A 110,588-nucleotide genomic window follows, 5' to 3' on the forward strand; every position below is an offset into this window, starting at 1 on the left:
TACAGTATTAGTAAAAATGTGACCAATACATGCGGACAATCTTGTTCCTGTAGTGTTTGTAAACACCCTGGTCGGATTTTTTAAATAACCTGAACCGGATTACAGGCACTGGTTACAGTGAGAAGCTTCCTGTTGAGCAGACAGCTTGATGAAAACCAATTAATATTCAGGTCCCCAAGAAAGTAGACCCCTCTGTTTACATCACATACACTATCAAACATTTCACACATTATTTAGATACAGACTGTTAGCACTTGGTGGCCTATAGCAACACAACAAAAGAAAAGGCTTTAGATGTGCCAAGGGAACCTGCAACCACAACACTGCCATCACAACAATAACACTTGACTAAAGCTCTTCTCTAAGCATTACAGGGATATGGCTCTGAATATATACAGCAACACCTCCCCCATAAGAATTCATGTCTCTTCTATAGATGCTACTGCTGTATCAAATTAATTATCTAAGTGAGTCTCAGAAATGGCTAATATATGAATGTTATCTGATGTTAGCAAGTTATTCATTTCATGAACCTTATTCCTAAGGCTACATATATACATATGGGCTATTGTCAGCCCTTTCCTGGATAGCTTATCAGATATAGACATAATATATAAAAGAGCAAACAAAGCAAGATAAAAAAATATATACATTCAGCAGTCCATCAATCAATTGGTGTGTGTGTGTGTGTGTGTGTGTGTGTGTGTGTGCGCTGCAGGGTTGAAGCTATGAACCCATAGGCTTAGCTCTCTCATCCCTTTGAGGCTTTTGGGAGGGAGGGTGTAAAATGAGCCTGTCATAGCGGCCGTAAGCAATGTCCCCACGCGCTGTGGCAGATTGCATAGCTGGGATAAGTTATTTTCTCTTCTGGCACACAGCCTCCGGATAGTCCTTGTTGAGGAAGACATACAGTGTATTCGGAAAGTATACAGACTCTTTGACTTTTTCCACAATATTTTACTTTTATAGATTTATTCGAAAATGTATTAAATAAAACATTTTCCCTCATCAATTTACACACCACACACCATAATGAAATTTTTGCAAATTTATTAAAAATAAAAAACTGAAATATCACATTTACATAAGTATTCAGACCCAGAGAGGTTTGATTGGGTTCAAGTCCAGGCTCTGGCTGGGCCACTCAAGGACATTCATAAACGACTCCTGTGTTTTCTTGGCTGTGTGCTTAGGGTCATTGTCCTGTTGGAAGGTGAACCTTTGCCCCAGTCTGAGGTCCTGAGCGCTTTGGATCTTTCTGTACTTTGCTCTGTTCATCTTTCCCTCAACCCTGACTAGTTTCCCAGTACCTGCCACTGAAAAACATCGTCACAGCATGATGCTGCCACCACCATGCTTCACCGTAGGGATGGTGCAAGGTTTCCTCCAGACGTGACGCTTGGCATTCAGGCCAAAGAGTTCAATATTGGTTTCATCAGACCAGAGAATCATGTTTTCATGGTCTCAGAGTCCTTTAGGTGCCTTTGGCAAATTCCAAGCGGGCTGTCATGTGCCTGTAACTTAGGAGTGGCTTCCATCTGGCCACTCTACCATAAAGGCCCGGTTGGTGGAGTGCTGCAGAGATGCTTGTCCTTCTGGAAGGTTTGCACATGTCCACCGAGGCACTCTGGAGCTCTGTCAGAAGTGACCATGGGGTTCTTGGTCCCCTCCCTGACCAAGGTCCTTCTCCCCCGATTGCTCAGATTTTAGCTGGGCGGCCAGTCCTTGTTGAGGAAGACATACAGTGTTTTCGGAAAGTATACAGACTCTTTGACTTTTTCCACAATTTTTTACTTTATAGATTTATTCTAAAATTGATTAAATACATTTGGTCCCCTCCCTGATCAAGGTCCTTCTCCCCCGATTGCTCAGATTTTAGCTGGGCGGCCAGCTCTAGGAAGAGTCTTGGTGGTTCCAAACTTCTTCCATTTAATAATGATGGAGGCCACTGTGTTCTTGGAGACAGAAATGTACCCTTCCCCAGATCTGTGCCTTGACACCATCCTGTCTCGGAGCTAACCACTACACAGAGCCTACATCATCAACATAGCTACTAGGACTAAAACGTTAGTAAAGCCGCTACAATCATGAAATACAGTGTACAGCAAGCAGTTTAGCAGTTAAAATGGCGGGCACCGGTGGAAAAAAAATCATATAATTGAAAGCTTACCATGACTTGGATGAGTTCCAGTGTTGGATAGCCATATCCAGCAAGCTAACATAAATAGCATTCCTTTCTGTTTGAGCCGGGTATTTGAGTCGGCTAAATTAGCTAGGTGCATTAGCTAGCTAAAAAAATAGACAGGTCTCTCACTCTGCTGCTTCTCCTGATTTTGTAAGAAATTATTTTGTTCAAAACTATGGTCAACTACTCACCACATTTTATGCACTGCAGTGCTAGCTAGCTGTAGCTTATGATCCTTTGATTGGGTGGACAACATGTCAGTTCATGGTGCAAGAGCTCTGATAAGTTGGAGGACGTCCTCCAGAAGTTGTCAAAATTACTGTGTAAGTCTATGGAAGGGGCTGAGAACCATGATCCTCCTAAGTTTTGTATTGAAGTCAATGTATCCAGAGGAGGACGGAAGCTATCTGTCCTCCGGCTACACCATGGTGCTATCCTACAGAGTGCTGTTGAGGCTACTGTAGATTTTCATTGCAAAACAGTGTGTTTTAAACAATTATTTGGCGACGTGAATATACAGTACATATATGATATCATACTAATGATAATATACATATATATATATATATATATATATATATATATATATATATATAGATAGATAGATAGATAGATAGATAGATAGATAGATAGGAAGAGATATAACAGCGATCTGTGTTTCATTATATATATAAATAAAACAGCGTATACGAGTAGCTTGCTGCCACAGAGATCCTCCCTCTCTTGCGTTTTTTTTCGGCACTCAAACTGGCTCAGACTGGCATCGCCAAACTGTCTGAGAAATGTGCACATTTCAGAAGGGGAATCAGCAGTTTACCATGGCTTTGGTATTAGACTGGTAACATACTGATACCTTAATCTGCCAATTTGGGCAGAGGCTAACACAAACACACTTTGCCAAACTGCTAAAATGTTATTTGATCTCTGTGTGTGTGTGTGTGTGTGTGTGTTGTTCTCAGAATAGGCTGTAAGCTGCTGAAAATAAACTTTGAGAGGCTGCAGAAGTCAGCCCATTGGTATTTTGGTATTTACAATTTACTTTTGAGATTTCAAGCTAATCATACATTTTTTTTGGGGGGGGGCTCACCGTTTCCAAAATCAAGGTCCTACCCTTTGGACATGCCCGATAGCTCAATATGTGACATCATCCTGCTACATGGGCCTTTCGGCCAATCAAATGGAAGTAAATGGCTCCAAAAGTGAACGTTCTAATAGCCCTGCTAGCCCTCCTCCAACCTTTCCGCCGCACACTCCGTGCTTGTGGAAGTTGTCATGGAGATAGAACCGTCCCCGGCGTCTGCTCGCTGGGGTGTTGCCATGGAGATCCCGGCTAGAGGTCCGCTCACGGCAGTGCTGGAGGAAGAGAGCAGCTCGCGGCTGGGGTCCGAGAAGCGAATTCAGGACCTTGGAGAGAAGCGGTGCAGAGGACCCCCTTTCAGCCAAGGGAACTACTACATGCTCATAGTGATCGGAGAGATAGCGACAGACCACCAGCTGCAACGCGCCAGAGACCACTTAGAGCGGGGTGAGTAGGCAACTTCAACGAGTCTCACTGTTACACACGACTTCTGTAAAACCCGCATGCATAACCTCCAATATATACCAATAAAAAATGATGACATAGAACGGATTGAAATGTATATGATGCAATTGAAAGATATGAAGAATGTGCGACCGGTTTCCTAATGAGAAAAAAATGACGCATCAGGCATATTGAATCAGCAGTTTTGCACGAACGAATAGCCTACTACGCCACTTTTTAGTGGAACGAAAATGTTGTGGAGCCTTGCCTACACGTTTCACATTCATTTGATAATTACAAGGGATTCTGTAATTCTTTGATGAAAAAATCTATACATTTATTCGTTTTTCAATTAGGGTCACAAACAGGCAAGTCTCATGGATTCCCAGAAAACGTATGGTTGTTTTATAAAACCTCCAACATAGTATGTAGCCTTTTTCTACCCCATGTATTTCCATGATCCTAACCAACATGGTCTCAGAGCATTTCGTGTTATTCTGTACATAAATACCGAGACACTCCATTTAATATGACATGTTACATTTCGTATGGTATGTATTATTTTGTGGATGTCCATCATCCATTTCGTATGATATGTTACTATTTGCAATTCGTACAATATGTTACGAATTTGCAGAACGTATGATATATTACGTATTCCTAGTTGGCTAACGTTAGCTAGGGGTTATGGTTAGGGTTAGAATTAAAGGTGAGGGTTAGGGGGAAGGGTTAGCTAAAAGGGTTAGGGTTAGGGGAAAGATGAGCTAACATGCTAAGTAGTTGCAAAGTTTCTAATTATCTAAAATGCTGAAGTTGTCCCTGATGAGATTCAAACCTGCAACCTTTGGGTTGCTAGATGTTCGCGTTATACGCCCACCCTCCTTTTGTTTTTGCCTTAAGTAAACTTCTGTCTTATGTAACCATACCAACGTAACATATCATACTAATTTGAGAATCCCGGGTATACATTTACTATGTTACGTCTAGTCTATGAGACCAGACTGTAATAACTCACATGTAGCCTGCCATGAGAGGGCCTGCTACAGGAAGAAAACAGTTGCACACATTCTCAGCAATGGTGTGATACAAAAACAACAACAATATGGAAGCCTAAATTGACCACGAAGGGGAAAAATCCGTAGACTTAACTGCTTGTGCTTGTTACAAATGCACTGTGCCAAACTCCTGGGACATTGCCCTCATTAATAATGAGTCATCCGTTGCACTAAAGCATTCAACATGATGTTCAGTTAAATACAGTAATGCTGTTGTCTTGTTGAAAACCATAGCTGTCATGTTCTTTCTGTATCAAGGTAGCCCAGGGCAATGCCAATTGTTGCACGTACAGTATGGAAAAATCTTCAATATGAGCTAAAAAGGCATGCTGGATGATAGATAGTTGGGTACAAATGGATGATAGATAGTTGGGTACAAATGGAGGGTGTTGTCCAGTGTTTTCTGACACATGGCCTATGTCCTACATGGCACCATATCCCCTTTATAGTGCACTACTTTTGAGCAGGGTCCAATAGGATGCCATTTGGAACACATTCATGGTGTGAAATATGCTAGGTGTTTACATGGTGTGAATGAAATGTGCTAGGTGTTTGTTTACCTGGTGTGAAATATGCTAGGTGTTTACATGGTGTGAAATATGCTAGGTGTTTACATGGTGTGAATGAAATGTGCTAGGTGTTTGTTTACATGGTGTGAAATATGCTAGGGGTTTACATGGTGTGAAATATGCTAGGTGTTTACATGGTGTGAATGAAATGTGCTAGGTGTTTGTTTACATGGTGTGAAATATGCTAGGTGTTTACATGGTGTGAAATATGCTAGGTGTTTACATGGTGTGAATGAAATGTGCTAGGTGTTTGTTTACATGGTGTGAAATATGCTAGGTGTTTACAAGGTGTGAAATATGCTAGGTGTTTACATGGTGTGAATGAAATGTACTAGGTGTTTGTTTACATGGTATGAAATATGCTAGGTGTTTGTTTACATGGTATGAAATATGCTAGGTGTTTACATGGTGTGAAATATGCTAGGTGTTTACATGATGTGAATGAAATATGCTAGGTGTTTGTTTACATGGTATGAAATGTACTAGGTGTTTACATGGTGTGAAATATGCTAGGTGTTTACATGATGTGAAATATGCTAGGTGTTTACATGGTGTGAAATATGCTAGGTGTTTACATGATGTGAATGAAATGTGCTAGGTGTTTACATGATGTGAATGAAATGTGCTAGGTGTTTGTTTACATGGTGTGAAATATGCTAGGTGTTTACATGTTGTGAAATATGCTAGGTGTTTACATGGTGTGAAATATGCTAGGTGTTTACAAGGTGTGAAATATGCTAGGTGTTTACATGGTGTGAATGAAATGTACTAGGTGTTTACATGGTGTGAAATATGCTAGGTGTTTACATGGTGTGAAATATGCTAGGTGTTTACATGGTGTGAAATATGCTAGGTGTTTACAAGGTGTGAAATATGCTAGGTGTTTACATGGTGTGAATGAAATGTACTAGGTGTTTGTTTACATGGTGTGAAATATGCTAGGCGTTTGTGTACATGGTGTGAAATGTGCTAGGTGTTTGTTTACATGGTGTGAAATATGCTAGGTGTTTACATGGTGTGAAATATGCTAGGTGTTTACATGGTGTGAATGAAATGTGCTAGGTGTTTGTTTACATGGTGTGAAATATGCTAGGTGTTTACATGGTGTGAAATATGCTAGGTGTTTACATGGTGTGAATTAAATGTGCTAGGTGTTTGTTTACATGGTGTGAAATATGCTAGGTGTTTACATGGTGTGAAATATGCTAGGTGTTTACATGGTGTGAATGAAATGTGCTAGGTGTTTGTTTACATGGTGTGAAATATGCTAGGTGTTTACATGGTGTGAAATATGCTAGGTGTTTACATGGTGTGAAATATGCTAGGTGTTTACATGGTGTGAAATATGCTAGGTGTTTACATGGTGTGAAATATGCTAGGTGTTTACATGGTGTGAAATATGCTAGGGGTTTACATGGTGTGAAATATGCTAGGTGTTTGTTTACATGGTGTGAAATATGCTAGGGGTTTACATGGTGTGAAATATGCTAGGGGTTTACATGGTGTGAAATATGCTAGGTGTTTACATTGTCTCTGGAGTGATGAATAACGCTTCACCATCCGGCAGTCCAATGCCAGGAGTACACTACCTGTCCCAATGCATAGTTCCAACTGTAAATTTTGGTGGAGGAGGAATAATGGTCTGGGGCTGTTTTTCATGGTTCAGTCCCCAGGTCCCCTTAGTCCCAGTGAAGGGAAATCTTAACTCTACAGCATATAATGACATTCTAGAGTCGATTCTGTGCTTCCAACTTTGTGGCAACAGTTTGGGGAAGGTCCTTTCCTGTTTCAGCATGACAATACCCCTGTGCACAAAGCGAGGTCCATAATACATAAATTGTTTGTCGAGATCGGTATGGAAGAACTTGACTGGGTTGCACAGAGCCCTGACCTCAACCCCATCGAACACCTTTGGGATGAATTGGAACGGCGATTACGAGCCGGGCCTTATCGCTCAACATCAGCACCCGACTTCACTAATGCTCTTGAGGGTGAATGGAAGCAAGTCCCTCGCGTCAATGTTTGGTCATGTAGTGTAACTTAAAAAAAAGGTAGGAGTGTGGATCAGAAAACCAGTCAGTATCTGGTGTGACCACCATTTGCCTCATGCAGCGCGACACATCTCCTTCACATAGAGCTTATCAGGCTGTTGATTGTGGTCTGTTGAATGTTATCTCACTCCTTCATTGACTGCTCGAAGTTGCTTGATATTGGCGGGAACTGGAACACACGTCAATCCAGAGCATCCTAAACGTGCTCAATGGATAAATATTGAGCTGGTGAATATGCAGGCCATGGAAGAACTGGGACATTTTCAGCTTCCAGGAATTGTGTACAGGGCCTTGCAACATGGGGCTGTGCATGATCATGCTGAAACATGAGGTGATGGGGGCGGATTAATGGCACGACATGATATCATTCTGGCAGGTAGGCTACTTTGCAGCTAGTTAACGTTTAATAGAGAAGGATTTTGGGAAAGTATTTCCGTCTACCAGAAAACAGTTAGGTCTATCATTACCATCGCTATATTTTTCCTGTTCCTTAATTGTTTGAAACCTGGATGTTTTACTTCATATTATGAGGTATGAAGCATGTCTTACATTGCTTCAAAGTAGCCTATATCCAAAATCCTACCATGGAAACGTGGAGGCAATTTTTTTTTTATACAGACTTCCTCATTATGCGTTCTCCTGTTCTATCTATCTATCTTACTTTCATTGTCTAACATCATTATCCCAGTCATATTAGCAACCCATGATAGTTGTTGCATCTTTAGACCCCCCCCCCCCCCCCCCCTTTCTAACAGATATTTCCACCTCTGTCCATGAAACTGCATTTTAGAACTGTGTTTTCCTGCACATTGCATTTTGGAACATTGTGTGTACATTTCTTTGCCTAAAATGTGAAGAAATAATTCCAATCTGTTAAGGCGAAACATTCCGATCTGTTAAGGCGAAACATTCCAATCTGTTAAGGCGAAACATTCCGATCTGTTAAGGCGAAACATTCCGATCTGTTAAGGCGAAACATTCCGATCTATTAAGGCGAAACATTCCGATCTGTTAAGGCGAAACATTCCGATCTGTTAAGGCGAAACATTCCGATCTGTTCCATCAACCCTATTAATTGACACGGCGTATACCCTCCACTACACCACTGAACATAGACTAGTTCAGGGAACAGCAAATGTCATGTTAATAAACAGGCACAAGGTGATATAGGGAATAACCTACTAATCAAACGTCTGAAACATGTTCTGTATGAGCTTATGAGGCATGTTCCACAAAAAACAAAGTGTCATGAGAAGATATATAGCCTGGCTCACACACTAGCTTAGCCAGAACTAGAGCCAGAGAGGCAGACGGGAGGCAGACAGCATCATGGAAAATTACCCCTTGTCAGTGTAATTGAGAATGTGGGCTCCCCCAGCTTTCTCCACTCCTCGGACACGATGCGAACATAGAATCCCCATTTTGTATTCTCTACCCTTCGTCCTCACAGGATTTCTCAACCACCTTCTGTATGGCACTGTGTGCCCTCCCTCCACACAGATTTACAGGGGTTCTGTGCAGAACTTGCCCTGCATTATTCATTTGGTAACACTTGGGGAACGTGGATGGATGCGGAACATGTTTGAGGTATTACTAAGCATGTACAGTGCATTTCGGAAATGATTCAGACCCCTTGACTTGTTAATGGATTAACAAATGTGTTTTCCTCATCACTCTGCACACAACAACCCATAATGACAAAGCAAAAACAGATTTTTTTGAATTTTTTGCAAATTGATACAAATTATAAAACGGAAATATCACATTTACATAAGTATTCAGACCCTTTACTCAGTACTTTGTTGAAGCACCTTTGGCAGCAATTACAGCCTTGAGTCTTTTTGGGTATGACGCTACAAGCTCGGCACACCTGTATTTGGGGAGTTTCTCACATTCTTCTCTGCAGATCCTCTTAAGCTCTGTCAGGTTGGATGGTGAACGTCGCTGTACAGTTATTTTCAGATCTCTCCAGAGATGTTGAAACGGGTTCAAGTCTGGGCTTTGTCTGGGTCACTCAAGGAAGGAAACTTAGGCCTCACTCCCCCCTAACTGAGATACCTACTGCAGCCCTCATCCTCCACATACAACACCCGTTCCCCAAAGCACAAACATCCCTGGGCCACTCCTCTTTTCAGTTCACTGCAGCTAGCAACTGAAACGAGCTGCAAAAAACACTCAAACTGGACCGTTTTGTCTCCATTTCTTCATTCAAAGACTCAATCATAAACACCATGTTTTGTGCCGCTAGCAAGTTGTGCTGTTGCCATGTTGTGTTGCTATCATGTTGTTGCCATGTTGTGTTGCTATCATGTTGTTGCCATGTGTTGCTATCATGTTGTTGCCATGTTGTGTTGCTATCATGTTGTTGCCATGTGTTGCTATCATGTTTTTGTCATGTTGTGTTGCTGCCATGCTATGTTGTCGTCTTAGGTCTCTCTTTATGTAGTGTTGTGGTGTCTCTCTTGTTGTGCTGTGTGTTTTGTCCTATATTTTTATTTTATTTAAACATTTTAATCCCAGCCCCCGTCCCCGCAGGAGGTCTTTTGCCTTCTGGTAGGCCGTCATTGTAAACAAGAATGTGTTCTTAACTGACTTGCCTAGTTAAATAAAGATTACATTTTTAAAAAAGACAACAAAAAAAATTGTCCCGAAGCCACTCCTGTGTTGTCTTGGCTGTATGCTTAGGGTCGTTGTCCTGTTGGAAGGTCCACCTTCGCCCCAGTCTGAGGTCCTGAGCGCTCTGGAGCAGGTTTTCATCAAGGATCTTTCTGTACTTTGCTCCGTTCATCTTTCCCTCGATCCTGACTAGTCTCCCAGTCCCTGCCGCTGAAAAACATCCCCACAGCACGATACTGCCACCACCACACTTCCCCGTAGGGATGGTGCCAGGTCTTGTTTCCTATGGTCTGAGAGTCCTTTAGGTGCCTTTTGGCTAACTCCAAGCGGCTGTCATGTGCCTGTCATGTGCCTTTTACTGAAGAGTGGCACTCTACCATAAAGGCCTGATTGGGGGAGTGCTGCAGAGATAGTTGTCCTTCTGGAAGGTTCTCCCATCTCCACAGAAGAACTCTGGAGCTCTGTCAGAGTGACCATCGTGTTCTTGATCAACTCCCTGACCAAGGCCCTTCTCCCCCGATTGCTCAGTTCTTCCGGGCGGCCAGCTCAAGGAAGAGTCTTCTTCCATTTAAGAATGATGGAGGCCACTGTGTTCTGGGGGAACTTCAATGCTGAAGAAATGTTTTGGTACCCTTCCCCAGATCTGAGCCTCGACACAATCCTGTCTCCAGGCTCTACTGACAATTCCTTTGACCTCATGGCTTGGCTTTTGCTCTGACATGCACTGTCAACTGTGGGACCTTATATAGACAGGTGTGTGCCTTTCCAAATCATGTCCAATCAATTTAATTTACCACAGGTGGACTTCGATCAAGTTATAGAAACATTTCAAGGATGATCAATGGAAACAGGATGCATCTGAGCTCAATTTTCGATTGTCATAGCAAAGGGTCTGAATACTTATGCTAATAAGGAATCCATTTTTATTTTTAATACATTAGCTAAAAATTTGAATAACCTGTTTTCGCTTTGTCATGATTGGGTATTGTGTGTAGATTGATGAGGAACGTGTTTTATTTAATCAATTTCAGAACAAGGCTGTGACGTAACAAAATGTGGAAAAGGGGAAGGGGTCTGAATACTTCCCAAATGCACTGTATTAATTAGTTGATCATTACTAACTTAGTAGTATAATTTTCTAGTTGGGTGAATTGGTGTCTGATAAGTTTGTATGACATAAATTAGAAGCAAATGAGTTACTGTAATGAGTTTATAGTCAACCACTTCTCCGGACCTCTTCAATGGTGCCTCCTGCTGGCCCTCCAACACCACTTCCAGCAGCATGTGGTCTCCCATCCAGAACCAACCCTGCTTAGCTTCAGAAGCAAGCCAGCAGTGGGATGCAGGGTGGTATGAGAGCTCTCCTGAACACAGTTTTCCTACGACTATTGAGTGATCTCTCTCTCTCTCTCTCTCTCTCTCTCTCTCTCTCTCTCTCTCTCTCTCTCTCTTTCTCTCTCTTTCTCTCTCTTTCTCTTTCTTTTGTCCAGGAAATTACATTTTAGACATGTCAAGTTGTCTGTCATAATGATCGATGCAGTTGTCACATCTTTGAGAAGGGTTTTGTCAGTCCAAACACAAAATACCATTTTGAGCAAGGAGCATTGAGGCCTTTACCAGAATCAGTGACTCAGCATTTCTGAGAATAGACCGTACTCGTCTGCAACGGGGAACATTTCTCCCTCCTCTCTCTTTCTCTCTCTCTCTCTCAGTGAAGAAAAACAGAAGCTGGAAAAAATACAAAATAACCAAAGTACAGTCATCCTCTTCTTATTGAGGCATGGGGAGATAGGAGGATAAGGGGGTGGAGGAAAGGAAATTATATTAATCTCCTATCCCAGACTCAGACAGAGTATCCACCAGTGAACAGGATCAGAGACAGGCTTCTCCTGCTGCTAAAGGCCCTGTTGAATAGGATCAGAGACAGGCTTTTCCTGCTGCTAAAGGCCCTGTTGAATAGGATCAGAGACCGGCTTCTCCTGCGGCTAAAGGCCCTGTTGAATAGGATCAGAGACAGGCTTCTCCTGCGGCTAAAGGCCCTGTTGAATAGGATCAGAGACCGGCTTCTCCTGCGGCTAAATGCCCTGTTGAATAGGATCAGAGACCGGCTTCTCCTGCGGCTAAAGGCCCTGTTGAATAGGATCAGAGACAGGCTTCTCCTGCGGCTAAAGGCCCTGTTGAATAGGATCAGAGACCGGCTTCTCCTGCTGCTAAAGGCCCTGTTGAATAGGATCAGAGACCGGCTTCTCCTGCGGCTAAAGGCCCTGTTGAATAGGATCAGAGACAGGCTTCTCCTGCGGCTAAAGGCCCTGTTGAATAGGATCAGAGACCGGCTTCTACTGCGGCTAAAGGCCCTGTTGAATAGGATCGGAGACAGGCTTCTCCTGCGGTAAAAGGCCCTGTTGAATAGGATCAGAGACAGGCTTCTCCTGCGGCTAAAGGCCCTGTTGAATAGGATCAGAGACAGGCTTCTCCTGCGGCTAAAGGCCCTGTTGAATAGGATCAGTGACAGGCTTCTCCTGCGGCTAAAGGCCCTGTTGAATAGGATCAGAGACAGGCTTCTCCTGCGGCTAAATGCCCTGTTGAATAGGATCAGAGACAGGCTTCTCCTGCGGCTAAAGGCCCTGTTGAATAGGATCAGAGACAGGCTTCTCCTGCGGCTAAAGGCCCTGTTGAATAGGATCAGAGACCGGCTTCTACTGCGGCTAAAGGCCCTGTTGAATAGGATCAGAGACAGGCTTCTCCTGCGGCTAAATGCCCTGTTGAATAGGATCAGAGACAGGCTTCTCCTGCGGCTAAATGCCCTGTTGAATAGGATCAGAGACAGGCTTCTCCTGCGGTTAAAGGCCCTGTTGAATAGGATCAGAGACCGGCTTCTCCTGCTGCTAAAGGCCCTGTTGAATAGGATCAGAGACAGGCTTCTCCTGCGGCTAAAGGCCCTGTTGAATAGGATCAGAGACAGGCTTCTCCTGTGGCTAAAGGCCCTGTTGAATAGGATCAGAGACAGGCTTCTCCTGCGGCTAAAGGCCCTGTTGAATAGGATCAGAGACCGGCTTCTACTGCGGCTAAAGGCCCTGTTGAATAGGATCAGAGACAGGCTTCTCCTGCGGTTAAAGGCCCTGTTGAATAGGATCAGAGACCGGCTTCTCCTGCTGCTAAAGGCCCTGTTGAATAGGATCAGAGACAGGCTTCTCCTGCGGCTAAAGGCCCTGTTGAATAGGATCAGAGACAGGCTTCTCCTGTGGCTAAAGGCCCTGTTGAATGACATCTGATGCGGGTTTCTCTCTGAACTCCTGAGAATCTTCACTCGAATCCAATCTGACAAAGGCTCTCTCTATTGTGGGTTTGGAAATGAGGAAGTTGACTGGAACATTAATGAGAATGGGTTTGCTTACTCTTTAAATCAGTGTGTCTGTTCTGGTAATAAGTTAATTTAAACCCTAGGTATAATGTGTTATGATGCAGTTATAATGCATTGTAAGACTTGTTATAAGCATGCATGACCCCCCCAGGAACATGGCTAAGAAATGTTCAGCTTGTACTAAACCTGTTGCTCCTCAATAATCAGTCTGTTTCAGTAATAGACATCAAGGTATGTATAACGCGTTACGATGCCGTTATATTGTAAGCCTTGTCATAAGCATATGACCCCCATTATAATGCCCTATTATTGTAATCTCATCATGATTCTGACAGTTATTGAGGTAAACTCCTTCCTTAACTAAATGACCAATGTTCTGGTCCGGTACATTTGTAAAAAAAAAAATATATATATTTTTTCTCCATATTATAGAAAACATAATAGCTGTCTGGACCAACTTTTATTAATTCTAATTACATACAGTGTCAACTGGGGTTAAATTACATCTTGGAGAAATGAAGTCTTCCATGAAACGGAGAAGAAAAAAATTCACACGGAAATATTTAAAATAATACAGATATAGAGATTTAAAAGACGCTGTTTTCCAATTTCCTTTCTCCGACTTCCTGTCCATGTGCCCTCACACAAGATCTGCAGATAATGAGAAATACTAAAATGGAAGTTTAGTATTTTACAAATTCATTTTAAATGGTTTCTCGCCCCTTAAGTACAGTATGTGCCACTGTTGAACGGTTGCCCTCATCACGTCCATTGAAGTTATTAGTGTCGGTTTAAAGAAAAGTAAACAATGCATTACAGTTTAACAGTAAGGTTTTTAAATAGCCAACTTATCCTTTAATGTAACATTACCCTCTTCTGTCTTGTTATACCAGGGATCCGCTCCTGGGACGTCAGCCTCAAGTCATGTGACCTGGACCATCAGCTGCAGCTGTTTGTGACGCGTCACTCCGCACAGTTCTCCGCAGAGGTTAGAGGTCAGTCAAACCTGGGTCCTGTGACGTCACACACACACACACACAGGACAACGTTGGACTATAATGGGCCTTTTTTCGAACTAGCCTGGTCCCAGATTCTGTTTGTTCTACCTTGCCAACTCCTATGGTTTTTTTTGTCACAACAAACAATGACAATGACATAGGAGTTTAGAACCAGACCCAGGCTCTTAACACCTAGTGACAAGAGTTAATGTCAGAGTAAATAAGATGATGTCTTCCTTATTACTTCAGGTACAGTAGTCTGGTGCAAGATGAGTTGAGTTACTCTGTAGAGTCCTTCCACCTTCACACACATATGAGATGTTTCTAGCACTACTCAAATGCTTTCACCCATCCAGACTTGTCAGGTGACTAAATCCAATGAGGATTGAGGGGAAGATGTATTTCTTTACTGATAAGTCACGATGATAATATTATTAACGTACTCATGTGTCTTTATCAGATAAAAATGAGCTTTTGAACACAATACTAGGATGGCCTGGGGGTTGAGACTGTAAGGTCAGTAAGGTTTATTTTTAAATAACTATTTAATGACATACATGGCGTGGTCCATAAACGTTTTGTAATATGATTCCACATTTTGTTTGTGTTACAGCCTGAATTTAAAATGGATTATTGTAATTCTTCAAGCGCTGTTAAATTGGTTGTTGATCGTTGCTTGACAACCATTTTCAGGTCTTGCCATAGATTTTCAAGCACATTTAAGTCAAAACTGTAACTCGGCCACTCAGGAACATTCGCTGTCTTCTTGGTAAGCAACTCCAGTGTAGATTTGGCCTTGTGTTTCAGGTTATTGTCCCGCTGAAAGGTGAATTCATCTCCCAGTGTCTGGTGGAAAGCAGACTGAACCAGGTTTTCCTCTAGGATTTTGCCTGTGCTTGGCTTCATTCCGTTTATTTTGTATCCTGAAAAACTCCCTAGTCCTTAACGATTACAAGCATACCCATAACATGATCCAGCCACCACTATGCTTGAAGATATGGAGAGTAGTACTCAGCAATGTGTTGTGTTGGATTCGCCCCAAATATCACACTTCATATTCAGGACAAAAAGTGAATTGCTTTGCAACATTTTTTTTTTTAACTTTAGTGCCTTATTGCAAACAGGATGCATGTTATATTCTGTACAGGCTTCCTTCTTTTCCCTCTGTCAATAAGGTTAAGGTATTGTGGAGTAACTACAGTGTTGTTGATCCATCCTCACTTTTCTCCTGGCACAACCCTTCAACTCTGTAAATGTTTTAAAGTCACCTGCTGGACTCACTCGACTGAGGGACCTTACAGGTAATTAATTGTATGTGTGGGGTACAGAGATGAGGTAGTCATTCAAAAATCATGTTCAACACTATTAAACACACAGAGTGAGTCAATGCAACTTATTATGTGACTTAAGAGAAGTTTTACTCCTGAACTTATTTAAGCTTGCCATAACAAAGGGGTTGAATACTTACTGACTCAAGGCATTTCAGCTTTTCATTTTTATTTTTATTTTTTTTATTGAAAAACATAATTCCACTTTGACATTATGGGGTATTGTGTGTAAGCCAGTGACCAAAAACCTAAATTTAATCAATTTGAAATGAAATGTAATTTTCTTATCTTTTGTGGCCTTTGCATTTTACATCAGTTTTCAATATGGACCTCTTGAGCCATCTGAGGAGAATCCACAATGTACAGTAACTCAGAATAGATGTTTTTTTTTAAGATTAAGGGGTCATCAAAGGATTTCTGATTCATTCTCCACAGCTACAGTAGGAATATACATATTATGATCTCAAGGCACAGTATTTCAATGCAGTCTGAATTCATTGCTCAAAGATCACATAAACCACACGTGTCCTAAACCACACACACACACACACACACACACACACACACACACACACACACACACACGGTAAATAGGAAACTATGATGGTGATTGATACTTCTACATCGCATCCAGGGGGCTTGACTGGTACTCTGTATTACGCACACACAAACACACACACACACACACACACACACACACACACACACACACCCCTCCTGCGATGGTGATTGAAAACTTCTACATAGCACCCAAGGGGCTTGACTGCTATCCCATAGCCTCTGTATTACGCACACACACACACGTACACGCACACACGCTGTAAATAAGAAACTATAGGATACATTGCAACAATGCACTGACAGTAAGTGCTGAGCTATATCGAAGCCAGCAGAAATGACGCAGCATTTTGTCAAGAGAAAGACACATCCAGAGAATGTCCCATCTTATAAAAATGATTATTTTTAGTGGTGTAACATTTATTTTGGACCGTCCCTTCCGGGTTTTTCCATGTGGCTCTAAAAGGTGTCGTCATAAATACACACTGACATTGTGCTACATAAAAGCCCTCTCCTCTATCAGAGACCTTGAGCACTGCTTGTATTGGCAGCTTTGATCTAAAGTCGATATTTTCTTAGCGATCCAGTCTCCGAGGACCATTGCGCTAAAAGGGGAGGGGGGGGGGGGGGGGGCGAACTCATTGATTTCGGCAGGGTTTTTGTCCTCATTAAGAAAAAAAGGGAACGATTTGTGTCGTGGGGGTGTGGTTTGATGTGGGTGTGTTTGATGTTTGTTATATCCTTCCTTGGCAGTTATGGTTGTTTGTTCCTCTTCACTCACCGCAGTTGAGTTCTCTCTGTAGTTGAGTTATCTCTGTAGTTATCTCTGTAGTTGAGTTCTCTGTAGTAGATTATCTCTCTAGTTGAGTTTTCTGTAGTTGAGTTATCTCTGTAGTTATCTCTGTAGTTGAGTTCTCTGTAGTAGATTATCTCTGTAGTTGAGTTCTCTGTATCTGATTTATTTTTGTAGTGGAGTTCTCTGTAGTAGATTATCTCTCTAGTTGAGTTCTCTGTAGTTATCTCTGTAGTTGAGGAGCCACTGTACTATCTATGACTGGCTAAAGGAATGACGGTTGAAATAATAATAATAATAATAATAATTCGGTGGGTTGTCATATTGTTATATATTGTTATATATTGTTATATTTCACACATCTACAAGTCTGTGTTAATACGCATGTGTGAATTGGAAATGTGTATTTTGCTTATCCCAGTTCTCCATGAAACACCCTCGGAGAGACTGGGGTCCCAGCCAGTGTCAGTCAAAGTGTCACCTTGCTGGCTAGGGGATTCAAACTAGCAACATTTATAAAGAACAAGTGTGGTTTTTTAACATAACGTTGGGGATGATGTATTGTAGCCATGTCTGGTTCTATAACATAACGTTGGGGATGATGTATTGTAGCCATGTCTGGTTCTTTAACATAACGTTGGGGATGATGTATTGTAGCCATGTCTGGTTCTATAACATAACGTTGGGGATGATGTATTGTAGCCATGTCTGGTTCTTTAACATAACGTTGGGGATGATGTATTGTAGCCATGTCTGGTTCTATAACATAACGTTGGGGATGATGTATTGTAGCCATGTCTGGTTCTATAACATAACGTTGGGGATGATGTATTGTAGCCATGTCTGGTTCTATAACATAACGTTGGGGATGATGTATTGTAGCCATGTCTGGTTCTTTATTAACATAACGTTGGGGATGATGTATTGTAGCCATGTCTGGTTCTTTAACATAACGTTGGGGATGATGTATTGTAGCCATGTCTGGTTCTATAACATAACGTTGGGGATGATGTATTGTAGCCATGTCTGGTTCTATAACATAACGTTGGGGATGATGTATTGTAGCCATGTCTGGTTCTTTAACATAACGTTGGGGATGATGTATTGTAGCCATGTCTGGTTCTTTAACATAACGTTGGGGATGATGTATTGTAGCCATGTCTGGTTCTTTAACATAACGTTGGGGATGATGTATTGTAGCCATGTCTGGTTCATTGTCTCATGGGTTGATTCTGCTGCTATGATTGGATGCAGCTGTGATTTGATTGATTTGGGTGCTGCTAGGCAACGTTCCCGTGTTTTGTGGGCATTACTTAAATCTTGATCCAACCCAATGATAACGGTGAAGTCTTCGAATCGTTAAATCTCACAAAATTCTGTTTTGGAAAATACTAACATTATGTCTAAATGTATCTTACTTTTAAATTTTTTTTGTCAGTTTTAGGACTACATATGTTTCTGACTACTATCTTTAAAAAAATAAATGTTATAACTAGGCAAGTCAGTTAAGAAAAAAATTCTTACCCCGGGCCAATTTTGCACCACACTATGGGACTCCCAATCACAGCCAGATGTGGTGCAGCCTGGATTTGAACCAGGTACTGCAGTGACACCTTTTGCACTGAGATGCAGTGTCTTAGACCACTGCGCCACTCGGGAGCCTATTGATGCCATATGGGCCATTTTCAACCAGAGAAGTTGTCTTTTTTTGGGGTTCAGCCGTCCTTTATGTAGCTCATAAAAATGTTGATATTTACTGTGATTGAATGTGAATAAACAAACATTTTTAAAAAATGGTTTCAGTCCAAGGGAACTATGATATGTTTACAAGCAATTTATCACTGATTTACTTCAATAGAAGCGACAAACTGGCCTTGATACACTAGTAATGATGAGTTAATGGACCATCTCTCACCTCTCTCTATTTTGTGTTTAACATTCAGCTAGGTTTTACACTTAACTTTTGACTTGTATTTTATTGATCCATTTGCAGAAACTGAATAAATGCTGAATAGTCTGAACATGCAACCAAGCCAGTGGCTTTGCAGTTTCTGGATGTCCAGAAAAAGTATTTTAAGTCAATATTTATGCTCTTAACTAAATGGGTTTATTCTTGGGTTGAAACACTGGCACAATAAAGAGTGGTCCCATACGGTGTTGTGTATAGCTTAGTGTGTTGTTTTAATCTTAGACCACCTCTGCATTACATCATGTCTGCATGCAGGTCCTCCAGGCAGATAGGGGTTGAGTGAGGCCACCAAACCCAGCCAGGGATGGCTAGGATGAGGGGTAGGTAGAGAGGAGGGCCAGGGATGGCTAGGATGGGGGGGTAGGTAGAGAGGAGGGCCAGGGATGGGGGGGTAGGTAGAGAGAAGGGCTGGGGGTGGGGGGGTAGGTAGAGAGAAGGGCTGGGGGTGGGTGGGTAGGTAGAGAGGAGGGCCAGGGATGGGGGGGTAGGTAGAGAGTAGGGCTGGGGATGGGGGGGTAGGTAGAGAGAAGCACTGGGGATGGGGGGGTAGGTAGAGAGAAGGGCTGGGGATGGGGGGGTAGGTAGAGAGAAGGGCTGGGGATGGGGGGGTAGGTAGAGAGAAGGGCTGGGGGTGGGGGGGTAGGTAGAGAGAAGGGCTGGGGGTGGGGGGGTAGGTAGAGAGAAGCGCTGGGGATGGGGGGGTAGGTAGAGAGTAGGGCTGGGGATGGGGGGGTAGGTAGAGAGAAGCGCTGGGGATGGGGGGTAGGTAGAGAGAAGGGCTGGGGATGGGGGGGTAGGTAGAGAGAAGGACTGGGGATGGGGGGGTAGGTAGAGAGAAGGGCTGGGGGTGGGGGGGTAGGTAGAGAGAAGGACTGGGGGTGGGGGGGTAGGTAGAGAGAAGGACTGGGGGTGGGGGGGTAGGTAGAGAGAAGGGCTGGGGGTGGGGGGGTAGGTAGAGAGAAGCGCTGGGGATGGGGGGGTAGGTAGAGAGTAGGGCTGGGGATGGGGGGGTAGGTAGAGAGAAGCGCTGGGGATGGGGGGGTAGGTAGAGAGAAGGGCTGGGGATGGGGGGGTAGGTAGAGAGTAGGGCTGGGGATGGGGGGGTAGGTAGAGAGAAGGGCTGGGGATGGGGGGGTAGGTAGAGAGAAGGACTGGGGCTATGGATTGCATTCGGCTACAGCGCATATCAATGGCATTGGATGGGGAGGGGAATTCAACACTACAGATATATTTAATGGGATCATGTTGCTCAGAGTCGATGAAAAACACCCAGGGACTGATTTCCCGGAAACAGATGAAGTATTGTCCTGGACTAAAAATCAATGTCCATGGCTATTCTCAGTCCATCCCATCTATCACCTTAACCCCACCCCTCAGCTACTCTCACTCCATCCCATCTATCACCTTAACCCCACCCCTCAGCTACTCTCAGTCCATCCCATCTATCACCTTAACCCCACCCCTCAGCTACTCTCACTCCATCCCATCTATCACCTTAACCCCACCCCTCAGCTATTCTCAGTCCATCCCATCTATCACCTTAACCCCACCCCTCAGCTACTCTCAGTCCATCCCACATATCACCTTAACCCCACCCCTCAGCTACTCTCAGTCCATCCCATCTATCACCTTAACCCCACCCCTCAGCTACTCTCAGTCCATCCCATCTATCACCTTAACCCCACCCCTCAGCTACTCTCACTCCATCCCATCTATCACCTTAACCCCACCCCTCAGCTACTCTCAGTCCATCCCACATATCACCTTAACCCCACCCCTCAGCTACTCTCACTCCATCCCATCTATCACCTTAACCCCACCCCTCAGCTACTCTCACTCCATCCCATCTATCACCTTAACCCCACCCCTCAGCTACTCTCAGTCCATCCCATCTATCACCTTAACCCCACCCCTCAGCTACTCTCAGTCCATCCCATCTATCACCTTAACCCCACCCCTCAGCTACTCTCAGTCCATCCCATCTATCACCTTAACCCCACCCCTCAGCTACTCTCAGTCCATCCATCCACTGCATCGCGAGTGCTTGAGGCGTCACTACACCCCTGGGTTCAATCACATGCTGTGTCACAACTGGCTGTGACCAGGAGACCAATGAGGTGGTGTACAACAGGTCAAGTGTCATCTGGGTTAGGGGAGGGTTTGGCAGGCTGGGATTTCCTTGTCCCATCATGACTCCTATGGCGGGCTGAGTGCCTGCAAGCTGACTCTTGGCTGGTGTTTCCTTTGACACATTAGTGCGGCTTGGCAGACTCGTGTTTTGGACACAGATGAAGCATTTTCCTGGACTGAAAATCAATGTCCACGTCCACAAAGTTCTAGTCGTAACTAGCTGAATGCTCTCGTGAAAAAGGGGGGAAAGTACAACAGAAAAAAAAAACATTCTGTTTGTGGCAAGAATTTTGTGTAATAATTTAAATTGGAAAACTTTTGTATCAAGCGTTGGTTTGTTTATCATTTCATAAACCATGTGCCATGGGATAGGCACATCGAAAATCTTGTCCCAACTATTTTGCCACCTGTATGGCACTGTGGTTCAACATTTTGGTCCTCAATTAAAACTGATATATATATTTTTTAATTTATTTATGTTTTTTTTTTTTTGGTCTTTAATAAAGGGGGGGTCTTTAATAAAGGGGGGGGTCTTTAATAAAGGGGGGTGTCTTTAATAAAGGGGGGGTCTTTAATAAAGGGGGGGTCTTTAATAAAGGGGGGGTCTTTAATAAAGGGGGGGGTCTTTAATAAAGGGGGGGTCTTTAATAAAGGGGGGTGTCTTTAATAAAGGGGGGGTCTTTAATAAAGGGGGGGTCTTTAATAAAGGGGGGGTCTTTAATAAAGGGGGGGTCTTTAATAAAGGGGGGGTCTTTAATAAAGGGGGGGGTCTTTAATAAAGGGGGGGTCTTTAATAAAGGGGGGTGTCTTTAATAAAGGGGGGGTCTTTAATAAAGGGGGGGTCTTTAATAAAGGGGGGGTCTTTAATAAAGGGGGGGTCTTTAATAAAGGGGGGGTCTTTAATAAAGCGCAAAAAAACAAGTTTCCTACCTTCTCTCTCTTCCACTTGCCTCCTCCATTTTTGTGTTAATGCTGCAAACAGTTATTTGTAATTTTGGATAAAGCAAACATTTCGATTTATGTTTGTTAACTGCACATGTGATATAACTCCACCTTCTCTATTCATAATATCATTAACAAAGAAAATTCATTTAATTAGTCACTTTTTATAAATATTTTTTTTATTTTTTTTATCAATTAGTATATTTGAATTAAACCACATAATTAAAAATAATATTTGTTCTGTCTTTTCTAGAGAATAAAACTGGAATTGCAACCAGCTTTTTCTGGCTTGTTTTAGAAAAGACGATATTTTGAAAAAGGTTCCATTTTCAATAAACTGAAAGTGAGAGGTTTTAATCTGGATTAAAGAATGATTTGACTGCTGCTAAAATGTGCAGTATCCTTTCTGGTGGGCTCAACCCCCCCCCCCAACACCCTACAGTGAAGCAAGGTATGAGGCATGGATTTACCGTCAGCATTTTACTCTTATCAAATCCCCTATGCCTCTAGGTTTAGGGCCCAAAATATCTGCCTTGTAGCATGGTTCACATGTAAAGGTCATTTCCGATTGAGCCGACATTTGCAGCGTTTACCTTGTATGTAGTCTCCACGACCGCTGGGACATTGCCTTTAATTGCCAATCGCACAATAAAGCGTATTTTCAGCACTACGGTTTTAATTAAGGCCTTAGTTACACCACACCGATACACACAGAGGTGTGTAGGCTGAGCCACACATGGCGATGGCTCTCAAACGTTTCCCGTCAACAGAATTGGCTCCATTTCCTCCCAAACTATCAAACAGCTATGGGAGCAGTGGGCTATGGGAAATGAGGGCGGATGCAGGCTTCAATGCCCAAAAGGCCTATGGGGTGGTTTAAAGTGAGAGGACATTTATTCTTTCAGTAAAAGGGAAAGAAAGAGAGAGGTGGAAACGAAAGCAGCTTTAATTGCCGTACATGTCCACAGGTGGAGAGGAGGAGAGATGAGATGTGTGTGTGTGTCAGATACAGTAAGCTCTGTAATAACAATCCCCACTAAGTAGATCACCCCGGCCGTCCTATAATCTAAGCTAGATGCCCTCAATCTCACACAAATGATCAAGGAACCTACCAGGTACAACCCTAAATCCGTGAACATGGGCACCCTCAGATATTATCCTGACCAACTTGCCCTCTAAATTCACCTCTGCTGTTTTCAACCAGGATCTCAGCGATCACTGCCTCTTTACCTGCGTCCGTTATGGGTCCGTGGTCAAACAACCACCCCTCATCACTGTCAAAACGCTCCCTAAAACACTTCTGCGAGCAGGCCTTTCTAATCGACCTGACCCGGGTATCCTGGAAGGATATTGACCTCATCCCGTCAGTAGAGGATGCCTGGTTATTCTTTAAAAGTGCTTTCCTCACCATCTTAAATAAGCATGCTCCTTTCAAAAAATTTTGAACTAAGAACAGATTGGTTCACTCCAGACTTGACTGCCTTTGACCAGCACAAAAACATCCTGTGGCGTGCTGCACAAACATCGAATAGTCCCTGCGATATGCAACTTTTCAGGGAAGTCAGGAACCAATATACATAGTCAGTTAGGAAAGCAAAGGCTAGCTTTTTCAAACAGAAATTTGCATCCTGCAGCACTAATTCCTAAAAGTTCTGGGACACTGTAAAGTCCATGGAGAATAAAAGCACCTCCTCCCTGCTGCCCACCACACTGAGATTAGGAAACACTGTCACCACCGATAAATCCACAATAATCAAGAATTTCAATAAACATTTCTCTACGGCTGGCCATGCTGCACCCCCCGCAGCAACTGGCCCAAGCCCCCCCCCCCCGCTTCTCCTTCACCCAAATCCAGACAGCTGATGTTCTGATAGAGCTGCAAAATCTGGATCCCTACAAATCAGCTGGGCTAGACAATCTGGACCCTCTGTTCCTAAAATTATTACAACCCCTATTACGAGTCTGTTCAACCTCTCTTTCATATCGTCTGAGATTCTTAAAGATTGGAAAGCGGCCGCGGTCATCCACATCTTCAAAGGGGAGACACTCTAGACCCAAACTGTTACAGACCTATATCCATCCTGCCCTGCCTTTCTAAAATCTTCGAAAGCCAAGTGAACTAACAGATCACCGACCATTTCGAATCCCACTGTACCTTCTCCGCTATGTAATCCGGTTTCCGAGCTGGTCATTGGTGCACCTCAGCCACGCTCAAGGTCCTAAACAATATCATAACCGCCATCGATAAAAGACATTACTGTGCAGCCATCTTCATCGACCTTGCTAAGGCTTTCGACTCTATTAATCACTTTATTCTTATCGGCAGACTCAACAGCCTTGGTTTCTCAAATGACTGCCTCGCCTGGTTCATTAACTACTTCTCAGACAGAGTTCAGTGTGTCAAATCTGAGAGCCTGTTGTCCGGAACTCTGGCAGTCTCTATGGGGGTGCCACAGGGTTCAATTCTCGGGCCGACTCTTTTCTCTGTATACATCAATGATGTCGCTCTTCCTGCTGGTGATTCTCTGCTCCACCTCTACACAGACGACACCATTCTGTATACTTCTGGCCCTTCTTTGGACACTGTGTTAACTAACCTCCAGATGAGATTCAATGCCATACAACTCTCCTTCCATGGCCTACAACTGCTCTTAAATGCAAGTAAAACTAAATGCATGCCCTTCAACCGATTGCTGCCCGCACCCGCCCGGCTGACTAGCATCACTACTCTGTACGGTTCTGACTTAGAATATGGGGACAACTATAAATACCTAGGTGTCTGGTTAGACTGTAAACTCTCCTTCCAGACTCATATTAAGCATCTCCAATCCAAAATCAAATCTAAAATCGGCGTCCTATTTCGCAACAAAGCCTTCTTCACTCATGCTGCCAAACATATCCTCGTAAAACTGACTATCCTACCGATCCTTGACTTCGACGATGTCATTTACAAAATAGCCTCCAACACTCTACTCAACAAATTGGATGCAGTCTATCACAGTGCCATCCATTTTGTCACCAAAGCCCCATATACTACTCACCACTGCGACCTGTATGCTCTCGTTGGCTGGTCCTCGCTACGTATTCGTCGCCAAACCCACTGGCTCCAGGTCATCTAGAAGTCTTTGCTAGGTAAAACTCTGCTTATCTCAGCTCACTGGTCACCATAACAACACCCAAACGGAGCACGTGCTCTAGCAGGTATATCTCACTGGTCATCCCCAAAGACAACACCTCTTTTGGCTGCCTTTCTTTCCAGTTCTCTGCTGCCAATGACTGGAACGAATTGCAAAAATCACTGAAGTTGGAGACTTATATCTCCCTCACTAACTTTAAGCATCAGCTGTCAGAGCAGCTTACCGATCGCTGCAGCTGTACACAGCCCATCTGTAAATAGCCCATCCAACCAACTACCTACCTCATCCCCATATTTGTTTTTCTGCTCTTTTGCACAGTAGTATTTCTACAGTAGTATTTCACATCCTCATCTTCCTTCATATCTATCACTCCAGTGTTAATTGTTAAATTGTAATTACTTTGCCACTATGGCCTATGTATTGCCTTACCTCCCTACTTCATTTCTACAAACTGTATACAGATTTTCTATTGTGTTATTGACTGTATGTTTTTTTAATCCTATGTACAACTCTGTGTTGTTGTTTTTGTCGCACTGCTTTGCTTTATCTTGGCCAGGTCACAGTTGTAAATGAGAACTTGTTCTCAACTGACCTACCTGGTTAAATAAAGGTGAAATATATATATATTTTTTAATTAGATGAGATGGTTCCATAATGTTAACACAGGGGTATCCAACAGCAGCCCATATATGAGACCCTAACCCTAACCCAAACAGTTCTGAATGTACATGCCATTTTCCACAGCAAACTGTTATTAACAAATCTCACAAGTATCAGACACCACACGCTCCCAGCTACTATCTAATCAACGCAACTTTGACATAATCCCACCACTGGTTCGCCACTATTGGCTTAAAAAGTCAAACATAACACAATATCTGCCAATTAATTTCCAGCAAAATTGCCCATCTGTCTGTGTGGTGCGCGCGTTTGTCTATCACTCTGTGTGAAGCCAGTTGATGTGATAATCGTCTTGTGGGTTGACAGCAGTGGTGGGAAAAGTACCCAATTATCATACTTGAGTAAAAGTAAAGATACCTGAATAGAAAATGACTCAAGTAAAAGTCACCAAGTAAAATACTACTTGAGTAAAAGTCTAGAAGTATTTGGTTTTAAATACACTTAAGTATCAAAAGTAAAAGTATAAATCATTTCACGTTCCTTATATTAAGCAAACCAGACAGCACGGTTTTCTTGTCATTTACGGACAGGGAACACCCCAACACCCCGAAATAATTTACAAACAAAGCATTCAAAATGTAACAAGTACTTTTGGTTGTCAGGGAAAATGTATGGAGTAAAAAGTACATACTTTTATTTAGTAATGTAGTGAAGTAAAAAGTAAAATTTTTACTTAAGTATTTTACACCACTGGTTGACAGAAATACTTTCCCCAAAACCTTCTCAATTAAATGTTAACTGCAAAGTAGGCTTTCCTGGCAGAAGTATATCATGAGTAATTATATAATTTGTATCTATAATTATTTATTTGCTAACTAGCCATGAAATGAGCATCAGCAGTACAGAACCATCGCTAGACCGGAACATTAGATGGCACATTCCTCTCTCGCCAGGTGCACAATTAAAGGGCCAGGTGCACAATTAAAGGGCCAGATGAGCAATTAAAGGGCCAGATGAACAATTAAAGGACCAGGTGCACAATTAAAGGGCCAGACGCACAATTAAAGGGCCAGGAGCACAATTAAAGGGCCAGATGAGCAATTAAAGGGCCAGATGAGCAATCAAAGGGGAATTAAGCCCAGAAATCAAAATGTGTTCATTTTCTTCCAGACCAAAAACAAAAAAAGTTGTAAATGTGATTTAAGCATTGACATCAACTCAGAACGTTCAATTTTGTTGTTTCTGTATAAAAATAATTAGGGGGAGAGTGTAAAACAAAAATATAAAAAATACACTTTTTTGGGGGCGAAAAAAAATCACAGATTTTATAGTTGTATATTAACCATTATTTTACCAGGTTATATTGACAGAAACATACTACTTTCTCTTGGACACTAAGGACCAGGGGATGAGTTGACAACATAGTGCACTACTTTCTCTTGGACACTAAGGACCAGGGGATGAGTTGACAACATAGTGCACTACTTTCTCTTGGACACTAAGGACCAGGGGATGAGTTGACAACATAGTGCACTACTTTCTCTTGGACACTAAGGACCAGGGGATGAGTTGACAACATAGTGCACTACTTTCTCTTGGACACTAAGGACCAGGGGATGAGTTGACAACATAGTGCACTACTTTCTCTTGGACACTAAGGACCAGGGGATGAGTTGACAACATAGTGCACTACTTTCTCTTGGACACTAAGGACCAGGGGATGAGTTGACAACATAGTGCACTACTTTCTCTTGGACACTAAGGACCAGGGGATGAGTTGACAACATAGTGCACTACTTTCTCTTGGACACTAAGGACCAGGGGATGAGTTGACAACATAGTGCACTACTTTCTCTTGGACACTAAGGACCAGGGGATGAGTTGACAACATAGTGCACTACTTTCTCTTGGACACTAAGGACCAGGGGATGAGTTGACAACATAGTGCACTACTTTCTCTTGGACACTAAGGACCAGGGGATGAGTTGACAACATAGTGCACTACTTTCTCTTGGACACTAAGGACCAGGGGATGAGTTGACAACATAGTGCACTACTTTCTCTTGGACACTAAGGACCAGGGGATGAGTTGACAACATAGTGCACTACTTTCTCTTGGACACTAAGGACCAGGGGATGAGTTGACAACATAGTGCACTACTTTCTCTTGGACACTAAGGACCAGGGGATGAGTTGACAACATAGTGCACTACTTTCTCTTGGACACTAGGACCTGGGAAGAGTTGCAGGGGAAAAGGGAAGAATGTTCCTATTTAGAAGCTTAACATAATAGAAAAGGTTGGAATCCATAGGGTAGGATATGCTAAGGTAGGATAGGATTCTAAGATAGGATAGGATTCTAAGATAGGATAGGATTCTAAGATAGGATAGGATACAATACCATACTTTGGTCCATTATTTATCTTAGGTTGACAGTAACAAGAAGACACAATCTCAGGAAACCCACTAAACCGGTACATACTGTACATTATATTACTTTTACAGTGTGACTCCAATTAATTGAAAATGAATAAATAAATAAAACACTGCCATTTTATTAATACCAAAAGGATATTTTGAACTTCAAAATAACCTCTGCAAAAACAACAATTGTGTTTGTGCCAACGAATGATGTCCTTTGAAGCAGGAAACGTGCCCCAACACGTATCTGGAAATCCAGACCTACACACAGAACATCATTATCATAATCACACAGTGTGTGACATGACAGAGGTCAGAGGTTAACCTGAGGGCAGCGGTGGGGTGATGATTAATAAGATACCTGGTCAATTGGTTCCAATTTGCTTGGTTGAATCCATGTTCCTCTTCTTCAGCCATCTTACCATGGTGACCAGGATGGCACCTCGTTGACCCTGACATTGACCCCTGGGGGTCCCAGCAGACACTATATGGGTGACAGGGACAACTAAAGAAAACACTCAAATACACAAATCACATGTCGACAGGGACATGGTTGACAGGCAGGGTCATGGTTGACAGGGTCATGGTTGACAGGGTCATGGTTGACAGGGTCATGGTTGACAGGGACATGGTTGACAGGGACATGGTTGTCAGGGTCATGGTTGACAGGGTCATGGTTGACAGGGACATGGTTGTCAGGGTCATGGTTGACAGGGTCATGGTTGACAGGGATACGGTTGTCATGGTTGACAGGGACATGGTTGTCAGGGTCATGGTTGACAGGGTCATGGTTGACAGGCAGGGTCATGGTTGACAGGCAGGGTCATGGTTGACAGGCAGGGTCATGGTTGTCAGGGACATGGTTGTCAGGGACATGGTTGACAGGGACATGGTTGACAGGGACATGGTTGACAGGGTTGACAGGGACATGGTTGACAGGGTCATGGTTGACAGGGACATGGTTGACAGGGACATGGTTGTCAGGGTCATGGTTGTCAGGGTCATGGTTGTCAGTGACATGGTTGTCAGGGACATGGTTGACAGGGACATGGTTGACAGGGACATGGTTGACAGGGTCATGGTTGACAGGGTCATGGTTGACAGGGTCATGGTTGACAGGGACATGGTTGACAGGGACATGGTTGACAGGGTCATGGTTAACAGGGTCATGGTTGACAGGGACATGGTTGACAGGGACATGGTTGACAGGGACATGGTTGTCAGGGTCATGGTTGTCAGGGACATGGTTGACAGGGTCATGGTTGACAGGAACATGGTTGACAGGGTCATGGTTGACAGGGTCATGGTTGACAGGGTCATGGTTAACAGGGTCATGGTTGACAGGGACATGGTTGACAGGGACATGGTTGACAGGGACATGGTTGTCAGGGTCATGGTTGACAGGGTCATGGTTGACAGGAACATGGTTGACAGGGTCATGGTTGTCAGGGTCATGGTTGACAGGGTCATGGTTGACAGGAACATGGTTGACAGGGTCATGGTTGACAGGGTCATGGTTGACAGGGACATGGTTGACAGGGTCATGGTTGACAGGGTCATGGTTGACAGGGACATGGTTGACAGGGACATGGTTGACAGGGACATGGTTGACAGGGACATGGTTGACAGGGACATGGTTGACAGGGACATGGTTGACAGGGTCATGGTTGACAGGGTCATGGTTGACAGGGTCATGGTTGACAGGAACATGGTTGACAGGGTCATGGTTGACAGGGTCATGGTTGACAGGGACATGGTTGACAGGGACATGGTTGACAGGGACATGGTTGACAGGGACATGGTTGACAGGGTCATGGTTGACAGGGACATGATAATAGGAACATTGGTACATTGCAGATCACTGTTACTATTACTTTGACTCTTTGAAATGGCATTTCCTAAATCTGTCAATTTCTGTGTCCTTGTCAATAAGTGACTCAGATGCAGAAAGGAAACCTCATCTTCTTGCAGGTCTTCGGGGGCCCATTGGATGGGAGGAGCCATTATCTTACATTATCTTACATTAGAGCGCAGTTAGTGTTCTGATTTGAAGCACCTCTCTTGGTTCTGTTTCCTGGGAAACACACTGTCCAATTCTAAACTCTTACAAACAGATTAGATTTTGTTTTGGTAACGTTACAATTATCTCCAAGGATGTACTGTAGGTTTAGAAAAATAACAGAGAGGAGAAATAACAATAGAGGAGTTGAAACAAAACTTTGATATCGCAGGCTGTCAGCGGCGCTCTCCGTGGCGCTCTCCGTGGCGCTCGCTAGATCCTCGCTAGATCCTCGCTAGATCCTCGCTAGATCCTCGCTAGATTTAGTGTCTCAATGGGGCAACTGTTGATCAATACTCCCTTTTCCCTTATTTGTTGCTTTCCAAACAACATTTTAAGTGACTTATAATATCCATAATAATGTACAGTATAATGTTCTTATAATGGAAATGCTCTATGCATTATGCTGTTATAATCTCAATTGCTGCCCTTAATTTAAAATAAAAGTGTATTCCAAATAGTGGAGTCAGGCAGGTCCTTTAGATTTTTATTCAGAGATATTGAAACGATTAGAACCTCTATCCGTCTATCAACTGATTATTTAACCTGTCCATAGGTGTACTTTTCCCCCCATCATAACACCCTGGGCTACCTATCCCCAACCCCATCATAACACCCTGGGCTACCTATCACCACCCCCATCATAACACCCTGGGCTACCTATCCCACCCCCATCATAACACCCTGGGCTACCTATCCCCAACCCCATCATAACACCCTGGGCTACCTATCACCACCCCCATCATAACACCCTGGGCTACCTATCCCCACCCCCATCATAACACCCTGGGCTACCTATCCCCACCCCCATCATAACACCCTGGGCTACCTATCCCCACCCCCATCATAACACCCTGGGCTACCTATCCCCACCCCCATCATAACACCCTGGGCTACCTATCCCCACCCCCATCATAACACCCTGGGCTACCTATCCCCACCCCATCATAACACCCTGGGCTACCTATCCTCACCCCATCATAACACCCTGGGCTACCTATCCCCAGCCCATCATAACACCCTGGGCTACCTATCCCCACCCCATCATAACACCCTGGGCTACCTATCCCCACCCCACCATAACACCCTGGGCTACCTATCCCCACCCCATCATAACACCCTGGGCTACCTATCCCCACCCCCATCATAACACCCTGGGCTACCTATCCCCACCCCCATCATAACACCCTGGGCTACCTATCACCACCCCCATCATAACACCCTGGGCTACCTATCCCCACCCCCATCATAACACCCTGGGCTACCTATCCCCACCCCCATCATAACACCCTGGGCTACCTATCCCCACCCCCATCATAACACCCTGGGCTACCTATCCCCACCCCATCATAACACCCTGGGCTACCTATCCCCACCCCCATCATAACACCCTGGGCTACATATCCCCACCCCATCATAACACCCTGGGCTACCTATCCCCACCCCATCATAACACCCTGGGCTACCTATCCCCACCCCCATCATAACACCCTGGGCTACCTATCCCCACCCCCATCATAACACCTTGGGCTACCTATCCCCACCCCCATCATAACACCCTGGGCTACCTATCCCCACCCCCATCATAACACCCTGGGCTACCTATCCCCACCCCATCATAACACTCTGGGCTACCTATCCCCACCCCATCATAACACTCTGGGCTACCTATCCCCACCCCATCATAACAAAGTGTCTGTCACAGGGTTCATTACTGTGTGATTGGTTAGACTTAAAGATTGACAGTAAATTAAGACTAGTGTGAAAGGTTAAGAGGTTGTAATCAGATTAAAGTAATTTACAGTCCGAGGTTCCTAGCTCTAGTAGCACTCAATCCGTATAAGGAGTCAAAATAGTATAAACAGTATTTTTAACAAATACAACACAAATGTCATCCCATACTCTTTTGCCCATTTTATTACATGGTCACATCATCCATATCTGTTTCTGACATTCCCCATCCTCATGAATCCTCTGTTGGACAGAGAGGACACTCTGCTAGATTGCAGAGAAGGAATCGATTGCCAACAGGCAGTCAAAGTTATGGTTAGGAGTTGAAGGAGATTGTTTCCCTATCACAAGGCACCACAGCAATATTGCAGACTGTTAATTTCCTCTCCTCTCTACAGCTCTTCAAGTGCTTTCTCATCTCCTCTTGTCTCCTTCCTTTCAAAGATGTGGCCTGTCCATAAATTAGGCCATAAATAACAGTTTATGATACAAGATACTAATAACATCATATTAAAAACAACTAATCAAGTCTTAATCATATGTATTGGTCAGCTGGTACTTTATTAGAAATAACACAATTTGGTCAGTACTAGATACTCATTCAATTATCTTACTGGGCATCTGTGCTTTCATCTTGTTTTATATGCCTTTCGTTTCAAGGTCATCTCAGGCCAGAGTGGTGGAAAACAACGTTTTAAAACTGTGTGATAGAGTAATCAAGATGTCCTGAGTCACTTCCTGGCTCTATCAGTGGCACTTCCTGGTTCTATTAGTGTCTTGTGACTCGACACAGCCCAGTTCTCTGACCTCATTCGGGGGCCCCGAGACTGGCTGTGCTTCATTACCTTGCTAGCCAATGGTGTTCTGACTGGGTCACCCTGCTCTCTCAGTCTTACCGTGCCCCAATGCATTGTCCTGAATAGAAGCCCAGGTTGAGCTGCGGATTACTTCCTTAGTGGAATGGTGGTCTTTTAATAACTGGGGTTAATCTTGTTACACGTGGTTGTGAACATCCCTTAGACTTACGTCTGGTACCCGCTTTGTCCTGCTCCTCTCAGTCCTCCGTACACACACAGACACACATATTTGAATGGACGGTGTAGAGCAGCCAGATTGCATTCCATGTCAGTAGTCTCTAAATAAACAGAGCATGGCCTTGGCTCTCTCTTTTTCCACCTCCGTGAACATTGGGTTGACTTGTGCTTTCTAGGAAGCGTTTCTGCTCTACTACGGTGGTATATAGCAAGGCAGGACGTGAGAGAGAGTTTACAGGGGTAAATGCAGAGAGACAAGGGAGTCAAAGGGTCATCCAAAGAGCTACATAGGGAGAATCCAGTGAACATTGTACAGTTGAAGTCGGAAGTTTACATACACCTCAGACAAAATACATTTAAACTCAGTTTTTCACAATTCCTGACATTTAATCCTAGTAACAATTCCCTGTTTTAGGTCAGTTAGGATCACCACTTTATTTTAAGAATGTGAAATGTCAGAATAATAGTAGAGAGAATGATTTATTTCAGCTTTTAATTCTTTCATCACATTTAAATTGTTTAACTTGGGTCAAACGTTTCGGGTAGCGTTCCACAAGCTTCCCACAATAAGTTGGGTGAATGTTGGCCCATTCCTCCTGACAGAGCTGGTGTAACTGAGTCAGGTTTGTAGGCCTCCTTGCTCACACATGTTTTTTCAGTTCTGCCCACATATTTTCTATGGGATTGAGGTCTTTGTGATGTCCACTTCAATACCTTGACTTTGTTGTCCTTAAGCCATTTTGCCACAACTTTGGAAGTATGCTTGGGGTCATTGTCCATTTGGAAGACCCATTTGCGACCAAGCTTTAACATCCTGAATGATGTCTTGAGATGTTGCTTCAATATATCCACATAATTTTCCCTCCTCATGATGTCATCTATTTTGTGAAGTGCAGCAGTCCCTCCTGCAGCAAAGCACCCTCACAACATGATGCAGCCACCCCCGTGCTTCACGGTTGGGATGGTGTTCTTCGGCTTGCAAACATCCCCCTTTTCCTATAACGATGGTCATAATGGCCAAACAGTTCTATTTTTGTTTCATCAGACCAGAGGTCATTTCTCCAAAAAGTACGATATTTGTCCCCATGTGCAGTTGCAAACCATAGTCTGGCTTTTTTTTATGGCGGTTTTGGAGCAGTGGTTTCTTCCTTGCTGAGAGGCCTTTCAAGTTATGTCGATATAGGACTTGTTTTACTGTGGATATAGATACTTTTGTACCTGTTTCCTCCAGCATCTTCACAAGGTCCTTTGCTGTTGTTCAGCGATTGATTTGAACTTTTCGCACCAAAGTACGTTAATCTCTAGGAGACAGAACACATCTCCTTCCTGAGCGGTATGACGGCTGCGTGGTCCCATGGTGTTTATACTTGCGTACTATTGTTTGTACAGATGAACGTGGTACCTTCAGGCATTTGGAAATTGCTCCTAAGGATGAATCAAACTTGTGGAGGTCTACAATTTTTTTTCTGAGGTTTTGGCTGATTTCTTTTGATTTTCCCATGATGTCAAGCAAAGAGGCACTGAGTTTGAAGGTAGGCCTTGAAATACATCCACAGGTACACCTCCAATTGACTCAAATGATGTCAATTAGCCTATCAGAAGCTTCTAAAGCCATGACATCATTTTCTGGAATTTTCCAAGCTGTTTAAAGGCACAGTCAACTTAGTGTATGTAAACTTCTGACCCACTGGAATTGTGATACAGTGAATTGTAAGTGAAATAATCTGTCTGTAAACAATTGTTGGAAAAATGTATTGTGTCATGCACAAAGTAGATGTCCTAACCGACTTGCCAAACTATAGTTTGTTAACATGAAATTTGTGGAGTGGTTGAAAAACAAGTTTTAATGACACCAACCTAAGTGTATGTAAACTGTATATAAGCTAACAATGGACTGACAAACTATGAGTATTAGACTTGTGCTAATAAATTATAGGTTGAGCTTCAAATGGCACCTGATTCCCTACAGGTTCTATCTAGAACATTAAAGGCTGTTTCAGCTGTCCCCATTGGAGAACCATTTGAGGAACCTTTTTTTTTGTTCTATGTAGAACCCTTTCCACTGAGGGTTCTACATGGAATCCAAAAGGGTTATACCTGGAATCAAAAAGGGTTCTACCTGGAATCTAAAAGGGTTCTACCTGGAACCAAGAAGGGTTCTGCTATGGGGACACCTGAGGAACCCTTTTGGAACCCTTTTTTCTAAGAGTGTACATAATGTACACAGTGTAGGGAATAGGTAGCCATTAGAGATACAGATAAGTACTCAATGGGCCCTAGCTACGGTAACTGCTGTACATCCCATCTGCTGCACCTGCAATGCTAATCCAATAGCAGTAAAATGCAGTGTCATCATGGTGGACTGACTGGCCCTTAATCCCACTGAGTTACACTCATCAGTCATCATGGTGGACTGTCCCTTAATCCCACTGAGTTACACTCATCAGTCATCATGATGGACTGAGTGGCCCTTAATCCCACTGTTACACTCATCAGTCATCATGGTGGACTGACTGGCCCTTAATCCCACTGAGTTACACTCACCAGTCATCATGATGGACTGGCCCTTAATCCCACTGAGTTACCCTCACCAGTCATCATGATGGACTGTCCCTTAATCCAACTGAGTTACACTCACCAGTCATCATGGTGGACTGACTGGCCCTTAATCCCACTGAGTTACACTCATCAGTCATCATGGTGGACTGACTGTCCCTTAATCCCACTGAGTTACACTCACCAGTCATCATGATGGACTGGCCCTTAATCCCACTGAGTTACCCTCACCAGTCATCATGATGGACTGTCCCTTAATCCAACTGAGTTACACTCACCAGTCATCATGGTGGACTGACTGGCCCTTAATCCCACTGAGTTACACTCATCAGTCATCATGGTGGACTGACTGTCCCTTAATCCCACTGAGTTACACTCATCAGTCATCATGGTGGACTGACTGTCCCTTAATCCCACTGAGTTACACTCACCAGTCATCATGATGGACTGGCCCTTAATCCCACTGAGTTACCCTCACCAGTCATCATGATGGACTGGCCCTTAATCCCACTGAGTTACACTCACCAGTCATCATGGTGGACTGACTGTCCCTTAATCCCACTGAGTTACCCTCACCAGTCATCATGATGGACTGGCCCTTAATCCCACTGAGTTACCCTCACCAGTCATCATGATGGACTGGCCCTTAATCCCACTGAGTTACCCTCACCAGTCATCATGATGGACTGGCCCTTAATCCCACTGAGTTACCCTAACCAGTCATCATGGTGGACTGAGTGGCCCTTAATCCAACTGAGTTACACTCATCAGTCATCATGGTGGACTGTCCCTTAATCCCACTGAGTTACACTCACCAGTCATCATGATGGACTGGCCCTTAATCCCACTGAGTTACCCTCACCAGTCATCATGATGGACTGGCCCTTAATCCCACTGAGTTACCCTCACCAGTCATCATGGTGGACTGAGTGGCCCTTAATCCCACTGTTACACTCATCAGTCATCATGGTGGACTGACTGGCCCTTAATCCCACTGAGTTACACTCACCAGTCATCATGATGGACTGTCCCTTAATCCTACTGAGTTACACTCATCAGTCATCATGATGGACTGTCCCTTAATCCAACTGAGTTACACTCACCAGTCATCATGGTGGACTGACTGTCCCTTAATCCTACTGAGTTACACTCACCAGTCATCATGGTGGACTGACTGTCCCTTAATCCTACTGAGCTACACTCATCAGTCATCATGGTGGACTGACTGTCCCTTAATCCAACTGAGTTACCCTCACCAGTCATCATGGTGGACTGATTGTCCCTTAATCCTACTGAGCTACACTCATCAGTCATCATGGTGGACTGACTGTCCCTTAATCCTACTGAGTTACACTCATCAGTCATCATGATGGACTGTCCCTTAATCCCACTGAGTTACCCTCACCAGTCATCATGATGGACTGTCCCTTAATCCCACTGAGTTACCCTCACCAGTCATAATGATGGACTGTCCCTTAATCCCACTGAGTTACCCTCACCAGTCATCATGATGGACTGTCCCTTAATCCCACTGAGTTACCCTCACCAGTCATCATGATGGACTGTCCCTTAATCCTACTGAGCTACACTCATCAGTCATCATGATGGACTGTCCCTTAATCCCACTGAGTTACCCTCACCAGTCATCATGATGGACTGTCCCTTAATCCCACTGAGTTACCCTCACCAGTCATCATGATGGACTGTCCCTTAATCCCACTGAGTTACCCTCACCAGTCATCATGATGGACTGTCCCTTAATCCTACTGAGCTACACTCATCAGTCATCATGATGGACTGTCCCTTAATCCCACTGAGTTACACTCACCAGTCATCATGATGGACTGTCCCTTAATCCTACTGAGCTACACTCACCAGTCATCATGATGGACTGTCCCTTAATCCCACTGAGTTACCCTCACCAGTCATCATGATGGACTGTCCCTTAATCCCACTGAGTTACCCTCACCAGTCATCATGATGGACTGTCCCTTAATCCCACTGAGTTACCCTCACCAGTCATCATGATGGACTGTCCCTTAATCCCACTGAGTTACCCTACCAGTCATCATGATGGACTGTCCCTTAATCCTACTGAGCTACACTCATCAGTCATCATGATGGACTGTCCCTTAATCCCACTGAGTTACCCTCACCAGTCATCATGATGGACTGTCCCTTAATCCCACTGAGTTACCCTCACCAGTCATCATGATGGACTGTCCCTTAATCCCACTGAGTTACCCTCACCAGTCATCATGATGGACTGTCCCTTAATCCTACTGAGTTACCCTCACCAGTCATCATGATGGACTGTCCCTTAATCCTACTGAGCTACACTCACCAGTCATCATGGTGGACTGTCCCTTAATCCCACTGAGTTACCCTCACCAGTCATCATGGTGGACTGACTGTCCCTTAATCCTACTGAGTTACACTCATCAGTCATCATGATGGACTGTCCCTTAATCCTACTGAGTTACACTCATCAGTCATCATGATGGACTGTCCCTTAATCCCACTGAGTTACCCTCACCAGTCATCATGATGGACTGTCCCTTAATCCCACTGAGTCCCTTAATCCTACTGAGTTACACTCATCAGTCATCATGATGGACTGTCCCTTAATCCCACTGAGTTACCCTCACCAGTCATCATGATGGACTGTCCCTTAATCCCACTGAGTTACCCTCACCAGTCATCATGATGGACTGTCCCTTAATCCCACTGAGTTACCCTCACCAGTCATCATAATGGACTGTCCTTTAATCCTACTGAGCTACACTCATCAGTCATCATGATGGACTGTCCCTTAATCCCACTGAGTTACCCTCACCAGTCATCATGATGGACTGTCCCTTAATCCCACTGAGTCCCTTAATCCTACTGAGTTACACTCATCAGTCATCATGATGGACTGTCCCTTAATCCCACTGAGTTACCCTCACCAGTCATCATGATGGACTGTCCCTTAATCCCACTGAGTTACCCTCACCAGTCATCATGATGGACTGTCCCTTAATCCCACTGAGTTACCCTCACCAGTCATCATAATGGACTGTCCTTTAATCCTACTGAGCTACACTCACCAGTCATCATGGTGGACTGTCCCTTAATCCCACTGAGTTACCCTCACCAGTCATCATGATGGACTGTCCCTTAATCCTACTGAGTTACCCTCACCAGTCATCATGATGGACTGTCCTTTAATCCCACTGAGTTACCCTCACCAGTCATCATGATGGACTGTCCCTTAATCCTACTGAGTTACCCTCACCAGTCATCATGATGGACTGTCCCTTAATCCTACTGAGTTACACTCACCAGTCATCATGGTGGACTGTCCCTTAATCCCACTGAGTTACCCTCACCAGTCATCATGATGGACTGTCCCTTAATCCTACTGAGTTACACTCACCAGTCATCATGGTGGACTGTCCCTTAATCCCACTGAGTTACACTCACCAGTCATCATGATGGACTGTCCCTTAATCCCACTGAGTTACCCTCACCAGTCATCATGGTGGACTGAGTGGCCCTTAATCCCACTGTTACACTCATCAGTCATCATGGTGGACTGACTGGCCCTTAATCCCACTGAGTTACACTCACCAGTCATCATGATGGACTGTCCCTTAATCCTACTGAGTTACACTCATCAGTCATCATGATGGACTGTCCCTTAATCCAACTGAGTTACACTCACCAGTCATCATGGTGGACTGACTGTCCCTTAATCCTACTGAGTTACACTCACCAGTCATCATGGTGGACTGACTGTCCCTTAATCCTACTGAGCTACACTCATCAGTCATCATGGTGGACTGACTGTCCCTTAATCCAACTGAGTTACCCTCACCAGTCATCATGGTGGACTGATTGTCCCTTAATCCTACTGAGCTACACTCATCAGTCATCATGGTGGACTGACTGTCCCTTAATCCTACTGAGTTACACTCATCAGTCATCATGATGGACTGTCCCTTAATCCCACTGAGTTACCCTCACCAGTCATCATGATGGACTGTCCCTTAATCCCACTGAGTTACCCTCACCAGTCATAATGATGGACTGTCCCTTAATCCCACTGAGTTACCCTCACCAGTCATCATGATGGACTGTCCCTTAATCCCACTGAGTTACCCTCACCAGTCATCATGATGGACTGTCCCTTAATCCCACTGAGTTACCCTCACCAGTCATCATAATGGACTGTCCTTTAATCCTACTGAGCTACACTCACCAGTCATCATGGTGGACTGTCCCTTAATCCCACTGAGTTACCCTCACCAGTCATCATGATGGACTGTCCCTTAATCCTACTGAGCTACACTCACCAGTCATCATGGTGGACTGTCCCTTAATCCTACTGAGTTACCCTCACCAGTCATCATGATGGACTGTCCCTTAATCCTACTGAGTTACCCTCACCAGTCATCATGATGGACTGTCCCTTAATCCCACTGAGTTACCCTCACCAGTCATCATGATGGACTGTCCCTTAATCCTACTGAGTTACACTCACCAGTCATCATGGTGGACTGTCCCTTAATCCCACTGAGTTACCCTCACCAGTCATCATGATGGACTGTCCCTTAATCCCACTGAGTTACCCTCACCAGTCATCATGGTGGACTGTCCCTTAATCCCACTGAGTTACACTCACCAGTCATCATGATGGACTGTCCCTTAATCCTACTGAGCTACACTCACCAGTCATCATGATGGACTGTCCCTTAATCCTACTGAGTTACACTCACCAGTCATCATGGTGGACTGTCCCTTAATCCCACTGAGTTACACTCACCAGTCATCATGATGGACTGTCCCTTAATCCTACTGAGTTACACTCACCAGTCATCATGGTGGACTGTCCCTTAATCCCACTGAGTTACACTCACCAGTCATCATGATGGACTGTCCCTTAATCCCACTGAGTTACCCTCACCAGTCATCATGGTGGACTGAGTGGCCCTTAATCCCACTGTTACACTCACCAGTCATCATGGTGGACTGACTGTCCCTTAATCCTACTGAGTTACACTCACCAGTCATCATGGTGGACTGACTGTCCCTTAATCCTACTGAGCTACACTCATCAGTCATCATGGTGGACTGACTGTCCCTTAATCCAACTGAGTTACCCTCACCAGTCATCATGGTGGACTGATTGTCCCTTAATCCTACTGAGCTACACTCATCAGTCATCATGGTGGACTGACTGTCCCTTAATCCTACTGAGTTACCCTCACCAGTCATCATGATGGACTGTCCCTTAATCCTACTGAGCTACACTCATCAGTCATCATGATGGACTGTCCCTTAATCCCACTGAGTTACCCTCACCAGTCATCATGATGGACTGTCCCTTAATCCCACTGAGTTACCCTCACCAGTCATCATGATGGACTGTCCCTTAATCCCACTGAGTTACCCTCACCAGTCATCATGATGGACTGTCCCTTAATCCTACTGAGCTACACTCATCAGTCATCATGATGGACTGTCCCTTAATCCCACTGAGTTACACTCACCAGTCATCATGATGGACTGTCCCTTAATCCTACTGAGCTACACTCACCAGTCATCATGATGGACTGTCCCTTAATCCCACTGAGTTACCCTCACCAGTCATCATGATGGACTGTCCCTTAATCCCACTGAGTTACCCTCACCAGTCATCATGATGGACTGTCCCTTAATCCCACTGAGTTACCCTCACCAGTCATCATGATGGACTGTCCCTTAATCCCACTGAGTTACCCTCACCAGTCATCATGATGGACTGTCCCTTAATCCTACTGAGCTACACTCATCAGTCATCATGATGGACTGTCCCTTAATCCCACTGAGTTACCCTCACCAGTCATCATGATGGACTGTCCCTTAATCCCACTGAGTTACCCTCACCAGTCATCATGATGGACTGTCCCTTAATCCCACTGAGTTACCCTCACCAGTCATCATGATGGACTGTCCCTTAATCCTACTGAGTTACCCTCACCAGTCATCATGATGGACTGTCCCTTAATCCTACTGAGCTACACTCACCAGTCATCATGGTGGACTGTCCCTTAATCCCACTGAGTTACCCTCACCAGTCATCATGGTGGACTGACTGTCCCTTAATCCTACTGAGTTACACTCATCAGTCATCATGATGGACTGTCCCTTAATCCTACTGAGTTACACTCATCAGTCATCATGATGGACTGTCCCTTAATCCCACTGAGTTACCCTCACCAGTCATCATGATGGACTGTCCCTTAATCCCACTGAGTCCCTTAATCCTACTGAGTTACACTCATCAGTCATCATGATGGACTGTCCCTTAATCCCACTGAGTTACCCTCACCAGTCATCATGATGGACTGTCCCTTAATCCCACTGAGTCCCTTAATCCTACTGAGTTACACTCATCAGTCATCATGATGGACTGTCCCTTAATCCCACTGAGTTACCCTCACCAGTCATCATGATGGACTGTCCCTTAATCCTACTGAGTTACCCTCACCAGTCATCATGATGGACTGTCCCTTAATCCCACTGAGTTACCCTCACCAGTCATCATGATGGACTGTCCCTTAATCCCACTGAGTTACCCTCACCAGTCATCATGATGGACTGTCCCTTAATCCTACTGAGTTACACTCACCAGTCATCATGGTGGACTGTCCCTTAATCCCACTGAGTTACACTCACCAGTCATCATGATGGACTGTCCCTTAATCCTACTGAGTTACACTCACCAGTCATCATGATGGACTGTCCCTTAATCCTACTGAGTTACCCTCACCAGTCATAATGATGGACTGTCCCTTAATCCTACTGAGTTACACTCATCAGTTATCATGATGGACTGTCCCTTAATCCTACTGAGTTACCCTCACCAGTCATAATGATGGACTGTCCCTTAATCCTACTGAGTTACACTCACCAGTCATCATGATGGACTGTCCCTTAATCCTACTGAGTTACCCTCACCAGTCATAATGATGGACTGTCCCTTAATCCTACTGAGCTACACTCACCAGTCATCATGATGGACTGTCCCTTAATCCTACTGAGCTACACTCACCAGTCATCATGATGGACTGTCCCTTAATCCTACTGAGTTACACTCACCAGTCATCATGATGGACTGTCCCTTAATCCTACTGAGTTACCCTCACCAGTCATAATGATGGACTGTCCCTTAATCCTACTGAGCTACACTCACCAGTCATCATGATGGACTGTCCCTTAATCCTACTGAGTTACACTCACCAGTCATCATGATGGACTGTCCCTTAATCCTACTGAGTTACCCTCACCAGTCATCATGATGGACTGTCCCTTAATCCTACTGAGTTACACTCACCAGTCATCATGATGGACTGTCCCTTAATCCTACTGAGTTACCCTCACCAGTCATCATGATGGACTGTCCCTTAATCCTACTGAGTTACACTCACCAGTCATCATGGTGGACTGTCCCTTAATCCCACTGAGTTACACTCACCAGTCATCATGATGGACTGTCCCTTAATCCTACTGAGCTACACTCACCAGTCATCATGATGGACTGTCCCTTAATCCTACTGAGTTACACTCACCAGTCATCATGATGGACTGTCCCTTAATCCTACTGAGTTACCCTCACCAGTCATAATGATGGACTGTCCCTTAATCCTACTGAGTTACACTCATCAGTTATCATGATGGACTGTCCCTTAATCCTACTGAGTTACCCTCACCAGTCATAATGATGGACTGTCCCTTAATCCTACTGAGTTACACTCACCAGTCATCATGATGGACTGTCCCTTAATCCTACTGAGCTACACTCATCAGTCATCATGATGGACTGTCCCTTAATCCTACTGAGCTACACTCACCAGTCATCATGATGGACTGTCCCTTAATCCTACTGAGTTACACTCACCAGTCATCATGATGGACTGTCCCTTAATCCTACTGAGTTACCCTCACCAGTCATCATGATGGACTGTCCCTTAATCCTACTGAGTTACACTCACCAGTCATCATGGTGGACTGTCCCTTAATCCTACTGAGTTACACTCACCAGTCATCATGGTGGACTGTCCCTTAATCCCACTGAGTTACACTCACCAGTCATCATGATGGACTGTCCCTTAATCCTACTGAGTTACACTCACCAGTCATCATGATGGACTGTCCCTTAATCCTACTGAGTTACACTCACCAGTCATCATGGTGGACTGTCCCTTAATCCTACTGAGTTACACTCACCAGTCATCATGGTGGACTGTCCCTTAATCCCACTGAGTTACACTCACCAGTCATCATGATGGACTGTCCCTTAATCCTACTGAGTTACACTCACCAGTCATCATGATGGACTGTCCCTTAATCCTACTGAGTTACACTCACCAGTCATCATGATGGACTGTCCCTTAATCCTACTGAGTTACCCTCACCAGTCATCATGATGGACTGTCCCTTAATCCTACTGAGTTACACTCACCAGTCATCATGATGGACTGTCCCTTAATCCTACTGAGTTACACTCACCAGTCATCATGGTGGACTGACTGGCCCTTAATCCCACTGAGTTACCCTCACCAGTCATCATGATGGACTGTCCCTTAATCCCACTGAGTTACCCTCACCAGTCATAATGATGGACTGTCCCTTAATCCTACTGAGCTACACTCACCAGTCATCATGATGGACTGTCCCTTAATCCTACTGAGTTACACTCACCAGTCATCATGATGGACTGTCCCTTAATCCTACTGAGTTACACTCACCAGTCATAATGATGGACTGTCCCTTAATCCCACTGAGTTACCCTCACCAGTCATCATGATGGACTGTCCCTTAATCCTACTGAGTTACACTCACCAGTCATCATGATGGACTGTCCCTTAATCCTACTGAGTTACACTCACCAGTCATCATGGTGGACTGTCCCTTAATCCTACTGAGCTACACTCACCAGTCATCATGATGGACTGTCCCTTAATCCTACTGAGTTACACTCACCAGTCATCATGATGGACTGTCCCTTAATCCTACTGAGTTACACTCACCAGTCATCATGGTGGACTGTCCCTTAATCCCACTGAGTTACACTCACCAGTCATCATGGTGGACTGTCCCTTAATCCCACTGAGTTACCCTCACCAGTCATCATGGTGGACTGACTGTCCCTTAATCCTACTGAGTTACACTCATCAGTCATCATGATGGACTGTCCCTTAATCCTACTGAGTTACACTCATCAGTCATCATGATGGACTGTCCCTTAATCCCACTGAGTTACCCTCACCAGTCATCATGATGGACTGTCCCTTAATCCCACTGAGTCCCTTAATCCTACTGAGTTACACTCATCAGTCATCATGATGGACTGTCCCTTAATCCCACTGAGTTACCCTCACCAGTCATCATGATGGACTGTCCCTTAATCCCACTGAGTCCCTTAATCCTACTGAGTTACACTCATCAGTCATCATGATGGACTGTCCCTTAATCCCACTGAGTTACCCTCACCAGTCATCATGATGGACTGTCCCTTAATCCTACTGAGTTACCCTCACCAGTCATCATGATGGACTGTCCCTTAATCCCACTGAGTTACCCTCACCAGTCATCATGATGGACTGTCCCTTAATCCCACTGAGTTACCCTCACCAGTCATCATGATGGACTGTCCCTTAATCCTACTGAGTTACACTCACCAGTCATCATGGTGGACTGTCCCTTAATCCCACTGAGTTACACTCACCAGTCATCATGATGGACTGTCCCTTAATCCTACTGAGTTACACTCACCAGTCATCATGATGGACTGTCCCTTAATCCTACTGAGTTACCCTCACCAGTCATAATGATGGACTGTCCCTTAATCCTACTGAGTTACACTCATCAGTTATCATGATGGACTGTCCCTTAATCCTACTGAGTTACCCTCACCAGTCATAATGATGGACTGTCCCTTAATCCTACTGAGTTACACTCACCAGTCATCATGATGGACTGTCCCTTAATCCTACTGAGTTACCCTCACCAGTCATAATGATGGACTGTCCCTTAATCCTACTGAGCTACACTCACCAGTCATCATGATGGACTGTCCCTTAATCCTACTGAGCTACACTCACCAGTCATCATGATGGACTGTCCCTTAATCCTACTGAGTTACACTCACCAGTCATCATGATGGACTGTCCCTTAATCCTACTGAGTTACCCTCACCAGTCATAATGATGGACTGTCCCTTAATCCTACTGAGCTACACTCACCAGTCATCATGATGGACTGTCCCTTAATCCTACTGAGTTACACTCACCAGTCATCATGATGGACTGTCCCTTAATCCTACTGAGTTACCCTCACCAGTCATCATGATGGACTGTCCCTTAATCCTACTGAGTTACACTCACCAGTCATCATGATGGACTGTCCCTTAATCCTACTGAGTTACCCTCACCAGTCATCATGATGGACTGTCCCTTAATCCTACTGAGTTACACTCACCAGTCATCATGGTGGACTGTCCCTTAATCCCACTGAGTTACACTCACCAGTCATCATGATGGACTGTCCCTTAATCCTACTGAGCTACACTCACCAGTCATCATGATGGACTGTCCCTTAATCCTACTGAGTTACACTCACCAGTCATCATGATGGACTGTCCCTTAATCCTACTGAGTTACCCTCACCAGTCATAATGATGGACTGTCCCTTAATCCTACTGAGTTACACTCATCAGTTATCATGATGGACTGTCCCTTAATCCTACTGAGTTACCCTCACCAGTCATAATGATGGACTGTCCCTTAATCCTACTGAGTTACACTCACCAGTCATCATGATGGACTGTCCCTTAATCCTACTGAGCTACACTCATCAGTCATCATGATGGACTGTCCCTTAATCCTACTGAGCTACACTCACCAGTCATCATGATGGACTGTCCCTTAATCCTACTGAGTTACACTCACCAGTCATCATGATGGACTGTCCCTTAATCCTACTGAGTTACCCTCACCAGTCATCATGATGGACTGTCCCTTAATCCTACTGAGTTACACTCACCAGTCATCATGGTGGACTGTCCCTTAATCCTACTGAGTTACACTCACCAGTCATCATGGTGGACTGTCCCTTAATCCCACTGAGTTACACTCACCAGTCATCATGATGGACTGTCCCTTAATCCTACTGAGTTACACTCACCAGTCATCATGATGGACTGTCCCTTAATCCTACTGAGTTACACTCACCAGTCATCATGGTGGACTGTCCCTTAATCCTACTGAGTTACACTCACCAGTCATCATGGTGGACTGTCCCTTAATCCCACTGAGTTACACTCACCAGTCATCATGATGGACTGTCCCTTAATCCTACTGAGTTACACTCACCAGTCATCATGATGGACTGTCCCTTAATCCTACTGAGTTACACTCACCAGTCATCATGATGGACTGTCCCTTAATCCTACTGAGTTACCCTCACCAGTCATCATGATGGACTGTCCCTTAATCCTACTGAGTTACACTCACCAGTCATCATGATGGACTGTCCCTTAATCCTACTGAGTTACACTCACCAGTCATCATGGTGGACTGACTGGCCCTTAATCCCACTGAGTTACCCTCACCAGTCATCATGATGGACTGTCCCTTAATCCCACTGAGTTACCCTCACCAGTCATAATGATGGACTGTCCCTTAATCCTACTGAGCTACACTCACCAGTCATCATGATGGACTGTCCCTTAATCCTACTGAGTTACACTCACCAGTCATCATGATGGACTGTCCCTTAATCCTACTGAGTTACACTCACCAGTCATAATGATGGACTGTCCCTTAATCCCACTGAGTTACCCTCACCAGTCATCATGATGGACTGTCCCTTAATCCTACTGAGTTACACTCACCAGTCATCATGATGGACTGTCCCTTAATCCTACTGAGTTACACTCACCAGTCATCATGGTGGACTGTCCCTTAATCCTACTGAGCTACACTCACCAGTCATCATGATGGACTGTCCCTTAATCCTACTGAGTTACACTCACCAGTCATCATGATGGACTGTCCCTTAATCCTACTGAGTTACACTCACCAGTCATCATGGTGGACTGACTGGCCCTTAATCCCACTGAGTTACCCTCACCAGTCATCATGATGGACTGTCCCTTAATCCCACTGAGTTACCCTCACCAGTCATAATGATGGACTGTCCCTTAATCCTACTGAGCTACACTCACCAGTCATCATGATGGACTGTCCCTTAATCCTACTGAGTTACACTCACCAGTCATAATGATGGACTGTCCCTTAATCCCACTGAGTTACCCTCACCAGTCATCATGATGGACTGTCCCTTAATCCTACTGAGTTACCCTCACCAGTCATCATGGTGGACTGACTGGCCCTTAATCCTACTGAGTTACCCTCACCAGTCATCATGATGGACTGTCCCTTAATCCCACTGAGTTACCCTCACCAGTCATCATGATGGACTGTCCCTTAATCCCACTGAGTTACACTCATCAGTTATAATTTTCCACCAGAGATGTTTCCATCAAATTGACTTGTTGCAGATTTATTTATTTTTTAATCTGTGCGTTATGACTTGTGCACAATAAAATACATTTTGCGGTTTATTTCCCACGTACCGAATTAAAAACTATAAATGAAATGGGTTTCCATCTCATTCTCACCTCTACTTACTTTTTTCACACAAAATAAATTGCGTTTATATATCTGGTATGTGATTATTATGGTCAGACTTGTTTTTATTTGTTAACGGCAGCCAAGCATCGAGAGCATGTCACCAGAATAAGACTGTCGATATTTATTGGAAAGGAGCATCAAGCTCATTACCTTGCACTTTCACCACCCCTGTGAAGTTCATCATAATTTATTTAATCTGTAGCCTAGTAAACTGCATGGTTTCCCGACGAGTCATAGTCGGAGGACAGCACAACATGTCATTGCATGACTCAAAGTTCACTTCGATATGATGGTTATTACAGTATCAATATTTGCACATAAAAGCATTTCACATAATTAATTTTACCTTGCAGGTAACCATGTTTGACAGAGGAAGAACAATGATTCCAAGCACCACCCTCCTTTTGAAGCTTCCAGTCTGTTACTCGAACTCAATCAGCATGACAGAGCGATCTCCAGCCTTGTCCTTGTCAACACTCACACTTGTGTTGACGAGAGAATCACTGACACAATGTCAGCTGGTCTTTTTGTGGCAGTGCTGAAATGCAGTGGAAATTTTTTTGGGCGATTCAGTTAATTTGCATGGCAAAGAGGGACTTTGCAATTCATCTGATCACTCTTCATAACATTCTGGAGTATATGCAAATTGCCATCATACAAACTTAGGCAGCAGACTTTGTGAAAATTAATATATGTTGAGGTGTTGCTTTGGTGACAAAGATATGTAAAATTTCAGATTGGAGACTCCGACAGCTCTTTGGCGCAGCTGGTTATGGATCCAAGTGCTTTTCTAATGTCTTGGGCCAGCAGGTTGAGAGGGAGTGAATATCTTGCTAATTGGCAATTGTGGAGCATGCTTTATCAGTTGTTTACATTTATTTAGTCGCTTTTAATCTTTCTCCTTGGTGTTAATTCAATACAACATGAACGTCTACTAGTTCCAACAGTGTAAAACCCAATATAACTTTTTATTTAACCTTTATTTAATTAGGCAAGTCAGTTAAGAACACATTCTTATTTACAATGACAATTTACACCGGTCAAACCCGGACGACGCTGGACCAATTGTGTGCCGGCCATATGGGACTCCCAATCACGGCCGGTTGGGAAACAGGTGACTTCATACAGGTGTAGAACCTCATGAATTACTATTGACTTCATACGGCTGTAGAACCTCATGAATTACTATTGACTTCATACGGCTGTAGAACCTCATGAATTACTATTGACTTCATACGGCTGTAGAACCTCATGAATTACTATTGTCTTCATACGGCTGTAGAACCTCATGAATTACTATTGACTTCATACGGCTGTAGAACCTCATGAATTACTATGAATGAAAAACAACAATCCTGAATACCAATAGAGAATCCAAAACCCAGGAATAAAAAGTGGCTTCAGTCATCTGGCGTAAGAGCGCAATCTCTCCTGTGTGTGTGTGTGTGTGTGTGTGTGTGTGTGTGTGTGTGTGTGTGTGTGTGTGTGTGTGTGTGTGTGTGTGTGTGTGTGTGTTGCGCACCCATGCGTCATGCATTATTGAAGTAGCTGTTGAATAATTCAAAGCACTACTGATATTGATCTCAGGGCCTGATATCACTGCAGTCTGGCTCAGAGAGAGAGAGATGGAAAGAGAGCGAGAAAGAAATGGAGAGATACATAGAGAAAGGTTTAGAGGGAGTAGATAGAAGGGGGAAGAATTAATGAGAGAGAGTGAGAGTGAGAGATAGAAAAAGCTTAGTTCAAACGGACGACAACCCTCTCATCATCCCATTGATCACACAGCAATGGTATCCTTGTGGGCCAAACAGAACCCAACCCTGGGTTTACAGGGGGGCCAAACAGAACCCAACCCAAGGTTTACTAGGGATAAAAATAACCCAACCCTAGGTTTACTGGGGCTAAACAGAACCCAACTCTGGGTTTAAAGGGGGCCAAACAGAACCCAACCCTGGGTTTACAGGGGGCCAAACAGAACCCAACCCTGGGTTTACAGGGGGCCAAACAGAACCCAACCCTGGGTTTACAGGGGGCCAAACAGAACCCAACCCTGGGTTTACAGGGGGCCAACCAGAACCCAAACCTGGGTTTACAGGGGCCCAAACAGAACCCAACCCTGGGTTTACAGGGGGCCAACCAGAACACAACCCTGGGTTTACAGGGGTGCACCTGGCCTGAACAGATAACAGGACACAGAGAATCCATGGAAGGAATTTTTACTTTGAACATTCACACTTTACATTACAAAGAGATAGCGCCGGCAGGAACGTCTGACAAGAAATTGAAATGAGACTGCAGACATTACTAGAATGACACATTTATCGTATCACTTTCCTTTTGAAACAGCTTTTCAGAAAAACAAACATAACAAACTGAATAATGGATCCAGTCAAATCAAAACAGTGTTTGTGGCCAAACATGAGTGTGTGTGTGTGTCTGTCTGTCTGTCTGTCTGTCTGTCTGTCTGTCTGTGTGTGTGTGTGTGTGTGTGTGTGTGTGTGTGTGTGTGTGTGTGTGTGTGTGTGTGTGTGTGTGTGTGTGTGTGTGTGTGTGTGTGTGTGTGTGTGTGTGTGTGTGTGTTACCAGACAAGGTCTTGAAAGAGCAGTGCTGAACAGTGAAGTGTAACATACCTAGTGAGATGTCGGTCTATTGCAGTGATACACTTGGTGTTGTTGAAGTTGCCCCAAGACACTGATCTCGGGTCAGTTTTACTAACCCACTAGTGGTTAAGGTGAGGAATGGGGGAAGGGAAGCTGATCCAAGATCTGTACCCTCAGAATTACACCAGTCCGACTCTCCAAACCGTCTGCAATCCTCAATCAGTCTTGCTGCACAAATTTGATTGAATGCCACATAATTTACATAGCAGTCGGGCATCAGATAGCGATATCATATTGATGCGGTTAATGACATGATAAACACTTGTCTAGGCGTTGAGAGATTTGGTGCACGACTGCAATGTCTGATGCTGTAGTTGATATATCAGCTATACTGGCAGACAGTGGGAGTGACAATGGAAATGAAAGGGGCGTGGTTTCACACGCACACCATACTTGAATGGGCTGTGATGATCAGAGCAGCTGTTGCCTTGTGTCCCAATAACGACCATAGTTTGGAGGAGGGAGAGAGAGAGAGAGAGAAAGATGTGGGGAGAGGAGGGAGAGAGGTGGGGAGAGGAGAGAGGTGGGGAGAGTAGGGAGAGAGGTGGGGAGAGTAGGGAGAGAGGTGGGGAGTGGAAGGAGAGAGGTGGGGAGAGGAGGGAGGTGGGGCGAGGAGGGAGAGGTGGGGAGAGTAGGGAGAGAGGTGGGGAGTGGAGGGAGAGAGGTGGGGAGAGGAGGGAGGTGGAGAGAGGTGGGGAGAGGAGGGAGAGGTGGGGAGAGGAGGGAGAGAGAGAAAAGAGCTGTTAAATTCTACAACCACCTAAAATGAAGCGATTCCCAAACCTTCCTTAACAAAGCCATCACCTACTGAGAAATTAACCTGGAGGAGAGTACCCTAAGCAAGCTAATCCTGGGGCTCTGTTCACAAACACAAACATACCCCACAGAGCCCCAGGACAGCAACACAATTAGACCCAACCAAATCATGAGCAATCAAAAAGATAATTACTTGACACATTGGAAAGAATTCACAACAAAACTGAGCAAACTAGAATGTTATTTGGCCCTAAACAGAGAGTACACAGTGGCAGAATACCTGACCACTGTGACTGACCCAAATTTAAGGAAAGCTTTAACTATGTACAGACACAGTGAGCATAGCCTTGCTTTTGAGAAAGGCCGCCGTAGGCAGACCTGGCTCTCAAGAGAAGACAGGCTATGTGCTCACTGCCCACAAAATGAGGTGGAAACTGAGCTGCACTTCCTAACCTCACACATTTCCCTCAGATTACACAGATCCACAAAGAATTTGTAAACAAACCCAATTTTGATAAACTCCCATATCTACTGGGTGAAATTCCAACAGTGTGCCATCACAGTAGCAAGATTTGAGACCTGTTGCCACAAGAAAAGGGCAACCAGTGAAGAACAAACACCATTGTAAATACAACCTATATTTATGTTTATTTATTTTCCCTTGTGTACTTTAACCATTTGTACATCGTTACAACGCTGAATATAGAAATAATATGACATTTGAAATGTCTTTATTCTTTTGGAACTTCTATGAGTGTAATGTTTACTGTTAATTTTTATTATTGATTTCACTTTTGTTTATTATCTATTTCACCTGCTTTGGCAACGTTAACATATGTTTCCCATGCCAATAAAGCTCCTTGAATTGAAAGGAGAGAGGTGGGAAGAGGAGGGAGAGAGAGAGGTGGGAAGAGGAGGGAGAGAGAGGTGGGGAGAGGAGGGAGAGAGGTGGGGAGAGAGAGAGGTGGGGAGAGGAGAGAGAGTGGTGGGGATAGTGGGACAGAGAGGTGGGGAGAGGAGGGAGAGAGAGAGAGTTGGGAGAGGAGAGAGAGAGGTGGGGAGAGGAGGGAGAGAGAGAAAGAGTTGAGGAGGGAAAGAAAGAGGTTGGGAGAGGAGAGAGAAAGAGATGGAGAGAGGGAGAGAGAGAGGTGGGAGAAGGAGGAAGAGAGAGAGGTGGGGAGAGGAGGGAGAGAGGTGGGGAGAGAGAGGTGGGGAGAGGAGAGAGGGGTGGGGATAGTGGGAGAGAGAGGTGGGGAGAGGAGGGAGAGAGAGAGGTGGGGAGAGGAGGGAGAGAGAGAAAGAGTTGAGGAGGGAGAGAAAGAGGTGGGGAGATAGAGAAGTGGGGAGAGGAGAGAGAAAGAGATGGAGAGAGTGAGAGAGAGAGGTGGGGGAGAGAGAAAGAGGTGAGGAGAGGAGGGAGAGAGAGAAAGAGGTGAGGAGAGGAGAGAGAGAGAGAAAGAGGTGGGGAGAGAGAGAAGTGGGGAGAGGAGAAAGGTGGGAAGAGGAGGGAGAGAGCGAGATATGGGTGGGAGAGAGAAGTGGGGAGAGGAGGGGGAGAGAGAAAGAGTTGAGGATGGAAAGAAAGAGGTTGGGAGAGGAGAGAGAAAGAAATGGAGAGAGGGAGAGAGAGAGGTGGGAAGAGGAGGGAGAGAGAGAGGTGGGGAGAGGAGGGAGAGGTGGGGAGAGGAGAGAGTGGTGGGGATAGTGGGAGAGAGAGGTGGGGAGAGGAGGGAGAGAGAGAGGTGGGGAGAGGAGGGAGAGAGAGAAAGAGTTGAGGAGGGAGAGAAAGAGGTGGGGAGAGAGAGAAGTGGGGAGAGGAGAGAGAAAGAGATGGAGAGAGTGAGAGAGAGAGGTGGGGGAGAGAGAAAGAGGTGAGGAGAGGAGAGAGAAAGAGGTGAGGAGAGGAGAGAGAGAGAGAAAGAGGTGGGGAGAGAGAGAAGTGGGGAGAGGAGAGAGGTGGGAAGAGGAGGGAGAGAGCGAGATATGGGTGGGAGAGAGAAGTGGGGAGAGGAGGGAGAAAGAGGTGGAGAGAGAGGTTGGGAGAGGAGGGAGAGAGAGGTGGGGAGAAGAGGGGGAGAGAGAGAAGTGGAGAGAATGAGAACACTAACCTCCTTATTTGCTATTTAAAGAATCTAAGCAGAGCCAGCATTACCAGAAAGGCAGAAAATAGCTGTGATGTTTGTAAAGGGAGAGAGAAAGAGGCTTGTGTGTGTGTGAATAGATGCAGTAGCAGCCCCATTGCACCAAACAGCTGCCAGATGTCGTCTCCTTTCTGAAATAAGACACACACACACGGGCAGGCACGCACGCGCGCGCACACACGCACATTGTTACCCAGTTTGGATTTGCTATGTCATTAGATTGTTGTTTTCATGCCTTGCTGGGCAAGATAGCCTATTTTCTGCATGCTTCTTCTCCATATGAACCTATTCACCCCAAAGGCGACGTTATCTGCGTCATCATACTTCTATTTGTATCAGATTGCTTCCAAATTATGAGCTGTTATGTCAAGAAACCTGTCTGGTAAATTTATATTAAAACATTTCCATTGTCAGATTCGCCAGAATGTTTTTTTCGTTTAGTCTTGAGTTCAGGCAGTGAGTTACCGCTGGTGCAATGTGAGTCGCATAGCGCCCCTCCCTGGCCCGAACCATAGGCGGCTGGCTGCCCGTTGCCGCATCCCGTCCCGCTTTGCCACAGGTCTGCATTCGTATCCAAATCTGCCAATCTTCTCTCCAGTCCCTCCCTCTCTTCCCTCCCCCTTCTCCTTATCCTCCTCCTCCTCCCCCCGCCCGCAGACCACCAACAATGCTCTCCAGTTTCTAGACACACGACTCTCCGGTAAAGTGGCTCTGCATCGTTTTATCATACCTCAGTGCTCTGCATCGGTAACGGTATGTATATGTCTATAGCAAGTTATCTTGGCTAAACGGTTTTACAACAAATATACGGAATGACTACCCTAGCCTATAGGTTTTGCCTGTTCTATGATTTCCTCATGTTTTCATTTAATTGATCACTGGTAGACTGTTTACCGAAGTGTACGTACGGATAGACTCGTAGGGTGGTGACTGTCTCCTCTCCCTTTATCTATCCTCAGATGACCGCATTTCATTTCAATGTATTTCATCAGAAACTTTATGAACACATTTTTAACGACACCTCCGAGTTAACCATCCGAATGCTATTTCCATTTACAGTTTGACTACACATTTACTTCATATGATTTCAATATAATATTTACCGTGACAGTCATTTGTTGAAAACTTGCCAAAGACGGTATTAAATCATTAAATAATCAGACTCATTTAAACCTACCTTGACATATGGGACAGCAGTACGCGGGCTACTTACTGTACGTTCAGGTGACGGATTTCAACCACTCCTTCCCTTTATCCAACGTAACTGGATTACCGGTCTGTAAGGTAAAGCGTGGACGCACGCATGTGGTATAATGCGTTTTAATATTGAACTGTATCAGGTTGACGAATGTAGCCTTTGTATTCATTAGAATTTAGTATTGAATAGATTGAGATATGAATGCGATTAAATACATTGGCGCAGTAGATTGCTGTTTTGTTTCCCCTGGGCGCCTTGAGCTATAGTTCGATTCCTTTCGCTTGATTGGATGATGTACGTTTATTGAACTGTGGAGATCGACCTTGTTGCGTGTATGACCTAGCTTGCCTCTCGGTTCAATCGAGGACAATTTAGAATCTCACAAGGACGCGCAAACGCCCCTATATCCCGCAAAAAATGGACTATAATGAAGTGTTAAGGCTCGTGCACGTTCCTCAGAATGTGCACGGGCAGAATGTCTGGATTTGCTAAAGATATCCGGGGGCATTAAACGTAAACTAGATGAATTAGTCATATTTGTTCATGTCACGTTCACTCTGTTGAATGTGGTTCTTTGTTCAACATTACCTTCCGCGTAATGCTTATGAATGAAACAAATATCATGCTGTAAAGAGATGGTGGCAGATAATTATATTCCTGCTTTTGAATCAATGCGATCAGCACCCTTTTCGTTTAAGACTCAAGAGCAATGTTGTAACCTATGGATACTAGCGCTGGGTGCATTGGGAATATCCCAGGCCTCTCCAGTGACTCAGCAATGGTCCCTATGACTCAGACGCAGCATGTATGATGTGTGTGTGTGTGTGTGTGCGTGTGTGTGTGTGTGACTTGAGGGGCCGATGAATGGAAATAATGATCGACAGCAGGGATGAGACGGGGGATTCAAATGATGTTACTCAAGCCTGAATTGAAACGATGCCGCATTAATGCTTGTACTGCATTATAATGAATGTTTATGTAAATGAACGATTTATCCATTAGTGTGACTGTAAAGTGTAACGTTTCTTTAAAAAAGAAAATATACATATTTTTTTTTGCATTCTGGGGTGATGTTTTGAATCCCAACGTACACACACTGAGCAATCGAACATATTGCAGCTCTCACTCACCCACCAGGGTCAAGTGAAAGTGCACTAGATTGACAGTGAGCTAAATGTGTCTGTGGGCTAGAGACAGGAGTCATTTGATAAACCTGTTTGGTTGTTCTCTACAAGCTAGCTATATCAGTCGTAATCTTTTGTTTCTCTGACCTTCGTAGAGCTAGGTGGGATACCTAGTCACTGAATGCCTTCAACTGAAATGTATCTTCCACATTTAACCCAACCCCTCTGAATCAGAGAGGGGGGGGGGGGGACTGCCATAAATCAACATCCACGTCTTCAGCACCCAGGGAACAGTGGGTTAAACTGCCTTACTCAGAACGACAGATTTTTACCTTGTCAGCTCGGGGATTTGATCCAGCAACCTTTATGGTTACTGGCCCAACGCTCTAACCACTAGGCTACCTGCCGCCCCAGGATAGGCTAAAGGCATCTGCATGCTTCCCATCCTATATATTATGACGCTGATTATGTTTTTGTTAGTTTTGGTCTTCGGCAAGGTTTTTTTTCTGCTCTTTGTGAACACAGCATTTTTCCTTGAGGCAAGCCGAAGTTCAGAGCCCGAAGTCTACGACCCTTCGGTCATTGGTCAACAATAGGGATTCTTCAATGAAACAAGCCTTAAGTCTGGGCGCTGTCCTGATAGTTAATGTTCAGACATTTGATAACTGCAGGCAACAGAGACTACGGAAGTGTGTTGCCCTTTTTAATTATGGAGTGTGGTGCCAACTGTAGATTATAGAGTGTGTTGCCCTTTTTAATTATGGAGTGAGGTGCCAACTGTAGATTATAGAGTGTGTTGCCCTTTTTAATTACGGTCCCATTCATTCAGTTGTGATCACCAGGTTTCTAGGAAACCGAGGGATTTAATAACCATATCCATAACAATCTGGACATTCCACATCAACAGACAAAAGCTTGATAAACAGTAGTGGTGGTCTGCCATGTCATTTAGGAGGCACAATCAGGTGATCCTACTTCATCCACTTTAAGTCCATTTCTATTTGAAGGACATTTGCGATTACCGTCGTCATTATATGTGTACATTTTGCTACAACAACTTTCGGGAAATGGTTTCAAATCAATGGAGTCTTAGCTACTCAACAGGGTGCTTACTTCCTAATCTGTCAGGATTTGGGATTGGGTTTGAAACAATGAGCCACTCTCACTCTGAAATTAGGAGTGTTGGTTCACGACCTGGCCGACAGTTGCATGTCTGGGGAAATCTGTTCGGGAACTTATGTAATCACTGGCCTGAGACCTAATTTAGATAACCTCATTTGTTGAAGTGAAGTGCAATCTATGAATAACTACAGGTAATCATACACACACAGACTCTCTCTCTCTCACACACACACACACACACACCCACCCACGCACACACACACACGCACGCACACACACACACACACACACACACACACACACACACACACACACACACACACACTGGCAGACAGGCACAAGGAGGAAGGACATTGCGATTACCGTTGTCATTAAACATGTATAATTTGCCACAACGACTCTGCATGGTTTGAAAGATGGGCCAATGTGCTTTACATGAGGCTGGGATTTAGTCTAGCTAGCCTGGCTTGGTTTAACCAGACTGAATGCCCTGCCACCATTGTTTCACTCAGCATTCAGTCTGGTTTACCCAGGCTAAGATTTACCCTCAAGCATGCCTCAGCATTGAGTTTCCTCATCAGAGTATGTGATTAAATTAATCAGCTATTAGACCACTGAAGAACTTCTCTAATATCCTGAAGTAGATTACAAGACTCTTCTAGTATTGAGGGACTAGTATGTAAATGCAGTAACAGTAGCTCTTAAATCAGCTTGAACCGTTTCACTTCCATCCCAGTCAGACTCTATGTGAATCGTTTCCCAGTCAGACTCTGTGTGAACCGTTTCACTTCCATCCCAGTCAGACTCTATGTGAACCATTTCACTTCCATCCCAGTCAGACTCTGTGTGAACCGTTTCACTTCAATCCCAGTCAGACTCTGTGTGAACCGTTTCACTTCCATCCCAGTCAGACTCTGTGTGAACCGTTTCACTTCCATCCCAGTCAGACTCTTTGTGAACCGTTTCACTTCCATCCCAGTCAGACTCTGTGTGAACCGTTTCACTTCCATCCCAGTCAGACTCTTTGTGAACCGTTTCACTTCCATCCCAGTCAGACTCTGTGTGAACCGTTTCACTTCCATCCCAGTCAGACTCTTTGTGAACCGTTTCACTTCCATCCCAGTCAGACTCTGTGTGAACCGTTTCACTTCCATCCCAGTCAGACTCTGTGTGAACCGTTTCACTTCCATCCCAGTCAGACTCTGTGTGGACCCTAAACAATTTGAGTCACTGGTTGCTTTTGAGCCCTAGAAGGATGGAAAATGACCAGGCTCTCCTTATAGTTCCAAACCAGATCACATGGTTCCACTTATCAGTGAAGTCTGTCTGACCAGCGCTCACCATTTACCAGGCAACGACTGGAAAACCTTCTGTACCACGACACCGGCTGGAACACTTCCTGTACCACGATAACGGCTGGAACACCTCCTGTACCAATACAACGGCTGGAACACCTCCTGTACCACGACAACGGCTGGAACACCTCCTGTACCAGGACACCGGCTGGAACACCTCCTGTACCAAAACAACGGCTGGAACACTTCCTGTACCACGATAACGGCTGGAACACTTCCTGTACCACGACAACGGCTGGAACACCTCCTGTACCACGACAACGGCTGGAACACCTCCTGTACCAGGACAACGGCTGGAACACCTCCTGTACCACGACAACAGCTGGAACACCTCCTGTACCACGACAACGGCTGGAACACCTCCTGTACCACGACAACGACTGGAACACCTCCTGTACCTCTACAACGACTGGAACACCTCCTGTACCTCTACAACGGCTGGAACACCTCCTGTACCACGACAACGGCTGAAACACCTCCTGCACCACGACAACGGCTGGAACACCCTCCTGTACCACGACAACGGCTGGATCACCTCCTGTACCACGACAACGGCTGGAAAACCTCCTGTACCACGACAAAGGCTGGAACACCTGCTGTACCACGACAACGGCTGGAACGCCTCCTGTACCACGGCAACGGCTGGAACGCCTCCTGTACCACGACAACGACTGGAACACCTCCTGTACCTCTACAACGACTGGAACACCTCCTGTACCTCTACAACGGCTGGAACACCTCCTGTACCACGACAACGGCTGGAACACCTCCTGCACCACGACAACGGCTGGAACACCGTCCTGTACCACGACAACGGCTGGATCACCTCCTGTACCACGACAACGGCTGGAAAACCTCCTGTACCACAACAACGGCTGGAACACCTGCTGTACCACGACAACGGCTGGAACGCCTCCTGTACCACGGCAACGGCTGGAACGCCTCCTGTACCACGACAATGGCTGGAACGCCTCCTGCCCCACGACAACGGCTGGAACGCCTCCTGTACCACGACAACGGCTGGAACGCCTCCTGTACCGCGACAACGGCTGGAACGCCTCCTGTACCACGACAACGGCTGGACACCTCCTGTACCACGACAACGGTTGGAACACCTCCTGTACCAATACAACGGCTGGAACACCTCCTGTACCACGACAACGGCTAGAACACCTCCTGCACCACGACAACGGCTGGAACACCTCCTGTACCTCTACAACGGCTGGAACACCTCCTGTACCTCTACAACGGCTGGAACACCTCCTGTACCTCTACAACGGCTGGAACACCTCCTGTACCACGACAACGGTTGGAACACCTCCTGTACCAATACAACGGCTGGAACACCTCCTGTACCAATACAACGGCTGGAACACCTCCTGTACCAATACAACGGCTGGAACACCTCCTGTACCTCTACAACGGCTGGAACACCTCCTGTACCACGACAACGGTTGGAACACCTCCTGTACCAATACAACGGCTGGAACACCTCCTGTACCACGACAACGGCTGGAACACCTCCTGTACCAATACAACGGCTGGAACACCTCCTGTACCCCGACAACGGCTGGAACACCTCCTGTACCAGGACAACGGCTGGAACACCTCCTGTACCACGACAACAGCTGGAACACCTCCTGTACCACGACAACGGCTGGAACACCTCCTGTACCACGACAACGACTGGAACACCTCCTGTACCTCTACAACGACTGGAACACCTCCTGTACCTCTACAACGGCTGGAACACCTCCTGTACCACGACAACGGCTGAAACACCTCCTGCACCACGACAACGGCTGGAACACCCTCCTGTACCACGACAACGGCTGGATCACCTCCTGTACCACGACAACGGCTGGAAAACCTCCTGTACCACGACAAAGGCTGGAACACCTGCTGTACCACGACAACGGCTGGAACGCCTCCTGTACCACGGCAACGGCTGGAACGCCTCCTGTACCACGACAACGACTGGAACACCTCCTGTACCTCTACAACGACTGGAACACCTCCTGTACCTCTACAACGGCTGGAACACCTCCTGTACCACGACAACGGCTGGAACACCTCCTGCACCACGACAACGGCTGGAACACCGTCCTGTACCACGACAACGGCTGGATCACCTCCTGTACCACGACAACGGCTGGAAAACCTCCTGTACCACAACAACGGCTGGAACACCTGCTGTACCACGACAACGGCTGGAACGCCTCCTGTACCACGGCAACGGCTGGAACGCCTCCTGTACCACGACAATGGCTGGAACGCCTCCTGCCCCACGACAACGGCTGGAACGCCTCCTGTACCACGACAACGGCTGGAACGCCTCCTGTACCGCGACAACGGCTGGAACGCCTCCTGTACCACGACAACGGCTGGACACCTCCTGTACCACGACAACGGTTGGAACACCTCCTGTACCAATACAACGGCTGGAACACCTCCTGTACCACGACAACGGCTAGAACACCTCCTGCACCACGACAACGGCTGGAACACCTCCTGTACCTCTACAACGGCTGGAACACCTCCTGTACCTCTACAACGGCTGGAACACCTCCTGTACCTCTACAACGGCTGGAACACCTCCTGTACCACGACAACGGTTGGAACACCTCCTGTACCAATACAACGGCTGGAACACCTCCTGTACCAATACAACGGCTGGAACACCTCCTGTACCAATACAACGGCTGGAACACCTCCTGTACCTCTACAACGGCTGGAACACCTCCTGTACCACGACAACGGTTGGAACACCTCCTGTACCAATACAACGGCTGGAACACCTCCTGTACCACGACAACGGCTGGAACACCTCCTGTACCAATACAACGGCTGGAACACCTCCTGTACCCCGACAACGGCTGGAACACCTCCTGTACCACAACAACGGCTGGAACACCTCCTGTACCACGACAACGGCTGGAACACCTCCTGTACCACGACAACGGCTGGAACACCTCCTGTACCACGACAACGGCTGGAACACCTCCAGTACCATGACAACGGCTGGAACACCTCCTGTACCACGACAACGGCTGGAACACCTCCTGTACCAATACAACGGCTGGAACACCTCCAGGACCTCTACTCCTTGTCTTTTCTGTCCTTCTTTCCTTCATGAGCACCGATAGGTAGAAGCACCGGATATATCTCCCTCTTATTGTGAACACCTCTGTCACATTCAGATCCTTGAGGAAACGAGACAAGGAAAGGAAGATACTAGAACTGCCAGGCTCTGAAATGACTCCAGTAGAAAGAACAGGCGTCCGTCTCAGAGAGTGCAGTAGTTTTGGGGCTCCCGAGTGGCGCAGCGCTCTAAGACACTGCATCCCAGTGCTAGAGGCTTCACCACAGACTCTGGTTCGATTCCAGGCTGTATCACAACCTTGGGAGTCCCATAGGGTGGTGCACAATTGGCCCAGCGTTGTCCGGGTTAGGGTTTGGCCGTTGTAGGCTGTCATTGTAAATCAGAATTTGTTCTTAACTGACTTGCCTAATTAAATAAAGGTTAAATAAAACAGTTAATTAACGTGAGCAGTCTCCTTGCCTGCTGTGTTGGGGTACAGAGAGTGCCAGCTTTCTAAGGCTACTGTGGTGCTGAGGGACTGTGTGGGCGTTCACTCTCTCTCTCTGCAGTGAGTAAACTCTCCCTTTAAAATGCAGTGGGTAGGTAGGACAGGACAAATATATCTATCTTTCACATAGACACACACCATCATTCCCTCTATATGGTCTGTTTCTTGGTAGAAGGATAGAAAGATAGTCTAGAGAAAAGGAGAGGGGGAGAGCAGTCACGTCACAGACAGGCATTATTGCTGAAAGCAAGCATATTGGGCTGAGGCGACCGTTCCCCTTAAGCGGTGCAGTATAGCAGTAAACATTAATCCTCTACTGTGGAGCTCTATTCCCACTGGTCGTCCTGCACCATCTTCCCCCCCTGATCCCAGATCTGCTGACTGCACCTGGTGCACCAGGCATCTAATTTGCCTGCCACCTAGGCTCTAAGGCGCTTGGACTCAAACCAGCCGTGCAAGCTAAGACGGTCCTTTTGGGAAGCTACATTTCACGTAGGCTACAGCTCTCCCTTTTTTTGTTTTTGACGTAGAGATCCATACTGAAATTCTCCCTGAGGAAACTAGATGATTAGGTTTGTTACCATGCTGGCTTGGCGGCGTTCTCATGATATGTGTTGCAGCTATTCTTGATTTTATTTGTGTATTGTGTTAGCTTTCAAAGGAATAAAGAAACACGCCTCAAGCTTTAACATAAATTCCAACGAGGGACAAAATCCAAATCCTAAATCCAGTGGGAGACAAAACATAATTGTGGGCTGAGAGTTTTGAGTACGTAACCATCATAACTGCCACGTCAATACCCGGAAATCCGTTGTCCAAAAATAATCCTGCCTACATATTTTACATATGTCTTCGCGCTCAACATTCACTTGCCGAGACATATCTACGGCGTTGCTGTTTTAAAATAAACTGGTTGCAACCAACCCGTAACCCCAAACTGCCTACTGGCAGTTCTGAAATCCACCCTAAACTGAGAGTAACTTCCCAGGCCCTCTTCCTCTCCATGTAGAGTGGCTGAAAGGCCTCCAGGCAAGCAAGCAGTGGTTTACTCCATAGCCACACCAATTTTACACCAAATTAGTTTTCTGAGTAACTTTTCTTTAGGGGAATTGCTATCTCTGTCAGATTTCCTGAACTCTGAAAGATTTGGAAGGACTCAGTGTCCCGAAATAAGATTTGTGAGATGGGAAAGAATGGAGAATGTTCTTTCTCTTTCTCTCTCTCTGGGTTTTCTCAACTCGAGCGATGGTATCACTTGTCATTGTGTTGAAGGTCACTATGACAGTTATTTTTCATAATACCTGTCTCCTGGTTGTCCATTTGACCCCGTGACCCTGTCTTGGGTTGTCATGAAGATGGATGACATGTCACTGTGCATCAACTCATTGGTGACCTGAAACCTGACACCTCTGGCCTTTTGCGATGCTCAGCACAACAAGAATATTTGACAAGTGACGACAAGCTTGTTATCCAGAGTACTCCAATATGTTATTGACTGTGTGGGCTGTAGATTAGCTGTGGTTACACAAGCACAACATTGTGGATGCAATTAGTATTCATTACCAACTTGTTATCGTTTGCATCCTGCGGCCTCATGCAATTGACTTCCCTAAATCTGAATGATTTAATAAGAGAAGTCAAAACAAGGATCTATGGATGACATTTTTTATATTTTTTATTACTGTTCTGTCTCCCCTCACAGCTTCTTACGTAATAGTCAATCAAGCTCCTTATAGTAGCCTACATAGAGATAGAATGGAATAAGGGGAAATGTAGACATGATTTTATATGGAATATAGTAAAATGGGAGGGAAAGAGATGGTTTGATCAGGAGAGTTGGAGGTGAGATATTTATTATATGAAATATTGTAAAATGGGAGGGAAAGAGATGGTTTGATCAGGAGAGTTGGAGGTGAGATATTTATTATATGAGATATAGTCAAATGCGAGGGGAAGAGATGGTTTGATCAGGAGAGTTGGAGGTGAGATATTTATTATATGAGATATAGTCAAATGCGAGGGAAAGAGATGGTTTGATCAGGAGAGTTGGAGGTGAGATATTTATTTTATGAGATATAGTAAAATGGGAGGGAAAGAGATGGTTTGATCAGGAGAGTTGGAGGTGAGATATTTATTTTATGAGATATGGTAAAATGCGAGGGAAAGAGATGGTTTGATCAGGAGAGTTGGAGGTGAGATATTTATTGGAAGTGTGTTTATGACCTTTGACCCACACAGGGTCTCTATATGCCCCCTGTGTCAAATCAAATCAAATGTTATTGGTCACAAACACATGGTTAGCAGATGTTAATGCGAGTGTAGCGAAATGCTTTTGCTTCTAGTTCCGACCATGCAGTAATATCTAACAAGTAATCTAACAATTTCACAACAACTATGTAAAGGAATGAATAAGAATATGTACATATAAATATATGGATGAGCGATGGCCGAACAGCATAGACAAGATGCAGTAGATGGTATAGAGTACAGTATATACATATGAGATGAGTATAGTAGTGTATGTAAACATGATATAAAGTGGCATTGTTTAAAGTGACTAGTGATACATTTATTACATCCAATTTGTAATTATTAAAGGGGCCAGAGATTTGAGTCAGTGTGTTGGCAGCAGCCACTCAATGTTAGTGGTGGCTGTTTAACAGTTTGATGGCCTTGAGATAGAAGCTGTTTTTCAGTCTCTCGGTCCCTGCTTTGATGCACCTGTACTGACCTCGCCTTCTGGACGATAGTGGGGTGAACAGGCAGTGGCTCGGGTGGTTGTTGTCCTTGATGGCAGTAGTGATGTCATGGTTGGCACAGTGTGGGTACAGTGTGGGCATCCCAGGTCTCTAGGAGACGATTGCCACAGCGCCAATCCCCTACTGTTGCCCTTGTCTGTCTGTCTGTCTGTCTGTCTGTCTGTCTGTCTGTCTGTCTGTCTGTCTCTCTTCACTCTACTGCCTGCCTAGGTGTCCTCTAACTATCTCTCCATCCTTATGCTCTTTCTCGGTTTCATAGTCTATCTGTGTCCTCTATCTCTCCTTGTCTCTCTGTCTTGATACTGATGAAGGTGAAATACACTTAGTTTGATCCTTTCCTCTTGTTGTATATTATTATAGCACATCCTTCCTCACTGGTCAGAGAAGATTGGCATGTGAGAGCAGTATGATGCCAGCCCAGCCTATATATCCAACTGTTAGCTTCCTGGGGTTTATTCTGTCTGATCCGAGCAGTAAGATATGGAGCCTTGCATGCCGACTAAACCGGGCTTGCGCCATCGCGAGCCTGTTGATATTGTCCATCCACACCAGACGTGATCAGGACACGGAGGTTGAAATATCAAAACGAACCTTGAACCAACTATATTAATTTGAGGACAGGTCGAAACACATGAAACATTCATGGACATTTAATTTGTCCTGGGATATAAACTTTGGGTTATTATTTTATCTGAAATAATGCACAAGGTAATTTTTTTCAGGATTTTTGTAGAATTCGTGTGTCCTCTACTCCGACAATGAATCCACAGATAAAAGGGGAAACCTAGTTAGTTTCTAGTAATCTCTCCTCCTTCAGGCTTCTTCTTCTTTGGACTTAATATGGCGGTTGGCAACCAACTTTAAGGGGCATTACCATCACTAACTGGTCTGGAGTGTGGACCTCAGTTCATCTTTCAATCATCTACGTGGGTGTAAGCTCGTGAAAACCAATGAGGAGATGGGAGAGGCGGGACTTGCAGTGTGTCACGCGTCAAAAATAGAACCAACTTCTATTTTAGCGCCTGGCTATGCAGACGCTCGTTGACCCGCGTGAGAAGTTTGGATGAAATGATTGAATAACATGTACAGTACCAGTCAGAAGTTTTGACACACATTCAAGGGCTTTTCTGTATTTTTTTTACTATTTTCTACATTGTAGAATAATAGTGAAGACATCAAAACTATGAAATAACACATATAGGGTGGCAGGTAGCCTAGTGGTTAGAGCGTTGGACTTGTAAACAAAAGGTTGCAAGATCGAATCCCTGATTTACAAGGTAAAAAAATGTCGTTCTGCCCCTAAACAAGGCAGTTAACTGACTTGCCTCGTTAAATAAAATATGGAATCATGTAGTAAAAGGTTAAACAAATCAAAATATATTTTCTGTTTAAGATTCTTCAAAGTAGCCACCCTTTGCCTTGATGACAGCTTTGCACACTCTTGGCATTCTCTCAACCAGTTTCACCTGGAATGAAAACAGTACAAATAAAGAAAAACCCTTGAAATGAGTAGGTGTGCCCAAAACTTTGACTGGTACTGAATGCGTACTTTGATTTTGTGTGCCTTCATGAACCCTCCTGGACTCAATGGCCACGCCCAGAATCCAGTTGAGGGTCTGAGATTGGGACAGATTGGGACAGCTTGGAACTCAAAAGCCCAGCAGTGATTAACGTAGAGAGGGTTTCACTGGCTTAGCGGCACAAACATCCAGCACTGCCAAATCACAGGACTAGGATTACGGCCAGGAACTAGGACATACACTTCCTGTTCGGCTTTAAAGTGCAAGTTGGTGAGCCAATCGACACACAAGAAATAGTTGGCTGGTGTTAGGATCGATCGGGCTTGTTTAGGAGAAACAGTGGGTTGGCTGTCTGCGCCTTACTCTCAGTCCCTGATAGACTCTGTCACAGGTGCCTTAGCAAGGTCATAGGAGAAAAGAGACCCGCATATTGTCTGAGGGTTTGGAAATAAATCTGTAACCAATGCAAAAATATATCTTATTTATTTTTAGGACAAGATGTCCCGAAAGTTAAAAGCCAAAGGTGCTAAAGTGAAGTTGAGGAGAGTGCAACATTACCTACATTACCTACAGTAACATATGTACTATAGAGATGTGTTGTGTGGAATTGACATGTTTCTCAATCATGTTGAGTAAATATATGGGTCAGCTTTATGCAATATATTTATATTGATTGTGGACCTCTATGTAGTTCAATGTGATTGCTTTTATTAAATATGTTTATTGTAATATACCCAGGGCTGTTTTTTATTGTAATATATCCAGGGTTGTTTTTTATTGTAATATATCAAGGGCGTTTTTTATTGTAATATATACAGGGCTGTTTTTTATTGTAATATATACAGGGCTGTTTTTTATTGTAATATATCCAGGGCTGTTTTTTATTGTAATATATCCAGGGCTGTTTTTTATTGTAATATATACAGGGCTGTTTTTTATTGTAATATAAATCCAGGGCTGTTTTTTATTGTTATATATCCAGGGCTGTTTTTTATTGTAATATATCCAGGGATGTTTTTTATTGTAATATATCCAGGGCTGTTTTTTATTGTAATATATCCAGGGCTGTTTTTTATTGTAATATATCCAGGGCTGTTTTGTAAAAGAGATGTTTAATGTCAATGTGACTCCCTGTAAAAATACATTTTTTTTTTAAATGGTCTGTCTATATGGTCTTTCCACTGAATAAGCCCATAAAGGGTGTATAGAGACATTTGAGGTGGCCATTTAGGCAGGGATCTACACTGATATTTTTTTACAAGGTGCACGTGTGGGGGTAAATTTGAAGAAAATGTAGGAGCACACAAAGAAATTTAGGAGCACAATTAAAAATATTTGAGGTAATAAAGCTAGAATCCTTACATTTTTCTAGGTGCACTGGTGTTCCTAAATAGAAATTCCAGATGTTTAGGCTCATATGCAAGTAAAATGGCCGCCCTCTAGAGCCCTGTTAGCTCTGTGCAGGTATGACACATCAGTTGTTCAGCATCTGATAAGGAGCCTACATGAAAGTGGACTTTCACCTGAAATGTTATACTTTGTGTTCTGTGAAGGTTGCGCAATGATCTTTTCTGCTATTGCCTGGTCTCGCCGACTCCTTTTTTAAATTTTCCAGTTCACTTCTTTTTCCAATAAGTTATAGTGAAGATAATGGCCCTTTGTCCTCAGAAGAGAATTAAGTCACATTAGCAAAATTAGATTAGCGGCGCTAACCTTGTTTTGATGTGCCTCTTTACTTGACTTTTGGTTTACTGCGATTGGCCGTCTTTCCATAAGATGACCCAGCAGGCATCAGGTCAAAAATTGCCTTCTGTTGACCTGTTGGGTGCCGGTGTTCCGTAAAAAAAAAAGCCCACATTGTCACCTCAACGAGTTAAGAGTGACTGCAGTAAACATGAGATGACATCGTTAGGTCACCGTTGTCAGACGTAGCCCTCGGAGCATTATCTAAACGCTTAGCGTCATAGGGCTGCCATGATGGCCCCATACTTGTTGTGTACTGTTGAAGGTGTCTTAGCAAGCCAATCAGTCTCTCATCCATAGCTTACTCACACTACTGAGCCAAACCAAGCCCAAGCCCAGCTATAATTGGCACAGTAGTGTGAAAAGGGTACCAGAGAGTTTATTCATATGCTGGTTTATGAAGAGAATGCATCAGATCTCTATCAGGTACCAGATTTATGCCGGTTTGTATATTTTGTGTGTTTGGATACAGGATCTTAGTCAAAATACAGGCTACTACATGAGACTGTATCTGTATCTAACACCCTTGATAAGAGTTGTCTGCAGGTGCCCTCTCTAACCATTATGTAGTTCTGGGGGATCTGCAGGTACCTGTCTAACCATTATGTAGTTCTGGGGGATCTGCAGGTACCCTATCTAACCATTATGTAGTTATGAAAAAATGCAAAACTGACCCTAAATCAACTGTGTCCTACTCTGTACCTCCCATTCTGATAACTCTCTGCGACATGTTTTATCAGTATGAGAAGCACGACGGATGCCAAGCATCTAACATTGATTCAACATCGTCTCAGTTCTAGCTCAACTCCAGCTGGTATAGCTGGCTACAGTGAGACAGAGTTAGATGCTGCCTCTGAAGACCAAAAGCAAGACAATTTTAGATGCCTTCTTTTTTTTAAATTCCTTGAACATCCTCTCAGTCCCTGATTATTGCTAAATGTGGAGCAGGCTATGTGGAGCAGGCTATGTGGAGCAGGCTATGTGGAGCAGGCTATGTGGAGCAGTGCAGCATCTGAGCCGTGGTTGAGATGTTTTTTTAAACAGAGTGCTCTCATTTCCAGAGTTCAGATGGAGGTATTTATATCAAGCAGGTCAGCTGAGGTAAAGGAGGACCGAGGAGAGTAACAGTGAGTTCTGTCTGGAAAAACAACCTTCTGTCCTCTGGGTGTTGGAGTGCTGTATGGAGAGTCGAGTCTGGAGCTAATCGTTTAGGTTCCTGAGGTTCTTAAGTCAACCGCTGACCAAGCCGGACGTGATCCAACGTCAACAGTGTTGCTTTAGTTCGTTTACCTCAGGACATTGAGATTTGTCAGTATCTGCTCTTGTTTCGCTGGCTTCTCATTCAAGTTCTTCTGAATGTGGGTGTCTGGGTGGTTCGGGTCGTTGTGGATTGTGTGGGAGAGTTCATATGGGATTTTATTATGTGTATCGTCAAGAAGTTAGTACCACCCTTGTACAGAGAAGTGAAGACACAAAGCTAATGCTATGGTAATGTCCCTCCTCTGTGATCTTCTTTGATCTTGAGGAAACAAGTCTATTGCTGAATGTGTGATGGAGGCTGTTTTCAGATGTTAACAACTGCTGACTACTGTTTTTTTGTACATGTCAGGAAATGACGCAGACGTGAAGGGGTGATAGAAAATCCTTTGCTGAAATTAGAGCAGTCTGAGGATATTGAGCAGGAAACTCAACCACCAAATGCATTTGTTCAGCCTTTAGCCTCTTTTTTTTAAGATTGGAGTTTTCGACATGCCTTTTGGCGTGATGTCAGTTACCTTGAAGTGGGATACTTTGGCTGTTTCTGGGATGCGAGTTAAAGGAAAAGCCAGTGAGATGAATAGAGGAGGGAAACTTGGCTGAACATCCTGCTCTTCAAAAGGACTGTTTAAACAAAATGGCAAAGCTGGGAAACACAGCTGCCTGACGTGTACTTGTGATTTAGTGTTACGTGTTTATATTACTAAATATGACTTAATCATGGTGGACTCAGATGGACAAACCTACATCAATAATTGAGTGTGATCTACCTTTATACTCTCCATTACTTGTTTGGGGTTGTTTAGGTGGTAGATCAGCTTTAATATTGCAGATAGATTGTAGCTTCCATCAATGTAATTGTCTGCATGACTTCCAATCCCCCATATATGTATATGTGTGTATACATACATACATACATACATACAGTGGGGCAAAATAGTATTTAGTCAGCCACCAATTGTGCAAGTTCTCCCCCTTAAAAAGATGAGAGGCCTGTAATTTTCATCATAGGTACACTTCAACTATGACAAACAAAATGAGAAAAAATATCCAGAAAATCACATTGTAGGATTTGCCAACAAAGGGTATATAACAAAGTATTGAGATAAACTGCCGGGCGCAGTGCGCTCTAACCAAGGTTGCCAGGTGCATGGTGTTTCCTCCGACACATTGGTGCGGCTGGCTTCCGGGTTGGATGGCGCTGTGTTAAGAAGCAGTGCGGCTTGGTTGGGTTGTGTATTGGAGAACGCATGACTTTGAGACAAGATAGTAGCTACTAAAAACAGTTGGATACCACGAAATTGGGGAGAGATTTTTTTTTCTCATTTTGTCTGTCATAGTTGAAGGTTACAGGCCTCTCTCATTTTACAGGCCTCTCTCATCTTTTTAAGTGGGAGAACTTGCACAATTGGTGGCTGACTAAATACTTTTTTGCCCCACTGTACATACATACATACAGTTGAAGTCGGAAGTTTACATACATCTTAGCCAAATACATTTAAACTCAGTTTTTCACAATTCCTGACATTTAATCCTAGTAAAAATTCCCTGCCTTATGTCAGTTAGGATCACCACTTTATTTTAAGAATGTGAAATGTCAGAATAATAGTAGAGTGATTTATTTCAGCTTTTATTTCTTTCATCACATTCCCAGTATCAGTATCAGTATCAGAAGCTTCTAAAGCCACAACATAATTTTCTGGAATTTTCCAAGCTGTTTAATTAAAGGCACAGCCAACTAAGTGTATGTAAACTTCTGGCCCACTGGAATTGTGATACAGTGAGTTATAAGTGAAATAATCTGTCTGTAAACAATTGTTGGAAAAATGACTTGTGTCATGCACAAAGTAGATGTCCTAACCGACTTGCCAAATCTATAGTTTGTTAACAGGAAATTTGTGGAGTGGTTGAAAAACGAGTTTTAATGACTCCAACCTAAGTGTATGTAAACAAGTTTTAATGACTCCAACCTAAGTGTATGTAAACGAGTTTTAATGACTCCAACCTAAGTGTATGTAAACAAGTTTTAATGACTCCAACCTAAGTGTATGTAAACGAGTTTTAATGACTCCAACCTAAGTGTATGTAAACGAGTTTTAATGACTCCAACCTAAGTGTATGTAAACTAGTTTTAATGACTCCAACCTAAGTGTATGCAAACTAGTTTTAATGACTCCAACCTAAGTGTATGTAAACGAGCTTTAATGACTCCAACCTAAGTGTATGTAAACGAGTTTTAATGACTCCAACCTAAGTGTATGTAAACAAGTTTTAATGACTCCAACCTAAGTGTATGTAAACGAGTTTTAATGCCTCCAACCTAAGTGTATGTAAACGAGTTTTAATGACTCCAACCTAAGTGTATGTAAACTAGTTTTAATGACTCCAACCTAAGTGTATGTAAACTAGTTTAAATGACTCCAACCTAAGTGTATGTAAACGAGTTTTAATGACTCCAACCTAAGTGTATGTAAACGAGTTTTAATGACTCCAACCTAAGTGTATGTAAACGAGTTTTAATGACTCCAACCTAAGTGTATGTAAACGAGTTTTAATGACTCCAACCTAAGTGTATGTAAACTAGTTTTAATGACTCCAACCTAAGTGTATGTAAACAAGTTTTAATGACTCCAACCTAAGTGTATGTAAACGAGTTTTAATGCCTCCAACCTAAGTGTATGTAAACGAGTTTTAATGACTCCAACCTAAGTGTATGTAAACTTTCGACTTCAACTGTATAACTGGATCTATTTTCGCTGCAACACAGAGTGCTGAGGATTGAATCTAGCCTTAAGTCTCTAACCTAAGGTATTATTCACCCGTCTACCTACTGCGCAGTGTAGACTATTCTGGAACGTCGTTACTAACTTTTCTCTTAAAGCTACTTGCTGCAAACTCATTTCAGTGAGGATCGGATTACTGGAGTTTTCCTATTTTAGAGTGGATTTGCAGGCATGTCTTTGGGGCGGATTTACTTCAGAAAATGTGGGGGTGGAATTGAGCTTCTCGGTTCATTAGCATGAGCTAGTTTCTCAGAGATTACCACAAATTCTAGTTCCACTTTAACCCTTTAGATACCAATATTTAGCCATTAGATACAAGTTCTGATATGCTTCAATTCCCCATACCCATTTTAGAGTTGGTGAGACACAGGGCCACACATATAGTACCTTAACTAGAGCACTTAGAGTTGGTGACAGGTAAGGGATGTGCACATGATACCACAGCACTGAACTGGAATGGGATACCCATTTACAGCCAGTAGGGATGCTCATTACTTTACTCTTTAGTCTTAACAACATCAGGGAGTCATTAAGCTGGTCCCAGATCTGTTTGTGCTGTAAAGCTCCTGCGGTTATGGTGATGCATAACAATGATCCTAGGAGATAATGATCATTGGGAGATACACAACAAAAACAGATCTGGGATCAGCCTAATGACTTCTACTGCTGTTGTTGTTGCTTCTCTCGTCCCTGTCAGACTGACCAGCCCCTGACTGACACCGACCCTTTGTTCATCGAGTATCACACTGTACCAGTCTGCAGTGTCAGAGAGGGGGGGGGGGGGGGGGGGGTCATCCTACAGGGACAAGCAGCTGATCGTCATCTCCCCAGGTCTGATATCATGTCTTTTGCTCACGTATTCTACTACTAGGCTCATGTTTTGAATATCCCCCAACGTCCCTATTGTATTATGTCATGTTCTGTACTCCCTCACTGCTCTGGAAGATATCGAAACACGGTGGTGGAGGATCATCCGAGGACGGCTAGGCTGCTCTTCCAGCAGGCTCTGATGAACAAGGCTTCTCTCTTGGTAGCTCACTGAGCATCTATAGTTGGCCTATGGCAGTACAACTTACAGTAGCTGTCCCTCTCGGTGTGCCTGGTCCCAGATCTGTTTACGTTGTCCAACCAGCTTTTTACGGTAATTGTCATGACAGAACAAACAGATCAGGGACCAGACTAACAGTTTTTTGCTGCTTTCTGCAGCTAATAGCAGCACTCGGGTCAGTTCTTTAGCAGTGGCCAGGTCACCTGAAGCCCCAGGTCCTGTCTCCTTTACTCTCTTACAGACTAATGCTGCTTTGCGTCTCACTGAAGAAGAAAAAAAACACAAGAGGCCAAGTCAGGGTAATGATGAGAGATTTGGTCCATTTCCATGGCAACGGCAACCAAGTGAGCCGTGTCCTGTGGTCGGAGTGCTTTTGTTCCGAAATGTCTCTGACTTGTTACCATGACATCCAGAAATGTTCATATTCCTTTTTTTCCTTTTATGCCTGTACTGGTCGGTTCCACTTTACAACTTCTATTAGCTTTCAGTAGTAATTGTATCCTCTGCTACTACTAATAAGACTGTCTGTTCATCAGTGGTGTAATGATATAGCCAGCATTTAAGAGTAACAAAGCTTACTTTATCATTGACAACGAAAGCTCATTATCACCTCCACCATTCAGAAGAAGTTTCACTTGGTTTTGTATCAGCCAATGATTCTGTTCCTCCTGGGTCAACTGACCGACTCCAACCAATCACAGTATTGCCATGACGATCACTTAATTTACACGTCTATTTTTATTCCTTTTTTTACATGAATATGCATAATACCTGTGACGTGCAGGGGTAGCTATTCAAATGGAAACTTTATAGTTTGGAAATGGATCCAAAGTGTCCATCCTGATTTTGAATCTAAAGTATACATTCTGATTTTGAATCTAAAGTATACTTTCTGATTTTGAATCAAAAGTATACATTCTGATTTTGAATCTAAAGTATACATTCTGATTTTGAATCTAAAGTATACATTCTGATTTTGAATCTAAAGTATACATTCTGATTTGGAATCTAAAGTATACATTCTGATTTGGAATCTAAAGTATCAGGTTGTCCTTCTCATCACCCAGGCCACCGTTTTATCCCTTAATATAGGAATCTGCTCAATCTGTAGTGTTGGTTAAGGGCTTGTAAGTAAGCATTTCAATGTAAGGTCTACCTACACCTGTTGTATTCGGCTCATGTGACAAATAACATTTGATTTGAACATCCGATTTATTGCACAATTGACAATTAAAGGCAACTTTCCTGCGGTCGCGGAGACTGCATACGCGGTAAACGCTGCATAGGTCGGCTCAATCTGAAAATTCCTTTTACATTTTAACTTGGATCTTCCGCTGTACGGCCTGAATCCAGGCCTTAATCTTTTACCCTGACTCACCTCAGTCGATAATCCAGTAATCACTACTTTGCAGGTGGCCCGGCGACATGAAGCCGACTCTCTGCAGAGGTCTTTCACAGCAAACGGATGACAGTGCAGATACCAAAATGGCCGCAGCACGGGAAAACTCTGGATGTATAGGAATCCCTATTAGAGTCTGCATTGGTCCTTAAACAAAAGGCAATGAAGTGCTTATCGTCACACTTTTGAACTTTAATGAGTAGAAATGATGACAGGGACGTTCAGCATCATATGTACTGAGTAGCCTCGAATGATTTATCGTATTTGCCCCTCTCTCTCTCTCTCTTTATGTCAGTGACTTTATACCTAAGTGTCTGTGATATTAACCAATAACCTGAAAACCATATGCTCGCAGCCCTTGTGATGGTGATTGCCAAACGTTCTTAAATATTCGGCCAGCCTAGCTTAGATATTGTCCAATTCTCAATTCCCTTGCATGACAATACCAATAGCTGTTCTCAACTTTGTTCTGTTCTAAGAAGCTCTGATTTCAAGCCACAGCCAGTAGACATTTGGTGACCTATTTCCTTTTCCAACTTTTGTTCTTGCCTTGACGCACTGTCTCTATAAGCGTCTGGCCCACATACTGTACAGGCACCATGCAGTACTAAATCTCCCAGACTCAAAGACTGGATGCTCTCCAGCAGGATGTCTTTGGGGCAGACTCTTAAGTTGTTTTTGGGGCAGACTGCTCAGACTGTGCCAAGATTCTCAGTAGCCTCTTAAGTTGTTGACCTGTGCCAATGTTGCTTATGTCTAGAAGGATTTGAAAGGGAACCCTTTTTAAAGCAAGTACATGAACGATATTGACAAAACACGTCCTCTCTCTCCTCATGTTGTTCGATGTTCTCTCCCTTGTAGGACAACGGACTCTCCACCACAAAAGTGATGTCCTAGAGACTGTGGTGTTAGTCAACCCATCCGAGGATACGGTTGCTTTAGAGGTGCGTTTTCAACATTTAAAAAAAACATTTAGGAAAATCTAGTCTTGTGCTATATTTAGACCTATCAATCATTACATGCAAAACATTTTTTACATTAATTGTCATGACGATTTAGAATCTCATACATTAAAAAAAGAAAAACATCCTGAAAGAAAACAAATTTCTCTCACTGTGATTTAAGTGGCATACCAATAACGGCTTAACAAAGTTGAAAAACATTTGATTAAATTCAGAGCTTAACCAAGTGTTTCCCAACTCCTCCAGTACCCCCAACAGCACACCTTTTTCTGTTGTAGCCCCTGACAAGCTCACCGGATTCAACTGTCAACTAATCATCAAGCCCTCAATGAGTTGAATCAGGTAGAGTTTGTCTGGGGCTACAATAAAAATGTGTGCTGTTGGGGATACTGGAGGACCATAGTTGGGAACCACTGGCCCTAACCAATATAAAAATATAAAAGTCATTATCTTTACCCAGTGCTGTGTCCTATAATTATCCTCTGTCTTCTCTGGCCCAGATCCAGTCTCTTGTCACAGACTCAGCAGGTCATAAGCTCTTGGTCCTGAGTGGGCAGAACTCAGACCACGGGGACCTGCTTCTCCAAAGTGGGGTTTTCACCTATCAGAGCTTCTCACAAGTCTTTGCTGATCCTGGGGTAAGCTATTACTGTTCAGAACAGTCAATTCCTATTCAGAACAGTATTTTCTGGCATTGTTGACTCTAGTCTGTAGTACTGAAAAGCTTTGTTTATTTTAAATTTTTAATTAAGATTAGATTACCAATGAAAAATGAATCTTAAATATTACTCCCACGAACTGGAATTGTGGATGAAAATCAAAACAGCAATGTCATTGAGCAATTTTTATACATCAGCACTGACCTCTGACCTTGGGGCTTGTCTCTGTCTCTCATTCTCCTGTAGGTCAGTGATTTGCTGGGCGAAGCGGCCCCCGAGCAGCGGGCCACACTCACTGTGTCCTGCCGAGCGGAGGTGGGTTGGAGCTCCCTGGGTCAGCAGCAGCACTTACGGGAGTTCCTTGAGTACAGACTGAACCCTGAGCCTGTGCTCCCCAAGATGGAGGGAGTCACAGAGTTCACGGAGTACATCTCCGAGACGGTAGACGTGCCTTCGCCCTTTGACCTCCTGGAGCCGCCCACATCTGGAGGCTTCCTGAAACTGTCCAGGCCCTGCTGCTATGTCTTCCCTGGGGGGAGGGGCGACTCGGCCCTGTTTGCGGTCAATGGCTTCAACATCCTAGTGGATGGAGGCTCTGAAAGGAAATCATGCTTCTGGAAGTTGGTCAGACACTTGGACCGCATCGACTCGATTTTACTCACTCACATTGGCGCAGACAATCTGCCAGGCATCAACGGGCTTCTTCAAAGGAAAATAGCAGAGCAGGAGGAGGAACAGTCACAAGGCTCTGCTAGCTACAGCGACTGGATGAAGAACCTGATCTCTCCAGAGCTTGGTGTGATCTTCTTCAATGTACCCGAGAAGCTACGTATGCCAGAATCAAACCTAAAGGTCAAGCGTAGCATCGAGGAGGCCTCACTCACGTTGCAGTACCTCAACAAACTGGGAATCAAGCCGGAGCCTCTCTGTAGACTGGTCAGTAACCCTATTGAGCCTTTAACTCTTTTCCATAAGATGGGAGTGGGCAAGTTAGACATGTATGTTCTGAACCCCGTCAAGGACAGTAAGGAGATGCAGTTTCTCATGCAAAAGTGGGCGGGTAACAGCAAGGCCAAAACTGGCATTGTGCTCCCCAATGGAAAAGAGGGAGAAATATCCGTACCTTACCTGACGTCAGTTACAGCATTAGTCGTCTGGCTTCCTGCCAATCCTGCAGAAAAGATTGTCAGAGTGCTGTTCCCTGGAAACGCACCACAAAACAAAATCCTGGAGGGCCTGGAGAAATTAAAGCACCTTGACTTCTTGCGATACCCAGTAGCCACACAAAAAGACATTGCCTCAGGAGCTCCACCTGCTGTTGTAAAACAGACAAAGCTGAAGCAAAGGACAGACAGCAAAGAGAGTCTCAAATCATCTCCCAAGACTACCAAATCCCCAAAGAAAGAAGCAGACGATGAGGTTTCAGTGACCACAGAGGCAAAGAGTGACTCTGTGAAGGAAGGTAGGAAACTGGTAGAGAATGAAAAACCCACAAAAATACTAAAATCCAAGACTGATGGACCAGAAAATAAAAAACTTTTGAAGGAGAAATCCTTGAGAAAACACTCAAAGGAAAAGGCATCCAAGATGGATGAGAAAAAAGACAAGGAAAAGAAAGAGATCAAACATGTCAAGAAAGATGACGCAGCTAAAAAAGAAGACAAAAAAAAAGACCCCAAAGTTGACAAGAAAAAGGACACGTCCAAACCAGAGTTGAGAAAGATAACAAAACCTGACCTAAAACCCCTCACACCAGAGGTCAGAAAGACCCTGCACAGGGCAAAAGCGTCAAGTAAACCCAAAACCGACAAAAGCAAAGTCAAAACGGCCAAGGCAGAGCCTGCTGAACCCAAATCTGAGGAACTAGCAGCAGATACCATTCAGCCTGAGCCATTACAGAATGGGGCTGTTGAGGGCATGTCTGCTTCCTCCACTCCAGAGGATCTTACCAAGCCACCAGAGAGTGCAGTGGAGACACCAGCAGAAGAAAGCATGACCGAATCCCCTATCCAGGAGGAGGAGAAAGAACAGGAAACTGTCTCTCAAACTCCAACGGGCACAAAGTCACCTGAGAAGGGAGCAGCCACAGCAATGGGATTTGAGACTGAATCTCAAAGAAAAGAGGACAAATTAGAACAAGAGCATAAAGAAGAATTTAAAGCACAGGATGTGGATATCTATGAGGATGAGGGAGCTGCCATTGAGGACGATGAGGTGGAGGAAAAAGAAGGCCTGATAGCAGAGAGGAAAATGGTAGAGGAAGAGGAAGATATGGGGATAGGGGAGGAGGAAGAGGAAGGAGAAGATAACAGACTAGACAGGAAACATGAGGTGGAGGAAATGGAGAAAGCTGAAAAGCCCACAGCTATGGCTAAAGAGGAAAGCAGAAGGCCTTCATCCCAGGAGGAGGAAGAGGAAGATGAAGATGTTGTTGAAAAGGCCGAGCTGGAAGAGGTAGAAGACTTAGACGTGATAGCTGATGAAGAGGTCAAAGACAAACCTGAAGCGGGAGAGAAAGAAACATCGGCCAAGAACTGGGAAAGCAAAGCAGTCGAACAGACTGCTGGAGCCAAAGATGAGGATGAGGAAGATGAGGAAGGCTACATCTCAAATGTTGGAGGCGCTACAGCCGACATAGTATCAACACTGCAAGGAGCCGCTGCTGCCGAGCCCATCTCCTTCATTCAAGACGAAACCATTCCCGGTTACTCCGAAACTGAACAGACCATCTCGGATGAGGAGATTCACGAGGAGGCGGAAGACAGGATACCACACCTCCAATACGAAGTGGGTACATATGACATCTCTGTCCCAGATCAGACAGGCTCCTTGGACACCATCCACAGGATGAAGGAGATGCAAGCAGCAGCTATGGCTGATGTAACAGCCAAATGTTTCATGAGAGGACAGGAGCAAGTATCAGTATTCACTAACATCATGTCTGCTCCCTTGGCAGAGGAAGAACTTGTTTCCTCAGCCACATCCATCACGGAGTATGATAAATTGTCCTCCTTTCCTACCTCTATTGCAGAGGACCAATTGGTTACTCCCGTCACTACACCTCAGACTGAGGAAACGGGCAAAAGCTCACTGGTTAACGATACTGTTAACAGCGTTCCCCCGGCAATTCCAACCGAGGCCACACATGGGAAAGAACATTTCCACTCTGCTGGGACCATCTCACCAACATCCTCCTTGGAGGACGACAAGTGCTTAAAGTCACCTCCATCTGAGGAGTGCCTTCCTGTTGTCTCTGATGTGAAGACTGAGGTCATCAAGGCTCACGATGAAGAGGAAGAAGAAGAAGACCAAACTCCTAATGTTGACATTTCACGTGAAAAACTACAGGAGAGTTTTGCCTCTCCTCAAATGTTCCAGGATAGAGAAAGGGATGTGGAAAAGCTCCCTGCCTCTGAGTCTCGTGTCTACAAACCTGTTCAGGATTTGAAGCTGGATCAACCACCAGTTGATGAGGAGGTACAGCTCTTTAAGTCCAAAGAAGACATCTCAACGGCAGTGCCTCCAAAACCCCTTTCACCTCCACCCTCTTTCTCAAAGCCATTTAGGTCAGACTCAGTTACTTCAGAAGGTGAAGAGCGGTGCTTCAGTCCAGACGATAGCACTGTGAAAATGGCCTCTCCCACACAGTCTGGACCTCCCAGTGCAACCCACTCTCCTCTTCATCAGTCGCCTGTGGAAGAAAAGACCAAGGGCTTCCCAGGACTGGAGCATCAAACACAGGAGGACGTTCATGATTCAGCCACCAAAACAAACGATGAGGATGCGAAGAAAGATCAAGAAGATAATAAGGAAAAACTAGATGCTGACATCCAGAAAGAAAGTCAACGTGAGTCAGATGCACCACCATCTGGGGAGAAATCATTTGAACAAGACTTGGCGGTTACAAAAGTGGAAGAAAAAGATGGTCTCTCCGCTTCCACAGATGAGATCCAACTCAAACAGGAGACAACTCCTCTTCCCTCTGAGTCGGTCACAACGAAAGACGAAGTTTCCTTATTAGGAAAGGAATCTTTACGGGAAGACATTTCTAGTGGTGAGGCTATACTCGGACACAGTGATGAGGAAGACGATGATGACCATCAAGAGAAAGAATCCAAAGTGTGCAGTAAGGCTAAATTCCCAAAGGAGAAGGAGAGTAGCTTCTTAGATGATGACGACGGTGAGGATGATGATGATGATACTTCTGATGTAATACCCATAAAACAGGACATGAAGGAGAAAGAGACAGAAAAGCATGACACACACGAGGCTGAAACCACCAAAGAAGGTAAAGAAACAGAAAAGGTTGGTACCACTGAAGCTGAACCCATCAAGGAAGATACAGATTCGAAAGTGAAGGAAAAATGTGATATTCATGAAGTTGAACCCATCAAGGAAGATTCCAATGGGAAAGTGAAAGAAAAATATGTCATACTTGAAGCTGAACCCATCAAGGAAGATAAGAAAGTAACAGAAAAGGTTGGTGCTACTGAAGCTGAACCCATCAAGGAAGATAAGAAAGTAACAGAAAAGGTTGGTGCTACTGAAGCTGAACCCATCAAGGAAGATAAGAAAGTAACAGAAAAGGTTGGTGCTACTGAAGCTGAACCCATCAAGGAAGATAAGAAAGTAACAGAGAAGGTTGGTGCTGCTGAAGCTGAACCCATCAAGGAAGATAAGAAAGTAACAGAAAAGGTTGGTGCTACTGAAGCTGAATCCATCAAGGAAGGTAAAGATACTTGTGGGGCCGAGCTCATCAAGGAGAAGTGTGAACCTCTGAAAGAAGAGAAACAGAAAGAAATGGAGACTATATTAACTTCTAAAGATGAGCTAAGCTCTTGTATCTCTACCTCTAAAGTGGAGCCAGCCTCAGACTCCACCACAACACAACAAATAGTACAAGAGAAAGATACCTTTGTGGCTGAAGCCATGAAAGATGAGACGAAAGAAAAGGATACCTTTGACACTGAACCGATAAGAGAAGATAAAATAGAAAAAGAGCGAGATACCCTTGTCAGTGAACTGACGAAAGAAGAGCACAGAGAGAAAGAGAAGGGTGATACATGCATGGCTGAATCCACCCAGGGGGAGAATAAAGAAAATTATAATTATTTTGAGATTGAAGTCAGTCAGGAAGAGAACATGGAGAAAGAGAAAGATGATACTCATGTGGCTGATGTCAGTAAAGAACGGAAGATGGAAAATGAGCAAGAGAAAGAAGATACTAGTGATTTCGAAGACGTCAAAGATGAGAATGATAGAGATGAACGTCATGAAGCTGAACCCATCAGAGAGGAAAGCGAGAAAGATAGAGATGAACGTTATGAAGCTGAACCCATCAGAGAGGAAAGCAAGAAAGATAGAGATGAACATTATGAAGCTGAACCCATCAAAGGAGAGGAAAGCGAGAAAGATAGAGATGAACGTTATGAAGATGAACCCATCAAAGGAGAGGAAAGCGAGAAAGATAGAGATGAACGTTATGAAGCTGAACCTATCAGAGAGGAAAACGAGAAAGATAGAGATGAACGTTATGAAGCTGAACCCATCAAAGGAGAGGAAAGAGAGAAAGATAGAGATGAACGTTATGAAGCTGAACCCATCAAAGGAGAGGAAAGCGAGAAAGATAGAGATGAACGTTATGAAGCTGAACCCATCAAAGGAGAGGAAAGCGAGAAAGATAGAGATGAACGTTATGAAGCTGAACCCATCAAAGGAGAGGAAAGCGAGAAAGATAGAGATGAACGTTATGAAGCTGAACCCATCAAAGGAGAGGAAAGAGCAAAAGAAAATGAAACAGCTGACAAAGTCAAAGATGAGAAGAACAAGGAAGAGACAGAAAAAGATGATTCTCATGAGATTGAACCTGCTAAAGAGGAGGAAGAGGAGATGCAAGAGAAAGATTTACGAGAGGCCTTACAGCGCACCACACAGACAAGAACGGTAGAGAAACTAGAGGTGACGTCTGCGACGAAGCTTGAGTCTACATTTCAGGTTCAGTACTCAGATGGAGATGAGGAGGAGGAAGAGGAAGAGGAAGAGGAATCCATTTGTATGGCTGGTGCAGGCTCAAGACCTTTATCAGTGGAACCTAGACAATCAGAGCACGACATCGTGTCTCAACATCTGCTCTCAACTCAGCCATCAGAGAATGTGCTTAGTGACCAAACGGAGGACCGCCACTCTGAACAGACCACTGGGCTTGCGTCTTCATTCCCGAAACGGGACGCCTCTCTTGATAAAGACATCAAAGAGCAGCATAAAGAAGGACAACATAGACTCTCCCCTGAACTAGATAAGGACACCAGGACAACTGAGACCACATCAGGACCCCATCTCAGCCAAGAGCCCACCATTGGTTTCCCTACCATGAAAGAGGATCCAGTCTCTGCTATCTCTACCACTAAAAAAGAACCAGTCTCAGACTCCATCACTACAGACAGCCAGGCTATAAGTTCAACACTATCAAGCACCGATAGCCAGGCTATAACTTTAGCACTATCAAGCACCGATAGCCAGGCTGTAAGTTTAGCACTATCAAGCACCGATAGCCAGGCTGTAAGTTTAGCATCAAGCACCGATAGCCAGGCTGTAAGTTCAGCACTATCAAGCACCGATAGCCAGGCTATAAGTTTAGCACTATCAAGCACCGATAGCCAGGCTGTAAGTTCAACACTATCAAGCATCGATAACCAGGCTATAAGTTCAACACTATCAAGCACCGATAACCAGGCTATAAGTTCAACACTATCAAGCACCGATAACCAGGCTATAAGTTCAACACTATCAAGCACCGATAGCCAGGCTATCAGTTCAACACTATCAAGCACTGATAGCCAGGCTATAAGTTCAGCACTATCAAGCACCGATAGCCAGGCTGTAAATTCAACACTATCAAGCACCGATAACCAGGCTATAAGTTCAACACTATCAAGCACTGATAGCCAGGCTATAAGTTCAACACTATCAAGCACCGATAGCCAGGCTATAAGTTCAACACTATCAAGCACTGACAGCCAGGCTAAAAGTTCAACACTATCAAGCGCTGACAGCCAGGCTGTAAGTTCAACACTATCAAGCGTTGACAGCCAGGTTGTAAGTTCAACACTATCAAGCTCTGACAGCCAGGCTAAAAGTTCAACACTATCAAGCGCTGACAGCCAGGCTGTAAGTTCAACACTATCAAGCGCTGAAAGCCAGGCTGTAAGTTCAACACTATCAAGCGCTGACAGCCAGGCTGTAAGTTCAACACTATCAAGCGTTGACAGCCAGGCTGTAAGTTCAACACTATCAAGCGCTGACAGCCAGGCTGTAAGTTCAACACTATCAAGCGTTGACAGCCAGGCTGTAAGTTCCACTCTCTCGAGCACCGACAGCCAGGCTGTAAGTTCCACTCTCTCAAGCACCGATAGCCAGGCTGTAAGTTCCACTCTCTCAAGCACCGATAGCCAGGCTGTAAGTTCCACTCTCTCAAGCGTTGACAGCCAGGCTGTAAGTTCCACTCTCTCGAGCACCGACAGCCAGGCTGTAAGTTCCACTCTCTCGAGCACCGACAGCCAGGCTGTAAGTTCCACTCTCTCGAGCACCGACAGCCAGGCTGTAAGTTCCAGTCTCTCGAGCACCGACAGCCAGGCTGTAAGTTCCACTCTCTCGAGCACCGACAGCCAAGCTGTAAGTTCCACTCTCTCGAACACCGATAGCCAGGCTGTAAGTTCCACTCTCTCAAGCGTTGACAGCCAGGCTGTAAGTTCCACTCTCTCAAGCGTTGACAGCCAGGCTGTAAGTTCCACTCTCTCGAGCACCGACAGCCAGGCTGTAAGTTCCACTCTCTCGAGCACCGACAGCCAGGCTGTAAGTTCCACTCTCTCGAGCACCGACAGCCAGGCTGTAAGTTCCAGTCTCTCGAGCACCGACAGCCAGGCTGTAAGTTCCACTCTCTCGAGCACCGACAGCCAAGCTGTAAGTTCCACTCTCTCGAGCACCGATAGCCAGGCTGTAAGTTCCACTATCTCAAGCACCGATAGCCAGGCTGGTGTGGAGGAATCCCCCCAGCATGAAACACTGCTGCCTTCTATGACAACAAGCAAAGAAGCATCTAATATGGATGAAAAGGCGAAGCATGTTTCTCAAAAAGGAGAGGAGAAACCAGGCAAGGAAGCTGAGAGGGAATTGGAAACAGAGCGGGAAGTTGCTTCCCCGGGACACACACAACCTTGTTCATATTTTCTCTTGGATAAAGATTCTGCGAAGTTTCCGGAGGAAGTGGGCCACATTGATGCTACAAAAGCAGACAGTGGCTCTGAAAATGTGGAAGGTTTTGACAAAATGAGAACAGAGAAGGAGGCGATCGGTGTGAGCTTGCAAGAAGAAAATCAGGGCTTTGGCATGTCTAAGTATGAACCCTATGAAAAACCCATTTCGAAAGAAGAGGCATCAAACAATAAAGAAGACAGTGAGGTTTCTAGAGAGTTTGATCGGTCAGCACATATTGGCGTTGATGATAACAGGAGAACTAGGCAGGCAGACGCTGGTGCAGCTGAATTCGACTCAGAGGACGAGGAAAAAGAGGAACCGCTGTCATTCAGTAGCGTTGATTACACTCCCCCACGTTTCACAGAGAGCGAGAGAAGCCCCAGTTGTAGCCCAAGTGCCTTCCCTGAACACAATGACAAAGAGAAAGGTCAAGAAGAAGAGAGTGATAGGAAGGAGGGACATGCTACACCACACGTGGAAAACAGCTTTGCATATTCAGAGACTCAAGACAACAAAACCACCCCAGCAGAGCCATGCTCATTACCTTTCAATCTCAAAGAAGATAAACCTGAAAAAGTTGAGAAAGATGAAATGAAGGACGATGCCTGGTCGGCCCCTCAAACATCTACAGGAGAGACGGACAAGACTGGAGCATCTCCTAGTATAGAGGAGTATCTGCCAGTCCAGTCTGGCAGAAAGGAAACATCCTCTCTGTCATGGGGCCAATCCAACCTTGGTGCCCAAGCCTCAGCTATTGCCGTGCTTTTTGAAGACATCCCTGAGAAGCAGACAACAGAGAAGGAAAAAGATGAGCCAGTGAAAGACAAGTTGGATTCATCTGATAGTGAGCGAGGAGACTCTCCCTCTGGTCGCTACTCACCAGCGGAGAAAGACATGTTACATCGTCAAGTTTCGCCTAAGGAAAAGGAAAATCAGGCTACTGCTGCCCCCCTGGCCGCGTACTCAGGACATCTCATAGACGATAATGTTCTTGCATCTGAGTACACTCAAATTGGCAGCTCTATCACCAGTAAATCTACAATGGGCTATTCTGAGAGAGAAGACACCCCGGACAGTGTATATAAGAGGCTACTGGTGGTGGGAGAGGATTATGATGATGATGATGACGATGATGATGATGATGAAGATGAGGACGGTGAAGATGCGGAGGAAGAAGAAGAAGAAGCCAGTGATCTAGATGTGGAGAAGGGTGCAAGAGAGCAGTCTGAAAAAGAAATCTGTAAAACGACATCAGATGATACCACACCTTCTAAGCTTCTTGTTACAAAAGAAGAGGACAAGAAGGCCCTCTCACCCAAACCCAACCTCCTCAAAAAGGAGGAACCTACCCATTCAATGACCACAATCTGCCCTCCACTGGTAGATACTGCAGATTCCCTTTTGAAGAATGTAGTTGGTGCCTCGCCACTCCAGTCTGGCAGTTCCACTGCAATGGAACAAACAGGATCTGGAGGATATCCTTCTGAATCCTCAGAGTTTTCTGAGGACAGCCAGCTGGGGTTAAAGGAGGAGAGGTTTGACAGTCCTGACCTATCTCTGCCCACCAAGTCTAGTGAAGATAAACATTACAGTCAGGGAGACATTGCAGCTGAGAGGCAGAGAAGCCCAGATACCGCTAGTCGAAAACCAGAGGAAGCTCCTTCGTCTTACCTCCCATCTGCCTCAGCTTCTCTATCAACCAGCCACCAGTTACGAGAGGAGGTAGAGAGTCCCGTCACAGTGTCTAGTCCCCCCTACAAGACAGATTCTGAGGTTGCTTCCTTTGAGTATTCTTCATTCAAAGATGAAGAATCCTCAGTCAAGCACTCAATCCTCTCAACCTCAAGGGTAATACTAAAAGAGGAGAACCTAGAAGCCTCTGAAAAGCTTACCTCAACAACTACAACTACATTCAGTCTGACACAAGTCTCTCCATCTCCAGTCTTACCTACTCCAGCCAAAGACACTATTCAACAAGACACATCATCAAGCCATACAATGGACCAGGGTCAGACCTCTGATACCTTTCATAAACTTGAGGGCATTGTTGAAACCAAAACCATGTCTGCTGGGGCTTCAGAACCATTAAGTTCCCAGCTGTCCAAACCCGCTGAAATCATATCCACTTCAAGGGCTCTCTTTGATGTTTCCCCATTGCAAAGAGCCGACTCTCCTGACAGAGAATCCCAGGGCTCATTGGAGAGCAAAGAGTCCTACACTCTTCCATGCCGCATTGAATGCCAGAAGTCTTCAGTGACAGAGCAAAAAGAAGGCATGCTGTCCATAACTGAGACACACATGGCCACCATCGTCTCCAGTACAACCACAACAGTGACCCAATCTGATGTGGTGACAAAACCCCAGGAGTCATCTGAAGCCTCTTCCAATAGGCCTACTGAGGTTCGCACAAGTGCCCAAGAAGTCTTCAGTGAAGCAAGCAAAGCCTCTTGTGCCACCATGTCAGATCTACCTAAATCTGATCTGCTTAAATCTGATCAGAAAAAGGAGGAAGAAGAAGAAGAAGAAGAAGAAGAAGAGACAAAGAAAGAGAAAGATAAGATGGAAATGAAAGTGGAGGAGAAGAAAGAGAGCAAAGTAGAGACCCTAAAGGAGGACAAGGAAATGCCAGAGCAAAAGGATACGGAGGAGAAGAAAGAGATGGCTGGAGAGAAGGAAAAGGTAGAGGAAAAGCAATTGGAGGAGGAAGACGGGAAGAAGGAGGAGAAGAAAGACCAGACTGATGAGGAGAGTGAAAAGGAGAAGGAGAGGAAAGAGGGAGAGAAAGAGAAAGTAGAGGATAAAAAAGCAGAGAAACAGGAAGAGAAGACGTCTGAAAGGAGAAGGAGTAGCTTATCTGACTGGGAACTCCTACAAGGGCCGGGCGCATGCCCAAGCGCCCCTCCAGGCTATGAAGATGACAGGGAAGAGGAGGAGGAAGCATATGAAACGAAAGAAGCAGAAGAAGCAGAGGAAGAATATGGCGAAGAAGAATGCGTAGCTCCAGGCCAGCCCACCCCTCTGTCCACAGCAGAACATGTCCACCATACAAAGGCATCTGCCAAAACAGATGGAGTATCCAGTCGTCCCACTGACCTGCATATGGAGGCTACCTCCTCATCCCCCCCTAGCTACTCCTCATGTGAATACAAACACCGCAAAGGAGAAATCTCCCCATCCTTCATCAACCCCAGTCCACACGCCCTCTCCAGCGATGATGGCGAAGAGGACAAAGGGAGCGACCACTCTCTTGAGGGGGATGAAGACGACCGCGAGCAACACTCGGTCAAGAGGAGGTCTCACAAGCAGAAGCGACATCTCACTCAATGTGGAGCTACTGGAGCAGGGGAGGGGTCGCAACCAGTTTCCATGCCTCCTGGTGGCATGGCAACTGGACTCGGGGTGGTGCTAGCTGGAGAGGAGACGCCCCCCACATCAGTGAGCGACTCATTAGCTTCGCAGTCTGACTCAGACGTACCTCCAGAGACCGAGGAGTGCCCGTCGATTACAGCAGAGGGAAACCTGGACTCAGACGAAGATGCAGAACACCTGCCAGTGGACAAACTATCTGCATCTGCCACCGGAGGGGGCCATCAACCCCCCTCGCCCAGATCAGCTGCGAAGGCCCACGACCCCCTACCTGCCCCTATGAAGGACCCCCTCCCACACCCGCCACACCCTGACGTGTGCATGGTGGACCCAGAGGCCCTCTCTAACGACCAGAGCAGCACGGAGAAACTTCTCAAGAAGGATCACAAGACAACCAAGAGCCTGCGGAAGGGCCTGGGCAAGCCTAAGTCTGCGTCCCCAGCCCGGAAGGGGAAGAGGTCCACCACCCCTGTGAAGCAGACCTCCAAGGACTCCTCGCCTCGATCGGCCTCTCTGAGAAGGAGGGACACGGAAAGGAGCTCCATGCTGACGCAGAAGTCCGAGGGCCTGGGATCCAAAGGGGACCTACACGCTCCAGGGAAAGGCCTGGTGAACGGCGTCAAGAGCAATTTGGGTAAAAAATAAAGAAGGATGATATGACTCCATATTCAGTAGTAGAGGAAACTTGAAAAATGATAACAATGCAATAGGTTATAACCTTGAAGGAGAAAGGAAACACTTTAGGAAGTAAATCAGTTACAGCTTGCTGTTGTTCTAAATCCTAGTGTTTCCATTCCCCTTTAAATTTCAAAAATCAGCCCCCAAAGGCTTGATGACACACACTTCCCCATTCTAATTTACTCTTGATTTACATAGACATAGAAGTCTGAATGCCCCCCCCCCCCCCATTCAAACAGGGGAAAAGTCATTAGTCATTCTAAAGTCTAAAATCATTAGTCATTCTAAAGGCATTAGTCATTCTAAAGGCATTAGACATTCAAAAGTCTAAAGTCATTAGTCATTCTAAAGTCAATAGTCATTATAAAGGCTTTAGACATTCTAAAGTCTAAAATCATTTGTCATTCTAAAGTCATTAGTCATTCTAAAGGCATTAGTCATTCTAAAGTCTAAAATCATTAGTCATTCTAAAGTCATTAGTCATTCAAAAGTCTAAAGTCATTAGTCATTCTAAAGTCATTAGTCATTCTAAAGGCATTAGTCATTCTAAAGGCATTAGACATTCTAAAGGCATTAGACATTCTAAAGTCATTAGACATTCTAAAATCATTGGTCATTTCAAAGGCATTAGACATTCTAAAGTCATTAGTCATTCTAAAGTCAGTAGAGACTTCTTCAATTTTACAATATGGTCCCTCCTCCTTCAGGTACCAACTCCCAGAAATCTAGTTCAGCCGTCCCCCCTGGGCCTCCAATCTATGTGGACCTGGCCTACGTGCCCAACCACTGCAGTGCCAAGAATGTGGACCAGGAGTTCTTCAAGCGGGTGCGTGCTGCGTACTACGTGGTGAGCGGCAACGACCCGGCCGGTGGAGAGCCTAGTCGTGGTGTCCTGGATGCCCTTTTGGAAGGCAAGGCCACATGGGGCTCCAATCTACAGGTGCTTGCTCTATTTCTTTCCCTTAGTCTCTCTCTGTCTGCATACATGCAGGCTCCGCTGTTAAGTAAATGTTTGACTTTTCTCCACATTGTGAGTACATTCTGTTTGACTTTTTTTTTCTTCCACATTTCGTTTTTTTACGTTTTTCCTAAATTTGTTTGGACTTTTCCATTTAGCCTGTGTTTTCTCGCTGTGAAGACATTCTGCACCACTGCTAATCTCAGGATCCAGAGGGATATATTCAGAATCACTGATCTGAATCACTTGTAAAATGGACTTGGTAGTGTAAACAGATGCTTGACAATGCTTTAGACAATGTATGCCATTGTTTACAACCACTGAGACGGACATCATTATTTGAGCATTTAGATTGTGAATGTTACAATGTACACTACCGTTCAAAAGTTTGGGGTCACTTAGAAATGTCCTTGTTTTCCATGAAAACATACATGAAATGAATTACAAAATGAATAGGAAATATAGTCAAGATGTTGACAAGGTTATAAATAATGATTTTTAATTGAAATAATAATTGTGTCCTTCAAACTTTGCTTTTGTCAAAGAATCCTCCATTTGAAAAAAGTACAGCCTTGCAGACCTTTGGTTAGTTGTCAATTTGTTGAGGTAATCTGAAGAGATTTCACCCCATGCTTCCTGAAGCTCCTCCCACAAGTTGGATTGGCTTGATGGGCACTTCTTACGTAGCATACGGTCAAGCTCCTCCCACAAGTTGGATTGGCTTGATGGGCACTTCTTACGTAGCATACGGTCAAGCTGCTCCCACAGCAGCTCAATAGGGTTGAGATCCGGTGACTGTGCTGTCCACAGGGTATGGCATGGCGTTGCAAAATGGAGTGATAGCCTTCCTTCTTCAAGATCCCTTTTACCCTGTACAAATCTCCCACTTGACCACCACCAAAGACCTCCCACTTCTCTTTCTATTCTGGTTAGAACCAGTTTGTACTGTTCTGTGAAGGGAGTAGTAGACAACGTTGTACGAGATCTTTAGTTTCTTGTCACATGGAATAGCCTTCTTTCACAGAACAAGAATAGACTGATGAGATTCAGAAGAAGGTCTTTGTTTCTGACCATTTTGAGCCTGTAAAATCGAACCCACAAATGCTGATGCTTCAGATACTCAACTAGTCTAAAGAAAGCTTGTTTTATTGCTTCTTTAATCAGTACAACAGTTTTTAGCTGTGCTAACATAATTGAAAAAGGGTTCTCTAAGGATCAATTAGCCTTTTAAAATGATAAACTTGGATTAGCTAACACAACGTGCCATTGGAACACAGGAGTGATGGTTGCTGAAAGTGGGCCTCTACGCCTATGTAGATATTCCATAATAAACCAGCCGTTTCCAGCTACAATAGTCCTTTACAACATTAACAATGTCTACACTGTATTTCTGATCAATTTGATGTTATTTTGATGGCCACGAAAAAATACAAATAAAATATAATATATATATACCAATTGTGCAAGTTCTCCCACTTAAAAAGAGGAGAGAGGCCTGTAATTTTCATCATAGGTACACTTCAACTATGACAGACAAAATGAGAAAACAAAATCCAGAAAATCACATTGTAGGATTTTTAATTAATTTATTTACAAATTATGATATTTATTTATTTCAAAAACAAGGATATTTCTAAGTGACCCTTTTGAACAGTAGTGTAATTGTCAATGTTGTTCAATGTTCCAACCGGGAATATTGCAACAAAAACTGGTTGCAATAACATCAGCATGACAAATTTTGTGACATCATAGTCCAGTTGTTTACTGGGCGTACTGTAACATGACATTTTGTGACATCATAGTCCAGTTGTTTACTGGGTGTACTGTAACATCACATTTTGTGACATCATAGTCCAGTTGTTTACTGGGTGTACTGTAACATGACATTTTGTGACATCATAGTCCAGTTGTTTACTGGGCGTACTGTAACGTGACATTTTGTGACATCATAGTCCAGTTGTTTACTGGGTGTACTGTAACGTGACATTTTGTGACATCATAGTCCAGTTGTTTACTGGGCGTACTGTAACGTGACATTTTGTGACATCATAGTCCAGTTGTTTACTGGGTGTACTGTAACATGACATTTTGTGACATCACAGTCCAGTTGTTTACTGGGTGTACTGTAACGTGACATTTTGTGACATCACAGTCCAGTTGTTTACTGGGCGTACTGTAACGTGACATTTTGTGACATCATAGTCCAGTTGTTTACTGGGTGTACTGTAACGTGACATTTTGTGACATCATAGTCCAGTTGTTTACTGGGTGTACTGTAACGTGACATTTTGTGACATCATAGTCCAGTTGTTTACTGGGTGTACTGTAACGTGACATTTTGTGACATCATAGTCCAGTTGTTTACTGGGTGTACTGTAACGTGACATTTTGTGACATCATAGTCCAGTTGTTTACTGGGCGTACTGTAACGTGACATTTTGTGACATCATAGTCCAGTTGTTTACTGGGTGTACTGTAACATGACATTTTGTGACATCACAGTCCAGTTGTTTACTGGGTGTACTGTAACATGACATTTTGTGACATCACAGTCCAGTTGTTTACTGGGTGTACTGTAACATGACATTTTGTGACATCACAGTCCAGTTGTTTACTGGGTGTACTGTAACATGACATTTTGTGACATCACAGTCCAGTTGTTTACTGGGTGTACTGTAACATGACATTTTGTGACATCACAGTCCAGTTGTTTACTGGGTGTACTGTAACATGACATTTTGTGACATCACAGTCCAGTTGTTTACTGGGTGTACTGTAACATGACATTTTGTGACATCACAGTCCAGTTGTTTACTGGGTGTACTGTAACATGACATTTTGTGACATCATAGTCCAGTTGTTTACTGGGCGTACTGTAACATGACATTTTGTGACATCACAGTCCAGTTGTTTACTGGGTGTACTGTAACATGACATTTTGTGACATCACAGTCCAGTTGTTTACTGGGTGTACTGTAACATGACATTTTGTGACATCACAGTCCAGTTGTTTACTGGGTGTACTGTAACATGACATTTTGTGACATCACAGTCCAGTTGTTTACTGGGTGTACTGTAACATGACATTTTGTGACATCACAGTCCAGTTGTTTACTGGGTGTACTGTAACATGACATTTTGTGACATCATAGTCCAGTTGTTTACTGGGTGTACTGTAACATGACATTTTGTGACATCATAGTCCAGTTGTTTACTGGGTGTACTGTAACATGACATTTTGTGACATCATAGTCCAATTGTTTACTGGGCGTACTGTAACATGACATTTTGTGACATCACAGTCCAGTTGTTTACTGGGTGTACTGTAACATGACATTTTGTGACATCACAGTCCAGTTGTTTACTGGGTGTACTGTAACATGACATTTTGTGACATCATAGTCCAGTTGTTTACTGGGCGTACTGTAACATGACATTTTGTGACATCACAGTCCAGTTGTTTACTGGGTGTACTGTAACATGACATTTTGTGACATCATAGTCCAGTTGTTTACTGGGTGTACTGTAACATGACATTTTGTGACATCATAGTCCAGTTGTTTACTGGGCGTACTGTAACATGACATTTTGTGACATCACAGTCCAGTTGTTTACTGGGTGTACTGTAACATGACATTTTGTGACATCATAGTCCAGTTGTTTACTGGGCGTACTGTAACATGACATTTTGTGACATCATAGTCCAGTTGTTTACTGGGTGTACTGTAACATGACATTTTGTGACATCACAGTCCAGTTGTTTACTGGGCGTTCTGTAACATGACATTTTGTGACATCACAGTCCAGTTGTTTACTGGGTGTACTGTAACATGACATTTTGTGACATCATAGTCCAGTTGTTTACTGGGTGTACTGTAACATGACATTTTGTGACATCACAGTCCAGTTGTTTACTGGGTGTACTGTAACATGACATTTTGTGACATCATAGTCCAGTTGTTTACTGGGCGTACTGTAACATGACATTTTGTGACATCACAGTCCAGTTGTTTACTGGGTGTACTGTAACATGACATTTTGTGACATCATAGTCCAGTTGTTTACTGGGCGTACTGTAACATGACATTTTGTGACATCACAGTCCAGTTGTTTACTGGGTGTACTGTAACATGACATTTTGTGACATCATAGTCCAGTTGTTTACTGGGCGTTCTGTAACATGACATTTTGTGACATCACAGTCCAGTTGTTTACTGGGTGTACTGTAACATGACATTTTGTGACATCATAGTCCAGTTGTTTACTGGGTGTACTGTAACATGACATTTTGTGACATCACAGTCCAGTTGTTTACTGGGCGTACTGTAACATGACATTTTGTGACATCATAGTCCAGTTGTTTACTGGGTGTACTGTAACATGACATTTTGTGACATCACAGTCCAGTTGTTTACTGGGCGTACTGTAACATGACATTTTGTGACATCACAGTCCAGTTGTTTACTGGGTGTACTGTAACATGACATTTTGTGACATCACAGTCCAGTTGTTTACTGGGTGTACTGTAACATTACATTTTGTGACATCACAGTCCAGTTGTTTACTGGGTGTACTGTAACATGACATTTTGTGACATCACAGTCCAGTTGTTTACTGGGTGTACTGTAACATGACATTTTGGAAAACGTTAATTTAGCACCCGACAAAAAAACACACGTCTTAATCAGACGCCAGACGTCTTAAAAATAAATTTCCTGGTTCGTTATAAATCTTCTTATGACACATTATTTACCAGAAAAAAAAGGATGTTTTATGACGTTAAATGCTGCCTGATTTTGCCAGCTCGGCTGATTGCTTGATCAATGTATTGGTGAATTTGACTTGATACATGTCCTCCATCTCTAACCTAGGTGACTCTGATCCCTACTCATGACACGGAGGTGACACGGGACTGGTACCAGCAGACGCACGAGAAACAGCAGGACCTGAACATCATGGTCTTGGCCAGTAGCAGCACAGTGGTCATGCAGGATGAGTCCTTCCCTGCCTGCAAGATTGAGTTCTAAATTCTGCATCCGTTGCTATGTTACCTTCCTCTTCCTCATCCGTGCTACTCTTTATCCTCCCATATGTAAGACTCCATTGCATTTGCTGTCGTCTTCGGCATGTGCACTGGCTTCAAACTGGTCAATGTTATCTGATAACAGCCAGCTACGGTATGTCAGGCAGAAACATAGCTAAAGTACAGGGTACATGGTAGCTGTACAAAGGTGTGATGTATATTTGTTTCAATTATGCTTTCCATTTAAACAACATACTTGCACGATAAAAACATCTCTTTATTAGATTCGGTCTTAAACAATATTGTTTTTTTTTTTCCTTCACATATAACCTCTCCAACGTGCACATATTGTGATCACATCATCTGTGATGAGGATAATTCTCAAAAGTTATTTCAGCTTTCAAATCACTGTACTGCACCTCAAATCCACATCTAAATGGACAACACTTTCCAACTAAAAGTGCTATCTTTACAATGTATCGATTGGTCTCGCGTTGTTGGGGCATCTAGTGCCTAATGCTCCATTAAGATTGTCCACAGTTATGTCACATTCAACATGTGAAACTTCAACCCTCTTACTTATTGTCTTAAACTCAACAGAGAAATACAAAATGAAAATAAAATGTATAAATTGCTTATCCAAAGGGCCAAAGTAAGTGCCAAAACAGTCTTGAGGTAAGACAGGGGCTGTGTCCCAAATCTGGCTTGCCTACTACTTCCCTAAACAGTATACTGCGTAATAATTGAACTACATACTACAATGTACTTAGTAAACAAAAATTATGCAGCAAGCAACAAATATCAACATGATGCGAAGGCATCAAACATGTTGTCGCACTTGTTCCCCCGTCATCTGTTCATTGTTTTTGTAAAGCACATCTGATTATCAGCTGGTGTCGAACCAGCGCGGGTGTGAAAAAAACCCAGATTCACTTCCTCAATAGTGTGTAGTAAATTCTACCAGAGGAACAGCCTAAATAAGTAGGACATCTAGGCATTTCATGAATACTTGATTATCGAAATTTCACATACTCAAACGGCCTACTATTTAGGATGCAAGTATGGATATTCGGACACGGGCAGTTTTTAACGCTCTGCAAAATAAGTCGAAAACCGTTACGAGATGAACAGTTACTTGATCTCGCTTGTACGCAGACTACGCACAATGTTGTATAATGGTAGTAGCTTAGTAAGTATCCTAAATTGAGGCTTTGTTTTCGATATATAAGACATTACTCCTGTTCGGAGATATTACGTAAGATGCAGCTCTAGATGCTGTACCATTTGACTTTCTCAGTACTCTTAACTACGTCAACTGGTGTTACAGAGGACTATTACCACATGGCTTGTCGTGAAGCTTTAGGAGGGGCCTGAAAGTGCCACTTTCAGTTTAAATAACTAGCTAGCTTTTATGAATGATTTTTCCTCAGTAGCTGAAGCATGATTCTTGCATTTAGCTCAGACTCCTGCCTCGAGGAAGTAGAGTTTTTTTTTATTTGCCCGTGTGTCTAGTCCTTGCAGTCTCCAAGTAGGGAGTAGCCTATAAACATGTTCCAATACCTTACCGTTTGGCTGTGTGTTTGCTAAAATGAACATTACACTGTAGGCACCGGGCAAAGAGATGGTTCTCTTGTATTTGCTATATTTGTGCTGGATATAATGGTTCTTTATCAATATGTGAAGCAGTGGAGGCTGCTGAGGGGAGGGACGGCTCATAATAATGGTCGGAACAGAGTGAATGGAATGGCATCAAACACCTGGAAACAATGGAAACCATGGAAACAATGTGTTTGATGTATTTAATAACATTCCACTGATTCCGCTCCAGTCGTCACCACGAGCCAGTCGTCCTGTGATCTGAAGCCATTATCATGGTCTTTGTTGGTATGTTGATATGTTGATACATGGAGAGATTGTGTTATAACACATTAGAGGAGGATGTTTAAATGAATGCAGCTGACTGGTTAAGACAGAGGCAACCGAGATGAATGTATTACGTTTGATGTTTTCTCCCGTTTTCAGTTCAATTATACCGTCTGTATGAAACTATTTAATGAATTGATGGAAACTGCATCGATTTTCCATGGCGAATGTAGCCATTAGAGTCTACTGGAAACAATGGAAACCATGGAAACAATGTGTTTGATGTATTTGAATGTAGCCATTAGAGTCTACTCCGTCCCACTAAGACAGGGTTGTGTGGAGGTTGTGGGGGGGGGGGGGGGGGGGGGGGGGTTCATGACTGCGGTGGTAGACAATCGCTCTCATGTGCCTTCTGGTTGGGGTATATTGGTCAAGTGAGAAGGGTTACTTTTTTAGTAGGCATTGTGGAGAGGGGAACCTGGATCCAGGGATAACACAAGAAACTGTGGAGAGGGGAACCTGGATCCAGGGATAACACAAGAAATGGTGGAGAGGGGAACTTGGATCAAGGGATAACACAATAAACTGTGGAGAGGGGAACCTGGATCCAGGGATAACACAAGAAACTGTGGAGAGGGGAACCTGGATCCAGGGATAACACAAGAAATGGTGGAGAGGGGAACTTGGATCAAGGGATAACACAAGAAACTGTGGAGAGGGGAACCTGGATCCAGGGATAACACAAGGAACTGAAGAGAGGGGAACCTGGATCCAGGGATAACACAAGGTACTGAAGAGAGGGGAACCTGGATCCAGGGATAACACAAGAAATGGAGGAGAGGGGGACCTGGATCCAGGGATAACACAAGGAACTGTGGAGAGGGGAACCTGGATCCAGGGATAACACAAGGAACTGTAGAGAGGGGGACCTGGATCCAGGGATAACACAAGAAACTGTGGAGAGGAACCTGGATCCAGGGATAACACAAGGAACTGTGGAGAGAGGAACCTGGATCCAGGGATAACACAAGAAACTGTAGAGAGGGGGACCTGGATCCAGGGATAACACAAGAAACTGTGGAGAGGGGAACACTTTAGAATATCAAACAAATCCATAGTTGTTGTCCAGGAATAGTGCATCTAGTCTGATCCATGTGGATGGATGCTGTATCCTGTATACACACAGTTGGTAGGTGAAAAGGTCATTAGCCAGCTTAGCCAGCACATTTAGCCAGTACATTTTAGATTCAGTTTCTTATCGGTTTATTGCTGGTTAGCATTTGTCCCCTATCTTAAAGTGCCACCCAGAAAATGCATCAGACAATAACGTGGTCAAAGAGCAAGAATGCACTTTTCAAAGGGGAGAAGAGGAGCTTAGGAGTGGGGCTGTGGTTCTAGTGAGAGAAGCACACATGTTATTTACATTTTTATTCAGCGTTCTTTACCATAACGTGGACTATGGTAGCCTTTTGATTTTAGAATAGGTGGCTAGAGCAAACGCTCCATACTGTATGTGAAGACGTTCCAACAATAACGCAAGGTAGATATTTATCTAATAAAAAATTAAATAATACACTTTTCAGCCCTAAGATCATATGTATGAAACGAACATGAATGTGATGTTGTCGATTGTAGTGGATAGAGATGTGGCACGTGTCACACAGGTCTTACGAGTAGAATGACGTTTTGTGTTGTACGTGCTTGAGTGACACACACAGAGAGACGGGGACAACAGTGTGTGTCTTAAAAGTGACCGTTTGCGCTGGGTAATCAGAGGTGGAGATACTGACTATGTCGCACTGCTCATCGAAACTCATTACAACACGTGATTCAGATTTGCATTAAATTCCATAGAGATTATAGAGTCAGTTTTTGATTGTTTTGCGTTTTATTGTACTTTTCTGGTAGTTAATTTTGTAGTTTTATTAGTTAAATTTAATTCATGAATATATTATCAGTATTAGATTTTTTTTTTTTATTGATTTGAATTGTTTTTCAATATTTCAGTTACATGTAGAACTAACAATTATGATTGTCTCTTTTGTTTACATTTCTTAGACTGTATTTTTGAAAAGACTGGCTAAAAATGTATTTTATAATAAGCGTGTGATTTTCAGCATTCGTTTTTTGCTTAGTGGTTCTTAAATGTAAGGTGTTTCTGTTTAGAGCTGCTGTGTTGTGTGTTTGGGGCTCCTGGCTTGAGGACAGAGAGAGTGGACTGGGTGGGGCAGACAGAGGTTGCTGGAGAGTCTGTCTATGACTCATAGTCTGCAGACGGACAGACATCCTTTACATCGAACTGCAAGAGGAACGTTCTCTCCCTCTATTGGATCCAGAACCTAACGGAGTCTCCTCTTAGGCTAAACCCATAAAGACACTATCTGTAGCCATCTTGCACTAGTGCCATCTTTGTCTGTTTTTTTTCTGAACTTACTCAAATGTACGCTGCTATAATAGGCTGCAGGACAACTTCCCCCAGGTCTGTTCCTAGCCCGGCCCACTCTCTGACTAGCAACGCGGCAGAGCCAGCCGGACTCGCGGCTCCGGCTGAATGGTTTCTTTCAGTATTATTGAGATACTCAATTTTGTTAGCTTTAGAGTCAGTATGCTTGTCATGTTGATTAATAGGAAGGTCAGAATAGCTGCTACGCTGAGTGAGAGCATCTCTATCCCCGGGAGGATAGAGATGGAGGATGTTTATCAAATAGCTGTGTATGAGCAACTACATTTCCCGGGATAGAGGGGCCACACTAAGCCTATGACAGGTTGTCAGTGAAGGTATAAATACATGGCTTTGGATATATTACAATGTCGTCACGAACTACTGTTTCTAAACGGATCATATCAATCTAAGTCTCTCTACACCTTTTTGGCACTCTATGGCAGGTACAGATCTAGTACAGGGAAGGTAAGGGGGAAATCTGAACCAGGCTCAAGATTGGCTGTTTAACGTATACTGTCTATGACATGGGTTTTCTGAATGGGCTGATATGGTGTATTGTCCTCAAGTCTGACTTAAGTCTGAGTTTTGTTTTAAGTTGTGGTGGAGCATCTTGGTGGTTCGATTCCAAATACCCAGCCTTAGGATCAAGCACCCTGGGGCCTTGGCAGATGGCTGTGAAATACTAAATAAAAAATAATATACAAGATATGACTTTGCAGAATGCACTAAACCTGAAATAATACTATTGATACAGTTGGTACTGTACTGAATGCTGCTGGACAAAAAACCCAGAAGAAAACAGAATTGTACGCAAATATCTAAGAGATATATCAGTGGAGGAATGCCTAAGGAAGAGACAGACTACTGTATTCAGATTTTATTTCTAGAACAATGATTGTAACTCAAAACAGATAGAACAGTTTATTCATATTGCAGTGGCTGTTGTTTCATTTGCGGTTCTGTCCCAAGAGGAGAAAACTGTTATTTATGACAACACAAAGACTCGGTGTCCCATACAAACAGAAACATACTTATAATAACACAGAAACTAACTGCAGCTGAAACTTTTCCTGAATATGACTTGAAAACACATTGGAGACAGAAGAAAACAACGAATGAGTCAAATGAAACAGTACATGTATGTACTGTACACAACTATGTATATACACCTTAAAACAAAGTCTCAATAGATATGTTATGAAACGTATGATCATTCTTGTTATTTTAGCAGATTTTAATCAAGTGTATGATCAAAACTTCCCAAGCCTTGAACAAAGACACATAGCCAATGCTAACTAGGTAGCTAACAGATGAAAAAGAAACGTCTTTCAGTTTAATTTCCATTCTCCCAACTTTCTCATCATAAAAAGATGTGAACTCTTTTGAACATATATCATTGTCCCATCTTATCTCTCTGCATGTGAACTATTTGGTTATAATCCTGAATGTAATTGTTTATTAATATGAAAATGAAAACAGGAAATGCTCTTTTAAAATGGTATATTTGAAACAGCTGATTGTTTAACTGGTACTGGGATGGCATATATTATTACCGTGTTGTGCTTGACTGTTTTACCCTAAGATGTTGTTATAATAAAACATGTTGTAGTTCTTCGGTCTTTGTCGCTGTATTAATCTTAGTTCTGTTACTATCTTCAGTGCAATTGTAGAAAATTCTCTCTCTCTCTCTCTCTCTCTCTCGCTCTTTAAATCTAAAATGCAAAACTACAACTAGGCCTACCGCAGATTAATTGTAAAAGGGAAACAGCCTGGTGATCACCAATAAAAATGCATTTATTGAAATCAGACCACGAGCCTCTTGTTGTTTTGGGATCTTTCTCTTTCATGTGAGTCAGTTTTGTGTTGTGACTCCTATGTAAACGGAGGGGGAGGGGCATATGCAGACTAAAAGGAACACATTGTGAAAGATTTATTAGCCCAAAAATGTAGCCAAATGGAGAAATTAATGAAATAACTATGAAAACATTGTACTCTGAGGCTGTCCTAATATGGACACCATACATTTTATGGGCATCAAACAATGAATGAATTCCTTCACAAATCCATTCAGGTTGGAATGTTTGAGGAAGGGATAGTATAGAGAGAATTGATAGGGTATTATAAAGTATTGATAGGGTTGTATATTATAATGTAGGATATTATAGATTAGGATAGTATAGAGAGTATTGATAGGGTATTATAGAGTATTGGTAGTATAGTATAGGATATTATAGATTAGGATAGTATTGTAATGGGTCCTATGTGTAGCTGGTGTAGAGAGTCAGGCGCAGGACAGCAGAAATGAGTAATCAATGTACTTTTACTCAAAATGTCAAATATACAAAGTAACAAATACACGCACACCATGACGACTGAAAATACAATGAACAATCACTCACAAATAAACATGGGGGAACAGAGGGTTAAATAATGAACAAGTAATTGTGGGATTGAAATCAGGTGTGTTAAACAAAGACAAAACAAATGGAAAATGAAAAGTGGATCGGCGGTGGCTAGATGGCCGGTGACATCGAACGCCGCCCGAACAAGGTGAGGGACCGACTTTGGCGGAAGTCGGGACAAGTATAGAGTATTGGTAGGGTAATATAGAGTATTGGTAGGGTCATATAGAGTATTGTTAGGGTAATATAGGACATTATAGATTAGGATAGTATAGAGTATTGGTAGGATAATATAGAGTATTGGTAGGATAGTTTAGGACAATATAGATTAGGATAGTATAGAGAGTACTGGTAAGGTGATATAGAGTATTGATAGGATAGTATAGGATATTATAGATTAGGATAGTATAGAGAATATTGGTAAAATAGTATAGGATATTATAGATTAGGATAGTATAGAGTATTGGTAGGGTAATATGGAATATTGGTAGGGTAATATAGAGCATTGGTAGGATTATATAGGATGTTATAGATTAGGATAGTATAGAGAATATTGGTAGGATAGTACAGGATATTATAAACTCAGCAAAAAAAAGAAACGTCCCTTTTTCAGGACCCTGTCTTTCAAAGATAATTTGTAAAAATCCGAATAACTTCACAGATCTTCACTGTGAAGGATTTTAACACTGTTTCCCATGCTTGTTCAATGAATCATAAACAATTAAAGAACATGCACCTGTGGAACGGTCGTTAAGACACTAACAGCTTACAGGCGGTAGGCAATTAAGGTCAAAGTTATGAAAACTTAGGACACTAAAGAGGCCTTTCTACTGACTCTGAGAAACACCAAAAGAAAGATGCCCAGGGTCCCTGCTCATCTGCGTGAACGTGCCTTAGGCATGCTGCAAGGAGGCATGAGGACTGCAGATGTGGCCACGGCAATAAATTGCAATGTTCGTACTGTGAGACGCCTAAGACAGCGCTACAGGGAGACAGGACGGACAGCTGATCGTCCTCACAGTGGCAGACCATGTGTAACAACACCTGCACAGGATCGGTACATCACACCTGCGGAACAGGTACAGGATGGCAACAACAACTGTCCGAGTTACACCAGGAACGCACAAACCCTCCATCAGTGCTCAGACTGTCTGCAATAGCCTGAGAGAGGCTGGACTGAGGGCTTGTAGGCCTGTTGTAAGACAGGTCCTCACCAGACATCACCGTCAACAACGTCACCTATGGGCACAAACCCACCGTGGCTGGACCAGACAGGACTGGCAAAAAAGTGCTCTTCACTGACGAGTCGCGGTTTTATCTCACCAGGGATGATGGTTGGATTCGCGTTTATCGTCGAAGGAATGAGCGTTACACCGAGGCCTGTACTCTGGAGTGGCATTGATTTGGAGGTGGAGGGTCCATCATGGTCTGGGGCGGTGTGTCACAGCATCATCGGACTGAGCTTGTTGTCATTGCAGGCAATCTCAACGCTGTGCGTTACAGGGAAGACATCCTCCTCCCTCATGTGGTACCCTTCCTGCAGACTCATCCTGACATGACCCTCCAGCATGACAATGCCACCAGCCATACTGCTCGTTCTGTGCATGATTTCCTGCAAGACAGGAATGTCAGTGTTCTGCCATGGCCAGCGAAGAGCCCGAATCTCAATCCCATTGAGGTCATCCATTGAGGTCATCCAAGTCTTTGCTAGGAAAAAGCCCCGCCTTATATCAGCTCACTGGTCTCCATAGCAGCACCTATGGCCTATGTATTGCCTTACCTTCATAATCTTACCTCATTTGCACACACTGTATATAGACTTTTCTATTGTGTTATTGACTGTACATGTGTTTATTCCATGTGTAACTCTGTGTTGTTGTATGTGTCGAACTGCTTTGCTTTATCTTGGCCAGGTCGCAATTGTAAATGAGAACTTGTTCTCAACTGGCCTACCTGGTTAAATAAAGGTGAAATTAATATAACAAGATTCAACAACTGAGACATAAACTGAACAAGTTCCACAGACATGTGACTAACATAAATTGAATAATGTGTCCCTGAACAAAGGGGGGTCAAAATCCAAAGTAACAGTCAGTATCTGGTGTGCCCACCAGCTGCATTAAGTACTGCAGTGCATCTCCTCCTCATGTACTGCACCAGATTTGCCAGTTCTTGCTTTGAGATGTTACCCCACTCTTCCACCAAGAAACCTGCAAGTCCCAGAGATGCTCAATTTTTTTATACAAATATTTACACATGTTAAGTTTACTGAAAATAAACGCAGTTGACAGTGAGAGGACATTTCTTTTTTTGCTGAGTTTAGATTAGAATAGTATAGAGAATTGGCCGGGTAGTATAGGATAGTATAGAGAGTATTGGTAGGGTAGTATAGGATAGTATAGAGAGTATTGGTAGGGTAATATAGAGTATTGGTAGGGTAATATAGAGTATTGGTAGGGTAGTATAGAGTATTGGTAGGGTAGTATAGAGTATTGGTAGGGTAATATAGAGTATCGGTAGTGTAGAATAGAGTATTGACAGGGTAGTATAGGATAGTATAGAGAATATTGGTAGGGTAGTATAGGATAGTATGGAGAGTATTGGTAGGGTAGTATATATTGGTAGGGTAAAATAGAGTATTGGTAGGGTAGTATAGAGTATTGATACGGTAGTATAGGATAGTATGACTACCCTGACATAGAATATGTGGACAACTACAAATACCTAGGTGTCTGGCTAGACTGTAAACTCTCCTTCCAGACTCATATTAAGCATCTCCAATCCAAAATTAAATCTAGAATAGGCTTCCTATTTCGCAACAAAGCCTCCTCCACTCAAACCGCCAAACATACCCTCGTAAAACTGACTATCCTACCGATGCTCGACTTCGGCGATGTCATTTACAAAATAGCTTCCAATACTCTACTCAGCAAACTGGATGCAGTCTATCAGTGTCATCTGTTTTGTCACCAAAGCCCCTTATACCACCCAACACTGCGACCTGTCTGCTCTAGTCGGCTGGCCCTCGCTACATATTCGTCACCAGACCCACTGACTCCAGGTCATCTATAAGTCTATGCTAGGTAAAGCTCCGCCTTATCTCAGCTCACTGGTCACGATAACAACACGTACCCGTAGCACGCGCTCCAGCAGGTATATCTCACTGGTCGTCCACAAAGCCAACACCTCCTTTGGCCGCCTTTCCTTCCAGCTCTCTGCTGCCAATGACTGGAATGAATTGCAAAAATCACTGAAGCTGGAGACTTTTATTTCCCTCACCAACTTTAAACATCAGCTATCTGAGCAGCTAACCGATTGCTGCAGCTGTACATAGCCCATCTGTAAATAGCCCACCAATCTACCTACCTCATCCCCATAGTTTTTATTTACTTTTCTGCTCTTTTGCACACCAGTATTTCTACTTGCACATCATCATCTGCTCATCTATCACTTCAGTGTTAATTTGCTAAACTGTAATTACTTCACTACTATGGCCTATTTATTGCCTTACCTCCTCACGCCATTTGCACACACTGTATATAGACTTTTTTCTGTTGTGTTATTGACTGTACGCTTGTTCATTCCATGTGTAACTCTGTGTTGTTGTTTGTGTCGCACTGCTTTGCTTTATCTTGGCCAGGTCGCAGTTGTAATTGAGAGCTTGTTCTCAACTTGTCTACCTGGTTAAATAAAGGTGAAAAAAAAATTAACAGTATAGAGAGTATTGGTAGGGTAGTATAGAGAGTATTGGTAGGGTAGTATAGAGTACTGATAGGGTAGTATAGAGAGTATTGGTAGGGTAGTATAGAGTATTGGTAGGGTAGTATAGCGTATCGGTAGGGTAGTATAGAGTATCGGTAGGGTGGTATAGAGTATTGATATGGTAGTATAGAGTATTGGTAGGGTAGTATAGAGTATTGGTAGGGTAGTATAGAGTATTGATATTTATTTATTTTTTTTATTTATTTTACCTTTATTTAACCAGGCAAGTCAGTTAAGAACAAATTCTTATTTTCAATGACGGCCTGGGAACAGTGGGTTAACTGCCTGTTCAGGGGCAGAACGACAGATTTGTACCTTGTCAGCTCGGGGGTTTGAACTCGCAACCTTCCGGTTACTAGTCCAACGCTCTAACCACTAGGCTACCCTGCCGCCCCAGGGTAGTATAGAGACTTCCGTCGCCGACAGAGATGGCCGCCTCGCTTCGCGTTCCTAGGAAACTATGCAGTTTTTTGTTTTTTTACGTGTTATTTCTTACATTAGTACCCCAGGTCATCTTAGGTTTCATTACATACAGTCGAGAAGAACTACTGAATATAAGATCAGCGTCAACTCACCATCAGTACGACCAAGAATATGTTTTTCGCGAAGCGGATCCTGTGTTCTGCCTTACAAACAGGACAACGGAGTGGATCCTATGCAGCGACCCAAAAAAACGACTCCGAAAGAGAGGGAAACGAGGCGGTCTTCTGGTCAGACTCCGGAGACGGGCACACCGTGCACCACTCCCTAGCATTCTTCTTGCCAATGTCCAGTCTCTTGACAACAAGGTTGATGAAATCCGAGCAAGGGTAGCATTCCAGAGGGACATCAGAGACTGTAACGTCCTTTGCTTCACTGAAACATGGCTCACTGGAGAGACTCTATCCGAAGCGGTGCAGCCAACGGGTTTCTCCACGCATCGCGCTGACAGAAACAAACATCTTTCTGGTAAGAAGAGGGGCGGGGGCGTATGCCTCATGGCCAACGTGACATGGTGTGATGAAAGAAACATACAGGAACTCAAATCCTTCTGTTCACCTGATTTAGAATTCCTCACAATCAAATGTAGACCGCATTATTTACCAAGAGAATTCTCTTCGATTATAATCACAGCAGTATATATCCCCCCCCAAGCAGACACATCGATGGCTCTGAACAAACTTTATTTAACTCTCTGCAAACTGGAAACGATTTATCCGGAGGCTGCATTCATTGTAGCTGGGGATTTTAACAAGGCTAATCTGAAAACAAGACTCCCTAAATTTTATCAGCATATCGATTGCGCAACCAGGGGTGGAAAGACCTTGGATCATTGTTACTCTAACTTCCGCGACGCATATAAGGTCCTGCCCCGCCCCCCTTTCGGAAAAGCTGACCACGACTCCATTTTGTTGATCCCTGCCTACAGACAGAAACTAAAACAAGAGGCTCCCACGCTGAGGTCTGTCCAACGCTGGTCCGACCAAGCTGACTCCACACTCCAAGACTGCTTCCATCACGTGGACTGGGAGATGTTTCGTATTGCGTCAGATAACAACATTGACGAATACGCTGATTCGGTGTGCGAGTTCATTAGAACGTGCATTGAAGATGTCGTTCCCATAGCAACGATTAAAACATTCGCTAACCAGAAACCGTGGATTGATGGCAGCATTCGTGTGAAACTGAAAGCGCGAACCACTGCTTTTAATCAGGGCAAGGTGTGGTAACATGACCGAATACAAACAGTGCAGCTATTCCCTCCGCAAGGCTATCAAACAAGCTAAGCGCCAGTACAGAGACAAAGTAGAATCTCAATTCAACGGCTCAGACACAAGAGGCATGTGGCAGGGTCTACAGTCAATCACGGACTACAGGAAGAAATCCAGCCCAGTCACGGACCAGGATGTCTTGCTCCCAGGCAGACTAAATAACTTTTTTGCCCGCTTTGAGGACAATACAGTGCCACTGACACGGCCTGCAACGAAAACATGCGGTCTCTCCTTCACTGCAGCCGAGGTGAGTAAGACATTTAAACGTGTTAACCCTCGGAAGGCTGCAGGCCCAGACGGCATCCCCAGCCGCGCCCTCAGAGCATGCGCAGACCAGCTGGCCGGTGTGTTTACGGACATATTCAATCAATCCCTATACCAGTCTGCTGTTCCCACATGCTTCAAGAGGGCCACCATTGTTCCTGTTCCCAAGAAAGCTAAGGTAACTGAGCTAAACGACTACCGCCCCGTAGCACTCACATCCGTCATCATGAAGTGCTTTGAGAGACTAGTCAAGGACCATATCACCTCCACCCTACCTGACACCCTAGACCCACTCCAATTTGCTTACCGCCCAAATAGGTCCACAGACGATGCAATCTCAACCACACTGCACACTGCCCTAACCCATCTGGACAAGAGGAATACCTATGTGAGAATGCTGTTCATCGACTACAGCTCGGCATTCAACACCATAGTACCCTCCAAGCTCGTCATCAAGCTCGAGACCCTGGGTCTCGACCCCGCCCTGTGCAACTGGGTACTGGACTTCCTGACGGGCCGCCCCCAGGTGGTGAGGGTAGGCAACAACATCTCCTCCCCGCTGATCCTCAACACTGGGGCCCCACAAGGGTGCGTTCTGAGCCCTCTCCTGTACTCCCTGTTCACCCACGACTGCGTGGCCACGCACGCCTCCAACTCAATCATCAAGTTTGCGGACGACACAACAGTGGTAGGCTTGATTACCAACAATGACGAGACGGCTTACAGGGAGGAGGTGAGGGCCCTCGGAGTGTGGTGTCAGGAAAATAACCTCACACTCAACGTCAACAAAACTAAGGAGATGATTGTGGACTTCAGGAAACAGCAGAGGGAACACCCCCCTATCCACATCGATGGAACAGTAGTGGAGAGGGTAGCAAGTTTTAAGTTCCTTGGCATACACATCACAGACAAACTGAATTGGTCCACTCACACAGACAGCATCGTGAAGAAGGCGCAGCAGCGCCTCTTCAACCTCAGGAGGCTGAAGAAATTCGGCTTGTCACCAAAAGCACTCACTAACTTCTACAGATGCACAATCGAGAGCATCCTGGCGGGCTGTATCACCGCCTGGTATGGCAACTGCACCGTCTGCACAACACATCACCGGGGGCAAACTACCTGCCCCCCAGGACACCTACACCACCCGATGTCACAGGAAGGCCATAAAGATCATCAAGGACATCAACCACCCGAGCCACTGCCTGTTCACCCCGCTATCATCCAGAAGGCGAGGTCAGTACAGGTGCATCAAAGCTGGGACCGAGAGACTGAAAAACAGCTTCTATCTCAAGGCCATCAGACTGTTAAACAGCCACCACTAACACTGAGTGGCTGCTGCCAACACACTGACACTGACTCAACTCCAGCCACTTTAATAATGGGAATTGATGGGAAATGATGTAAATATATCACTAGCCACTTTAAACAATGCTACAATGCTACCTTATATATTGTTACTTACCCTACATTATTAATCTCACTGTATCCTTATGTAATACATGTATCACTAGCCACTTTAAACTATGCCACTTTGTTTACATATTCATCTCATTTGTACATACTGTACTCGATACCATCTACTGTATCTTGCCTATGCTGCTCTGTACCATCACTCATTCATATATCCTTATGTACATATTCTTTATCCCCTTACACTGTGTACAAGACAGTAGTTTTGGAATTGTTAGTTAGATTACTTGTTATTACTGCATTGTCGGAACTAGAAGCACAAGCATTTCGCTACACTCGCATTAACATCTGCTAACCATGTGTATATGACAAATAAAATTTGATTTGATTTGAGAGTATTGGTAGGGTAGTATAGAGTATTGATAGGGTAGTATAGAGTATTGATTGGGTAGTATAGAGAGTATTGGTAGGGTAGTATAGAGAGGGGAAAGGAAACGGGGCATGTCAGAGGGAACGTTCCTTTCATGTACTGTCCAGGGTTTATTTACAGTGCATTTGGAAAGTATTCAGACCCCTTGACTTTTTCCACATTTTGTTACGTTACAGCGTAATTAAAAAATTAATTAAATGATTTTTTTTCACTCATCAATCTACACACAATACCCCATAATGACATCACAATACCCCATAATGACATAACAATACCCCATAATGACATAACAATACCCCGTAATGACAAAGCTAAAATACGTTTTTAGAAATGTTTGCAAAATGATTACAAATAAAAAATGGAAATACCTTATTTACATAAATATTCAGATCCTTTGCTATGAGACACGAAATTGAGCGCAGGTGCATCCTGTATCCATTGATCATCCTTGAGATATTTATACAATTTGTGGTCACCTGTGGTCAATTCAATTGATTGGACATGATTTGGAAAGGCACACACCTGTCTATGTAAAGTCCCACAGTTGATAGTGCATGTCAAAGCAAAAACCAAGCCATGAGGTCAAAGGAATTGTCTGTAAAGCTCCGAGACAGGATTGTGTCGAGGCACAGATCTGGGGAAGGGTACCAAAACATTTATGCAGCATTGAATGTCCCCAATAACACAGTGGCCTCCCATCATTCTTAAATGGAAAAAGTTTGGAACCACCAAGACTCTTCCTAGAGCTGGCTGCCCAGCCAAACTGAGCAATCGGGGGAGAAGGGCCTTGGTCAGGGAGGTGACCAAGAACCCGAAGGTCACTCTGACAGAGCTCCAGAGTTCCTCTGTGGAGATGGGAGAACCTTTCAGAAGGACAACCATCTCTGCAGCACTCTACCAATCAGACCTTATGGTACAGTGGCCAGACGGAAGCCACTCCTCAGTAAAAGGCACATGACAGCCTGCTTAGAGTTTGTCAAAGGGCACCTAAAGTACTCTCAGACCATGAAAAACAAGATTCTCTGTTCTGATGAAACCAAGATTGAGCTATTTGGCCTGAATGGCAAGTGTCACGTCTGGAGGAAACGTGGCACCATCCCTACGGTGAAGCATGGTGGTGGCAGCATCATGCTGTGGGGGTGTTTTTCAGCGGCAGGGACTGGGAGACTAGTCAGGATTGAGGGAAAGATGAACGAAGCAAAGTACAGAGAGACCCTTGATGAAAACTTGGTCCAGAACGCTCAGGGCCTACGACTGGCACGAAGGTTCACTTCGACAAAGACCCTTAGCACACAGTCAAGACAATGCAGGAGTAGCTTCGGGACAAGTTAGCTAGCACTGGTCACACCCAAAGCTAACACTGACCACACACAAAGCTAGTATTGACCACACACAAAGCTAGTACTGACCACACCCAAAGCTAACACTGACCACACACAAAGCTAGTATTGACCACACACAAAGCTAGTACTGACCACACACAAAGCTAGTATTAACCACATACAAAGCTACTATTGACCACACCCAAAGCTAACACTCACCACACACAA

At 44.2% G+C, this 110,588-nt stretch overlaps 1 protein-coding gene across 1 annotated transcript; it reads left to right on the forward strand.

The window, feature by feature from the left end:
• Nucleotides 1-3,457: 3,457 nt before the first annotated feature.
• LOC139407486 (microtubule-associated protein futsch-like) lies at nt 3,458-96,918 on the forward strand. Its single transcript, XM_071151282.1, has 7 exons — nt 3,458-3,710; nt 14,253-14,354; nt 75,676-75,758; nt 76,277-76,414; nt 76,682-88,688; nt 89,440-89,672; nt 94,562-96,918. The coding sequence occupies exons 1-7, from the start codon at nt 3,458-3,460 to the stop codon at nt 94,715-94,717; spliced, it is 12,972 nt and encodes a 4,323-aa protein (XP_071007383.1). The 3' UTR covers nt 94,718-96,918.
• Nucleotides 96,919-110,588: the final 13,670 nt, after the last annotated feature.

The sequence above is a fragment of the Oncorhynchus clarkii genome, chromosome 4 (assembly GCF_045791955.1).
Source record: "Oncorhynchus clarkii lewisi isolate Uvic-CL-2024 chromosome 4, UVic_Ocla_1.0, whole genome shotgun sequence".
NCBI lineage: Eukaryota > Metazoa > Chordata > Actinopteri > Salmoniformes > Salmonidae > Oncorhynchus > Oncorhynchus clarkii.

What these genes read in the sequence shown, in the direction of transcription:
- LOC139407486 (XM_071151282.1), top strand. Translation starts at nt 3,458, where the DNA reads ATGGAGATAGAACCGTCCCCGGCGTCTGCTCGCTGGGGTGTTGCCATG. An exon ending in GTTCTCCGCAGAGGTTAGAG is followed by an intron (nt 14,355 to 75,675) that starts GTCAGTCAAACC and finishes TCTCCCTTGTAG; the next exon opens with GACAACGGACTCTCCACCAC. An exon ending in AGGATACGGTTGCTTTAGAG is followed by an intron (nt 75,759 to 76,276) that starts GTGCGTTTTCAA and finishes TCTCTGGCCCAG; the next exon opens with ATCCAGTCTCTTGTCACAGA.